The sequence below is a fragment of the Caloenas nicobarica genome, chromosome 18 (assembly GCF_036013445.1).
Source record: "Caloenas nicobarica isolate bCalNic1 chromosome 18, bCalNic1.hap1, whole genome shotgun sequence".
Lineage (NCBI taxonomy): Eukaryota > Metazoa > Chordata > Aves > Columbiformes > Columbidae > Caloenas > Caloenas nicobarica.
The window spans coordinates 7,735,569-7,875,648 of record NC_088262.1 but is presented as its reverse complement, the minus strand read 5'-3'; the positions used below and the strand labels follow the sequence as shown (position 1 = coordinate 7,875,648).

The 140,080-nt window shown below is 51.8% G+C and overlaps 1 protein-coding gene, 1 long non-coding RNA gene and 1 other non-coding gene across 4 annotated transcripts; all 3 read left to right on the top strand.

Annotated features, from left to right (window-relative positions):
- Nucleotides 1-19,658: 19,658 nt before the first annotated feature.
- MGAT5B (alpha-1,6-mannosylglycoprotein 6-beta-N-acetylglucosaminyltransferase B) lies at nt 19,659-83,135 on the top strand. 2 transcript variants are annotated; one of them, XM_065647920.1, is made up of 17 exons: nt 19,659-19,726; nt 25,647-25,759; nt 46,140-46,284; nt 53,462-53,574; nt 54,612-54,685; nt 56,163-56,333; nt 57,148-57,312; nt 57,946-58,115; nt 68,085-68,216; nt 69,124-69,257; nt 69,928-70,058; nt 72,378-72,533; nt 73,228-73,374; nt 75,074-75,190; nt 80,909-80,983; nt 81,480-81,754; nt 82,937-83,135. In XM_065647920.1, the coding sequence occupies exons 1-17, from the start codon at nt 19,659-19,661 to the stop codon at nt 83,133-83,135; spliced, it is 2,385 nt and encodes a 794-aa protein (XP_065503992.1). The 2 variants fall into 2 exon arrangements, with proteins under 2 accessions (XP_065503992.1, XP_065503991.1); XM_065647919.1 differs by having other exon boundaries at nt 69,928-70,064.
- Nucleotides 83,136-130,596: 47,461 nt separating this feature from the next.
- Nucleotides 130,597-133,139, top strand: LOC135996248 (uncharacterized). The gene is made up of 3 exons (XR_010607244.1): nt 130,597-130,637; nt 131,497-131,606; nt 133,053-133,139. It is a non-coding gene; the product is annotated as an uncharacterized LOC135996248 (long non-coding RNA).
- On the top strand, nt 131,658-131,832 carry LOC135996340 (small Cajal body-specific RNA 16). The gene has a single exon (XR_010607261.1). It is a non-coding gene; the product is annotated as a small Cajal body-specific RNA 16 (non-coding RNA).
- Nucleotides 133,140-140,080: the final 6,941 nt, after the last annotated feature.

The window sequence follows — 140,080 nt, the reverse complement described above, 5'->3', positions numbered from 1 at the left end:
CTCTTCCATTATTCTTTCCCACGACTTTAGATATATTTCTCCCAACTCAAGTGTCATATATCTGAAAGACTCCCCAAAACTTATCAGAATCGTGGAGTATTTGGGCCCTGTTTATCTAAAATTAAATGCAGATGTAGAGGGCTATTGTCCGGTCAGACTGTGGTTAAAAGGTGTGATTTAGTCTTGGCTTCATACTGCAATTAAAGGGCATGAAGGGAGCATCACGGAACAGATTTTTCTGGCTGTCATTTGGCTGGATTGTAGGTGAGAAAATCTGATTGCTGAGATGGAGATGCTGAGGGAAGGCAACAAGGGCCTTACACAAGGAGGCCAGTACAGACAAATTTTGCCTGCTGCATTTTTTCCCTCCAGATTCATGAAAATCCCCTGTGGTTCCACTGCTGCGATCTTTGGATGGCCTTGGTGTTCTGGTTTCTGAGAGGAAGGATCTGTATTCAGTAGCAGGCTCTGAAGTCCTTTATGTGAGCAAATAGAAAAGAACCGTGCAGGTTGGCTTTTGCTGCGCACAGCCCTTTGAATCTTCGGATTAAAGGACATTTAGGAGTTTGCACTTCAAAGTTAGATCATGAAGGGGGAAAAAATAGGTTTGTGCCTTAAATAAAAAAAAAAAAAATATTCATTCTGTCATATTAAAGGGAAATTGCTGTTTGTTAAGGTCACTTAGTGAAATTAGCTTCAATTAAGCATGCTTACTAAATGCAGTGGTGACTGCTTATTGTCAGAGCCACTCATCTTGCGGGAATGCCTGACCTGCAGACTTTGTTATGATTATTAATCCTTGTAAAAAACCAATTACACAGATAATAACCTGTTTAAAAGAGCCTCACCACCATACATCATTATTTGTTTTGTGCTTGTGGATGTATAACCCTGGTACGGAGCGTTTGTTTAACAGCTGCAGAGCTGAATGATTGCGCAAAAGCAGTGAAGTGTCTCAGACACATGGTGTTAATTTTGGGGTTGTCATATGCAGGGACAGGAGCTGGACTCGGTGATCCTTGTGGGTCCAACTCGGAACACTGCATGAGTCTGTGATTTCCTCTAGCAACCAACCAGCAGAGGATGCTCGGGGCTGTGAGCTCTGCTCCTCTGCTGGGGGACCAGGAGGGGGGTGTCCCATGGGGGGACAGTGGGACAGTCACAAGCTTCCAGAGTGCCCTCAAGCAGCAGGACTGATGGGGGAAAATGCAGGTGGAGGAAGCAGTGAGTGCTCAGCCTTTTTCCTTGCTGACATTTCTCCGAATGCTCATCTAAAATTTGCAGACCAAATTCTTAAACTAACTTTCTTCCTGTTATACGTATTCCTATGAAATATCGAGGATATAAATGACTGCTGTCATGTATTCTGAAATTTTGCTAAGCCACATTTCTTTGGTGTAATTAGTAGACAGTGGTCTCCAAGGTTTTACTAGCTGGAGAGAGTGAGCTGTGCAAGTGCCATCTCTCTGGGAGTAAGACTCTGCTCAGAGATCAGAGGGATTAACCGTGTGGGTTCTCAGCGTGGTGGTGGCTGTTGGAACCAAGCGCAGCTGAGCTGGTGCTCAGGAGTGTGAACGAGCAACCTGAGCTGGTGAACATGTCCCTGCTCATGGCAGGGGTTGCACTGGATGAGCTCTGAAGGTCCATTCAACCCAAACCATTCTGTGATGTTTTTCTCTGTGTAGATGACCCAGCCTTGCAGCACGATGAAGGTTCCTGCTCTTCCTCCCCACGGGGCTGGGATTCCTCCTCTGCTGTCACCAGCTGGGCATCAGGCTGATGCTCTGTGCTGGCGTGTCAGGGCACACAGCGCTGAACTCAGCACTGCAGCGGGCACTTGTGCTGTAACTGGAAATTTTGGAGAAAATACCGCAGAAGTGAGCCAGTCTGAAAACTGAGTGTTCCAGCGTTCACATTCACATGCCATCCTTACCTTGGTGCAGAGTGAAATAGAGCAGCAATCACAGATCTCAATGACATTTATGAGTAATTATAATAATTATACATCGTGAGAGCTTAATTCTGTGGATTCTCAGACGTGCGGGTAAGACACAAAGCGTTGCCCTTTCGCAGTCGGTGGCAGAGGACGGCGCTTGGTGTCCCTGCGGGTGTTTGTTGGGATCAGCGTGGAACGGCGCCTGCCTACGCTTGGTGCTTTCATGCTGCTGCGATTTGATACACATAAAAAATGACTGTAGGGGAAGGCAAGGGCATTATGCACACTGGGTTTCATTTCATGCAGAAAGCAATCGGATTTAAAAGTTGCCTAGCCGGTAACAATATTTATGATGTTCTGCAGCAAACAAATAAACCACCAGTCCCAGGGATTGGGAAGGGAGAACAGCTTGAAATGCTGCAGCACCGGAAGCTTCATGTTCAAGCCATGCTTCCCGGATAAACACCTCTGAGCGAGGGGGATCCGGCACATCGTGTGATGCTCTTAGTGAAGGAATGTGCCATTGGCTGCCCATGGAGAAGGGCCAGTGACTGCAGACAGCCCTGAGATGTTCACAGGGACCCTCTCTGCTATGGGCTGGCTACCAGCACAACGGCACGTGGCCATTTCCCCAACTCCACAGCCTGTTTGCCCACCCTGCTCTGACCCCCTGCTCCCCGCTAGAGCTGAGTTGGAGCTCAGGTCCTTGACCTTGGTCGAGCTACAAAGCAGTTGTGTGTCCATGCATGGCCCTTTACTGTGTTGATCCTCATCTACAACTGCCTGAAAGGAGGTTGGAGCCAGGGGGGTCGGGCTCTTCTCCCAAGTACCAAGTGACAGGATGAGAGGAAACAGCTCAGGTTGCGCCAGGGGAGGTTGAGTTGGATATTGGGAACACTTTCTTCCTCAAAAGGGCTGTCGGGTATTGGAACAGGCTGCCCAGGGCAGCGGTGGAGTCACCATCCCTGGAGGGGTTGGACAGACGCGGAGATGAGGTTCTCAGGGACATGGGGCAGTGCCAGGGGTGGGTTAACAGTTGGACTCGATGATCTCAAGCGTCTCTTCCAACCAAACTGATTCTGTGATGTTCTGTGTCTTGATGTGACTTGCTCACCTGGCCTTGCACCTGCCTTCTCCAGTGCTCGCTGACCCTGGCTGCCACCTCTGGACCCTGTTCAGGTGCCGTGGGCCTCTGTCCTTGCTGGTGACAGCACTCCCTTGCCAAGCTGTCACTTCTGCTCCTTGATCCTTGGGGGGAGCCCTGTGGGTCTGTTACAGATGGAGCTCTGGGCTGATGGATGCGTTCCTGGGCCTGTCACAGCGCTGTGGACAATCAGACCTTGGTTTTTATCCGCTGTGAGCATTTTTTTTTCCCTGTTTCTTTGGTATTCACGATTGGGCTGGGAAAAAGGTTCCCAGGGCATAAGCTGGTCCAGACTCTGGAGGAAAAAAAAAAAAATAAAAAAAAAAAAAAATAATAAAAATAATATATATATATGAGTCTTATTCTGCTTTCCAGCACCAGCTCACCCCCACTGTGGGTCTGGATTCACTTGCAGGGTCAAATCAAAAGATTTTGGTCTGTGAGGGATCCAAAGGCTGCAGCTACCTGTGACCAGAGGAGGTCGGTGACAAGCCAGGTGAGACGCAGAGGTCAGTGCTTTAATATGGAGAAGGAAAACGAGGGGATTATTTATCATATTCAGGCAACTGGGAGTTAAGAAATGATGATGTTTGGATAAATGGTGATAACGAGGGATCAGCAAAGCTCAGGTTTTGATTATACATGAAGATGAACCTGTGAGCCGGGCTTGTGCAGAGCCCAGAATGGGCGCTCTGCGTGTGTCTTCCATGTTTTTTTAATGCACAGCATCCTGTGGTTTAATTTTACTGTATGTGTGTACATGTGTCACTTCATTTTGAGAGGAATGTGAAGGGTCATGTTGCACCATTAAAAATTAAACTTCTTTTCAGATGGAGATGAAGTCTTAGGGTGGTGGGGGCTTAGGCTGCAGAGGAAAGGAGCGGGAATACTGTGGTAAATTCTAAGCAGCTGAAAGTGTGGTTTGATGGTCAATGTTTTCATCAGAGGCTATATTTAGCAAGAATGATAATGTTCCTGGGTCACTGACCAAAACTCTCAAATGCATTTGTTTTGTATCTGGTGGAATTAAAGGCTTAGGATATCGATAATATGTAGATGCCGGGAGTACTCAGTATTTTCTACCCCAAAGTACTGCTGTGAAATACTTGATTTGTTTTTCCTCTGCTAATAAATTCCTCTCACCAAAAAAAAACTTCACGCAGGACATAAATATTGCAAAACAAGAGAATTTTGAAATAGAAAGTGGTGCGCCTAAGGCCATGGGCATCCTCAGTGCTGGAGCTGGGATTAGCAGCTGGGAGCTGGTTGCTAATCCCGTTCGCAAATCGCCAGGCAGCAAGCAAGCAGCGAGCTGTGTGTAGCTGCAAACAGCTCTACAGGAGGCAAAATACTTTCCAAAAACTTCACAGAGGCCTTCCTGCCGGAGGTGGGAAGTGTTACACCTTTATGGGATGACAAAAAAGGCAGGTTGTGGGTGCTCGAGGGGTTCGCGAAGCAGTTTGAGGTGCTGCAGCAGCAGAGCCTGGGGCAGACACCGGCTCAGCCCTGACTGGTTCCCATCTGAGTTTTGCTGGTGAAAAGAGTGGAAATTTGGCCTGAGCAGAGGAAAACTGTGCTTTCGGGGGAGCAGACAGAAATGTGTTGTATCTGCTCTGTGTCTGGCAGCGCTGTGGGAAAACCTCTGTGGAGAAACACCCGGAAACGGGCTCCTGCATCCAGGTGCTGTAAGACCTTTGGGTCTTGCTGCCCTCGGTGTCAGGTCTGTATGCGTTGCCTCTGACGTCCCCTCGGTGCCTGCTGAGGGCAAAGCAGCCAGGCAGGATCTGATTGAACAGGCGGGAGCTGAGGGCAGCCGCCCAGGGTTCCCCAGCCCAGAGTCTCTAAACCCGGGGTCTGCCTGTCCTTGGTGCAGCTGCAGAGGATGCTCCCTGCTCGTGCGGCTCCCGGCTGCTCCTGCCCTCCTCGCTGCAGCGCGGAGCACCCCCAAGGTGCCTTTTCCAATCTCACTCCCACCGCCAGCAACTGGCTTCCAATTAAATCCAGCTCAGGTCAGCTCTCGACAAGCAGCCTCCCTTGTAACTCCAGGAGGTTACCAGCCAGCAGAGTCTTGAAATGCATCTTAAAAAGAGAAAGGCTTGGGCTGGGAGCCAAGATAATTTTATTTCTTTTTCTTTTTCTTTTTTTTTTCTTTCTCTCTCATCTTTCTCTGTAGCAAATTTTTCTGCAGACCTGTGGCTGGGATGGGAGGCTGTGGGCACCAAGAGGTGATAGGTGGTGCAAAATGCTAATTAGCTGTTATACCTGCAGCACCACCAGCATGTAAAACCCTGATAGACCCAGTTGTCATAATTAATCACCACAGAAATAGCAGAAGGGCTCTTAGACCTTGTGCTGGGGGATTTAAGCCAATTTCTAAGTACTAGAAACTACGAAGAGGTTTGAGTGAGGGCAGGTTGTCCCATGTGTTTGGAAAGAGTTTCTTGCATCCTCCAGAAGCAGCCAGAACATGATGCTCTGTGTTTCAGAATGGGAGATACAAGTGCTTACAAACAAGATCTTCTGATGGCTTCTACATTCACCTCTCTGTCAATAATTATAATTGTCCTCCATTTATAAGAAGGTGCTCGGTGTTGTATAGCACAGATGGAAAATGTGGTTTTAAATTTATAATTGGAGCCTCTGTAGCATATTTTGCACAGAGCCAAAGGAAAGGAATGAAGTGATGTTTCTTTTGAGGCTCCAAACACGAGCAGCCCCGTTCTGCTGACACAGGGTGTAAACCGGGAATCGCTGATAGGGTGGGAGAAGAGTTTGGCCCCCTGGGATGAGCAAACTGGGAATTTTTAGTTGCATCAACACACAGATGTAAAGGTAACTCCTTGTTCCAGCCAAGAGTCAGCAGGAGCCGCTGTTGCTGCTTAAATGGCTGTGGAGGCTGCATGTTCTGGGTTTGGAGTCAGCTCAGGTGGGAAACCCAAGGAGGAACTGGGAGAGGAGTGGGGCTGTCCTGCTGTCCACTGGGAAGGACTGGGTTTTGGAGCAAATCCTCCTGGCTGTGGATGAGAGAGGTTTGGAGAGGCAGGAGGGACACAGGAAGGGACAGGGAGATGTTGTGATGCTGGTGGGAAGTTCATGGCCAGCTGGTGAGGGTCTGGTGCATGGGATGCTGGTCTGGATGTGCATTAGAGGATGAGGCTGATCCTGGAAGCTTCTCCTGCTCTTTGTGGGGTGGCACCTTCATCCTGCGGGTTCAGAAAGGTGATTAGGAGCCTTTGAGTATTGTCCTCCAAGGATATTGTGTGCGATGGGAGGCACTTTGTGGTATTTTTGTATTGATCAGATTGTGATTGTAATGTGGTTGATCAGAAGCCTGGCTGGGGTAGAGCGTGTGTGACCTCGGTAGCACGTTCACCCTCCCAGTGTGACCGCACAGGCGGCCAAGCTGGGAGTACTGGAGCTGCCCAGTCCGTGCTGGCCCTGGGGTGCGGGACGTGAGGTCCCACCGACCCGCCCCACTTTGGGGACGCGTCACAGCCACGCAGCGCGAGTCGCTCCCGTCCCCGTGCTGCTGGCTGGCGCTGGGGCTCAGTGCCTCCGCAGAGCTCCCAACCTCCTTCCCAAAGCCCCTGCGGATGAGCGGGTGGAAATACGCAGGTGCGGAGCCCCGGGGAGCGGAGGAAGCTCTTACAGCTGGTGATAAAGTTCTGACCCTGGCAGCATCTCTCCTCCCCACGGCATTGTTATCCCACCCACCACCTGGGCTGGGGTTTGGGCAGGCTGGGTTTAGCTGAGCTGAGCACACCACACTCATGTCAGCCCCTGCCAGGGCTGTTTGTAGCAGCACTTGCTGGCAGAGTTTCTTGCTCTGTTGGGCACATACAGCTGCTGACCTGCATTTGGCTTCCCCCTTATCTCGCGGAGAGACAATTCCAGCCTCTCTAATTAATGATTCCCTCCTGTCAGGGTCTCGGGTGAAGCACCAGCACAGGAAATTGGCTGGGCTAAGTGGTGTCTGTGCTTGGAGCCTGGCCGTGAAGGCACACCTCAGCCAGCCAAGATGAATTGTGGCTTGGCTGCTGAATTCATTTTTCATCCTCGGGTCTGAAGGCAGACATGGGAACAGCTCCTGTGCAGTCAGAGCTGCAGACTGACCACAGTCCTCCTCTGCCCACGGCCTCATTTGCTGCCAATATCCCATGTGCTCGTGGAGATCAGACCAAGGCTTGTTGGTCTGTGTCCCTGGGGGTTGCTTGTGCTTGGGTTTTGCAATGAATGGCGTTTGGGGACCAGACAGTCCAACACCTCTCCCTGGGGAGACAAGGCTACAATATAAGGGGTTGATTCTCAGAGAGCAAGCGGGCTGCTAAATGCAGCACAACTGCTCTGATCTGACCTGGGGTTTGGTTCATCCCAACAGCTCACCCTGGATGTTGGGTTTGAGATGCTGTCAGCCTCCTGGGCACAGCGAGTGTGCACCACGGCCATCATTTCAGAGAAAAGCCTGTTTATTTACCTTGTAGGGAAGCATAAGATTAAACATGCAGCAGGCTGCTTATTGTTTAAGGAAGATTCCTGTTCCTGTATCCCCGTCGTCACTTATCACATCCTTTTCATAGGAATCCTCTCTCCTGCCATTGGGGTGAACTGTGAAACCCCCTTCTCAGGTGGCATATTTTAAGGTGCTTACATTTGCAGTTGTTGGCAATTAAGGATGTTTTGGAGGCTGTTGGGTGATTGGGCAAGGACCACAGCAGCTTCCTTCGCATTGGGAAAACTCTGCCAGCCCACTGTGAGGGAAGGAGTGGATCTGCTGGAGTCCCTGAGGAAGAAGGATGCTGAGTGTGTTCAAACAGGGTGGGTTGACGCCTCTGCATGTGTGTGAGGGAAAAGCACATTTTGCAGAAGTAGCTTTTCTTGGCATCGCACTTCATCTTGTTAATAAATCTCTCGCAACACCTCCCCGCAGAGCCCCTCAAGAAATGGGCTAGCCGGGAGAAAGTTGAGATCAAAGATAAGCCTCCTAATCCGTTATCAGCAAACGAAATCACACTCTCCATCTGCTATCAAAGGCCGCTGCAACCCAACAATGGGGAGCCAGCATCCGCCGCCTGCCCGCACAGATGCTCGGTCACCACCGCGCCGTCGCCACCTCTCTCTTGAATTCAGCCTGGTGTCACCTCCGATTAGCGGGCTTGTGCTCAAAGCCTGTGGCTCCTCTTGGGAAGCGCCAGGTAGAGCTGATGTGCCGAAGCAAGCGCACGCACCTTGGCTGAAAAACAAGCGCTGAGTGGTGTACAGAGCCATGTTCAATTTAGTGCTGTGTGCTCTGGTAAAGAAAAAAGAGCCCTCCCTTGGCCAGGTTTGCTTTTGAGAGTGTCTGCGGAAGGAGGAGATGTAGAGGAACCCTTATGATGGGTATTTATTAATGACATGGCTGGGAGTGCCTGCTTTCCTTTCCCCCTCCCTCCATATTTGAGCTCAGACCCCTTTGGAGGGGAGCAGGGGCAGCCCCGGGGTCTGTGGCTGCAGCACATCACATCTCTGTAGATGCTCAGCGAGGGGACAGTCCTGCCTCCGAGAAATCTGTGGTGGTTGTGGTTTAGCCCCAGCTGGCAACTAAGCACCACACAGCCACTCGCTCACTCCCCACCCAGTGGGATGAAGGAGAGAATAGGAAGAGTGAAAGTGAGAGAACTTGTGAGTTGAGGTAAAGACAGTTTAAAAAGTAAAGCAAACCAAGAGATTCATTCCTTCCTTCCCATGGGTGTTCGACCATCCCAGGACAGCAGGGCTCCATCACAGGTAACAATGACTTGGGAAGACAAACGCCATCACTCCAAATATCCCCCCCGCTTCTTTCTTCTTCCCCCAAAATACACACTGAGCATGACGTCCTACGGTGTGGGATATCCCTTCGGTCAGTTGGGGTCGCCTGTCCCAGCCATTTCGCCTCCCAGCTCTTGTGCACCCCCAGCCCCCTCGCTGCTGGGGTGAGGAGCAGAAAAGACCTTGGTGCTGTGTAAGCCCTGCTCAGCAGTAGCAAGAACATCCCTGTGCTGTCAACACTGTTTCCAGCACAAATCCCAAACCTGGCCCCATACCAGCTACTATGAAGAAAATTAACTCTATCCCAGCGAAAACTAGTGGTCGAACCTGAGGACTCCGTTTTGCAGGTAGGGCACAAAGATGCCACCTGACTTTTCCATGGCATTTGAGCACAGAGCTGAGACGTGCAGGCGGGGCTGGGGTGGGCAGTGTTGCCTTTTCTACCAAACCATCTCTCATGCCTTCTTGCTCCTCAGGTTGATGATCGTAGACTGGCTGAAGTTGGAAGGGATGTCTGGATGTCACCTGGGATGTCACCCACAGCAGACAGACTCTGTCCAGTTCACCCCTGGGTGTCTATGAGGATGAAGACTCCACCACCTCTCTCGGGATTCAACTTGCTACACAGAATGAGCAAAAGAACAAAACCAACAGCAGGTAAAGAATGGTTTAATTTAGTAACTAATTTTCTATAAAGTAATTATTTATTTAAAAACCTGGGATTTGCTAAAAGTATCACAATTACTTTTTTCATTATGGCTACAGAATGAAGCACTCGTTTAATTAGTAAACACTTGGCATGCCTTTAAATAGGTTTTTAATTACATTAAAAGGACACTGGCAAGGTGTCTTTCATCTTTTTTAATAGACCTGGATATATATTTTTTTTCCTTATAGTCAGATGCACCTCTCTGGGTTTGACTGGCTGCTCTAGAAAAAAATTGGAGAAGCCGTTTCCCTAAAAAATATTTTTTAAAAAGGCTCATTTGTAGGTTCAGAGCTGAGATGTGGTCTCCCTGCTGCCTTTCAAGGTCCCTTCAATCCAAACTATTTTGTGATTCTATCAAGGCAAAGAACAGCAGAAACCAGAGCATGGAGCGGGGAGGCAGTGCTGGTGGCACCTCCTGGGGCTGTGTGACACAGGGGTGGCAATGGGGCTGGCTGAGGACATGTGCTGGTCCTTTCTGTCCCCTCTCAGCCATGTCTGCTGTGCTCCTTGTGCCTTTTACAACCTTAACAACTCCCTCTAGTTTTTAATTCTCTGTGGGACAGGGCTACCCTGACGCTGCTCCGTACCCTGTCAAGGGGAGCCAAGGTCCCCAAGGTGTCACCTGCACACCGGCTTCATCCCCACACCCGCCACTGAGAGAAACGTGGAGCAAATGCTTGACAATAACCATGGTCATGGCTTTGCAAGACTTCCATAAAATATGAATGCGTGATAACATCTGCATAAATTATTCAAGGTAATCAGCACGGGGGATATTTCTCTGGCATTTTCACTTGGGCTCCTGGAGCTTGATGGTCCCACGCGCTGGGTGTGCGGCAGCCAGGGAAGGTCCTGGGCATCCCAGGTCTCCCAGCTCCTCCTGTCACTCTCCTTACACTGCAAACTCCTCTCTCTCCTGCCTCCACGTGCTTTCCCCCAGCTCCCAGTGCTGTTAACATCTCTAATTAGAGCTGCTTATTGATGTACTGCTGTTTTATCTAAGTGCAGCTGATCAAGGCAGAGAAGCCACCGAGGCTGAATGTGAATCGCAGCTCCCTGCCTTGCAGCAGCCTGCACTCCCGGCACGGTGCTTCACAGGGCTGGGGGAACACAGAGAAAAGGAGCCAGCGAGTAAAGAAAAGGCAGAAGCAGCATGTGCTGCCAGCCATGCCTTGTCCCTGTGCGACTCCAGGTCATACTGGCATTTTCCTTGCTGGCAGTTGTTACACGAGGTGCTGTGCACGCAGTGTCCCTTGGGAGAAAGATGTCCCTGGTGTGCGTGCATGTGAAAAGTGCAGCCCCGATGGGGTGTCAGAAAAAACTCATCATATGTTGGGGGCTCCGGGGAGGAGATGTTTTCTTCCCAGCAGTTACAGAAACACCCTCCTGTAGGGTCACCGCGGAGCTGAGCACCCAGAAAGCAGCCCCAGCACCCAGGGATGGGTGGGTGAGTGGTGGATGGGTGGGTGGTGGATGGATGGATGGGTGGGTGGTGGATGGGTGGGTGGGTGGTGGATGGATGGATGGGTGGTGGATGGATGGGTGGGTGGTGGATGGATGGGTGGGTGGTGGATGGATGGGTGGGTGGTGGATGGATGGATGGGTGGTGGATGGATGGATGGGTGGGTGGTGGATGGATGGATGGGTGGGTGCTCGCTGCAGGAGAGCCAGGAGCACAGGGGCCTGCGGGTATGAGTGTGGGGGCAGGATCCAAACCCCCAGAAGCAGCTGGGCAGAGGGGTGTCCCCCCACACTTGGGATGCTGGGGAACACAGTCCTGCTCTCTCCTCCCAACACAGGTGCCTGAGAGTTTCTGGGCGTTTGCACCTCTGTAATGCCACCCTCAGATGAGAGCAATTACCAATGCTGAGGCTGTGCTCTGAGGATGCAGCCGGTACTGGTGTAGTGATGGAGAAAGGGAGGGTTAAATGCAGCACCATGAGAACATGCATTTGGTCTCTGCCTCCTGCCAGCAGCTGGGCAAGAGTCTGTGCAATGAGCTGTGTGCAGTGAGGCAGCGTTGCTGACCTCCTCTCCTTGCTTTGAACCCGGCATCTTCTCCTGGACCACGTCCAGTGACAGGAGGTGACACTTGGCCACAGGGCCGAGCAACCGGGTGCTGCAGGAGGAGGGATGACGGCTGTCCCTAAAGCACGGACACCCCCCGGCACCTCTGTCTGATCCTGGGGACAAGGTGGAGAGGGCGATGGACTCCAGAAGAAGCATTTCCCTTCCCCCTTGCCGTCAGGTTTTATTAATTCCTCAGGCGCTGAAGTCTCTATTAATAATGGCTCTAGGATCTGGTGGGTGAGCTGGGTAATGAGATTCTCTACCTGCCGTTCCTGTGCTGCTGTGATTGCGTTTGAAGGACAAAATTCTATGTGGATTAGTTAAAATGAAAAACAAAAGTAAAAAAAAAAAAGGGGCTTTGTTTGAATTATTTACTAGTTTCCAGGAGACAAAGCAGTATTTGCAAGTGTCTTATTGCAGGTGTTTGGAGGTGGGGATGCTCCCTCCTCCGAGCGGGGAGCGAAGAAGTCTGGTTATTTACTGGTGTTGGAGCAGATTTATCAATCCTCAAGAATGCCAAGCACGGCTTCAATTGCTCCTCAATTTGCTGATTCTGATTTTCTCCTCTTGGTTTTGGAAATTCAGAAGAGACGGGTTCCGAGACAGCTTTGATGTGGGTGACTGTGTGAGCACACGCTCTGCCAGCAGCACGCTCTTCCCTCGCGGGTGAGTAAATCCAAGGGAAAAACCACAACCCCAGCATCGCACGCTGAGGAACTGCCTGGTTTTGTTGGTTTTCCAGCCCTGCCAGGGCTCCTCTGGGTCACACAAATGCCACCATGTGTTCCTCAGGGTGTCCCTTTCTGGACACCCATCGTGCCGGGGGATCCTGAGCCTGAAGCAGCATTTTAGGGAATTGCTCTGTGCTTTTACTGCTCTTTCGCTTGACCGTTTCTCGCCCCGATTGCCTCTGTGTGTCTCCTTTCAACCAAGGTCCTCAGGAGCCACCTAATTGACTTCAAAGGGAACAGGACTTGCTGGAAATTGAGTTTTACATTCCCCTCCGCCTCTGTGACAGAGCGCCTGGTGACCCCAGCTCCAGCTCCTGCAACAGTTCCCCGTCACTGGTTCATCTGCAGGAGAAGAATGAAAGAAAGAATGACAGATAAAAGAAAACAGTGAAAACAAAAATTCCATATGGTAATATATTATGTGATCAATGTTCCTTTGTTTCTGTATTCAAATTGTGAGTCCGGCTGAGGAGGAACAAGTAGAGCTGCCTTGTTGGAGACGAGAAGTTGATCTTCAAAGGCAATAAAGATTTAGGACAGTGTAATTGCTTTAAGATTTGACACTTTAGGCTATTCAAGCTTTCAATTTTTAACCCAACAACTTAAATCCTTGGCAATGGAGGTGATTCAAGATGAGGAGCAATGACGCCTTGGTGTCCTGGAGAGAACCTGCAGCGATGATGTGGACCCTTGGGTTTGCTCACGGCTCGGTGGTGGCAGGGGACACATGGAGGGACACGTGGCAGCTGCATCCTGCCCGTCCTGACAGTGTGAGCAGTGAGTAGAGAAGATGAAGAAGACTAGGATGGGAAAGGACATATGGACAGGTGAAGGAAAATGCACGACTTGCATGGTAGGACAGGGTTGGTCCTGGAGTTGAGGTTCATGAGGGTGTTTTTCGGCAGCTCCGGATGCTCAGCAGGGGTGAAATCGCCCTGTTTTAAGCCCAGATTAAGGCAGACACGTTCTTGCTGTGGATGCCAAGGCCTGGGTCTTGCTCTGGGCGCTCTCCAGCTCCAAAGGGGGTTGGCAAAGCCCAGCACCCCTTTCCCTTCCCTGCTGGGACTGAGGCAGGATTACATCCCAACCTTTTCTGCTGTTGCGATTTTACTGTGTTTATGTGGGAAGGGAGCACGCTACTGATGAGGTAGATCATTATGGGCTTGTATTAGCAGTAAAGCAAAGTCGCTTTTAGTTCTTAATTCCACCATTGTCTGACATATTTCTCTGTGAGTTTTCTATTCATCCCTGTTTTGTGTGTGTGGCTTTTTTTGTTTGGTTGGTTTTTTTGTTTTGTTTTTGTTTTTCCCCTGGATCTCCACTAATAGAAATCGCTTTGTTGTGAAACTCAATTTCACTCTTGACTGGATTGAAATATGCTTATTTCCCTTCTAAAATAATAATAATAAAAATCTGCAATTATTTTCACTGATGGTATATGAAAAGTGAACATTTTTCTTCATATGGCCTATCAGGTTTAAATGTCTGAGGGTTTCAGAGGTGTATTTTTTAATGGTTTAATTGCATGATCTCAGCCCATAGCTGGGGGCTTTCCAGTCATTGCTTTATGGATTTGAAGAAGTCAAGACAATATATGATTTCCTAGGTGATTTTTGAAGTCTTTTGGCAGCAAGATGAGATTTCTCCCATCTTCTGCCTCCCAACATAGCCTTCAGCATAGCCAGGGCTGGCGGGCACCCAAAGAAATCGCCTTGAGCTGGGCAGAACTGCCGGCAGCTCTGTCCCCAAGGGTGGCAGGAATTCCCCCCAGGGGAACTGCAGCCCTGTTAATGCACTGCAGCAATACAAATACATCCTGGTACCCTGCTGTACAGCGCGCTCGCTCGCTCTCTCTTTAATTTTTAATTGCTGCTCTTGTTTCCTCTGAGCATCTCCCCTTGCAGCAGGGCAGTCAGGGAACATTTCTGACCCATAAAGCTGGTTCAGGCTTTCCTTTTACCTTTTGCATTTTCTTCTTGGTGAAGCCAGGGTCATTGCTGGGTTTAATCAACACAGTAAGAAAAATGCACTCATTTCTCTCTCCAAGAAGAAAAAGGGAAATTCAGCTTCCCTTCTGCTCTAAAAACACATAATCCTATTGGGAGCTGAGGAGTGATCCTTACCTCTATTATTTCTTCTACTTTCAGTGATTTAGCAGTTAATGGAAGCGAAGGACTCCCTGTGCTGACAGCCTTGCAAGGGCAGGAGCTTCCCAAAGTCCCCAGGTGAGACTGTGCTGACACTGCCCTGTGTGGTCAGTCTCTTCTCCTAAGTAACAAGTGATAGGATGAGAGGAAATGGCCTCAAGTTGCACCAGAATTGGTTCAGATTGCGTATCACGAAAAATTTATTCACGGAAAGGGCTGTTGGGCACTGGAACAGGCTGCCCAGGGCAGTGGTGGAGTCACCATCCCCGGAGGGGTTGAACAGACGCAGAGATGAGGTTCTCAGGGACATGGGGTAGTGACAGGGTTGGGGTAATGGTTGGACTTGATCCTGAGGGTCTTTTCCAACCAAAATGATTCTATGATTCTATGTCTCATGCCTGCCCTGGCTGTGCACCTCCAGCAGGTACCCAAGCACCAGAGCTGTGTATCCCACGCAGCACCGTGGGCTGCAGCACCCCATGGTGACTGCAGCTGCAGCCCAGTGAGGGTCGCGATGCTCCTCCTGCTCCCCAAGCACCATGGAGTGATCTGGTGGGCTGGGAAAGCTCAACCTGACTGCTGAGGGCTTCAATCAGCCTCTAAACCTGACCAATCTCTGCCTGGGAATGCTGCTGGCTTTAACCTCTAATAGAATCACAGAATAGTTTGGGTTGGCAGGGACCTTCAGAGCCCATCCAGTGCCCCCCCTGCCATGAGCAGGGACATCTGCACCAGCTCAGGTTGCTCAGAGCCCCGTCCAGCCTGGCCTGGGATGTCTCCAGGGATGGGGCATCCACCACCTCTCTGGGCAACCTGGGCCAGTATTTAACTACCCTCATTGTAAAAAATTTCTTCCTCATGTCTAGCCTTTAAGCTGTGCAGAAGTGCTGTGCATCACTGCTGGGCTCCCAGTTACTGTCCTGGGGAAGGAGGGAGCAGAAAACGGCGTCTGCCTGGGGTTATGTTGCACCTCACTGAGACCTCAGCCTGCAGAGAGCTGCAGGGACCCTCGTAGTGGGTAAAACGCCCCACAGGTAGTGTCAGGTGCCCTCTTGCAGCTGCATTTTAGCTGAGCAGTGCTTGGGGTTTTCAAACTTGGAAGGGAAATGGCAATCAAGCCAGTGGATGAGTCTTCAACACCTGTGGCTTCAGCGCTCTGGCAGCAGCAAGGGCATCTATGTTGCTCACCGCTGGAGATATCCCACCAGCCACGGTCCGTCCCAGTTTCTCTTCATCCCCTTCAGCAGCCTTGGGGACCCGTGTGGCTCCTGGGCTCCCTGTGGGAGAGGATGCAAAGGTGGCTTTAGGACACTGCCACCCCCTCCCTGCTCTTTGCCTGGCACCCTCTCCAAACACCAACAGGTGAGCAAATTTAGGGCAGGTTTTGCTGTCCCGGGGCATGGGCGGGAAGGCTGGATGTGTTGCAGGAGTGGAGCAGGGCTGTCTGTAGGGGCACAGCAGCCCTTTGGCAGGCAGCTCCATGCCAGCGGGGCGGCTGGTGATGCTCACCGGCGCCAGAGCTCAGTACCAGGCTCGAAGCCTTTCCGCCTTGTTGCTACAGAGATGGACAGAGGCGTGAATGGAGTAATTGAGGCTGAGCCAGTGATGGAGCTAAGCTGTTTTATATCAATAAAGAGCGCCTTGTACCCAGCAATGTCGCTTGAGGGGGATGGAGAAGTTACTGTGACTAAGTGAGCTTATGCCCAAAGCATTTGGGCATTGCAGCTCCTGCAATCAAATTATATTTCTTCTCTCAAGGGCAAAATTGTGCACGGGGAGAACTTGAGAAAGTAGCTTGTCGTAGCACATTACAGCTCAATGGTTTGCTGTGATTCTACTCCTCTGTGATCATTATTTTTCCATGAAGACCCAGTAGCTTGAGGCTCGAGAGGAAGCTCCAAGAAGAAACATGGGCAGAGTCTGAGCCCCAGGTTTTGCAAAGCTTTGAAGAAGGGTCCTGGGCTGGAGCAGGGACTCTCTGGAGGGTCCTGCGGTGCATTTGGAGCCCTGGCAGCACTCAGGCATTGCTCACCAAAAGCGATCGCTGGGTTAGGGAGCTCTGGGACTTGTGCTAATATGGTTACTTAAGCTGAGTTGAAAATTCCTGAGGTCTGTTGCCGGTCCAGCAGTGCAGAGTGAGTCTGGCTGCTGGAGGATGCTCTGGTGTTGGAGCTGGGACTGCAGCTCTGCCCCAGGTCACAGGTAGGATGGTGGAGGTGGCATCTGGAGCCTGTACTGGAGATGCTCCATGTCTACCTCTGGCTGGGCAGGGGCTCTAACTGGTGGAAAACTGGTTTCTTTTGTACCAGCTGGCTGCTGAACAGGTTCCTTCCATTCTCTGCTGCTGCCTGATTTGTAATAATAAGAAATATACATGTGTGTGTATGTATAACTTCAGCACATGATTTTTGGGGCCATCGCTTCTCAGCTGCTGAAGAAGATAATTCACCACTTTATTGCCATCCTTGGAATTTAGATTTACCCCTCTAAACAGACAGCGAGCGGGCAGTTAATTAAGCTTTTTGTTTCAAGCAGCAGCACAGGGAAGGAACCTTCTGCTGCAGCGCTTCTCACTGGGGACAAGGGCCCCGTGGCACCAGTGAATGCCACATTCTTATCCATGGGGTGACGGATGCTGCATGGGATGGTGCTGGCAGGAGTTGAGAGTGGCAGACGTGTCCCAGTCTCTGGACAATCACTCTCCCATGTGGACTCGGGACGAGGCTCGATGTTCTGCAGGGAGAGGCAGGAGACCTGCAGCAAGGGCAGCAGCCAGCTCTGGTGGCTCCATCCCTCCCCTGCCTGGCTGCAGAGGTGTCCCTGCACATTGGGACTCCCCCGCTAATCATGTTTATGAGGTTTTGCACATTGCTAATGGGGCTGTTACAACTTCGCTAATGCCTGTGTGCTGCCGTGCAGGCTAATGGACAGTTGCCGACTAATGTGCTGGCTGGAGCCAAAATAAAAGCTTGTTGAATGGGGACTGCCAAGAGCAGATTTCTGCTTTATTTTATTTTATTATTTTATTTTTTGCTGGCTGGCGCCAGAATGACAGAGACTGAGGCACCCTGGCATTGGGTGTCTGTCCAGCCCAAGGGGTCTGCATGGTCATGTCCATAAGGTTCCCATGGGATGGGCTTTGGGGTGGGATGTCCTTGCTGAGATGTTGAAGAGTAGGGAGAACAAAGGGTTTGAATTTGGCTTGACAGCGCTGACTGCTGCTTCGGGGCCATCCTTTCTGCAAACCCTCAGCATGTCTGTGTGTCCACCTGCCTCAGCCCCGTGTTATCCTGCTCAGACCTGGTGTGGCAATGACTCTTTCCCTGTCCTCTGCCCATGAAAACTGTGGATAAACACAGAAATCCTTTTGTATTTACGAAACTCGAAAGGAAGTGGTTTTTCTTCTCACTTCTCCTTGGCAAAAAAGTGCTGTTTCATGGGGAGAAAGTGCTGTTTTGTGGAAAATTTCCAGCTGTCTTTCATCTCTGAGTTCGCCTGTGGCGGATGCTGTTGCAGCATATGCTACCTGGAGCTCTGCTGACTGCAGCCACTCCTGGTTTACACCACGGAGAAGGAAGCAGAGTGAGTGCCTGGGATCCCTATGGAAATCAAAGTTACGGTATCACAACTGTCCTAGTACGGCATTTCTCCTTCATCACCCTCATGGGAAAACATCATGATTCTGCACAAGTGAAAGACCCCGCAATTAGTTTGTAAAAGGGGATGGTTGGCTGCGTGGTGCTGGGAGGTAGATGCTGGCAGTAGATGGTTGAGCCACGTCAGATCGTTGGGGTTGGAGGGATGTTTCTCACCCAGGGAAGCAAGCAGGATGGAGAAGGTCTGGGAAGGGCCATGGGAGGAGAATGTCCCACCATGGGGAAGGCAAAGGGACAGCTTTCCCCCAGTGTCACCTTCAGCTTTATGGTGCCCATGGTGGTATGCAGTGCAGAGAGGGATGGCCAGCCATGGGGACAGCATGGCACGAGGGGGCCCTGTTTGCACCACAACCCCCCCCGGACAACAGCCTGGTCCTGTCCTGGGGCCTGGCCAAACGTGCACACCGAGGACAACGCTCTCCTTCCAGCTCTTGGCGGTTTGGTGCTCACCCCGCAGGGCGACGCGTCCCCTCCCTCACGGCTGGTGGGGCGGCTGGGCGCCCTGGAGACCGGGATGGAAATGGGGCGCCCCTGGGCTCTGTGCATGTCCAGCTCCTTTAAGTCCCAAGCTCTGGGAGGCTTTTTGTGCCTGTCACCTTTCACGTGTGAGCCGGGAGCACCTCTGCTGAGCTCAGCAGCTGCTTCTCCTGCCTCAGCTCTCATGGCCACTTCTTTGTCTTCCCAAGGATGCCTCCCTGCCCCAGCGCCCCCACCATGCCACCCTGGTCCTTTTGGCAGCACCCGGGGGTGCCTGGGGACACTGGGAAGCCACATTGTGGGCTGTGACTGTGATCCCCTAGAAATAAAACAGGGTGATGGGGAAGCAGAGCTGCAGGCTGGTGCTGCCCGAGCCTGACTTCAGACCCCCCCCTTCTCCCCAGAAGTGTGGCTCACCCTGCTTCTTGCAGCCCCCCAAAGCAAACAGCCCCCCGCGGGGGCTGCACAGTGGCGATTCTGGTTTAACCCCCCCCCCCCTTTTCACAAGGGTCACCCCCGGCTCCCAAAGTCACCACGCTGGCGAGATGCGACCCCCAAACGGCCATTCTCCCCCCCAAAAAAACGTCTCTCCCCATCCATCCCGAGGGAAGCACGGCACCCCCCGCCCCCGGGAATAACCCCCCGGGCGCCCCCCGCTGCCGCTAGATGGCGCGCGGGGGCCGGCGCAGCCTGCGCGGGGCGGAGTTTCCTGCGCGGAGCGGCGCGGAGCGGGGCAGGGAGGGGGCGGCGCGGAGCGGGGCAGGGAGGGGGCGGCGCGGCGCCCCGCACGGGCTGCGCGGAGCGGAGCGGAGCGGCCCCGGCGATGGGCTCGGCCGGCAGCGGGTAGGGCTGAGGGCGGGCGGGGAGGAGGCTGCTCCGCGCCCGCTCCGCGCCCCGCCATGCGCCCCCGCGGAGCCCCGCGCTCCGCCCGCTGAGCCCCGCTCGCTGCCTCGGTGGGTGGGGGGTGCGGGGGACGCCTCCTCCCCGCTCAACTTCGAACGATGATCACAGTCAACGCGGATGGGAAGATAATGGTCAGAAGATGCCTCGTCACCTTGAGACCCTTTAGGTAAAGTTGTTTTCCTTGTCCCGGCTCCCCCCGCCTTGCTCGGCCCCCGCGGTTCTCGGAGCACGTTTTGCGGGGTGGGCTGGGCTGTGGAGCGCTGTGCGGGGGCGGATTGAGCCCGTTTTAGGATGTCAGGGATTCAGGTGAGTTTGCCCGCAGGTTTTGCACGCTGGTCCTGCAGCACTCGCTGGCTGGCGGCTCCCAGTTCACGCCGGTGTCTTTTGGGGGGTTAATTATAGGGCTGCTTGTCTTTTTTAATACCTTTCTCAGAAACGTGAGTATCGGTTCCTCTGGTTTAAATCCGCTCATGCTGATGGGGATTTTGAAACCTGCGCTGAACTGGCAGCAGGGCTGGGGTTGATATCCAAGCCTGAAATCCTCTGGCTCCTGCATGCCCGTGCCCACCTCTGGTTTCTTCGCCTTGGTGTAACTCCCCATTTTTGCCTCCATGCGTTTGCTTCCCCCCTCCAGTCCTTGCTCTCCAGTTTCCTTATTTCAACAGAGATGCACTTTGGTTGCTCCCAGGCTTCGGACACATGGGAGATACCAGTAATTCCTTGGTTTTAATATGGGAAGAGGGACCAGAAACCTTCAGAAAGGGAAAAGGCAGGTGGGTGAAGCACAGGGTGGAAGGAGCCAAACTTGGTGGTTCCCAGTGCTCTCTGCTGTATTTGGGGGCTGGGGATCACTTGGGATCACTGGAGGGATCTACTTGCTGCCTTTTGGCTTAGCCCAGGCTACTGGACGAGGGGGCTGTGCCTGCACCGCTCGCTTGTGCTCAGGTTTGGAGATGTCGTCTGGTTCTCCCCTGGAGTTGCCTGGCTCTGCGATTCCTGCTGCTGGATCCCGCGGCAGTGCCCTGGGGCTGGGGGACAGGGCCAGGCTGATGTCAGGAAGCAGTGACGGAGCAGGGACATGAAAGGTCCCCATGGTTCGGGCTTGCTCCTAGCGTGGGGTGGGGAATGACTGTGAGAGAGGTGGGAAGGAGCTACACACCTCAGGGGTACGCTCTTTGCCTGGCTATTTGCTTTCTTAAGTAGGTTTGAAGTCCATAGCGAGGAAGCGACTGGCTTGAGCATGGCTGTCCCTGTGCCCTGGGCATCACTCCTGGGGTGTGGGGAGCCCATCTTCAGTGGTGACCTGGGGTCAGGCTGGGGGAGCACAGGGAGTGAGCCGCAGGGTGGTCACAATGTCCCTTTAGAGGTTGGGGGGTGTGTGGACGAGGGGTTTGTGATGGTAGGAGGGCACCAGGCTGGAGGGTCCCTGGTGTCTGGAGCAGAGCCCCTGCACAGCCCTGTCTGTGTGCCCTGGGCTGGCGTCTGCTTTCGAACCAGTGCAGACCAGTAAGGGTGCCCCTGGAACCAGTAGGGTTACCCTATTGTTAACCAGTCAGGCTTTCCTTGTGCAAGAGGAGAATTCTATTCCCAACGCCCTCTCCTAGCTGCCCTGTGCTGTCCAGCTCTGCATCTCCTCCGCATCAGTGTCATGCTGAGCCTGACCCTTCCACATCACGGTCCTGTGTCACTTCGCTCCCAGCCCAGTGCGGGCAGGCATTGGCATTGCCCTGCTCCAGCCATAACCCAGTGCAAATGAACACTGCTCCCCTAAAATCAGCACCCCATCTTCTCAGCTGATGTAAATCAGGGACTACCTGCAGGGGCAGAAGATAGCGGCAGTCAGAATGGGCCCAGGATTTACAATCGGGTGCTTGTTGCTGGCATGGCAAAGCCTTGCTGCTCTATGGAAGCCCACGGTGCGACCCGCTGTCTCGTGTAGACTCCTGGCAGCGGTGCCATCAGCAAACAGCGAGGAGGAAACCTGGCCCTTTTCACCAAAACATTTCATTAATCACCCTCCAGACATGCTTAGCAAAGCAATGCAAAGCCCTGAGCTGTGAAGGCGCCTGCAGCAAATAGGAAGGGGAGAGAGAGCAAATCAGTGTAGGGACGATTTGTAGAAATGCCCAAGGATGGCTCTGATTGATCTCAGCAGCAAAGGGTGTTTCATTTGTGACAGTGCCAGATTTGGGCAAGAATTCACCGCGGAGCCCTGGTCCAACTCACCCAGCTCTTGGTTTTGCTGAGCATTGGAAGTTCAGGCAATTTTGCCAGCTGGAAACCAAAGCCAGGCTTTCTAGGTGTCTGTCACATGGGCCAGTAAGAGAATTCACTGTAGTCCTCTTCGTGGAGGAAGATTCTTGTGGCTGAGCATCATTTCAACAGCACCGTGACAGTGTCGGGCTCTGAGCAAAACAAGGTTTGCAGGAGAGCGAGCATTTTTGATTAGCCTGGCTGCTGCTGTTTGAAATTGTGGTTCAGCTTTTAGGCTCAAGAGACTTGGGTGTTGAAAACTTGTCCAATAAAAGATATTGCCTTTCTCTGTATCTCTTGCGTTCCCTGTGCACCTGCATAATATTCTCCCTGTAGGTCCCAGCTGGGTGATGCAGCACCGTGGGCAGACAGTCCCAGTGTCACAGCCCCATCCCGCTGGGCGCTGCTGCCTTTCCTCTCCCCATTGTCTCCCAGCTCACCGCTCAGACCCTCCTGCCCGCATCCAGCTTTCAGTTCCATGAGCCAAAGTCCGAAATGACTGGGGCATCACTTCCAATTTTCACTAAAGACTTGGAGAATTTGGCTTCCTTCTCTTTTGGGCACTGAGCCAGGACACAGAATTGTGAACATTTCAGTTTGGGGAGGATGTGGAGAGGGACTTGGCACCAGAACCATGCCTGGGCGATGAATTAAACGTGACGTGTGATGACAGGCAAAGCCAGCATCCACAGGAGATGTTACTTGATTGTTGGAGCTCTGTGGTCTTCAGTGAGCAAGACCTGATTTTGGGGCCAGGTGTACCAGTGCATTTGGTGGGCAGTTTGGAAGATCTGGGCCCTGATAGATACATTTTACCTACTTCATGGTATTTTCTGCATAAGGAGTTTCAGCTCAGTTAAGGCTGGGCTGAGCATTTTTATTCAGCTGGAGAAGATGAGCACAAAGTAAGAGATGGGATCCTCAGGCTGAGTGTCCATCCCTGCAGCCTCCCTGCTCCCTGGAGCACGGCTGCTGCGCTGGATCTGCTTCTCTCCTAAGCATGTTAATCCTGGTTAGGCTCTATCTAATTTTTTTTTTTTTGGGGGGGTGGGGAGGGGAGGAAAGCATCCTGCATCTCCTCCACTTTCTCTGTAATACAGTCAAAATCAAAAGATTTTGTTTCCTAATGAGATGCTACAGCACATATCACCTTTGAATCTTTTTCTTTCCTTCCTCCTTTTTCTTTCCTTCCTCCTTTTTCTCTCTTCTTGGTGTTTCACTCCTTGCCAGAGTATAATTATGAGCATTAAAATGCATAAAGGTCTTGCATGATGATGAAGATATTGTCAACAGGAGGGGTGAGAATGAAGAGCAGGATCAGCTCTGGTTATTTAATCAGGTGATGCTTTGTTAAAATAGCCCTTGAGGAAGGGGGCAGCTGGCAGCAGGGCGGGACCTTTGGGTGGGTTTTGTACCACGATATGCTCCCAGGGAGGACCCTCGGTTGTGGGCTTGGCTTTCACCTCCTCTTCTTCCTCCTCCAGCTTGTGCCTTCTCCCCTCTGCTGTTGTTCTGTGCTACCACGGAGAGACTTTCTATAGCTTGTTTAAACTGCTTTCCACCCCCCAGGGCAGGCTCTTTCAGAAATAAAGGAGACTTGAGCTGCTTTGCCCCTGCACAGGGATGTTGGGCAGTTTTACTGAGCTGTGCCTGACTGCGGGTCAGGGAGTGTTTGCACAGGGCTGAGTGTGCTGCTTGCAGAGCTCGTTAATGCTAACGAGCCCAAGGTGTTGCTTTTTCTCTTGATTAGGTGGGAGGTGAGAAGGGCATTGGGAGCTGCAGGGTACTGCTTGTCCAGAGCCCATGGCCAGGTGACCTTGGTCTGCTGGGACCCGGCTGGGGACAGACGGACGGAAGAACAGACAGACAGGGGTGAGATACCCATCTGGGGTGGGCAGGGCTGATCCTCCTGGGGCCAGGCAGAGGAAAAACCCTTTGCTCTTGAGCTGCCTGATGCTGAGGGCAAAGCTGCCTGGGTCTGGGCTCGGTGTGTGTTGGCTGGGCGAGAGCAGCATCGGCGCTGGTGGGATGGAGGTGGGAGCCCGTGGGGTTCCGGGAGGCTCCGTGTCTTGCCCAGGAGCATCTCCAGGCAGGAGAAGCTCCTCCAGCAGATCTCACCGGGGAAGCCCAGTCTTTGCTTGACGCTGTACTTCAGCTCTCCACAACATCTCCTGTAGCTAACAAGTGCTTTGAAGCAAGTTACTTTACTTGCCAGCCCTTTCCAGCAACAGATAATTGCAATGCTGGTGTGTTGTAGCCCAGACTTAATGACTGGCTCCTAATCCTCTGCCTTTTAACAACACAATAACGATTAGAGGGCGTGCTTTGGCATTCCCGTTCCTTTGCAAGCCTTTCTCTGCAAAAGCCTGGTTTTGGTGTTGTGTGGCTGTGCCGTGTTTCTGTGAGCAGCTTCTGTGATAATGTTGTGAACTTGCAAAGTTGAGTCACCGATTCCTGCCCTCGGTAGTTTGCTTCTCTTCAGCTCAGGGATGCTGAGAGGCAGAAATGCCAGCGGGCACCACTGAGGGCTTGCTCAGCTCCCTGCCCCACACAGGATCTGTCTATTTGAAGACAAACCCGTTGTTTCCCAAGGCTGGCTGTGAGTTGTCTTTTCTCCTTTTCCTCCTTGAAATTTTCCTCGGGTTTGGCTGGCTGAGATCCCCGGTACGGCTGTGGCTCTGGGAGCTGTCATACGCGGTGCCTGGCAGCGGCTTTGCCCATGTGTCTGCTGGAGGATGCTCCAGCTCCATGAGGACCTGGAGACAGTGGCAGCATCCCTGCAAATGTGAAGAGGCCAGGTCATTGTGCTCCCTGGTGCACAACCCTCGTGCTTGCACAGAGCTCCTCCTCCAGCCTTTTCACACCCAAAAAGTTACTGGCCTGGACTTGATATGAATAGGAGCAGGGCTGAGAGCTCCTGCCTGTCTGGCAGCTGGAGGTGACCACGAGCTTGGCCGGGAGTGACATGTGGGTTGGTGTCCTGTGTGGCACGTCCCTGTGGGACACACTTTCTTGCTGTCCCGGTCCGCGCTCCGGATGAACAAAGCGGTGATGGGACAGATCCAGGTCACTGCATGTGCCATCAGCGCTGGTCCCTCCTCATCCTGATGAGCACAGGGCTGCCCGCGCAGGCGATGCCAGACACCGTGGTAAATACCGGTGGCCTAGTTACAGGGGAACAAAAGACCTTTTTTTGAGGGGAAAAAAAAAAGAAAAGAAAAGGTTTTATTTTTTTAGATCCTTTGAGAGGAAGGGAAGTTACAAGGTCTTTCTTTTCTCTGGACCCTCCCAGGAGGAATATGGGAATTATTTATTGTCATGGTTTCTGCGGTCTGCTGGGGCTGTTGGCTCTTGGGCTGGATCTCATGGAGCATCGAGGGCAGCTGAGCTCTGGTTCAGCTTTCCCACCTAAGGTCCAAGTCCTTCGCTCCCTCTCCAGGCCCGGCCATCGCAGCAGGCTGCGGGGATGTCGGAGGGTGTTCTCTGGCAGAACCCGCCTGCTCGGTGCCAGGGCTTGAGCAGAAACATCTCAGGGCTTTTCACGAGGTGTGTGTGTGTCTGGCTGTGGTTGGGGTGAGGTCCTTGTGTGCTCCGGTGGGGCTGGGGCCGCAGGGATGCTCCTTGCTGGGGCTGGGTGGGGGAACCGCTGGGATGGAGTGGTTGGGAGGGAGACAGGGGTTGTCCCAGCTGCCTCTTCCAGATACCCCCCCAAAAAAGTGGCTCATGCTGCTGTGCAGAGGGGTTACCTGCGGGGACGAAGGGTGGCGGGGCTGTCCGAGGAGTGAGCTGGTTGCTTGTCACACCTTGCTGCAGCTTTGCTTTCGCTCCCGCAGGATATTCGTGCTGGGCATTGGATTTTTCACCCTGTGCTTCCTGATGACGTCGCTGGGAGGGCAGTTCTCAGCCAAGCGCCTGGGGGATTCACCCTTCACCATCCGGACCGAAGGTAAGAGCGGCTCTGTGCCCGTCCTGTCCCACATGATGCTTGATGGCCCCTGTACATGTGGTCCAGCCGAGCTGACAAGCGCCAGGGATGCAGGGAGGATGGTGCTTGGATGCCTCCATCCCCAAGGCCCCCTCCTGACTCATCTCAGGGATGTCAGGATGGCTCAGGGTCCTGTAGGCCCTTCTCGTCTTCTAGAAGAAAGGCCTTGAGGTGCTGGAGCGAGTTGAGAGAGGGGAACGGAGCTGGTGAGGGGCTGGAGCACAAGGGTGATGGGAGCGGCTGAGGGAGCTGGGGGTTCAGCTGGAGAACAGGAGCTGAGGGGAGACCTTCTGATCTCTGACCTGCCCGAAAGGAGCTTGGAGCCAGGGGGGGTCGGGCTCTGCTCCCCAGGAACAAGCGCCAGGAGCAGAGGAAACGGCCTCAAGTTGCGCCAGGGGAGGTTGAGGCTGGATCTGGGGAGCAATTTCTTCCCCAAAGGGCTGTGGGGCACTGGAACAGGCTGCCCAGGGCAGTGCTGGAGTCACCATCCCTGGAGGGGTTTAAAAGAAAGTTGCTTTCCTCCAGAAGGAGAGGACTAAAGTGCTTGTTTCCAGAAGCTGGATGGTGCTTGTAAACTGCTTAGTTGACTTTCGGAGAGATGAATGTGCAGCCCGCGGCAGCTGGCTTTGCTGTCTCCCCTGTGGATGGAGCACGTGTCACCTGTCATTTCTGCCCCCATACTCCCCTAATTGTTCCCATCATCAACTCCATTAAGCCCCTGCTCCAAGGGACTGGGCTTTGCCTGGCTGACCTCAGGCAGAGCAGGTTGCAGGATTGGTGCCTTTCAGTATTTTCTGCATGTTTTATCACGGTCAGGGTACCTGCCCCTGCAAGGGGAGCAGGTGCTGTGTTAACGTCCCTGTCCCCATGCCAAGCTCAGCTCCCAGGAGGGCTGGTTATAGGGGATTTTTTTCCCTCTTGGAATGAGAAGCGGCACATGAGGCGGGTGGGCAGAAACCCCTGGACCACCACCTTCGCCAGACTTGGCCTTTGAGGAAATGGGTCCTGAAAAGATTCCTGAGTTCAGAATAAAAGGTGTCACTTGTTACAGCTGCCCCCTGTCCCAGGAAAGCCCCCAGAGTCCCCCGGGAGCTTGCGGGGGGCTAGAAGAAAAGCAAAGAGGGACTAATTGATTGTGGGATGAGCCCAAGCTGAGAGGTGGCACAGGTTGTGCTGCAAACAGCAGCAAAGCTTTCCAGAAACCTGCAGAAGCCCCTGGTCCCACCCCAAAGGGCTCTAAAATTGTGTTGAAACAATGGCAAAAAGGCAATTATTTATCTTCTTTATCTCCTTTCTGGATGCCCTAATTTTTCAAGCTTTTGGTCTCTTGTGTCTGTAACTGGCTAAGGCAAGTCCTGCTTTGTTAGGAAGCTCAGAAATTCAATGTAAACTCACCCCCCCCCGCCTTTTTTTTTTCTTTCCAATTTTTGGATGGATTTGGCAAGCAAGGTATTGCTTCCAGATGAATTGCTTCAAATTTGGCTGTTGCTGTTTCTCGTTGGGGAAGATTTGGTTCATTCATGGTCTCGCACACCATTTAGAAACAGAGAGCATCCTCTCTCCTGTCTCTGGAGGAAGGCTGCTGTTTTGCAAGATTATATTCCTTGTCCCCAGGATTTGGCAGGTGCATTTTCTAGCTCTTTAACACCAAGTTCAGGCTGTTGGGGTTCATCCTTTCCTGTGATACTGGTACATGGGGACTGGCCATCCCGCAGGGTGATGTAGCTGTTCTCAGCTGGGCTCCCTGCACGGAGCTACACGGGGTGAGAAACCCCGAAACCAGAGCGGGACCAAGACCTCAGAGCGTGTACGAGACTGGGGCCATCATTGTAGACCCCTCTGTCACCTTGGAAAGGTTGTGGCTGTTGGGGGAGGCTCTGATGGCTGGAAAAAAACAACTGCTGCACCCATGGAAAAAAGCAGGAGGGACAATGCACGCGGGGCAACCTCATCAATGCCGCTGAGAAATGGGGAGTAAAAGCCTCCGGGAAGCTGGTGAGGTGGGAAAACTCCATCCTTGGAGACTTTCGAAACACATTTGGCTGACATGAGGCTGTGGGCAGCTCGGTCTGACCCCAGGTCTGCTCTGCTTGGAGCGGGAGGTCAGGGAAGGGACTCCAGAGGTCCCTCTGGGCTGGGGTGACGCTGGGCGCACGTGGCGGAGCGCGGGTGCAGGTCGGAGTCGGGGCGGGTCGGTGGGAACAGAAATGGATGTGCTTCTTATTAGTGCCGCGAAGTCTCCATAGGTCTGTTTGAATAACAAATCGGCGTTTAATTAACATGCGTTATGGATCCCAAGGAAACCCAAGAAATATTGGCGGTTGTTATTGTCGCTGTTAAACACACAAAGCTGGTCTGAAGACGAGCTCAAAGGAGCAGGTTAATTTTGCTGGACTGATTAGCTCTTAATGTGCGTAATGGTGGTAATTGGGCCAGTATTCACACAAACCTGGACAGGTTCAGGGTCGTTGGCTTTGGAGGAGTTATTGGGTGCGTGGCCTCAGGTCTGCCATGTGTCAAAGCCCTGGCTTGAATATCTCCTGGGACTGGGCTCCCAGTGTGAAACCTGAGTGCTGGTGGTCCCGCCTGGGAAGGAGCCCGGACACCCTCCTGTCCGTGTGGGCTCACCAAAACATTGGGTTTAATGTTTCGAGCATTATTCATTAATCGATTGATTAATTTTGTATTGTGAGCTGCCGACATCCTCTCCGCACAAGCTCTGGGTGCGAGCTACTTTACCAGCATAGCCAGTATAATTAGGGATGTTTGCGTGGCCCTTCCTGGGGCTGATCCTGGCTTTTGTGGCGGTTTGCTCTGGTCCTGGTTTCCCCGTGTCCTGCCAGGCTCAGCAGCGATGCTGCGCGGTGCCGCGATGCCGCTGCCCAAGCACTTAAGTGGCCACAGGGTTAGGGTGGCTGCAAAGGGCTGGGAGGTTGAGTCCAGCACCTGAGCACTTAAATCATTTGCATTGGAGAAATCCCGTTGGGTTGTGGATAAGTGGTAAAACCCACAGATCGTGGTCCAGGATAGGCTGGGGCCGTTCTTTTTTCTCTCTGGGTGTCCTGAGCAGCTCAGCACTGAACCTCGAATATTCCAGTCCAAGGGGAAGCTTATGAAACCATCCCCAGACTTGCCCAGAGCTTTCTTGGCTTCTGAACTGTGTGAGCAGCCAATTGAAACCAAAATGAAGGTAGACGTAAGGCAGGAGCATGAAAAGGAGAAATGGATAATGTCACAGTCCAAAAGTTAATCCCATTTTTAATTTTACTTTTATATGAGAATCCCCTTCTTGGAGGCTCTCTCCAAAAGCCAAGTTTCTCAGTATGTGCCAGAAATCATTCCTCTGGTGGATTCTCTGCTCGGTGATTCGATGCAGCACAGGCTTTGCGTCTTAACAATAAATAAAAAAACCTTCTGAAATGTAAGTTATTTTATCCTAATCTGCTACTGTCAAGTAAACACAGACAAAGTTTCCTTTGTTTTGAAATGGCCATGGAGAGAATTTGTTCTACAAACAAAGCTAGAGAAAAAAATAGAACAGACAACTGTATAAATTTTGAATGTGGGAGATGCTTTGGGAAGGGCTCTAGACTCAAGAGATTTGAGTTTTCTGTGCCCTCTTCTCCTTTTTAGAATTTAAAATGTGTGTTTTTAAAAAAAATTTGCTTTTTAAAATTTGCTTTTTAAAATTTGCTTTTTAAAATTTGCTTTTTAAAATTTGTTCTTTTTCTCTCTCCCCCCCGCCTATCTTTCAGTTTTGCTTTACTGCTGGAGTGAAGCTGTCTTGGGGCAGGGGGCTGATCCCGAAAAAGCACCCAAATCTTTAATTGCGCTGCTGGCGGTGTGGCCGGGTGGGTTCGCCAGCGCCCTGTGCCCGTGCCCCGCTCTGACATCGGCGCCGATGCGCATCCCACTGGTGGAGCTTGCTGCTGCTGAGGATTAGCGGAGGAAAGCAGGTTATTAAGTGTTAAAACGTGATTAGATATAGCTGGAATATTGCCTGCAATTGCTGTAGCTAGTTTAAAAAATGGAAAGGCTTCTGATTTCTCCCGCTGTTGGCTCCTGTATGGGAGGGTATAAGGTGCTGGAGGAATTTGCTGCAGCCCCAGGGGATGTGCAGGATGGGTCCTGGTGTCCTGGTGTGGCTGGAGCTGAGCTCTGCCCTCCCTGTGGGCTGCCGATTCCTGCAAGAGGGCTCTGATTTAATTTCACCTGACCTTGGTGGCACTTTGATACAAGTGCTTTGAGTGATTCATCTGGATAACTCAGTGCTTGGGGTCTGTGTGCTGCAACAGCGGTTCTCCTGCTGAGGTCCTGGAGTCTCGGTGCCTTTGGGAAGTGGTGGTTTGCTGAGTGCTGGAGTTGTGTGTTTACTCTGCCCGTAACTGCCTTTTTCAACCCATTTTCAAGTGTTTCCTGCCTGGATTGGTGCTTGGCTTGAGAGCTCAACAACTGCCTTTTTCCACCCCAAAATGAGCTCCCAGCAGCATCTCCAACTGGTTTCCTGGTGGTGACCGCAAACGGGTGCTGCGTGGTATTTCCTCAACCCCTGTGGGGACTGGTGACAAAGAAAGGACAGGGATGGGGTGAGAGCTGATTTTACAGCACAAAAAGCTAAAAACAAGTGAGCAGGGGTGAAGCACATCTCTGCAAGGCTGTTGCACCTTGCCCTGGGGTGCTGAGATGTGTTTTGGGGTCTGCGAGACACTGTCCCAGGTTGGCCAGAGAGGCGGTGGATGAAGCATCCCTGGAGACATCCCAGGCCAGGCTGGACGGGGCTCTGAGCAACCTGAGCTGGTGCAGATGTCCCTGCTCATGGCAGGGGGGGCACTGGGGGAGCTGGGGAGGGCCCTGCGACCCAAACCGTTCTCTGATCTTGTCCTGCATGCAGGCTGCGGGTGAAGCTGCTTTCTTGAGGCATCAGAATGGCTCTGGCTTGTTGTGTTGGGATACGGGATTCTCAGGAGAGGTCCTGCAGACAACAGGCAGGGCACGTTGCAGTGGGAACGGTGCTTAACATCACCCAGACACAGCCCTCCTGTGTTCCAGCTGCTGGAGCGCTCTGCCTCTCCCACGGCTGTTGCTTGCTCCAGTTCCTGGAGTCTCATCTGCTTAAAGCAATTTCTTCCATCACTGAACATAGAAGAGGAGGAAGAGGGAGGTTGTTTCGAGCTGTGCAGCACAGCTGAATACTTTGGTGTTTGTGGCTTCTGCTTCTCTCCAGAGGAGGGGTGTTGGTGGAGGGGACAGAGGAGCGGGAATTGTGCTGCAAAAGATAATGTCGAAGGTTGCTCGGGGTTTTGTAGGGCATCTTCACCGTTCCAGAGTCATAACACTGTGAAGTGATGAAATCTCATGTTAGTTCAGTCCCTTGAACGGCTCCCTGAGGAGCGGAGCAAAGAGGCCAAATAGAAACATGAGAATGTACATGATCTCCTCGGGGGGTCCTTTGCTCCTGCTCCTCTCTCTGCTGGTTTTCCTTCTGCTTCAGCAGCGTCCCAGCTGGGTTAGCATGGCCAGGTACCATCAATTTGTTCTCATGGAAGATGCAGAAAGGTCAAGCTCCGATTTGCTAACGATCAGAGTGAGTTTGAATAAGTCTGTCATCCATCCTCATCATCCGCAGCTGTGCTGCGAGAGGAGGAGAAGGGGCATGATCCTGACCCGCTGTGCACCCTCTGCGTGGGGCTGATGGCGAGGGAGGACAGCAGAGGAGGGGACAGCTCAGTTCAGCTCTGCCCGCGATGTCCTGGCTGCTGCAAGATGCTGCTCGGCCCAAAGGAGCTTTAAAGCAAAACACAGATGTGTCCATCCTCACATCCCCATCTCTCTTGGGAAAGGTGATTTCTGGACCCATTTGCAAACTTGGGTTGCTGCCACTTGTGACAGATTCCAATCTGCTCCTCAGTTATTTCTCCTGGGCAGAGACAGGAGCTTGAGTTGGGCAAAATACCCAAAAGTTGCTTCGTGGTTTTGACAGCCCTTTGTCTTACCTGACCTCACTGGAGAGAGCACCCGGGAGTGAGAGCTGGTGCTGCTGCCTCCTTGAGATGTCATGCGCAGATGTGCTGTGCCAGAGATGCTCATGTTCCCATTGCTTTCAAAAAGTCATGCGAGCTATAAATTTGTCCCGCTGCCTTTAATGCATGGTGAAGGCGACAGGAAAACCAGTTGCAAAGTCTCGTGTAACCAAGTGGCAGTGACGGAGGGTGACACGGGCAGAGTGACGGAGGGAGCCGGGCAGACTGTGCCGTGCAAACTCAGCACTAATTATTTGCAGTTTCTTCCCCAGTGAGTTATAACCCTGTCCCGGGCTGCTTGTGTTATGTTTTGATGTTGAGCAGCTCTGGATAACTGTCTGCAGCAGTTTGTAAGCAGCTTGTCAGGATCCGCCGCCGGAGCGTGTCTCGCCAGCCGGGACGCTCGCACGGGTGGAGGGATGAGGCTGTGCTCACGATCTGAATCCAGAATTTGCTTCTGCAAAACCCTCTCAAAAGGCAGCAGAGGGTTCCCCTCTCTGGTCCCCCTCTTCCCGCAGTGCCTGTGGGGCCGTTGGCTGGAGCATCTCCCCAGGTCCTCATGGAGAGGCTGTGGGTAAGCGGGTGCTTGTCACCTCCCTGGCACAGCTGGGTCACACAGATCCTGCACGTCCCAAATCCTTGATTTTCCTGCTGCTGCATCCAGACCTATGTTTGAGTCTCCTGGAGCCTATGGTCAATCATAGAATCATTTTGGTTGGAAGAGACCTTCAGGATCATCAAGTGCAACCATAACCCACCCCTGGTACTGCCCCATGTCCCTGAGAACCTCATCTCCGTCTGTCCAACCCCTGCAGGGATGGTGACTCCGCCACTGCCCTGGGCAGCCTGTTCCAATGCCCCACAGCCCTTTCGGTGAAAATTTTTTTCCTCATATCCAATCTAAACCGGGTGAGAGCCGTGGGGAGCAGTGTGCTGTGCGGCTCCTCCCTGCCTGGGGCTCGTTCCCAGCCTCGCTGTGTCTGTCCCATCCCAAGCAGCCTCGGGGGCCAGAGCTGATCCTGCACGAAGTTGCCCGGTTGGTGCCAAACCGAGCTGGTTGGTACTGAGAGCATCTCTGCGGTGGGGAGCTGTGCTGGGGGAGATGGACTTCGGCGTTTTCCCGGAAAAAGGCTGGCGAGGCGGTGAGGCTGGCTCTTTTAAATGGATAACGACTTATTCTGCTCTTCCTGTTGAATATAGGGAGGCTCTTCTGCTTACGGGTTAAAGCGGCGCTCTGTGCTGAGGAATGGCTGTTGGTGACGCTGGTGGGTGCTGCTGGCAGTGACTGTGGGTGCCAGCTGCCCCCCAGCACCCCGGGGTGCGAGTGGCTCCCCCGTGCCCTGGCGAGAGGCTGCTGCTGGGGTTGCACCCCCACGGGCAACACGGGGCTGCCCTTAATGTGCGTTTTTTTGGAGCAGACCATTGCTTTGCCCGGGGAGGAGAACGTGGGGTTGATAAAAAGCACATGCCCTCTGCTGCGCCTCCTTCTGCTGGTGTCCCCATGGGCCACCGTGTTTTGGTCCTGGGGTGCTGCATCCCCTGTTGGGTTGTGAACCTGCCCTGTGCTCCTGTCTCCAACCCAGGCTTGGAAAGGGAGTTTAAATTGGAACTGTAGAAGTTTACTGCTCTTACCAAATTGCGGTTGCAGGCAGGGAAACGAGTGCTGTGAAAATAAAGAAATTAAAGGCATCTGTGGGGGTTCCGCATGATACCAGGGGTTACTGCCCACTTCTGCAGGGAGGTGCTGGAGGAATAAAATGCCGGTTGGTGCTTTGCAGGGCACAGAGGGGACAGAAGAAGCACAAGGACCGCCGAAGTAGCGGTTAAGGCTTAATCCACCCTAGGAGCGCATCTGTTACTGAAGAAGTGCCCGTTTGATGCAATTGCTGCTCAGAATTGAATGCCCGCAGGCTTAAAAAAAAAAAAAAAAAAAAAAAGCCACCCCACTTATTGGAAGATGGAGATGTGAATTCGTGAGTCTGAAGCTGGCGGGGCAGAGGTGAAGGTCTGTGTGCAGGGATGTGCGCTGGCCCCTTCCCTGCGCTGCGTTGGAGGAGCGGGGAGCAGCGTCCCGCTGGCCCCAGCGCTGTTATCTCCATCAGCAGCGACTCCCAGGGAATGATTAAATCAATTAATTGATTTTCTATAGCTCATAAGGAAGTCAAACGGCATTTCCATCAACGTGCGATGAGCAAACACCCCGCCATGGCCAGGAGGGATGTTAATGGCTCTTTATGCTTTTATTACCTCGTTTCACTCCTAAATCAAAATTCATCCTGAGCCCGGGAGGCAGCAGGTACTTCAGAAAATAAAACTAGCACAGTGGGAACCATAGCAGCCTCTGTAAAAGCTGTTTTTTCCCACTGATTTATTTGTTGCTCTGGCCTAAACGAGAGACCAGGGCTCGGTTCAGCTCAGGCAGAGATTAGCTGAGGCTCGTCCCGTGGCTCTGCCAATGCCCCCGGCTCCCGTGAGCTCCGCTTTGGGTTGCTGCCCCGCTCTGCTCCTGCTGGAAGGGTCTGGCTGCTCGTTTTGGCTGCAGCTGATGGGTTTGCAGGAAGGGGATGATTTATTCACCCCTGGAAACCGAGTGGCAGGATGCCCGGTGCTCTTTGGCCAGTATTTTTGGCTGAAGGAAAAAATGGTAATAATTTTAGAAATGTTAAATTAGTGAGTTCTGCTGTTTCTGAAACATACCGTTTTGGGGCAGCTGTAAATAAGGCTGTGAGCTCGAGCACTGGACATGCGGAGCCAGAGGAGCGATGCTGGTGCTGAGCCCCCCAAACCTGTCTCTGGCTGATCTCGGGGTGAGCAAATGCCGGTTCGGATCCTTCCTCTGCCCGAGGGGTTTGCGCTGATTTCCTGCAATCCTGGGGCTATCGGCTCTTGATAATACAATTTTCCCCGGGTCAGCAATGGGGGCTGTCAGGAGCAGTGGTTGAGTTAAATGCTGATGCCCTTAGAGAGATGCTGTCTTGTAAAGACCAAGAACCAGAAGATGGGTTGGCGATGGGGGGGATCCCTGGCTGAGGGGTCTGTGGGGCTGCTCTGGGGCTGCCCCTGTGCCATGGGGCCGGTGTGTGCTGGGGGTCCTGGTTGCAAAAGCAGGGTCCAGCTTTGCCCCGGCAGCATCCAGCCCAGCGTTGGGTCCAGCTGTGCCCCAGGAACCCCACTGTCCTCTGGGCTTTGCTACTGGCAGCTGTCCTTGAGCGAGCCCTGCGTTGGAGCCCTGGTGTTTTAGGAAGCAATTTAAGATCGATGTTAATCTTGTAGTTCACAGAATCACAGAATCACAGAATGTTAGGGATTGGAAGGGACCTCAAAAGATCATCTAGTCCAATCCCCCTGCCAGAGCAGGAAAACTTAGGTGAGGTTACACAGGAAGGCGTCCAGGCGGGTTTTGAATGTCTCCAGAGAAGGAGAATCCACAACCCCCCTGGGCAGCCCGTTCCAGTGCTCTGTCACCCTCACTGAGAAGAAGTTTCTTCTCACATTTAAGTGGAACCTCTTGTGTTCCAGCTTGAACCCATTACCCCTTGTCTTACTGTTGGTTGTCACCGAGAAGAGCCTAGCTCCATCCTCGTGACACCCACCCTTTATATATTTATAAACATTAATGAGGTCACCCCTCAGTCTCCTCTTCTCCAAGCTAAAGAGCCCCAGCTCCCTCAGCCTTTCCTCATAAGGGAGATGCTCCACTCCCTTAATCATCTTCGTGGCCCTGCGCTGGACTCTCTCCAGCAGTTCCCTGTCCTTCTTGAACTGAGGGGCCCAGAACTGGACACAATATTCCAGATGAGGTCTCACCAGGGCAGAGTAGAGGGGAAGGAGAACCTCTCTGGACCTACTAACCACCCCCCTTCTAATACACCCCAGGATGCCATTGGCCTTCTTGGCCACAAGGGCCCAGTGCTGGCTCATGGTCATCCTGCTGTCCACCAGGACCCCCAGGTCCCTTTCCCCTACACTGCTCTCTAATAGGTCATTCCCCAACCTGTACTGGAACCTGGGGTTGTTCCTGCCCAGATGCAAGACTCTACATTTCCCCTTGTTATATTTCATTAAATTTTTCCCCGCCCAACTCTCCAGCCTGTCCAGATCTCGCTGGATGGCAGCACAGCCCTCTGGCGTGTCAGCCACTCCTCCCAGCTTGGTGTCATCAGCAAACTTGCTGATAGTACACTCAATTCCCTCATCCAAGTCATTGATGAATATATTGAACAGTATTGGTCCCAGAACTGACCCTTGAGGCACTCCACTAGATACAGGCCTCCAACCAGACTCCGCCCCATTGATCACAACTCTCTGGCTTCTCTCCTTCAGCCAGTTTGCAGTCCACCTCACTACCCGATCATCCAGTCCACACTTCCTCAGTTTTGCCGTGAGGATGCTGTGGGAGACGGTGTCAAATGCTTTGCTGAAGTCAAGGTAGACCACATCCACTGCTCTGCCATCGTCAATCCACCTTGTTACGTCTTCATAAAAGGCTATGAGGTTGGTCAAACACGACTTCCCCTTGGTGAAGCCATGTTGACTGTCCCTGATGACCCTCTTATCCTTGATATGTCTTAAGATGGCACCAAGGATAAGGTGTTCCATCACTTTCCCAGGGATGGAGGTGAGGCTGACCGGTCTATAGTTGCCCGGGTCCTCCTTCTTGCCCTTTTTGAAGACCGGAGTGACATTTGCTTTCCTCCAGTCCTCAGGCACCTCTCCCGTTTCCCAAGACTTGGCAAAGATGATGGAGAGCGGTCCAGCAATGACTTCAGCCAGCTCCCTCAGCACCCGCGGGTGCATCCCATCTGGACCCATGGATTTATGGATGTCCAGATTGCTTAATTGCTCCCTAACCCAGTCCTCATCAACTGAGGCAGACTCCTCCATTGCCCTGCCTTCCTCTGGGGCCTCAGGGGTACGGGGCTCCTCAGGACAGCCTCCGGCAGAGTAGACAGAGACAAAGAAGGCATTCAGTAATTCTGCCTTCTCTGTATCTTCTGTCACCAGGGCACCCACCCCGTTCATCAGTGGGCCTACATTGCCTCTGGTGTTAGTTTTATCTGCCATGTATTTGAAGAACCTCTTCCTGTTGTCCTTGACCCCTCTCGCCAGGTTTAACTCTAAGGAGGCCTTAGCTTTCCTAGTTGCCTCTCTACATCCTCTGACAACAGCCTTATATTCTTCCCAAGTGGCCAGCCCCTCCTTCCATGATTTGTAAACCCTCCTCTTCCACTTGAGTTTGCCCAGCAGTTCCCTGTTTAACCACGCAGGTCTCCTGGCTCCCTTCCTTGACTTCCTGCGCGTCGGGATGCACTGATCTTGAGCTTGGTAGAAGCAGTCCCTGAATGTTAACCAGCTATCTTGGGCGCCTTTACCTTCAAGCAGCCTTGCCCACGGGATTTCCTCCAGCAACTGTTTGAAAAGGCCAAAGTCGGCCCTGCTGAAGTCCAGGGTTGAAATTCTGCTCGGTATTCTGCTCCCACCACAGGAGATTCTGAACTCCACCATCTCATGGTCACTGCAACCAAGGCAGCCCCCCACCTTTACTGCTTCGACCAGACCCTCCTTGTTAGCGAGAACGAGATCCAGCAGCGCACCTCTCCTAGTCGGCTCCTCCACCATTTGCATCAGAAAGTTATCGTCAATGCACTGGAGGAACCTCCTAGACTGAGGCTGGCTGGCTGAGTAGTCCTTCCAGCAAACATCAGGGTAGTTAAAATCCCCCATAACAACCAGAGCCTGTGACTGTGAGGCCACGCTCAGCTGCCCATAGAAGGCCTCATCAACTTCCTCACCCTGATCTGGTGGCCTGTAATAGACACCCACAACAGTATCAGCCCTGCCAGCCTGCCCCTTAATTCTCACCCACAGACTCTCAACTCGCTCCTCAACCGCACCTGGACAGTACTCTATACATTGCAGTTGCTCTCTCACATAAAGAGCAACTCCACCACCTCGCCTGGCTGGCCTGTCTTTCCTGAAAAGGGCATAGCCATCCATGACCACATTCCAGTCATGTGAGCTGTCCCACCATGTCTCTGTAATTGCCACCAGATCATAATCTCCTGACCGAACGCAGGTTTCTAACTCCTCCTGCTTATTCCCCATGCTGCGCGCATTGGTGTACAGGCACTTCAGGGAGCGAGCCGAGTACACCGATTTCACCCTAGGGGCCTGGGGGGCCTCCCGGTCTTTATTGATTCCAGTGTGCTGCCCCACTGATGCAAGCCCAGCTACAACCCCATCCCCCTTCAAATCTAGTTTAAAGCCCCGCAAATGAGCCCTGCTAATTCCTGTCCCAGCATCTTTTTACCCCTGTGGGATAAACCTTTCCCACATATCACTGACCGGACTGGTGTCTTATAAAACCAGCCGTTATCAAAGAACCCAAGTTCGTTATCAAAGAACCCCAAAGTTCGAAAGCCTTGCCTGCAGTGTGAGGTGTTTGGAGCACTGCAGAACAGCTTAAAATGCAATTTAAAATAGTGCTGGCTGGCAAGAGAGGAGCAACTATAAATACCCTGCTGGTACTTTTTTTTAAAAAAAAATAGTGGAAGAGGGATGAGGAGGGGGAAAAAGATGGGAGTAAAAAAAAAAAAAGCTGAAGTGCAGCTTGTCCCCTCTTCTCCAGCTACCTGCCTCCCCCAGCCCGTCTCCCCAGGCTGCTGGAGAGAGGAGGAGGAGACCAAGCTCAATTTGTCTGGAGGGTGATGGCTTGTGGTGGGACTTGTGGGACTGTCCCCATGTCACACAAGGAACATCAAGTCTCTGGTGTGTGTTCAGGGTGGGGGGGTAAGGAGTAATAAAAGTTGGGGGGAACAGCCCTGCTCTGTCTTGCGGTAATGAAACGTTCCCATCTGTGAATGTGTCTATTTGTATTGCTCAGCTCCCTGCCTTTTCTTATTTATATGGAAATAGGGATGAACATGTGTTGGGGTGGAGGTGGAGAGCTGCAGCCTGCTCCATCAGGCATTTCCTTCTGGGTGGGGAGGCAGGGGAGCTGGGTGCGGTGGAGAAAGTGGCAGGACCCCCTTCTGTGGGCGCAGCTTGGGAGCAAGACCCCAGACCCAGTGGGATTGGTACGGGGACACCGGGCTGGTCCCTCTGCCCACGCTCCGTGCAGCACCAGGCTGGAGGAGGACTGGTGGGACCCCGGGTGGAGGCTGAGGTTTGCTCAGGACCTCGCTGTGGCCTCTCTCTAACCATCCTCCTCCATGAAACCTGGTGCAGCATCATCCTTCTGGGAGCATCACCTGCCCATGGGGTATCACCTCTCAGGTAGCATCACCTGCCCGTGGGGCATCACTCTCCTGGGGAAGGACCTCCAGTGTGCAGAAGGAGAGCAGAGGTGCAGCCCCATCGCTCAGGAGCCGTTGGCAGCGCAGGAGAGCGGAGCCCAAGGATGTGGCTTTGCCGCGGCTCTCCAGGAGCGGGGTGGGCAGAGCGGTGCCTGGCCGTAGGGGTGGCGTGGTGCTCGTGGGAGCGATTCGTAGGGTTGAACGGGGTTGCTTCCCATCTGCTAGCACTGTTTCGGGCGACATGCGCATGGCACAGCCAGTTCTTGCTTTCAGCTGAGGAGCTTCTGCAGCACATTGGTCTCCCTGCTGTGTTAGCTCACCCCCAGGCAGCACGGGCATGCAGGGGGCTGTAGGAAAGCCAGGGGGTCTCTCGAGCCCGTGGCAGGGTTGCGATTGCTGCTATCGCACGGCTGCATTAGCAGAGCCCTGGGGTGGCTGCTGCCTGGCTGGATGGTGGCACAGGGCTGCCAGCCCCGCGGTGCCGGAGCCGGCTGTGCGGGGAACAGCGGAGCCTGGTGGGCTCTGCCTGCTCAGGGATGCCGTGAGAGGGAGTGAAAACATCCCCAAGGCTGCACATTTGCTGCTGATTGCACAGCAGTGGACGAGGGGATGGATAAATCCAGGGGCTAGATGATAGCAGGCAGGCGGGACGTAATCTGCTTTACCAGCCGGTGACTTAAGGCTGCTTAATTTGGCTGATTACCAGGGAACCACTTCATTGCCGGCCGTTTCCAGCGGCTCGGCAGCAGATCGATGGTGCAGCTGGGGCCGTACAGAAGCGTCTGTCTCGCTGGCAGCCCCCAAACGCCTTTGTGGGCATCTCCATGTCCAAATTACTGCTGGTGTGACAGCTCCCTGTGTGGCTCCTCATGCTTTTTGCCTTGAGGCAGTAGCAGATCCTTATTTTCTCTGTGTAACTTAAAATAATAAATCCACAGCAGTTTACTAGCAAAGGTGGGTAGGTTTGTTGGAGGCAACAACAGACTGGGTGCACCCACCACGCTGGGGATCCTCCAGTTTCTTCTCCAAGAAATCCTTCAAGAGTGCATTGTCCTTTTGAGGGGTTTAAGTAGCCCGGAGTTGTCCTTTAAAGGAGAAAAACAAAGCAAAGCAAATGATGCTTTAGATTGAAATTAATTCAGCTGGTATTTTCAATGGATGTAAGTAATATCTCACCATCTCTGAGCAAATTCCCTTCTTGTACTGGAGCGTTCAGCTGTTGCGAGACAGCCAGGCAGAGATATGACTTATGTTTGAGAAAAGCGGGGGGAAAAAATCAACAACAAATCAGCCATGTTATGAACAGCGGCAATGTATTGTGGAATTGCGTTTTAAATGTCAGGGGAGATGTTTCGGCACTGTTCATGCTGGTCTGTGGAGATATGAGTTGAAGTTGTGCCTTTTTCTGCCCCCAGTATGGTCAGCAGTGGGCTTGTGTCACCACTGGTAGGGGAGGCTTTTGCTGCCCTTGAAACTGGGCTGGTTTTTGGGTGGAAAAGCTCACTGTGGAGGTGGGGTTGCCACCTCCGCACCCGCAAGTCAGCACCAGGGTCCTGCACCCATTTGGAGGAAAACACAAGGGATGCTTTGAACGGGGCAGCAGTGTGCAGCTCAAACACCGTCTTCCCTACGTGTTTTTCTTTCTCTGTCTTCTTGGCATGAAACTGATGCTGGGCAGCGTGAGACCTCCCCGAGCCAGATGGGACCAAGTGACAGGGACAGGGAGCTGCCATTGGGGTCCAGCACCTATGCAGAGTAGGGAGGTTTGAATCACTCCAAGTGCCTAGAAGAATCATGCCACCAAAATGCTATTTTTTTTTCTCTTGAGGGGTTTTATCTCCTATCGAAAACCTCAGCCCGAGCATCCAAGAGCCCCACATAAACCTGTGTGACAGGGTGACATCCTGCATGTTCCATCTGTGTGAAGTGCTGGGTGGAGATGGCTCCCAGCATGAGCAATGGTGGGGCGGCGTGGGGAGGATGCTCAGCATCCCGAAACACAATGCGTGAGCAAGGAAGCTTCTTCCCATCTGCTCCTTTCCCCGTGGCACAACCTGGGCTTTGCCAGCGCCACTTCGCGTCATCTGCACTGCTCCCAGTCCCGCACTGGGATGCCTGTCGGGGAGTCCCCTGCACTGTGGCTGTGCTGGAGATGCTCCATGAAATGCTGTTTTCTCAGCTGCTCTCCACTCCTGTATGGTCACCACAGGTTGACCTTCACCCTTGCTCCAGCTCTGCACGCGCAGCAGAGCTCAGCCCTGCGCCTGTCCTGGCTCCTGTTCCCACAGGTGTTGGTGGCAGGTGGTGGCATGGGGTGGGACATCTGCCCGGGGATGTGTTCACTCCAATAACATGTTTTAAAGATGTGTATCGTCAGTGAATTCCCTGGGCTTTCGACTCATCCAAATTTGACCATATTGGCTGTTGACTATTCCACTGGTTTTGCAGAGAAACTATTTCTTCTTCCACTAGACATCACCCTTAGGGGATGCTTTCTTTTTTTTCCCTGATTTCATCCAATTACTTAGCCGTATGCTCTTCTGAAGCACCATAAATAATTCTCCTCCCTCTGCTGTGTTTACCAGCATGTCTCATGAAATCCAGTAAGATATGATTGATTGCAATCATTATTTCCTAGTGCTGCTATGAAAACCCCTGTCAGGTTCAGTGATTGCCTTTAAAGAGTGGCTGCCACTCAGGAAAACTGTCAAAAACCTGTCATCCTTTAGCAAACTCCAATTAATCTGTTGAGCAGTTTTACTTGTGTTTTCTCTCCCATCATTGCTGATTATCAAGGGTAATTAGAATATTTCTCTTTTGTAATTAGCAGCTTGCTTGCTTTTTAAGGAAAGCCGTCTCGTTTTGCTGGGTTTTCATGCGATGGAGTTGGGTTTGGGTTTATCCCGTCTGCCTGCAGTGCTGTTTGCGAGTCTCTTGAGGATCCTCATCGCTGGGTTAAGGGGAAAAGCTGGGGGTACCCGGCTCCATCCCCAGACCCCCACGGCTGGCACAGGCTCCAGGCAGCCCAGCCGCCGTTCGGCGGGTGTCTGGGGCTCCGCTTCACGTTAACAAATTAATCCCGGCTCTTGCATTTTTTAAAAGAGTCGCTTCAGCACTTTTCCTCCTTTTCTTTTGGTTTTAATGAGACGCGCTTTCCAAGAGACGTAATAATCATTGCCAAAAAATGTCAAATTGTTCTTGTTATCCTGCTTAGGCTTCTGGAACAACAACAACAAAAAGACCAAGAACAGAAAAAGGAGAGGTGTTGATGAGGAAGGGCTTCGACTTCATCTCAAAGAGACAGGGGAAGGCAGGAGGGAGATGTTTCCTGTGACAGCTCTGCTTTCTGGCAGGGTGCCCGAAAAGATAACCCAGCGAAAGCTGAGATTTTTTTTTTTTTATTACTATTTTAACTTAGGATTTGGGGTGGTTTTTTTATTTCTTTATTGGAGAAGGAGTATCTCCACTCACTGTTGACAGCAAAGCTCAGAGCTTTACTGTTGAAAAGCATCTTGGAATTGCTCGAAACCAGCTGGGAAATTGGCTGGTGGCAGCGAGACAAGGGGAAATCTTGGGGAGAGCCGGGGGGGCCGGGCTGGCGCTGGGGGCTCGGCTGCGGGGCTGGGGGTCACGGCTCTGCCCCTGCCGCCTCCTCCGCGATCCGGGGGGAAATGGGATGATTCCTCAGTGGGAATATCCTCGTCCCTCCTTAGCGATTTGGGACAGGGCTGGGATGTGGGATGGGGGCTCAGAGCAGCATCCTTAGCTGGATTGCAGGGCTGTGGATGCAGCCTGAGCAGGAGGAAATCTCCATCTCCTGCTCGAGCATGGGGTGATCCCTGGGACGCGGCACTGGGCACCCCTGGGTGCCGGGCAGGGACATCTCCTCACTGCTGCCCCTTGGAAAGGTGAGCCCTGTGTAGCTCCGTGCCTCAGTTTCCCTCATCCCCCTGCCCAGGGCAGGACGAGGCTCCCTTAGCAGGGCTGGAGAGGCTCACGGACCCGTGCTGAGCTGAGGAAAAGGGCTTTTCCCAGGTCTCCTCTGCAGGGACGAGCTCCGTATGTGCATCTGGGTTTTAATCAGGGGCCAGAGCTGTTTCTCTGCCCGGGCTTTTTGAGCAGCCATTTAAATTTCAAATGAGCTACACCACTAAACAGGCCTTTGTAATTAACCGAAGGCAGCCTGGCTACAAACTGGGGTGACAGCCCAGCCCTGCGTGGCAAAGGCAGCAGCGGCTCTCAAATAATCTCCACTGCATTCCCAGACACGATCCCTGCATCTTCCCAGTGAACCAGCATGACCTGACCCCCCTAAAACAAGCTGGGTCACAAATCCTTCGGCCAGGGGTACCGCTCCGTCCGTGGAAATGTGGTGGTTGTGGTTTAAGCAGCTGTAGGGGTTGAACTGGGTCCTTTTCTTGTCCCCCAGCCTCTCCCCGGCACAGGAGCACGTAAGGAGGATGCACAGTCTCCGTCTCGCTCAAAAACTGAGTCCAAGGTCTAAGCTCTGACCTGCTGGCAGTGCTGGGATGTTGGAGCAGGAGCAGATCCTGAGCAGAAATCCCCGTTTGGGGAGCGGTTGGTCCTGGAAACTGCCCAGGGCAGGTGGGTGGAGGGTCTTGGGGGCTGTGAGCCCTGAACACAGCCCGGCCGTGGCGGGGGGTCACCGGGGTGGGCTCAGTCCTGGGACCAAAAGCCCCTGGGGAAATAACTGATGTGGGTTTTCTGACTGAAGCCTATCTCGGAGCTTTTCTATTTTCTTTGGCCATGTTTTTGCCCAGTTTGTTGAGCTGTGTTTGGGGAGGCTCCTGTACAAACTGAGCACCAGGGTTCAGGTTTCCACTTTCCCCCCCCCCTGCCCCGTAGCATCTTTTAATTGCAAGTTCGTTAGCACTTCTGTCCTTTAATGGGAGAGGCTGTGGCTTGTGTCCCACCCAGGGGACTGGGAAACCTTCTTGGTGGGATGGGCAAAGGTGTCTCCAGAGATCCCAGCCCCATCCATGGAGGTCTGGGGCTGCACAGGACCCCGGGCATCCACTGATTTGATCAGAAGCCACTGAGTTTTTGCCGTGGGAGTACAGGGAGCATTTGCTTTCAATCCCTATGAATGAGACTTTTTTTTTTTTTTTTTTTTTTTTTGAGGAATTGCTTTTGCTCTCAGTTTTTCTTCCGTTTTCTTAGATAGTGTCAGGAAAAAGAATGTGTTGCTGATAATCTCAGCCAAGGGTGGAAGACGTCCCTTGGTGAGGTCTGGCTGGCCCAGTGTCAGCTTCTCAGAGGGGTTAAGGGTTGGCTTGTAACCGTGTGTTCCCATGCTGTGTGTCTGACAGCGTGTGATGCTGTTGGGATGCCCCACTGCATCCCACTGCCGGGTTGGGGGACCCAGGGAATGCACCAGCACAGACTCCCTCTGGCTTTGCAAGACCCAGTTTTGCATCTGTTTGGAGATGCAGGAGATGTCCGTATGTCCTCGTAGCCACCCGGAGTGTCTGGCAGCTCCTCGCCTTCCCTGCGCCCGGCTCCTGCTGCTCCCTAAATGAAATATGTGCTGCTTCTCGAAAAAGTACGTGTGAGTGGAACGGCGGAGATAAGCTAAACGGGAGAAGTTCAGGGGATTATGCACTGATTAAGTTGTTACAAACATGAAATGAGCTGCGCTGAGATGAAACAGGAGCTTTATTTTCTGTTCCTTGGCTTCGGGCTCAGGACTGCCTGTCACTAGACAGCTGATCAAACGGGGAACCGGGAGCTTGTGTTTCCCCCGGCGCTTTCATCCCGGTGGTGAGTCGGTGCCCTGCAAGCCCATAGAAGCACAGCAACAAATGGGGCTGGGAATCGGGGCTGGGAATTGGGTCTTCCCTGCTGGGGGGTGTTGCTGAGATGCAGTGCTTGAGACAGAGCTATTTCCAGTGCTGGGGCACCCACCCTTCAGCAGATTTGGATAGAGAAGAAATTCTCTGCAACAGGAAAATCCAGTGCTGCTGGGAGGGTATTTTGGGGGAGGACCACCTATTTGCTCTGTTTCCCGTGCTTTTCCTTAAGAATCCCCTGTAGGCTGCTGTCAAAGGCAGGATGCTGGGCTAGGTGGGTCTTGGAGAGGGAAAAATAGAAGTGCAAACTGGAAAGCTGGTTGGTTTGTGTGTGAGAATGAAGTTGGTTTCCCGTAAGGACTCGGGACAGGCTGGGTGAAGTGAACAAGTCGGGAGTTACTGCCTGGAGAGGAGTTACTGCAGGTAAGGAGGCTGGATCCATGGCTGGTGTCACCACTGGTTATGGGGAGGTGCAGCAGCACAGCTGGGTTTGGGCACAGGCAGAGATTAGAATCACAGAATCATTTTGGTTGGAAGAGACGCTTGAGATCATCAAGTCCAACCGTTACCCCACCCCTGGCACTGCCCCATGTCCCTGAGAACCTCATCTCCGTCTGTCCAACCCCTCCAGGGACGGTGACTCCCCCACTGCCCTGGGCAGCCTGTTCCAATGCCCCACAGCCCTTTGGGGAAGAAATTGTTCCCCAGATCCAGCCTCAACCTCCCCTGGCGCAACTTGAGGCCGTTTCCTCTGGTCCTGGCGCTTGTTCCTGGGGAGCAGAGCCCGACCCCCCTGGCTCCAAGCTCCTTTCAGGCAGGTCAGAGATCAGAAGGTCTCCCCTCAGCTCCTGTTCTCCAGCTGAACCCCCAGCTCCCTCAGCCGCTCCCAGCACACTTGTGCTCCAGCCCCTCACCAGCCCCGTTCCCTTCTCCCAACTCGCTCCAGCACCTCAAGGCCTTTCTTGTCGCAAGGGGCCCATATACTGAGGATTTAGTCCATGCTCAGGCAGGACAATGTGTCTGGGGCTGTGTGTCTGTTGGCAAACCAGAGAGGGGATATCTGAGGCCAGCGGGGCACTGAGATGGTCCATATGCCTCCGAGCCCATCAATGGGGTTGGGCAGTGCAGGACTGGGGGCAGCTTTGGGGCTGGAGCTGTGAGGAGGAGGATTTCCTAACCCATCACCGTGTCTCCCTTGCTCTTTGTATGCCTGCAGTGATGGGTGCACTGGAGTCCCGAGGGGTGCTGCGGCGGATGAGCGACATGCTGGAGATGCTGATGAAGAGGATGGACATCCTGGCCAGGCTAGAGAACAGCACTGACTTCCACAAAGGGGATGAAGCACGATTCCCTCTGGACAGGTCAGTTGGCCGTGCTGATGCCCCATGCAGACCCCGGGGAGCAGCACCAAGCTTGGGTTTGCAGGAGTAAAAAACCCCCGTGTGCCCCGTGATGTTGGGCTGAGCTGCTGCGTGGGGATGGTGGAGCCCACCAGGGCACGGGGCTTGGGCAAATCTTTTGCAGTCTTGTTGTTTGCCATTTCTAGAACCCTTTTCTTCTGGGCTTTCTGAAATTACTGTGATTTTTGGAGTTACCTGTAGCATCTGTCCCAGCTGCTAGTGTTGCAGAGTAGGAGGGTGTCCCTTCACCGCTGTGCTGTGGTGGGACTCACCGATGGCTGGAGCAGGACCTGGTGCATGGGCCGTGCTCCTGCTGCCGTTAAATCCCAGAGCAAGTTCTGGTCAGTTCCTTTGTGCCCATATTCTTTGGGTAGCTGTGGAAGTGATTGTTGTTTGAAATCTGGGGCTGATGTGTTCAGCCTCGGAGTCAGCAAAACTTAAAATGAAAGAGGAGGAGGCTGGGATTCCAGCACACGCCGCATCCGTCCCAGCCAGCACCTTGAGAGGTGCCGTCAGACCTTCCCATCGTGACATGCTGCTTTGCTAAAGAGACGTTTCCCTTTGCTTTGAGAGCCTTTAAACAGCAACTGGGACAAACTTTGCAGTGTGGAAAAGATGCAAATGTAGGATTTGCTCAGATGGAATCGCAGGTGACATGCAAGAGGTGACAGGGATGTGACATGCACTGGGCTGCTCTGCCTTGTGCTGCACCGCTGGGGCTGGTGCATCCCGGCAGCTCCCGTGGCCGTGCTCGACGGCCGGCGGTGGTTCCTGCGCCACCCTGTTTCCATCATCATTTCCATTTCTCTCCTTCGCTTTCCTTACGAGTCTCTTTTGTGCCTATAATGGAAAACGGAGTAAGTGAGCCTGTAATTAAAGGCTGTGCTGTGCCATACTGCCTGCCCACATGAATTAAAGCTGCACAGGCAGCCTCGGAGTGCATGCTCTTGCCTTTTAAGTAACATAATTTCAACCACTGAAAAATATCATTTACCTTCATAATGGCAGATGCTGGGGATTGTGTTTTTATGAGGCTGGCTGGTACCCAGGCACACCAGGAGAACAACAGTGATCCCAGGGAGGAATGGACAGGACTATTGCAGCCAGTGAGTGGAAGGCGCTTGCTCACATTTGATGATTTTTCTTGGCCAATCTTGTGTTAAAAGAACCAGTAATTTCAGGTGATGGTAATTTCTGTTCACCAATGGCCAAGGGATAAACTCCAGGCTGAACCCCCCAGTTCCCTCAGCCACTCCCCATCACACTTGTGCTCCAGCCCCTTCTCCACCTCTGTTGCCCTAATAGAATAGTTGCTGGTGCAAAACCTGGGCTGAGACCCCACGGAGCTGGGGACAGGTGTGCTCAGGTCCCTGTCCCTTGGTAACCGGCTGCAGCCCCTGGGGACTCCCTGTGCCAATGCAGAACCGGCACCATCAGTCACAGCGGGACCGAGCAGTGGCTCCTGAACCCAGATCAGCCCCGTGGCCATGGGGACACCCTGCTCTTGTTCGTTATTAGGATTCTGGGACTTCACCAAGGGCTTGTTTCCACTTTCCCTCCCTTTCTCTGTCTCTTTGATCACCAGTGACCGACTTCAAGCTGTCAGTGAGAGATAATACAATTAAAGGATGCTAATTTCAAAGGGATTTTATTCTTTAAAGCGTCTCTGGTTAGCACGGCGGCCGCCTTCGTCTCCTTCCCTGCTCAGCAAAGCCGCAAGCGTGGGTTTTACAATTCCACCTGCGCAAAAGTGGATTAATTCTTGTTTTTACAAAGTGCTTTGCTGCTTAACACTGGATCTCCGACGAAATCAGGAGGGCTTGGGTTTGCAGAGCCCAAATGAAGAGGTGAAGTTGAGCAGCCTGCCAGTCAGCTGCAGAGAAATCAATACTGCTGTTAATTGAATGCAACCCTCATAAATCATCAGAGGGGAAGGAAGTTAGAAGTACTTATGGAGGCTTCCTGGAGAGCTATTTACTGGGCAAGGGAAATATTAGTTTGCAGTGGAAGTGTTGGTCCCCGGCTGGAAAGCACTTGGGAGGGAGGGAGGGGGACTGGAGTGGCTGAGCCAAACCAGAACCATAACCCGACAGTGCTGGGGCTCAGCGAAGCCCTTCTCCAGGGACAGGGCTGTCCCCAATGCGCCCTGCGCCTGCGGGCAGGTGACGACGGGGACAACTGGGGTCTACAGCGCTGGCGTCCCCGGTCGTCCCACTTCCCCACATAGTGGTGAGCCTGCAAAGGGTGTTGTTTGCTAGCGACTGATTAATCTTCAAGCTTAATTACTGCCAAGGCTCAGTTAATTTCCACACGCTTTAAGTATTTGTTCTCGTAATCATTACATGACTCCATATTCCCCTGGTAATTAAAAGTCTCACAATATGACACTAAATGGGTGATGTTCCTGCATCCTGCCAGCCCGGCTCTATTAATTCCTGATTTGTCGTCGCTGATTAGCTGCCTTTCATGAAATTGCTGTCAGATGCCACGGTCCCCTTAGCGGTCTCGGACCCCTCTGTGTGTCCTCTCCCATCTCCTTGGTGTGCTGTGGGGCTCAGCGGGGGCGTCCGCGAGGTGAGGCTGGTGCTGTGCAAGCCGTCTGGGGTGGGCAGAGCGCCGAAGCAGCCCGCGGGGAAGGTAAGACCCGTCCTGTGATCCAGCCCTGGCACGTGAAGCCGCTGAGTGCTTTGCTGGGTGGTTGTTTTGCCAAGCGGAGCCTGGCCCGGGGGGCAGCATCAGGGATGCAGCTGGCAGAAGCCTTTGTCTCCTTCTTCACAGGCTCTACAACCTGTTTCATCCTGGCAGAGGCAGCAAGTTGTTTCTCGCCAGCTCCTGGGGATGTCTCCAGCCCGGTCCTGGGTGCTTTTGGCATTAGATTATAGGGGATGGGCACAGCGCAGGACGTTGCTGCGGACCCCTCACTTCTGGGGTCCCCATCAGGGCCAGGGGAGGAGATGCCTCCAGCTTCAATGTAGTTTACCCAGATTCTTCTACACCAGAGGAGCAAAGTTCTTAATTGTTCCATTTTCTCAGAGATTTAATTCACCTTTTTTAGTTATCCTTGGCTTGTTCCCCACTGGCTGTTGTGTGACTCCGAGCTCGTCCCACTAGGGTGGGTGGATGGCGAGAGGAGCCTGAGCCCACGGGGCGACCCGCTGGAGATGTCCCCCGGGTCGTTTCTGCAGGAGATACCCCAGCTATTTTGATGGGCAGCACCTCAGAAGCTGCAGCAGCAGCCAAGAGGATGGGAAAGGCCCTTTTCGCGTTGCCGGGAAGGATTATCCTCTGGGATTTCGGTTCCCTGTCCTGGAGAGTGAGGCTGTTCTGGGGCTGGAAGTTGGGAGGTGATTTGTGTCCCCAGAGCCCAGCACCAGCTCCAGTGCCTAGACACCCTTCCCAGCTCCTTTCTGCTCTATCTTGGCTCTTTGGGCCAAAAAAAAAGATCTTTAAAGAGCCAAACAAGAGTGCAGACATTGTAATGAGCAAGTTGGAATCCCTTGGTAAACTGCTCCGTGCAAATGTTGCATTTGTTGATGTGTTATCTTCAAAACATCTGCTTTTCTCTGTATTGGTCTTCCCAAAGTCGCTGTTTTCACCAGTTAATAGCAAGAAATATCGGATGAACAAGCAAATATGTTTAAAGCTTGTATTATGAAGACACCGCACAAATAGAAAGAGATTCATCTTTTCATAATGCCACTTTTATAAAAGGCAATAAAAATACACTGCCTTGTAAAGGGATAACGGTGAATTGGAGCTGCTGCTGCAGGGTTGGGGGCGAGAGGCAAAGTGAAGGGAACCAAATTAATGCATGAAAAAGTAAAGGAAAACTCAACCTTTGGCTATATTATATGGCAACTGATCTGCCAGTGGGGAAAGATACGTCTTAATAGCAGTTTTCGAAACTAGATGAATACTGTATACAGTGTATTATAAGGCACATTGTGATCTGAATCTTAATCAGCATGGGGAAACATTAATCTGAAAATAATAAAGATGAAATCAATATTGATGGTTAGAAGTAAAAGTACTGTATTTGCTGTAGTAAATGGTTTTAAGGTCCCAGGGAAAAATTTGTTCTAGAAGACCCATAGTAATTTACTATAATTTCAATAGCTGGCACAGCCTCAGTGCATTTTGGTGCCATTTATATTGTCGCCATAGAAAAATTTAAAAACCAACAAGGGGAAAAAAGAAAAAAAGCCCGTCACTGCTCCCTGTGCAGCACTGGAAGCGAGTTCGTCGTCCTGCTGGGCTGGCAGAGACCGTGCTGGTGTCCCAGCTCGATGGGGACACACGATGGGGTATTCCCCTTCTGCTTTGCTGTCATCGAGCAGAATAAGCCACTTACCTTGTCCTGCCCACTGTCTCCAGTTGCTAAGAATAAAGCATCAAATTCTGACGAGCTACAGAAAACCTTTTTGCATTTCAGGTTTTGCTTTAAATGTCTTATTTTCTTGTCCCCTGCCCAGGTGACAAATCACTGTAATGATAGGTGGTGTAACTTGTGCTTAACCTTCTTGCTTTCTCTTTAATACATTAAATGAAATTTGCTGCTCAAGTGATAGCCTCGCTGTCCAGCAGATAAAAACACCGAGGCAGGTGGCTTGGCGCTGCTCGCGTTAGTGCCAACACTGAAGCCCATCAGTTCTCTCTCTCCAGCCCGAGCATGAAATCCCTTCCTCAAAGTCATGGGGATTTGGAGGAAACTAGTTTGACAAGTAAGGGCGATGAACATCCAGGTGGTGGGAGTTTTGAGCTGGGTCGCTTCTTTCAGAAGGATGTTTTCTACCATTTTTCCGTCTTTGTAATATATACCAAGAACCACCACAGACGTTTTTTGTGTCACTTCTCAGTAACTCTCTGTGTTTTGGGGAAAGTCCCATGGAGCCCGTGCGATGTGGCTGTCTTGTTTGCAAGAACTGGAAGTGCTGCTTTAGTGTGATGATCAAACATTTGATTACATCAGAGGGTTCTGAGTTGAAATATTTGTGTTTGGGGTGCAGCTGTAGCTTCCAAGAGCTGGGCGAGCTGGCATAGACACCAGACCCATCACCCGGTGGAAACCGAGGCTGGAGCTCCAGCACAACTTAGACTGGCTGTGAGACTGAGCCTGGAAGAAGAGGAAAGCTGTTTATTTAGGATAACGATCCTGATTTTTGTTTAAATTTGTTTGTGGATGCTCAGCCCTGGGTCAGCTGAGTCTGGAGGGCATCAGAGAGGAGATGGGGACCGAGGTTACTGTTGACTTTTGGGTTTCATAAAATTCCTTGGGTGTTTTGGGAGCTGGTTCTGACTCGAGTGAGAGTTGGGATAGCTTCTGAGAGGAGGCAGAAGTTGAATTGTGGGCTGATTTGGTGCTCTGAAGCACGGGAGCAGGGCTGCCGCTGCTCTTCTCATCCTTTCTCCTTTCCATGAGCGGTGGAGAAACCTGAGGAGCATCTCCGCCAACCTCAAATCCCTCTCCTGTTGTTGGAGCAGGAACCTGGGCTCGCTGGCTCTAAATTCATGGCATCCTTGGGATATTTTGCTTCTAAGCTGCCCATCCCAGCTTTTCCCTGTTTACTGAGCACATGTGCATCACCTGCATGGTCTGACAGCTGATCACCGGTGGAAAAGGGGTTGCAGAAATGGGGAGGTTTGAGGGTTTTAAGGGCTGACTGAGCTGTACAGCTTTCAGAAAAGGAGCATGTTGTCTTCTCAGAGCCATGCTCACAAGCATTGCTCACCACAGGTTATTTTTGTGCCCATATTTTACCAGATCTCATGAGCAGCCTCCCTGCTGCAGCGGTGACAGGAGCTGGCAGGAGACCTGGGGTTTATTCTCTGCAAAAGGTTGAAAGTTACTTGAGGGCAATGGTGTCCTATGTGTTTAATTATTATTTCTTAAAAACCTCAGATATGTGGCTCCCTGTGGAGGTATGCAGGTTGACTATGGATGGTCATAAACCACGCCAGAAGGAAAAATGTGGGCTGCTCACTGCTAGCGAATGGACTTTAAATCAACAACCGAAGCACTATCGGTTCATAAAACCAGGATTTTTTTAGCCTTGAGGACAGAGGTACTTTAAATCCCAGCCTTCGTGTTCACTGATGTGCTGGAGAACAAGCATAAAACTTCGCCCAGAAGGACCTGACATCAGCACATATTTTTTGTGCCAAGAATATTCAAGGTAGCCCCTTTTGCTTTTACTCACTGCTTATGACATTTCCTTGTATTATAATGATCTCGGCAGCAGCAGGAGGAAAAACTTATGACCCAGATGCTGCAGAAGGGGAAATTATTTACAGCAATAACCGTGCTTGTCGAGACGTAGTTGTTGTTGGCGGCGGGAACGGCAGGCGAGGTGCTGGAGGTGGAGGGCACCGCTGCTGATGGATTGAGTTCTCTTGCCCTTTTATATATTACACCAGGTTTTAATTGACACCCAGCCTCTTTACAGTGCTCGTGTCTGCACGGTGTTTTATGTAGATGAGTTTAATGGTGCTGTTTACCCAGGATGGTATTGATTGCAAAGTTTAATTCGATTAATATGTAGCTATTGACACCGGTGGAATCTGATCTCAAGCCTGCACTCGCGCGCCCTGTCCCCACACAGCCCTCGCTGGGGGACCTGGAAATCCGCTTGCCTCAATCTTTGGTGCATGTTTTGCATCTGTCTGCACTCCGCTTCAGGCCCACGAGCTTCCTCAGCCCTCCTCTGGTTTTGCCTTCCTTTCTCTGTATTTTTATTTTTATTCTGCTTTTTTCCCAGCATGGCTCCCTACATGCACCACAAGGCCAATAATCACAGCAGAGGATTTTCAAACATAGCACATCTGAAATAAGACAACCAATTTTTTTCCAGCCTATTTAATATTTCCCCATGTAGAATGCACAGATGTATCCGTGTTTATCAGTGCACTGTGAAAAATGGCAGAATACTGATTTACATAAATTTTTAATCATACCTCTTGGAAAGCAATGACCTCTTTGCCCAGAAAATGCTGGACCACAGGTTCCCATGTTGCATCCTGGAGCTAAATTCAACCTACTGGCAGCTTCCAAGGACAGCAAGTTTGCTGTGAGCACCCCTAGGTGTCACCTCTGGGAGACATCAAGTTTTCAGAGTCTATTTCTTTTTTTTTTTTCCCCCAGGTTCCAGCCAGCAGCTGGGTTGATGGAGAGGATCCAAGCTATAGCTCAAAACGTCTCAGACATTGCAATAAAAGTCGATCAGATTCTTCGAAACAGCCTCCTGAACGGGAAAGGTGAGTGTCCCCAGGGGTCCCCATGCTCCCAGCCCCCTGTGTGTTTTGCAGTTGCAATAGAGAGATCCAGCCAAGCCCACCATGAAAAATTTGGTTACTCAAGTCTGCAAGGGAGAGGAATGGTGACAAATCTGGATTTCTGTCAGAAATAAATGCCACAGAATTAAATGCAGGGTTAAAGATGAGGAGCGGTGCCAGCACAAACACCTGGAGAGAAAAATGTGGCGGTTTGGATGCGAAGCCCAGGGGCTGGGATCCAGCACCAGGAGAGATGTTCCCATCCCGCTGGCAGTGCTGGGGGACAGCTGGGCTCTCCAGATGTTTCTCCACATGGCTGCTTGGTTTCTGGGATCTGGGCTGGCATCAACAAGGAGAAAATGCCTCTGTTGCCTCTCCCACCTCATGCTTTTTCAGTTATAGGCAAACAGGGCTTATAGGAGGGGTGATGTCTTTTATTAATCCAGCCACAGAGGAAGAAAAGATGCTTTTACCTTTTTAGCCACTTTTGTGCCTTATTCCAGGGCTGACCCTGGAGGCTGAGTCTTCACAGCTCAGCAGGACAATTTTTATTGCAAGTTTATGGCGTAAAGGCTGTCAAGCGCTTCCTTAGACACTGCAGCCTGCTTACGGATGATTAACAGGAGCGTAGATAGATGGGACCTGGGGTCTGGAGCTGGCTGAGAGCAGCAGGGAGGTGCTACAAAGAGACCTGCTGAGATTTAGGAAAGGGGAACATGCTCTCGGTGTTGAAGCAGGGCTGGAGGGTTTCCTCTGTTTCCTACCTGACCTTGGGTAAGATGCTTCATGTCTCGGTGCCCTGTTCCATCAAGTGGGATGGGGCTGTCTCCTGGCCCAGCCGCGGTGTCCATGTGTGTGCTCGGGGTCTGGCAGCCGCATCCCATTGCATCCATCTCCACCCCATCCCATTGCATCTCCACCCCATCCCATCCCCACCCTATCCCCATCCCCTCCCGGCATTTCTAGCTGCTTTGCCAGCACATCCCAGCTCTCCCCATGCCCAAATTGTCTTTCTGCAGCGGTGGATGGCAGGAGGGACCAGTGTGAGGTGCCCAGGGACCCCAAGTACCCTGACTGCGCTGGCAAAGTGGAGGTGAGTCGGGGTTCCCAGTCTGGGAGAGGGTCTCGACCTGGGCTGGAAGCTGCCAGGAAAGGCACAGAGCAACGACCCTGGGGGTTAAACTGGGAAGGGCAGTGGGGAGGAGGATGCTTTCCAGAATAAAACTGTTTGCTTTAAAAAGGGAAAGGTACAGCCTGTTGCAAAAGGACGAGCAGAGCCAAGCACAGCTGTGCTATGAGGAGAAAAGACAGGGGAGGCATCTGATCTCCTCTGGGTGCCTTTGCTATATGAATTTAACCTTCGTCCCTGGATAATAAGACGTATACCTTCAAGTTTAGTTGTATGAAGCCCTGAAGCCGTGGTACCCAGAGGTGTGCAGGCAGCAGCAGAATCAGCTCTGTGAGACCAGCCCTGCCTGCGCCCTCCCTGCCTGCAGTTTCTGTGTTTAACGACAGAAGCGCGGTGAGGAGAAATCGCTGTCGCATCCTCTTTAAACATCTGGAACGTTAGCTGGTGTCTGGGGAATAATGTCAGTGTTGGCACAGAAGAGCATCTCATTACGGTGGCCAGGACCTCTGTCTCCAATCGGATGTCCTGCCTGACCCAGCCTGCTCTTTACACCTGAGCACAGCCTGGCATTTGGCTCGGAGCACGGTTGCTTTGTCGGAGAGCATATTTACATCAACTAATTAAAAGCCTCTCCTTCTTCCCTCCCCTTTCCCAGCCTCCTGCTTCAAGCTCAGGCTTCTGCAGGGCTGAGACTCCCTGAGAAGATGTTGAAGGGTGTATTAAAATGATACTGGGCGGAGGCTGTATTTTCCTCTTCCCCTGGTGCTAGGCATCCTTTCCTTCCACAATCTGAGCAAATTCGGAATGTAATTTAATTGTGGAAGGCTGTAATTCGATATCCTGTCCCCGTGATTGCTGCGTTTTACATACTGGGTGCAGCGACCTGTCTCCTGAGTAGATTTGTTTTTGTAGCTGAGTTAGGAAGTGGCTGGCGAGAGCCATTGTGGGGGATGATAAATCGCTGCTCCAGTTGCTGGTTATTCTCTTTCGTGTGAAATCATCCTCAGAGACTGCTGGTGGATCTGTCTCCTTGCCCTACTGTGCCGGAGGCAATGGGATCTGCAGCTCATCTCGCTCCCCAGCAAAGCTAACAAGTAGAAAACCCTGTGGTGTATCATTTCCTGAGGATTAATGGCTTCGCCCTCAGGGAATGCATGTGTTGGTGCTGGAACCAGTGCTAGAAACCCAGGGAGCTACCAGCAAACCCTCCTGGCTCTTCCTCTGCGCCGTGTGCCCCGGGGGCACCGAGCAGGCAAACATCGGCACCGGTACTGGGTGCACCCTGGTTTGCAGCCCCTTATCCACCCTGCCCGTTATTTCCAGCTCCCAGCTGGAGAAGGGTGATGGAGAACAGAGGTTGCCCATTGCAGGGGCAGCTGGCAGGGCTGCCACATCCTGTCCTGTCCTGTCCAGCCCCCCGTGTTTCTTTGCCCCCTTGCAGTGGATGAGGGCCAGGTGGACCTCCGACCCCTGCTATGCGTTTTTCGGCGTGGATGGCACTGAGTGCTCATTCCTCATCTACCTCAGCGAAGTTGAGTGGTTCTGCCCTCCCCTGCCCTGGCGAAACCGGACGGCGGCTCTGCCTTCCCCACCGCCGCTGCCGCGGGTGCAGGTAATGTGGGAGCAGCCCGTGTCCTGGGGGGTCTGGGGGAGATGGTGGCTTCAAGGCTGCTGGAAGTAAATGTTCCCAGAGCCAGCAGTGTCAGCAGGGCCAGGATGCTGTGTGGGTTTTCATAGAATCATAGAATAGTTTGGGTTGGCAGGGATGTTCAAAGCTCATCTAGTCCAACCCCCCTGCCATGAGCAGGGACATCTGCACCAGCTCAGGTTGCTCAGAGCCCCGTCCAGCCTGGCCTGGGATGTCTCCAGGGATGGTTCAGCCACCACCTCTCTGGCCAACCTGGGCCAGGCTCTCACCACCCTCAGGGGCAAAAATATCTTCCTTATATCCAGCCCAAGTCTCCCCTCCTTTAGTTTAAAACCATCACCCCTTGTCCTATTGCTACAGGCCCTTCTAAAAAGTCTGTCCCCATCTTTCTTATCAGCCCCCTTTAAGCACTGAAAGGCACAATCAGGTCTCCCCGGAGCTTCTCTTCTCCAGCTGAACAGCCCAGCTCTCTCAGCCCGTCCTCCCAGCAGAGCCGTTCCAGCCCTCTGATCATCTTGGTGGCCTCTGGACCTCCTCCAACAGGTCTGGGATGTCACAAGATGCTCTGGTTGCAACGGGGCCCCTGGGATTTGGTACATTAAGTGGAGGAGCTCTGGTGTCAGGTCTGGTGGCACCAGGGGAAACTGTCCATCCAGGAGGGACCCGCAGCACCTCAGCCACAACGGCCAAACCTCCACCAGCCCCTGCGGCAGCCCAGGGGCTCCTCTCACAGCTACTTTTCCCTACACTCAAACTGCAGAGCCTGCTCCTTTCCTAGGCAGCTTTCCGGAACGACCTGGCTCACCTCCTGGAGCTCATCGGCACGGGCAAGGAGTCCCTCAGCTTCATGAAGAAGAGGATCCGGCACTTGGCACAGCAGTGGCTGCGGGCGGCTCGACGCCTCGAGCAGAAGCTGAAGGGCCGGCAAAGGGACCAGAAACACGTATGAGTAAATTGCACGGAGTGGGGATCCCACTGGGGAGATGGAAAAGCTCAGCCTGTGGGGACACGGGGAGAGGAGACAGCTGGGGTGTCAGCGAGCTGGGAGGAAAATTAAGTTACAGAAGCATGTGTATCTGCAGTGTCCATGGGCACGACTGTGCATTTGGGGTGTTGCAGGGCTGGTGATGCTGAACGATGGGGTGAATTTTGGTGATGGGTCCTGGTGGGTGAGAGATGATGCCCAGCCAGTAGACAGTCGTCAGCAGCAGGCAGGGAGTTTGGGACGTCCCCTCCGCAGAGGTGCTGAGGTTGCTGGCCCTCCTGTTAGTGTTTTTGTGGGAGATGCAGCTCTGGTCCACGGGACGGACTGCGATGTACATTGGGAACATAAACTGGGGCCCAAGATACAGACCACCAGTTGATGGGAACTGTTAAACTCTGACTATCGGGTCTTTGCTAATTGGACATAGATCACTTGTCTTTACACCTGACTGATTTCCTTGGGTAATTCCAGCATGCAAAAGGAGCTGGAGGGAATCAGGGACCATAAGTCATTTTGGGCTGAAAAACCGAACTTGTCCCTTTCCCCCAGCACCACCCCTCCCTGTGCTGACCCCTCTCCTTGTCTCTCCAGATCCTGATCCACATCGGCTTCCTGACAGAGGAGTCGGGGGATGTTTTCAGCCCGCGAGTGCTGAAGGGGGGCCCGCTGGGCGAGATGGTGCAGTGGGCTGACATCCTGGCCACCCTCTTCCTCCTGGGACACAGCCTGAGGGTCACCGTCTCCCTGAAGGAGCTGCAGAGGTAGGTGCTCCGGTGCTATGGGTGCACAGTCCCCCCCCGAGAGGATCTGCCCCCCAGCACGTGTGTGGGTTACATCATGGTTTTGCCTGAAAGCACAAGGTCTGCAAAGGCTCAGGGGTGGCTTTTCCCCCCACCAGCATCTCAGGCTGTGTTGGGTGGGTGCAGACCACCGGTGTCACGGCTGGGATTGATCCCATCCCTTTCGCATCATGGGGAAGCGGGAAGGACCGGTGCAAACTAAGGCTTTGCATGGGGCTGATGCGGAGATGCCAGGGGCAGGACTCTGCCCTGCGGTCCTGGCACCAGCTCCGAGCAGCATTTAGTCCCACGCTGTCAGCACACAGTGTCCCCGTGTCCCCTGATGCCTGCCGAGAGCCGGGTATGGGAAAGGTTCTGGTTTACCCCTCCTTTCCCCAGGGATGCTCTCTGCGGGGCTGCTGGCCATGTGGCTGCAGGATGCAGGTGTCCTTGGAGGTCGCTGGCTCTTCCCGCTGTGTCCGGCTGTGCTCAACCCTCGTGGCTTTGCTGGTGCTATTTGAGCAGCTCCCTTCCTTCCTTCCTTTCTTCCTTCTCTCCTTCCCTTCCTGCTCAGCTGAGCAGCTGCCAAAAATAACCTGCATCCCTTGCAGGAGGGTGGCAGCCACCAAAGAGTCCATCCTCAGAAGGGACTGGTGGTGACCTGGGGACCTGCGGGGGAATTTATTGCCTCTGGGGCTCTTCTCGCAGAGGGATGGGTGTTTTCTGCCTTGGGATATGGGGTGATGCAGAGTGAAAGTGTGCAAACAGCACCCTGTCTCCGAGAGGGACCAATATTAGATGGAAAAAGTAAGAGAGAACCATGTGCCACGCTCCTCTCTGCTGATGCAGTTCTTTTATTACTGAGCAGATGCTGCTGCCTCATGTAACCTCGCAAAGTTTCCTCGCTTCTTGTGAGACATATCAAGTGGAGGGCAAGTGCCAGGGAAAATGCAAATTAGAGTGGGTTATAAATCGAGAAAAGCCTGAAGCTGCCTCGGGGACTGGGCAGGTTTTGGGCGACGCTAAGCCAGCATTGGCTGCATAATGAGCTGTGCTGAAAAGGGAGTGAAAATAAATAACAATCCTGGAAAAAAAAAAAAAGAAAAACAACAAAAAAACCCCAACCCAGCCCCTGCGGCATTCAGAATTAATGAACGGAATTAGCTCCCAACTAATTAACTCAAAAAAATAATCCTGGTCCTAATGCAAAAGGCAGCAGCTTCTCAAAGAGGCGGGCATGCATCACGGCGATCTCTGCGTGGCGCGCTGAGCTAAACTGATGTGCTAAATAATATCCGTGTACTCAAGGATGAAAGAAGTTAATGGCTGGGAGGGCTGTGGTGGTGTCGTTGTGTGGCTCTTGTTTGTACTTTGTAATGAAGAGCCTCACGGTGGTCGTTTAATGAGGGGAAGGAGCTGGATGAGTCTTGCAGGGGGTTTTGCAGCATCCGTTTCCCTCTGCGGGTGGCTCTGGAGAGCTGAGTTCTGCCTGTAGGAATTTGCCTTCCTCAGAAGCTCAGGAGCTTCCACATCAGTTGGCAGTGATGAGACCTCCTCTTGGATGTGGATTTGGACATGTCCCCTGGGATGTCTGGGAATGGCAGCTCCGTCTCTTCCCCGTCGTGGCTGGGATGGGGAGCAGGCGAGCCTGGCTGGGGCCGCATGTCTGCCACTTGTCCCTGTCCCAGCAATAGAAACCATCCCCACCTCCCCGAGCGTGTGTCCTATGCCTGGCTTTGGTGACATTTTGAATGCCGGACACCCGCATCGTGGGTCCACCCACATGATGGGGTTGGGGTGAGTGGAGGCAGGACCTGGGGCTGTAGCTGGGTACCCCGTGTCCCTTTGGAGACTGAGCCCAGTGCTGGCTGGGACCCTCCTGCAGCCCAGCAAGAGATGGGTTAGTGCAGAGATGGGTTAACACAGGTGTCGGGGAGCAGAGTTCCCCCCGAGGGGAGGACCGAGCCATGCCAGCAACCCTGCTCCATGCCTTCTGATCTCTCGGTAGTGCTGTAGGGCTGGTTCAGCATCAGCGCTGGCTCTGAGGAGAGCTGACATAAACCTTTGTGTGACCGCGAGCGAGCGGGAGGCTTAGCAGAACATGTGTAATTAATCCTGAGTTATGCTAATAGTTGATCTCTGGTACTTCATTAAAGTCTAGTGGGGACTTTACCTGCAGCTGCAGCTTTGGGCAGGGGCTGGTGCGCAGAGAGCAGGGGGATGCGTGAGGGGCTGGAGCTCAGCTGCAGGGATGGGACAAAGCTAAAGCTGTGTCACCGTGGAAGGCTCAGCCCAAACGCTCTGATTTCTTATCCCCGCGCAGCCTCCCGAAGTAGCAAAGCTTTGCTCCGCTGGGAACCGGGGCTAAATTTGTCCCGGGTATCTCTGGTGAGCTTGCAGCAGGGCAGGCACCAGCATCAGGGTGAGTTGGAGGCTATTTTTTTAAAAGTTGAGTCCACTTCTTGTTTATTCTTCTTTGGCATCCCCTGCTCCTTTCACAGCTCAGAGCTGTAGGTGCTTCCACCCAACACAGCATGCACAAAGCACAGGCCGGTGCCCATAAATTATTCAGCATGGAATAATTTCTCTCTTGGTTTGTTTTTTTCTGTCTCTTCAAATTTCTGAGCTGATTTTTCTACACGTATTGATCATTGGCAAGGGATCACTGGCAGGTTTGCCTGCGTACACTTCAGCCAGTAGTTAGGTAGTTATCTGAGAGCTGTTCATTATTAGCATCTGTATCGATTGCAATGCAGCAGTGCCTGGAGGTGGTGGTCAGGATTGGGTCTGAAATACTGGGGATCGGGGTTGTAGGAGGTTGTAGCGAGGGGGAGGTCAGTCTGTTCTCCCAAGTAACATGTGATAGGATGAGAAGAAATGGCCTCAGGTTATGCCAGGAGAGGTTTAGATTGAATATTGAGAACAATTTCTTCCTGGAAAGGGCTGTCGGGCATTGGAACAGGCTGCCCAGGGCAGCGGTGGAGTCACCATCCCTGGAGGGTTGAACAGATGCAGAGATGAGGTTCTCAGGGACATGGGGTAGTGCCAGGGATGGAATAACAGTTGGACTCGATGATCTTGATGGTCTCTTCCAACCAAAATGATTCTGTGATTCTATGATTTTTTTTCTGCAAACCCTTTGTGCTGCATTGGTAGCCAAAATGTGCTTTCAGGGAAGTGAGAATCAAGGCTGGTGTGTGTATGTGTGTGTTGCTTGGTAGTGGAGGAGCGGGGAGTGCCTGAAATACCTGAGCTGGGTTGTTAATGAGGCAGAAGTTGGAAAATTAGAAGTAGATGTTGGAAAATCACAAGCAGCCTATTTGGAGTGACGGCTGTGCTGGTGCAAAAGCTGCAAGAAGCTGAGCCTGTTCCTCCAGCACCCTGGAGGCAGGTGGGGAGTGTTGGGAGAAGGGGCACAATGGGGGCTGTGGGGACCTCTAGCTCCTACCCCTGTCCTTAGGTCACAGGAACGGTCCCGTCGACATCTCCAGCTGCTTTTGTGGGGCTGAGGGACGTGAGTCTGTGATGCTGGAGCTGCTGGAGCAACGGGGGCTATTGATCTCTGCGATGCTGAGAGGTGCTTTTTGCCACGGCCCCCTTGAAATGAACTGCTCATAAGGCAGGACAGAAAGTCGAAGAAAACAGGATTTGATGCCGTGTGGGGTCAGGGCTTTACAAAGTGTTCTCGGAGCTTAATTGCTCCAGTGTCAAGTTCTGGACTCTTAATACCAGTCCTGGCAAGGCACTTAATTTTAAGCACATCCTTGTATCCCGTGCTGGCAGCCTGTTCCCTGCTGAGTGGTGGCGGTGCTTGACATGTGGTTTGAGCTGCTCTCTGGGTGCTGGGATGTTGTGGATGGGCTGTGGTGGGGCCAGCACCACACCGGGACCAGGCTCCACTCCTGCTGGTGCCGCTTTCCTCTCTTTGCCTGGCACATACTTAATTATAACTGCTATTTTCCTATGCTTTCCACAGTCACTGAGGTGTATTCAGGCTGCAAAAAGGGCCATTCAAATGGAAACATGATGTCCAGATGAAGGCACTTCTAATTATTTTCTGGCAGATAAAAGCCGTCTTTCTGTCTTGCATCTGTTCACATGAAAACCCATGCGATGCCCAGGCTCCAGGCTTCACCTTCCTTCGCCAGCTGGCAAATACAGTCCTGAACTGCTCAGGCAAGCCAGGAATTGCTTTTGGAAATGGCCAGAAGTGGCCAGTCGTGTATGGTCATGATGGAGCTACATGACGTGGCTGTGGGATTTATCAGCTCCACACTGGTGGGGAGGAAACCTCAACCTTCAATGCAGCATCAGATGATCCCGTTACTTGAGACCGAGTGTTTCTGTAAGCTGTTGGAGTTACCAGGTTGTTCTTTTTCTGCCCAAGCTTTGATGTTCGTGCCGGGACACAGTTACGTGTGGGATGCTGCGGGCTTGGGAAAGGCTGGATGTTTGGCGACAGGTCTCGGTGAGAGCTGAAGATGATGCCCCCAATCATGGGTACTCGAGCACTGCAAACTCTTGCAAAGATGGAGGTGATGTAGCCTTAACCAAGGGGTTATGCTGGACACACCACTGTGTGTCTGAGCTTTATTGGATTCTCCAGCCCATAGTTTAGTTGGGACACGTCTCCAGCAGACATATCATAGGTGATGGGTTAGGCAGAGGTCCGAGGTGTTAGTCGGTGGAAATCAGCTTTGCTCTAGTGAATATCCATGAAGATTTGGCTAAAGCTGCCCTTTCACTTTGAGCTGCTGGAGCAGTTGGGACAGCAGGGGACAGCCTGTCTGTCCAAGGGTCTGCCCAGGTGTCACAAGCATGCGAGTGCTCAGCTCCTGCTGCTCCCCGGAGGACCCCAAGTATTTATTTCCTTTTCCAGGGAAATTTCTTCATTATTTACTGAATTTCCAGCCAGAAAGAGCCATTTGCTCTGGCACCCTCCTGTTCTTCTCCCAGGTCTGACTCTGTCCAGCCAGGAGGTCAGTGGATCCCATCATCTTCCCTCCTCTTCCTCCCCTCCAGCCGGGTACAGCTGCTTGCAGAGCTGACGCCGTGTAGCTCCACAATTAAAAGCCGGCTACATCGCAACGAGACTGTAAAAGCTGCTTCCTTTAATTACAGCAGCTTCCCGGTGCCTCCGAGGAGGTGGATCGGAGCTTTGCTGGCAGCACACGTGGGGAGCGGGGATGAGCCGTCCTGCCGGGGCGAGGAGCAGCGGGGAGGGATTTCTTCCACCATTGAGGGCTTCATTTTGTAGGAGAGGAAAGCGCATGAATTAGCAGGAATTACCGAGCTGTTAAATTGCGCTCCTTCGTGAAATGTGTTCATTTTGTAGCCAAATGACGACTCGCTTGCTGGGTTCTTTGCCATTGCAGAAACTGCTGCTTTGTCCTGTAAAGGTTTTTCCAACCAAAACGATTCTATGATTCTATAACCTTATTAATCGCTGGGTGATTTATATAGGGTTGATCGTCCCCGGGGGGGCCCAGAGCTTCTCTGGGCTGGCGAGGTTGGGAAGGACGGAGGTTTCTGAACACCAGGAGATGGTTCGACCAGGAGCCCCTGGATCAAACCCAGGCTCCAGCCCCGCAGAGCTGTTGAATCCCCATTTCTGGAGTCTTTCAATCCCCTTATAAGATGCAAAGCATCCAGCAGTCTTCATTCCTCGTAGCTTATCTTTGCAGCCTGGAAAAAATGCCTTCTAGGGGTTGTCCTGGCAGAGGGGATCTCCTGTCAGAATCTGCCCAGACTTGCTGGAGCTGCTGCTGCTCAGCTGAGCAGCAAAAACTTGGTGTTAGCTGTCTCTGAGAACGGAATGCAAAGGTTTCCAGCAGGTGCTGTGTCCTGCCACGACGGGAAAACAGGGTTTTCTTGAACCTTGGAAATAAATAAATTGATTTCTGGACGTCACCCCCCGGGCTGGGTAGGGCTGTGTCACGCGGGATCGATGATGGGCCAGAGAAACAGTCCAGATGCGCTTTGCAAAGGTAAACCCACTGCAGGTGGCTTTAAAAACAGGCTGCAATTGCTTGAAAACCCTTGCTTTTGAGGTCATAAAACCTCACTTTTGAGGTCATCGTGTCCCTTCTAGCAGGAGGAAGAGCTGGGAGCAGAGGCCAAGCAATGGGGCGTTCGTCTTGTGGGCTCCAGTTTGCACTTTAAATTGCTCGTGATGGGCTTGTCACAGACCCCGGGGAGCCTCTCAGGCTCTGCTCTGGCACCTTCCATCCCTTAAATAACAGCTCTATCTCCTGTGGACAAGGGGAAGCCGAGAGAGCAAAAAGGACAGCAGCCCTTCTCCGTCTCCCCTGCTGCAGTCACCGTGCTGATGACAGCAGATGCGGGCAGAGAAGATGCAATTAAATATAATATAGGATATTGGCCCAGCCTGCCAGCCGATGCCCACAAGGTCCATTTAACGATGGACTTTCCAGCCCCAGGAGCGATAACGTGGAAGGAAACGTTGGGTTAATCTGAAAATAGGTCAATGGGATGTAAAGATAACCCCACAGTCATCTGATTCCAGACAGCCCGTACCGCGCTCAGGAAGGGAACGCGTCCCCTGGTTGATTAAAGTACCTATAAGGGGAAAATCACAGGACAAGGGGCTGCTGTAGATTTATTCTGGAGTGGGCACAGCTGGTGGAGGCAGCTGGCGGAGATGTGAGCTCGGCGCTTGCATCCGCTTGGGTCAAAGCCGGTCCTCCCGAAGAGGAGCCGATGTTCTGATCCTGGACGTCGGGATGGGACAAGGGACAAGCCACCGGGTCACCTGCCAGGATGTGCTGAGCCTGGGCATGAGCTGGTCACCTTTCTTGGCTGCTCTGGGACAGGAGATTTCTCCAGGAGCTGGGATCAAGTGGATTTCAAAAGCAAATCTCTTGGCTGCACTGGCTGAGAAGGAGGCATTTGCGCTCATTGATTTTATTTGCGTAATTTCAAGCGCCATTAATAGTACATGGCAGGAGGAAAAATCAGGGAAATTTTGCTCCAACCATGAGTGAAATTGGGTTTAGTAGGAAAATTAGTTGATTTAACTGGCAAATGATGAAAGCTTGAATAAAGAATGTTTAAATAAGGAGGAATTAAAAAAAAAAAAATCCTCCCCACCTCAGAGGTGCAGCCTGGATTTACATGATTGGAATGTTAAAATCAGTGGTTATAAAGTGTTTAGAAAGGAGAAAGGGGGTAAATGAGAGACGTGCTCTGGTTCAAAAACAAAAGACCTGCTTTGAGATCTATTCTTGCCTCACAGCCTTGGCGCTGGGAGTATAAATGGATGTGGCAAAGTCCCGAACACCGGGCAAGGGGACATGTGGCGGATCATGGTGACAAGGTGGGACTGCGGGAGCCAGACCTGCTCTTGCCTCACCGGTGGAAAGTTTTTTGGAGGCTTCAGTATGAGATACACTGATTGCTGTCTCCCCCAACCCTTTGTCAGGCTTGGGTTAGGGCTTTTTAAAATTATGGCTTAGTGTGCAATGCAGTGGCTTGAGCAATGTGTGCCAGCTGGAGAACAGGGTATGCTGCAAGAGAAGTGTTACGGTTTGGGGATTTTTAGTTAAACAGGAGGTTTATGGCTGAGCTGAGTTGTTCTGCTGGAGTGCCAGGTCGGTGTAAATCAGCATTGTTGTTTGGTTCATGATTGAGGAAAAAGCAGCATGTACGTGAGCAAATGTGTTTAGTATTGCATTTCTATAAAATCCTGCGGTTCTTTAATGCTTTAAAAATTCCCCTTCAGCTTCCCCAGGAGGGGCTGATCTCCTTGTTGCCCTATTTATCGGACTGAGGTGGCTGTTGGAGGTGAGAGTCTTTCTGTTCCTGCCATCCTCCCAATCAGCCATGTCGTGTAAAATTGTGCATAAAAGTGATAAAACCGCCGCCTGTTTCCCCTGCGGCTGACCCGGCCGGGCTGCCCCGAGCTGACACTTCTGTTCCTTGTGACACGAGCAATGAAGCAGCTACAAGGGCAGCACTTTGCCTTAAATTGAAATTCTGTGTTTTCCTGGCTTGGGTGAGCGATGTGGTCCCATGTTTACTTGCTCTCTGGGGTCACCTTGTCTCAGGTGGGGATGGGGCTGGAAGAAGGATCTTGATGCCCAGTGCACGAGGGCTTGCAAGCTGTATCAGAAGAAGAGGGAGATATGGCCAGGAGCAGATCAAGAGCCCTTTGTGGTAGAATCACAGAATCATTTTGGTTGGAAGAGGCGCTTGAGATCATCAAGTCCAACTGTTAACCCACCCCTGGCACTGACCCATGTCCCTGAGAACCTCATGTCCGTCTGTCCAACCCCTGCAGGGATGGTGACTCCACCGCTGCCCTGGGCAGCCTGTTCCAGTGCCCAACAACCCTATGAAAGAGAAAACCCAGGTAGGGCTGGAAAGAGAATTCTCAGGTTCAGAAGGGGAAATACGGAGAAATTAGGAGAACCAGTAAGAGAGGTCACATAGAGTGACGGCTTCAAAGCCTGGAAGTGTAAAACCTGGCTGGACCTTTTATTCCCAAGAAAAGGGAAAAATGCTTACAGAGCTGGCTGGGTTAAATTCCCGTCTCCAAACAGGTGCCAGGAGTAAGTGAAGAGCCCAGAAGAAAACAAAGACAGACATCTTGGCAGGCGGGAGCTAAGGGTGAGATTTCACACTGTCTGAGCTCAGACTTGCAAAACGAAACATAAATTCTTAACCTGTTAGAAGGACTGAGAACGAAACAGGGTGACTGCGTGGTGGGAGCGGGGCAGAGCCTGAGCGGATCGAATCGTCTCAATGCTTTGGTTTTCCATGAGGATGTTGCTGTTGCTCTTTGTGTGTAGAGTGGGGTTGTGGGGGTGAGGATGAGGAATTACTGTCTTTGGGAGGACAAAAAAATACAAGAACATTGAAACCGACGGGTGGATCATTTGTATTTCTGAGCAAACTGGCACTCAGAAGTCACAAGTACATGTAAGTAGGATCTTTGAGAAACCTGCTGAAGCTGGAAAGTCTCACAGGGTTTTTTTTCTGAGAAGGAGGAAACATGGTCCAGACGAGCAGATGGGCTGTCAGGCTGACATCAGTGATACACTTAGTGGAACAGCTTTGGAGAGAGGGATTCATCAGCTCACAGAGGTAATTGGAAATGGAAGGAGACATGCCGCAGGTTTACCAGCCGTGTATCATGCCAGATTAATCACAAATCACCTTGGCAGTGAGGTAACTGATAGTCTTGATAAAGAGATTGCAGTCGATCTCATTTATCTGGATTTTCATAATGCATTTTATCCGGCAGAGGAGGAAAGAGTGTGGTTGTTGTAAGGAACCAGCTGAAAACCCACTGAGCAAGACCTGGGGCCCGGCTGCCCTGGCTTTACTGGATTATTTCATAAATAGGACAAAAAGTGAGAAATATTAATGAAATGTGCACAACATCCAAGGACAGATGGTGCCACCAGAGTCAAGGAGAAGCCGTGGGTGCTCCGGGATGTGATGGGTACCTGTAAGGACTGGAATAAGAGAAATGGAGTGTGGTCTATACTGGGGGGGTATAAGGCTGGGAACAGGGAGATTTGGGCTAAACTGGGAGCCTTGCAGGGAGAAGGGGAAAGACGTGGCTGTCACTGGTGTGATTGCATCAAAAGCAAGTGGAATCTGGTGTCTCCAACAAGAGGGATGCAGGGGATTGTGTGTGTCGGATGAGATGCTGGGGATGCTGTGCAAAAGCCTCGTCGCCCACATGGGACGAGCAGGAACTCGGCTGGAGCAAGTGCACAGATTGGGAGCGACCAGGACTCCCCAAAACCTCAGACTTTTTGCCCAAGGAATAAATACTGGGGAGAGGAGAATGATCTTCCTCCCCTTCCATCAACTGGGAGCTGGTCGGTGGCTCCTGTTACAGACTGGGCAGGGAAACGAGTGTCTGTGTTGCATGGTTTTGTGGTGCTGGGGGGCTGACCAGTCCTTCGCGCTTCTCCCCAGTCACTTAGGGGTGCCGCCAGGACGAGGCAACTGCCCCTTAACCAATCCTTTGCCTTTCGACCTGATTTACACCGACTACCACGGGCTCCAGCAGATGAAGCAGCACATGGGGCTGTCCTTCAAGAAATACAGGTAAGCAAAGCCACTCCCTTCTCTTACTCTCTGTTTCATTAATTAGTGAGCAAAGACTAACACTAATGACCTCAAAGAATAAGTCCCCACCTCCAAGGAGTCAGACCCTTCGACTGCACCTTTAGTTTTTGCCTGGCTCTGGCAGTTGCCACCCCACTGCTGCAGCACCAGGAGGTCCCCTCGCTCCGGAACCTCACGTATTTAAGACAAAACCTCATTAGAAGAGACTGAATTGTTAAAAAACCCCTATGTGTACCTGCGGTACGTGTGTGCGTCCCGGTACCGTGCATGCAGCTGGGGTGGCCACAGCACAGAGGGAAGTGCGAGCCTTTTTTGTTTGCAAGAAGCAGAGCCCCATCTCTGGCTCCTTCGTCATCAAGACAAATGTCATTATCCCCTGGTACATCACCAGCTCGGAAAATATGCGATTTAATTTAGTGCTGATAGTCCTGCTATTTATTATGTTTTCTCCCATCTCTTCCACTACCCTACACAATTTTATTAGAGAGAAAAATGACAAGTGGTGTTATTGCTTTTATTATAAATGCATTTGCGCTCACATTCAGCTTGTTTTGCTCTTGTCTTGTTTGATGCTCCCCTTCTCTCCTCGGTCTTGTGCTGGTAATGCCTGCCTCAGCATTCCTGGGATATTGGGAAAAGCATTAACGAGTCTTCAGGAGATACATCATTCTCAAAACCATCAGGAAGATGAATGCCCTGCACGGGGAAATTGCTCGTTCCGGGAGTGAGCATAGGTTTGGGAAGCGCTGCTGGGGATCTTCCTGCACCCTGCGCTTGGGGAGCAGACAGGGGATGAGCTGCCTGCGGACACCAGATATTCCTGGCAGTGGGACTTTCTTGAACAAAGATCCTTGAGGTGTGACCACGGTCTTGTCTCCTCTCCCAGGTGCCGCGTCCGGGTCATCGATACCTTTGGGACTGAGCCGGCGTACAACCACGAGGAGTATGCCACGCTGCGCGGCTACCGCACCAACTGGGGCTACTGGAACCTGCAGCCCACCCAGTTCATGACCATGTTCCGTAAGTGGGGGACGGGGCATGACGGGGCAGTTTGGGGGGTTTGCAGGCACCGCAGGAGCGGGTCTCGCCTCCTTTAGGAGGTGATGCATGGGCAGTACTGTGCTCCCCGGCTCTGCTTCTGCTTCCCCTGCCTGCAAGGAGCTCCCGAATCTGCTTGGCCACCTCTTGGGCTGTAGGAATGTTCCTTCCTCTGCAACGGGTCATTGGCTCCAGCACAGCCAGGAGCTGCCAGCTCCTGGAAGGGGAAACGTGGCATGGTTTTGGTTGTGAAGCCTGGTTTTACTTCAGCTGAGGTTCTAAAGGTGAGAGGCAGCTCAGTGGTTCAGACTTGCCTGTGGCATGGAAAAGAGATGTGCTTGTCTGAAAGGAGCCCAGTGACCTCTTGGGCACCAAGTGACTCAAAAGTTGCTTTTTCCTGGATGGATAAAGCCCATTTGACAGCTTTTAAAAATGCCTTACTTTTTAAAGAGTTGCTCAAGCGAGTTCCAAAGCCTGTATTTTCTGAACTGCTTGCATGGAATTCATGCCGTTTTTCCTTAAAGCTCCAGCAAGGCTCGGGAACTGGGCTCCTCTTGGTCCTCATGCTGCAACAGGGCCACATCCTCAACCCTGATGAGGTCTCAAAAAACGTCTTGTCCATCCACATACGTTCTCCTCTTGGTGTCCACAGCTCACACCCCCGACAACTCCTTCATGGGCTTTGTGTCGGAGGAGCTCAACCAGACGGAGAGGCAATCCATCAAGTCTAACAAAGTGAGCAGCATGGCGGTGGTGTACGGGAAGGAGGCCAGCATCTGGAAGGTGGGTGTCCTGGGCGCCGCTGCCCCTGGCTCTTAGCCTGAGCTTTTGAGGCGTAGATCTCAGGGGCTTTGTAGAATGTGACATGTCCAGAGCCTCTGAGCAAACAGGGCAGAAGCTGGTGAGACCTTGTCCCCAGCTCTGTGCTCTGGATGATGCTTCCTCCCAAGAGGCTGCTGAGACCGAGGAGTTCATATCAGTGATTTACTGTAATTGATTACAGTGATTACTGTTAGATGATTTCCTGGGTTATGACGGGGATGTGAAAGGGGGTTTGCTGCCCTCACACCTGTAATGCCCAAGGGAGGGGTGGGCAGCGGTGTGGGGCGTCTTGCTCCATCCTAGCAGGTGCTTGGTGCTGGTCCTTGCTGGGACGCCGCACTTGGCCACATTTGGTGCCTCCTGGCCAAGGCCACCTCCAGGCCAGTAGATGTGGGGTAAAACCCTTTGCTTTCTTCCCCAAACTGCCTTGTCAGTGAGCAAAAAGACCAACAATACCCCCAGCCCCCCAAAACATCCCCTCTGCATCTCCTGTAGCAGTCAAGGGACGTGTTCTTCTCCCTGTCTTATCCAGAGCGAGCTAGCTGCTTTTCCTTCTAGGGCTTAAAAAAAAAAAGAGGAGAGCTAATTCTCACTGTCTCTTGATTTATTTCTATTTCTTTTTCCCTTTGTGCACCACCTGGGGCTGTTCCAGTTGCAGGTACTGTACTGCACCAGCTGCTGCTGGGCTTTACCTCTGCGCATCTTCTCACCAGAGAAAAGGTTTTGCCGGAGTCGCCTTTTTCTCATCATGGGCTCAGTCCTCCTGAGCTGCCAGGATCGATGCGGGTTGATGCAGCCAGAGTGTCCCCTCCCTGTCCCCACTGTGTAGTGGATTTGTTCTTGCAGGGCAGGATCCGGCCATGCCACACCATCTCCTCCTATTCATGGGTGTTTGTGGCTTTTCCATCACCCGCCACATCTGAGAGCAAACCTCCACACCACCCATGTAGCTCAGGGGCTCCCCAAAAACCCCACTGAAACACACTCAATCTCATTTTAGGGGAACTGTAACATTTAGATGTCTTTTTGTATCGTTTCCTTGCCCTTCCTTATCCAGAAGTTTCATTTGAGCTTGGTTAGGTTAGTTTGGGAAGGCACCAGAGGGAGTTAAAACCTCAGAACGGACATTTTCCTTCAGCCGTAGTGCTGTGAACGTTTGCTCCTTTTAGCCAGAATTCACAAACAACATCAATTTCCCCAAAACTGCGTATTTGGAGTAATTACTGAGTGAAGGGGCTGGGGCTAATTCTTGCTGGTGGCTGTTTCTCAATGCCAGGCTGTCCAGGCATTGCTTTGCATCCCCATGTCCTCTGTAAGAAAATAAGGAGAAAAAGGAGCTTTTCCTTATTTTGAGTGATTTTTGAGGTCAGTGGTGCCAGGTGTTACCCAGGGACTCCAAGCTGTGTTCCACTCCCATCACCCCAAGCCCTTTGCATTAGAGAACTGATAACAAAACGGTGCTGATTTGGGTATTAGTGGCACTGTGGTCAGGATTTCACCCTGCGGCGTCATCACGCAAAAAACACTTGTTTTTTAGCATTAGAGAAGTCCAGGGATATGTGGCTGAGGACAGAAATACAATGTTCAGGGAGGCTTTAAGGCAACATATGGAGTTTTCTCAAATTTTGGATTTATACATCCTTATTCCCTCCTGGCCTCTGCACTTTTGGAGCCTATTGCAGCACTGGAACAAACTGAAAATGCAGCATCCAAAGGATGGTCCCTGCGTGGTTTTTCCAAGCAAAAAAAAAAAAAAAAAACTGCAATAGAGAAATGGTTAAAATGGAAGGCTGCTTTGGAAAGCAAAAGGAGGAAAGCCTCCAAAAGAAGAAAACTGATGACACCTGGATTTTTCCAGGTAGTAAAACAGGGTTAAACCTGAGTGAGAAAATCCTGGGGACTCGTTACTTGGAATAAGAGACCATTAGCAAGCTGTGGTCTTTGCAAACTTCCCTCTCAATTCCCTGAAACCTTTAATTGAGCAGCTCCAGAGTGGAGGTTGCAGGAAGGCAGGAGCTCGCGGTCGTTGATGTTCAGGGAGCTGGGCTGGTCCAGGACGCGTGTCCCAGGGATGCGGAGGGGAGGGTGCAGGTTTTGTGCTGCTGCGGGTTGGGCTGAAGCATTGATTTGATGACCTTAAGGGTCTCTTCCAACCAAAATGATGCTACGATTCTATTGTGGGTGCTCTGGTTTGAGGGTTAAATCACTCCCCCATAACCATGGCATGGGGGGGTCAGCCCCATCTTCTGGAGCAGTTCACACCTCTACCTTCCTCTCCAGGGCAAAGAGAAGTTCCTGGCCATCCTCAACAAGTACATGGAGATCCACGGCACGGTTTATTATGAGACACAGCGGCCGCCCGAGGTCCCGGCATTTGTGAAGAACCACGGGCTGCTGCCACAGCACGAGTTCCAGCAGCTGCTGAGGAAAGCAAAGGTGGGTGAGAACCAGCCAGGGTGTTGTGGGACCCGTCCCCCCCTTAACCAGCCAGCAGCGAGGACTCGGTTGCCTTGAGAAATAAAACCTAATTAAAGGAGACACCGTTATCTGTGCTCCTCCCAGGCTTGCAGGCACTATCAGCGGGGCTAATTAGCCAGGAGTGGAGCAGAGCACATCATTTCAAATCAAGACGCGTCTGATGAGTTTCTCCTTTCAGACTGTCCGCAGACAGAGCACAAAGTTTCCTGATTAATTCATTTGTTGCTAAGTGGGGTGTGTTGGTTTGTTTTTTTTTTTTTCCTCCGCATACCTGCATTAAAAATAAATGGGATTCTCGGAGCGAGCGTGTGGGATGTGGGTGCATCCTGGTTGCCTTCAGCTGGAGTCTGGGGGAAATGCTGTTGGTTCCTGAATGGCTTTGCCAAACCAGTATTTCTACATACAGGACCAATATGATGGTTGTAGCCAATTGCAGCTCCTGAACACCCTGTCGCTTTGCATGAGTGGGCTGTGAGCCACGGAGCAGGGGGAATTTTTAGCACGTTTAAGCTACGGGGTGTTGAGCCACATGGAGCTGCCTTAGAGGCCTGGCGCGCAGGACCAGAGCAGCAGAGAGGGATGCTGGTGGGTTATTTGGGAGACTTTCCTATGGGAATGGCTGCTCACCAGCACATGGGTTTCTCTCTTGCAGCTCTTCATTGGCTTTGGGTTCCCCTACGAGGGTCCTGCCCCGCTGGAGGCCATCGCCAACGGCTGCGTTTTCCTGCAGGCGCGTTTCAACCCCCCGCACAGCTCCCTCAACCACGAGTTCTTCCGCGGGAAGCCGACGTCAAGAGAGGTGAGGCTGGCAGGAGGCGAGGGGACGGGCCGGGTGGAACCACGGGAAGAGCAGTTGCTGAACTGAGATTGTTTTTGTTGGTGAGATTTCCTCCAAAGGCAGAAGTGCAGATACCTGCAGATGGGGTCCCCTCTCCCATCTTTGCATCATAGAATTACAGAATGGTTTGGGTTGAAGGGACCTTCTCAGCCCATCCAGTGCCTCCCTGCCATGAGCAGGGACATCTGCACCAGCTCAGGTTGCTCAGAGCCCCGTCCAGCCTGGCCTGGGATGTCTCCAGGGATGGTTCAGCCACCACCTCTCTGGCCAACCTGGGCCAGTGTTTTACCACCCGTCATCTCCATCCAGAGCACTTGGATGAAAGGGACCCTGTCTTGGGTTTGGGGTTGCAAAGAAAGTAGCGCAGGAGATTTCTTCAAACCACAAACCCCAGCTCATCAGCACAGATCTGCACAGAGCCCATACCGTGCTCCCAAACCAGGGTGATGCTCCCGTTTTGCACACCCAGAGGGATGCCAGGACCGCCACGGTCTTGCAAAGGTACAAAATCCTCCCCAGGCTTGCCCGCTGCTGGGAATTCAATCTAAGTGAAGCAGGAACTCTTTAAAACTTAAAGGGTTGAGAAAATTGCCTCTTTTATTATTAATAAAGTGGATAATGCAGTGCAATGCTCGCTCTGGCTGAGAAGGGCTTTGCTGGGGGCTGTGTCTGCTCAGCCCTGCTGCAGCCCAGCTCGGTGGTGCCCACTGTGGGTTTGGGGAGAAGGGCTGTCCTGCACCCCCCGGTGTCTGTCCCATGCCACCCCCTAATTAGCTAATTAGCACCAGTGTTAACAGCCATCCCAGGTGGATGCTGTGGTTGTGCTTCAGCTTGGAGCTGAGAGGGCAGCTGGGGGCAAGGGCTGTGAGATGCCCTGGGGTGTTTATAAGCCGGAGGACAAGGAGGTGATCAATCTGTTGGCAAAAAATGGGAAAGGACAGCAAGCTGGAGAATGAAATAGCGAGTGTGCACTGCTCTCCTCCTCCAGCTGGCAGGTTTTCAGGCCCCTCTGCAACACTTCACGGTGCCCCCAGAACACCTCCTCTGCTCAGCATCCTCCCTCTACCTTCCCTGAGAGATCTGGGCTCTGGCCGCCTTGCAGCAGCGTGGGGCTGAAAGAAAAAAGGCATATCCTCAAAAATTGCTTGGTTGAGAGGCGGGTGACTGTGGGGTTCCTGTGCACAGGGCTGCCTGTGGCATCGGGGCGATGCAGCTTCCAGCACTGCTGTCTCCCAGTGTCACACTTCCCTGGCCATTGGTGGTGAGGGATTTTCTGTCTCGTATCTGGAGCTGGCACACACAAAAGACAAGGTGCCTTCTCAGAGATTTGCTGTTTCGGTCTACTTTTGCCATTCCAGGCCCACAAATGGTTCGGGTCAAGTTTAGGTTTTACCCACATGACAGCGATGGGTATACTCAGGGCTTCACGGGTGATTTCAGTGTTGATGGGAATGGGGCTTCCCAACCCAGTGGGAATTTTAGAGCATCGGCCTGAGGTCAGGGGGCAGCTGGATTCAGAGGAAACCTCGTTTTTCTACCACATCTCTATGTGCAATGGTTTAAAACCAGTGCGTTTGTGTCTGAGCCTGCTGCTCCTCTCTGTGAGCAGCAGCCGTTCTGGCAGGGATTGCAAAAACCAGCTCACGCTGCTGTGTTTTAGGTGTCCTCCCAACACCCATATGCCGAAGACTTCATCGGGAAGCCGCATGTCTGGACTGTCGACTACAATAACTCCGAGGAGTTCGAAGCTGCTATCAAAACCATCATGAGCACCCAGGTACGGCTTGGTGGAGGTGGCACAGTGATGTCCCCACTGCTGGGTTTGCAGGGACAGATATCGGCGGTGTTTCTGGTGCCTGGCTCTCCCTTTCGAGTGTTAATTGCTTTTCCTTCCTTGCTTCCCCGTGGAAATTATTTGCATGTGCAGAGCAGGAGTCCTCCTGTCCTGCAGCTGCCGGGGACTCGTGCTCTCACCTTGCTTTGGTACTGAGCATCGTGTTTGTCCAGGGCAGTGCTGTGCTTTTTAGGGACCCCCGGGAATCCTCCGGGCAGAACCAGAGCAAGGGGAAGCTGAGATAAGGGAGATGAGGTTTGGGAGCAGGAGGCTGATGTTGCTGGAGACGTGTGGCAGTGGTGGAACCTGGCACGAAGCAAAGATAAACCCAGAGAGCATCTCCCTGCAGCTACCCCGAGAGCCACCGGCCTCTGCGCCTGCTGTTCCCCCATTTCACTGTTCGTCGTTACTGTTTGGATCGAGCAAATCACTAGGAATAGCTCCAGGAGTTGCCTCTGTTAAGGATGAAAGGTTGTAATGAAGGAGGGGGATGCAGGGGCCCCCCAGGAAGGCAGCGTTCCCGCTGCTCCTGCCCTGGAAACGCTCCTGCGTTAATATTTACCTCCTGCCCTGTGGCAGGAGCCTTTCAAGTTGTGCAAATTATTAAAGTAAATTTTCCCAGAGGGGTGAAAAGTGCTGATCTCCGTTTTGCTTGCAATTTGCTTAGCTCGGGATGAGCTGTCGCCTCACGAGGACAGGGATGCGCTGTGAAACCAGGACTCTGTGTCAGGCTGCAGTGCTCCGGGGTTCACAGGACTGGCTGGGATTTTGGGGGCACAGGGGTGATGCTGGCAGGAGAGGTGTCATCTTTGCTTTTCCCTGCATTAGAGGCTGCAGAGGCGGGTGTCTGTGACAGTCTGGGGACTTTATTCAGCTGATGTGACCACGCTGTCTGCCCAGGTCTCACACCTTATCGTGGGTGTTGCCACGGCTCTTCACCTCAGGCTGATTTTTCTCTATGAGTTTGCAAAGACTGAACGAACCCGACTTAGGAAAACAGTTGTTGTTTTGCACATTCATTTCGGTGTCTCCATTAAAATTAAATTAAAAATAATTACATCCCTGCTGCTGTGCTGCCGGGCCAGCTGTCAGCGCTTGACCCTCCACCATCTGGGCTGGAGAGATGGTCCCAAAGCGAAGACGATGCCACGGGTGGGTGGTGAGAGCTGCTGGTCTCTGTTTCAGGAAAGAGAAGGAAATCTTCTGTATTTCCAGAAAGGGGAAAGAAAATAGCGAAGCCTGGGGCTGCTGTGCTATTAAAATAATTTTTAAAAAGATTGGAGAATTAAGATGGGAGGGAAAGGGCTCTGCTGGCTGCTGAGCAGCCGTGTTGCGCTGCAATGTTGACTGGATGTGCACCAGGTCATTTAGATGCTTACTGATAACCCCTGGTTGAAAAGAAAAGAAGAAAAAAGGATTTAGGAGAGGATTTGGCAGTGCGATGAGCAGGAGGAGCCGGTGTGGGGACCCGCTGTGCTGCCCTTTCCTGTTTCGCCTAAAGATGAGCTCCTGTCTCTGCTCTTCTCCCCATTCCCACTCTTCATGTAAATGCAGCTGCGGTGCAGTCACAACACGTCCCTCCTCCCTCCCTTAATTAACATTTCTTCAGTTTCAGAGCAGCTGACAGAGGGCAGAAAGGGAGAGAGGAAACGGCCTCAAGTTGCACCAGGGGAGGTTGAGTTTGGATCTGGGGAACAATTTCTTCCCCAAAGGGCTGTGGGGCATTGGAACAGGCTGCCCAGGGCAGTGCTGGAGTCACCATCCCCGGAGGGGTTGGACAGACGGGGATGAGGTTCTCAGGACACGGGGCAGCACCAGGGTTTGGTTAATGGTTGGACTCGATGATCTTGAGGGTCTCTTCCAACCAAAATGATTCTATGTGTACTTGGATAAACTCCATCTTCTATAAAAACATGGGTCAGCTAGAGCCACCTCTCAAAGCCTTATTTCGGAGGGGTCTGGCTGCACCCAGCAGGGACCCCCACCCCGAGCTTCCCTCCCACGAATCATCCCAACCGCTGGAATGACCCTCGACTGCCGGGAGGCTGAAGTCCTAAATTTGCCTCAAAACCAGCTGCTGACACCCCACTGGCACAGAAAAAGTGCAGTCGCTCTACGGGGAAATTATTCTTTCCCACCAAGAAGCGCGCTGGGTTAATCCCACAAATCACCTCTCTGGGTTTTTTTAAAGATATTGTATAAATCCTTCTGAAGCAGAGCAGAGAGTGAGTGTGAATAACTTACAGCAACTTCCCTTTTTTCCCCCCTTTTTTTTCCTTTTCGTCTTTCAAATAGAAAGGTCTGTTTTATTAGAGATGTTGTCAAGGCAATTAAGCCTAAAAATTGACCTACGTTACAGGTTTAAAAGCCTTATTATGGGCTTTGGCTGCAGGAATCCCTTGGTATCTTGTCTTTTAATTCCTGCTGCAACAAACAGTATTTTAAACCAAGGGCATTAGCAGGAGGAGCGGCAGAAAGCCGGTAACCGGGCAATTTAATGTTGCTGTTCCCAGACAGGTAATGGAGCTCAGAGAGACAATTTTACTGGCTCCCTTTTTTCCTCAAAGGCAAAATGAGCTGTTTTGTTATCAGAATATCTAACAAATTTCAGAATAACCGCCATCGATTTATTTTTTTTCAGTCAAAACATTTCATTTCAACATTACTGGTATGAAATTTTTTTTTTGTTTGTTTCCCATCTGCCTGCCTTTGTTTGAAAACACCCTGCCAGTTTATTGAAAGGAAGGCTCATATCTGAAATGATGCATTTGCTTTTGCTTCACCAACCCAAATCTGAAACACAGCATTTTTCCCCTCCTTGATGGGTGGAAACATTGGAAATTGAAAACAGACCTGAAACAGATTTTATTTTTCTTTTTTGTTGTTGTTGTTGTTGTAAACTTGTTGATAAGTGAAAATTTGATTTGATTTTTTTTGTTGATAAGTTGTATATTTGCTGATAAGTGAAAAATCGCTTATCCCATAGCTTTACTTTTGCATCTTCCAGGCAAAACTCAGTAAAATGTTTTTTTCCGGGCTGGGATATTGTGGGGAGCTGTGAGATGCCTCTGCTGTCAGCTTTTCCCAGTGGCAAATGTGCCGGGTGCTGGAAACCGGGGTGCTGGGGATGGGGAACTGGGGTGCTGGGAACCCCTCAAGGGTTTGGGAGCTGTTTTCATGGACCTGGTAGTAATTCTGATACGGTCGAGTTGACCAACAAGCTCACCCTGGTTCAGAGCATCGTGGCTCTGGGGGATTTGCTGATGCTGCAGCAATATTTTAGTGTTACTTTGCGGCTGCCCCGGCCTGCCCGCAGCTCTCTGGCCAGCTCGCTGCCGGCTGTGGCTGTACAACCATCCTGATTTATATCACAAATTCCCAGAGCTGCAGCTCAGGATGGATGTGCTGTCCTTGCAGCTCCGGCCGGGCTGGCAGAGCTTCCTCTGGTGTGCTGGGAGCCGATGGGTCTGCTGGCCGGGATGCTGCCGTGTTTGTGCAAATAAAGGAGCCGAGATGCAGCCAGGGTCCTTCGCCAACCCAGATTTGCTTGAAAGAAACTTCTTCCTTCTGAGGAGAAATCTGAATCGTGACTTGGACATGGTTTGGGTTTGCAGTATGGTTTTTTTTCCCCCCAAGAAAAGCCCTTGTGCTCTCCTCCCGCATCCTTTCGGAGGTGGTACCCGCTCCAGGTCACTCTGCAGCTACTGGGGAAGGTTTTTGCCAAGCTCTGCCTCTGCCATTCATCCCTCCCTTGGAGCAGTTTAGGGGTTTCCCTGATGGCTCGCATCCCTGACCTGTTTATAAGGAAAAACTGAAACCGTGGAAGCACCAAATCCCTCTGCCCCAGAGATCAAATCCTTGCACAGTCACGTGGGGCCAAGAGACAAATTGTGTCCCTCAGGAAAGGTGATGCTGGGAGGGTTCTCCCAGGGATGGATTTTGTTGTTAGCCAGGGCTTAGGGGCAGGAGAAAGAGAGAGGTTTTCAGGCACCACCATTTTCTTGGCCTTCAGGTTTTTGTCAAAAAATAGTCCTCACACAAGCAATTTAATGGACCCGATATTCTGGTGTAGTGAAGGGAGAAGGCTTCATTATATCGAAGTCAAACATACAGGAATATAATGGAAAATTATACATTTCAGACTATGCTTGAAAGACTGGCGTATTAAACATCACAGCGAAAATAGCTGGTTAAAGCGTTCCCAGCCTGCTGTTACATGCCGGCAGAGAATTGCATTGTTTTTCTACTTTTTTGTCTGATGACGTTTTGTTTTGTTTTCTTTTTCCTTTTGAGCGAGGGAGACTTACTGCTCTCTTCAGCTCTGGGATTCCTGCTGGAGACTATAAAACCAGGGCTCTTGTGGCGGTATCCCCGTGCGGCACCAGTGTTTCCCCGTTTGGCTGATGGAGAGCACTGGGGCGGGGTGTTCGCATCCCTGTTTGCAGTGCCTTTGCTCTGGCCCTGTGTTCCACACCGGTGCATGGGGGAAAGGATGGCAAGGTCCATCTTCACTGACCCCGCCCTGCAGCATCCCGTGCATCACTGCGCCGGGCAGTGGGATGCAGTGGTACCCACGGGGGAACCCCCGGTCTCTCCCAGGTCTGCAGGGAGAGCCTGAGCTCCCGGCACAGGGAACGGCATTTGCCGTGTGGCTGTCAAAAGGAGGCCAAGCCCATCAGATTTTAATTAAACAATTATCTTCCTGAAATTGGCATTTTCTATCAGTCCTGGGCGCACGAGCTGAATCCTAATGAGACTGGCAGCAGGGAGCAGGGAAGAGAGAGACTTTTGGGGAGCCCCCAGTGGAGAGGGAGGCACATGGGGGTGATGGGGCGGAGGAGCAGGGGCTGTGTGGGCTTCTGATGCTCTTGAACCTGACAGAGCTCCCGGGAGCCTGAGCGCCCTTGGGATTGTGCCCAGAGCATCACCTCCGGGTGCACATACGTGGAGATTTTCTGCCTCCACCCCACTGTGGGTGTGCTGCATCTCACCGCGTATCCCAGCGGTGTTTTGGGGGGAAAGACGCTGTTTTACAGAATTACATCTGTACTGTGCCTGTTGTATTGGGGTCCTGGGAAACCCCCCAGCATCGTGGCCATGAGAGCAATGGTACGATGAGACTGAGTGTTGGCGATGCTGAGCGAGGGGTGGTTTGTCTGTGCCGAACGGGTTTTGTGTGATTCTGACGGGCGGTTTTGCTTTGCGGAGGACTCTGCCCTGGTTAACTGAGTGCCCGTCAGCAATTCAGAGGCAGGATCAGTGCCTGTCATCGTGTCAGCCCTGATTAGCGTGTACAGCTGTAATTAGATGGAGCAGCTGTGATTTCCAGCCCTGCTGAGATCTCAGGTGGGATATTTATGGCAGGGAGATGCTTAGAGGGATCTTCCCAGCAGACTGAACCTTTATGCTAGGGTTTGACAGGTACTTCAAAAGGAAATAGATATTTTGGAGGTGCAGAGCTCAGAAAATAGAAGAAACAGTGTTTTCCGCATGAATTATCTTTGGGATGTTTTTGCTTATAATCCTTCTCTGCAGAGATGCATGGGGGGAAGTAGGGGCAGAGCCATTGCCCAGGGCACTGCTGTCCCGGGCCACTGGGCCCAGGGGGAGGACACGGCTGTCCCCGCTCGCTGCCTGCGCTCTGCTCTCCCCCCTTCACAGGTGGACCCTTACCTGCCTTACGAGTACACCTGCGAGGGGATGCTGGAGCGGATCCACGCCTACATTCAACACCAGGTTGGGCAGCATCCCTGTTCTCCTTGGGGCAGCATCCCTGTTCTCCTTGGGGCAGCATCCCTGTTATCCTGGCCAACTATCCCAGTTCTCCTGGGGGGACCATCCCTGTTCTTCCATGGGTTTGTTCCTGTTCCTCTGGGCAAGCAACCGCTGACGCAATGCAGGTCCTCAGTGAGGGACCCCTAATTGCAGAGAGCACCAGAAGATGGGGGCTGAGGGAGGTGTGTCATGAAGAAAAGATGCTGGGGAGTTGGTGGAGGGTGGCTGGGGATGCTGGGGCCGGGTCAGGGCATTTCTGAATAAGCACTGGGAGAAGAGGAGGTGGCCGGTGCCTTCATCTCCCACAGCAGGAGATGCCATCCATGCATTCAGGTGACCTCAACCTGAGGAGCAAACTCAGTAGCCCAAGTGCCCTCCTGTCCCACCAGCAGCCTCCCATCCCGAACGTCTCGCTCTGTCTCTCCGGGCACTGACCTGTTGTCTTCTCTTGCACTAGGATTTCTGCACCACGCCGTCTCCTCCTCTGCCTCCCAAGGCCAAGAGTCCTGCTATGCAAAGCTCTCTGAGTCCACTGGCCCTGTCCCCCAATGCCACTCACCTGGTGTGGTCCCCCAGCGCCAGCCGGGACCCCCACGCCTGGCCCCCGGTGGCCTCGCTGCAGGTGTGGGTGTCGGAGCCCCGGCACTCCTGCACCGAGACGTGCCAGCGGCACGGGCTGGTCTGCGAGCCCACCTTCTTCAGGTTCCTCAACAAGAAGGAGGTGTTTCTCCAGTGAGTTGTGACTTTCTCAGGGAGGTCATCAGCCAGGCGATGTTCCCTTTGCTCCCCCCATCCCCAGCACTCATTTCCCTCATGTCCTGCCTTCTGAAATCCCGTGGAGATGCCTTCGTGCCCAAGGCGATGCAGGCAGGGTGATGCCTGTGGAGCAGCCCATTGCTTGGATGTGTTGGTGTGAATTTTGGGGTTGTCCCATGCAGGGACAGGAGTTGGACTCAATGATCCTTGTGGGTCCCTTCCAACTCAGGACATTCTATGATTCTGTGGTGATTCTATGGCCTTGACCAGCTTCACACTTCAGAAGGCAACGACAGCCTTTCCAGGCATGTTTCTGCCTCTCTCCCACCCCGTTCCTGTCCACCTCTTCCATGCTCTCTCCCTTTCCTTTTTCATGTCTTTCTCTACAAAACTGCATTTTGAACACACAGCAGTGAAGTTTTAATAGAGTATAAATCTGCCACCAGGCTCCGTGCTGCAATTAAAATGCAGGCGATACCATGGCTGGCATGCTGGTCAGGCAGGCGCTGGGAGTCCCGCTGACATTTTTATACGATAAATTAGAGCTGGGGCTTGGATTTCACCCTCTCCCCTTCAGACCTTAAACTAAGCTGGCTCAGGGACCCACCGGCTGAGGGGGGTTGTAGGAGATGATGCCAGCGCAGACCTGGGCAAGGTGGGAGGAGAGGGATGCTGAGATCCACACTGGGCATTTCTGCTGCTCCTCAGGGCATTTGCTGATGCCCACCCTGTTTTTACTGGCTAATCGCAGCTAACAGGGGACACATGGGCATCTATTGGACTCAGGGGCCTTTAGCTGCTGTGGGAGGTGAGCGTGGAGGGGGCACAGACCTGTTGGTCAGAATAAAAAAGATATGGGTGCATTTTGGTGCATGATTTCCTGAGCCATCCATGGCCCCTGCAAGGGTTGGGGTGGTCTCTGGGCTGTGGGTTTCAGTTGCAAGGGTCACCCCATCCTGCATGGTGTGTTGGGCTGGTGAAAAGCTTTCATGTTCAAACAATGGCTGCCAAACATCGTGCTTATGGTTCCTGGTGCAGCCAGCAAAGATCTGGCCCAACACTTAGTGAAGGAACCTCCCCAGGAAGGACAGAACAGCACTAAAAACCCTTCAGTGACCTCCCAGGCAGTCAGGGACCCACCTTTGTCTTTGTTCCCAGGCTCAGCATCACCTGCGACAGCACCGAGTACGAGATGAACCATCTTTACCCAGCAGTGGCCGAGAACGTCCACGAGTGCTACCTCCAGAAGGAGCCGCTGCTCTTCAGCTGCGCCGGCTACAACCCCAAGTACCGGCGGCTCTGTCCCTGCCGCGACTACCGCAAAGGACAAGTGGCTCTGTGCAGGGACTGCTTGTGACTCGGCGTGTCCCCTCCCGTGTTTGCGACACGCAACGTGCAACGAGTGGCTTTTTCTCAAAGCTTCTGCAATAGAAGGGAGGTGGGACAGGTCCCTCCTGGCGGGTGAGCCGGGAGTGTCAGACTCTGGGGGTTGTTTCATCCGCCAGTCAACTGTGAATGACCATGCCCTCACCTTTGGTTTCATTTTCTTCTCAAGGAGCATCATCCGACCGCATCCGAACCCACCTGGACCTGGTGACGCTGGGACGGGGTGGTGGGGAGAGGGGCGCTGGGGACACCCTCCCCCTCCTCTGGCAAGGGGACAAGCCACCAGCAGACTGCAGTTTCAGGGTTTTCATCCTCTTCAAGCATCCTAGGTTGTTTTATTTATTTATTTTATTTTTTCTAACCCTTCCCCCCTGACAAGTGGTAAATTAAAGGGGAAGCAACACCCAGCCCTTCTGTGGGAGTTACTGGGCAGAGCTGTGTTGGGGGGCGCAGGGGGGGCTGCCGGTGCCTGCCTGGGCTGTGGATCTGGGGGAGGACAAAGCCCAAGCAGAGCAGCTGGGTTGAATGGGCATGGCGGGATCTGTACCCACGGTGGCCCCGGGAAGAGCTGGCAGGGGCTGGACCGTTCCCCAGGCTGTCCCTGGGAATTGAGGGGTGGGATGGGGCTGGGGGGCTCCCGGGAAGGATGCTGGTCCCTGGGCAGTGCTGCTGGCAGGGCAAAGGTGTCGAAGTGAGTCCCTGCAGGGACTGAGGCACGGGAGGTGGCCGTGGGGGCATGGGAGGGGGCAGTCGTGCTGCTCAGGGCTTGGATGAGGAGGAGGATGTGCTGCAGCAGCCAAAAGGAATTGCCAGCGGGCACGGACTTAGGATAGGGGAGAGAGGACAACTGAGCCCCGTCGCGTCTCTGTGTGCCCCAGGGGTTGCAGCCGTGGGAAGAGGTGAGCTCCAGGCGACCGTCTCGAACCAGCACTGGTGTGGCCAGCAGGCACAGGGTAGTGACCGTCCCCTGTACCAGCCACTGGTGAGGCCAGACCTCAAATCCTGAGGTCAGTTTTGGGCCCCTCACGACAAGAAAGCCCTTGAGGTGCTGGAGTGAGTTCGGAGAAGGGCAATGGAGCTGCTGAAGGGGCTGGAGCACAAGTGTGATGGGAGCAGCTGAGGGAGCTGCTCTAGCCCGGGGAAGGGGGATGCCACCTGGTACTGGTGTCCTCTGAGCATCGCTTTGGCTGAGCCCACCGTGGTGAGACCGGCTGCATCCTGCACTGGGTGAGACGGGAGCTGGAGCCGCTGCCGCTATCCCGGAGCAATTTGTCATCTTCAGTGCAAAATCGCATGGGCAGCCTCCATCCTGCCTGTGACGCCAGGCAAGGGGAAGGATTGATTAAGTAATTTTTGTGTCTTGCAGCCAGCATGCATATAAATAAAAGCAACACAAGCCTCTATTTGCAGAGCCAAACAGCAATACCGTGGGCCTTGCCATGGCACCTTTCATCTTGGTCTCAAAGCATCGCCTGGCAAAGGCTCCTGCAATGCTCGCCTGGCTGCTGCCAGCCCTGGAAGAGACATAGGATTTGCAAGCAGGAACCACCAGCAATTCCCTTCCTGCGGTTGTAAGGACCAAATAAAACCTGGTTTTATAGGAAATCTAAGCAAGCTTTAAAGACCAAGAGGCTCAGGATGCTTCTCGATGCAGTGTTTGTTGCACATCAGCTCCCCGGGCAGTTTTTTCCACCCGTTCTGCTCAGCTGCTTTTAAAATTGCTTTCACCTTTCAGCACCCAGCGCCCACCTCCTGCCTCAGCGAGTCCCAATTAGCCCCTGGCAGGACCATTTTTCTCCAAGCTGAAATAAAAAGTGTCTGGCTCACCTTTGTCGCTGTCATGGGAAATAATGATCTGGCTGGAACCTTGTTGAATCTTGAGCCAGGCTGTAAATTTGGGGGCTGAGCGATGCTCTGGTGTTACCTGGTGTGTCTCTGCCCCATCCCACAAGGAACAGGGGATGGTTTGGTCTATAAAATCCCACGTAGGGACAAGGTGGGGTCTTGGCTGGTTTGGTAGCACCAGCACTGGGTATTAACAGCGGCTTTGGGTGCAGAGTTGGCACCGAATTGTTTGCGATGTGGGGGTGCGTGCGCCAGGGCTGTGTGTGGCTCGGGGTGTATCAGCTCCTGCACCCCGACACCGAGGTGACAGCAGGGGACAGAGCCACTGGGCCAGCAGCAGCTCCCGGAGGAGCTGCCTTGAAAGAGAAGGGACTTTGACATCTGGAAATGTGTTTTTTCTCCACCTGTTTCTGGCCCTGGCTGAGCCCGAGCGATCACTGGAGCATCCTGCTGCATCCCGAGCCCTTTCCCCAGCAGCGCTTGCCCCGGTCTCCCCAACCAGCACGTGTTTCCATCTGGAAGGGAGATCTGAGGATGATACAGACATTAAATTCACATGTTATTAAGTAGGACCATGGAAGAGATTTAAAGGGAAGCTGAGTCACTGCCATATGAAAGAGATTCTAATTACCACAGCTAATTACAAAGAATAAATCCCCAGTTGGGAGGGGGAAGAGAGGGGGGAAACAGTGTCAAAACTACAAATAAAATCAAACAATTAAAAGTCAAATGAGGAGCTGTCAGCTACACCGTCTGGTGCTGGTGGATGGGACAGTTTCTTTAACAACCAGAGCACGTGCATGGGGAGCCCCTGGGGTCTGCTTGGTGGACATGGACCTTCTGATGGCATCTCCAGTGGTGTTGCAGCAGGCAGAGCCTCCTGGAAGGTTGGTTTGGGATTTTTTTAACCTGTTTTCCTCTTCTGGCAGCTGTGAAACCAGGACAGGCGTGTCGAAAGAATGATATTGTTCTGGAAATCCATTTTCCGTGCCTAGAAATGGAGCCAGCGGTGATTTTTGTTCCTGAGCCTCGCTCTTCTTAGGAATTCCACTCAGAACTTTCTTTCTGGAGTGTGTTTTTTTGTTTTGGTTTTTTTTCTTCCAGTTTTAATGTTGATGGCATCAAACCCTTTCCTTGCTGGGGCAGCGGGGGGGTCTGGGGGGCGAGCAGGTGGTCCCTGCCCGTGTCCCCTCGCAGCATCCCGCTGCCAGCGGGTACCTCTCCTGCACCAGCATCTTCCCCTGCAGAGACTCAGCCAGGGTTGGCTCCTGGAGCAGCAATCAGGGCTGTAAATCACATATAGAGAGAGGTAATCGGGCTGCTCTGCTCTTATCTGGGGCTTTATTAGGAAATCGTTAAGCGGCTTTTTCCCTCCGATCCCCTGCTTATCAGCAGCTGAGTAAAATGGCAAATAGCATCCCCGATGCGGACAGGCCAGGCAAGAGAAACCCATTTATTTCCCCTAACGGGTTTATCGCTAGATGAAGGAGCTGCTGAAGATGTAAGCACCGGGGCTGATTTCCCCAGGTGATGGATCTACCTGCCTCACAGCTGCTGGGAACCAAATTGTGCTGCCTGACAGGGATGGCTAATGGCCCCACAGTCAGGACTACTGGCTCATGTATTTCAAGTTCTTGCTTTAATTGAGTCCTGTCTCCCTGGTGTCACGCTTTTTTTTTTCTTTTTTTTTTTTTTCTTTTTTCCTATTATTATTTTTTCTCTTTAGAAAGACTTCCCAAAATAAACCAATGCATTCAATCTCCTGTCCCCTTCCCTCATTTCTCCCTCCCTTTGACAAAGCCAGAGCCATAAAGAAAGTGAACAAATTGAAAATCCATCCTCAGACAGTGAAACCTTTGGCCTTTTTTCTTTCTTTATCTTTTTTTTCTTTTCTTTTTTTTTTTTTTTCTTGTAGAAGGGTCTTGGAGAGGGGGGTGAAACTCCTTTTCAAAGCTGTAGGGCCAACTGTTCCCTTTCTTATCAGCTCCAGCAGTGATGCCCAGTGACACTCATTGTGGCTCGTTAGCGGAAAGCCATTAAAACCCTGAATCGATATGTTCTCAGGGAGATAGGACCCATTCAATATTATTCCCCAGGCAGAGAAAATACCAACACCCGATCCACAAAGCAGAACAAAACTGCTGAGGATGCAGCTTCTCCAGGCTGGGCAGCATCAGAGCTGAGCCAGTAAAGACCAGTTGGAAACAGGACAGAGATTTGCTTTTGGTTTTAAAGTGAGCTACCAGACGTATCAGCTTTCCTATAAATATAAACCAGAAAACAGGAAATAACGATCTGCCCTAATTTAGTTCCTTTCATCTCAGGATTCAAAGTGTCTGACAGCATCTCTGAAAAATAAGGCAAGGCTTCGTGACCTGTGTGGAAATGCAGCTGTTTCAAGGGTACATATGCAACTTTTTGCTGAATGTTGCTTTGCAACCCCTCACTTGCCAGCCCCACTTCCTGCCCAAATTACCCCAATTTCTCGTGACTGAGACCTGGACCCCTCACTCCTTCTTAGCAAGTCAGCCCAGGAACGGGTGACATTCTTGCAGCTCGGTGCGACGCACAGCTGGCTCAGTGCCATCGAGCGTGGAGGATTGTGTAGTTATTCAATTAATTAAATTAATTAATTTTCAGAAGAGTGTTGAGGAAAATAATAGGAAGTGCCAGCAGCTCTGCCAGGTGTCTCGCTGAGCTGGAGCAGGAGCATGATCCGTACACGGGGCTCCGGGGAGTGGGGGGACCCGGCAGAGCAGCACTGGGGTGCTGTGAATCACAGAATAGTTGGGGATGAAGGGACGTTCAAAGCTCCCCCAGTGCCCCCCCTGCCATGAGCAGGGACATCTGCACCAGCTCAGGTTGCTCAGAGCCCCGTCCAGCCTGGCCTGGGATGTCTCCAGGGGTGGTTCATCCACCACCTCTCTGGCCAACCTGGGACAGGCTCTCACCACCCTCAGGGCCAACAATTTCTTCCTCACATCCAGCCTGATAATCGCACCTTGTCCTATGGCAACAGACCCTGCCTAAAAGCTTGTCCCTATCTTTCTTACCGGCCCCTTTTAAGTACGGAAAGGCCGCAATAAGGTCTCCCCCAAGCTTTCTCTTCTCCAGCCTGAACACCCCAACTGGGCTGCTAAAGCCGAGCCTTGCTGGCTGTCACCAGCAGTGGCACTGCCACCGCAGTCTCTGTGTTGTCACACAATCGTGACCAGCCCTCTGCCTCTCCAGCTGTGGTCAGATGTGGCAAGGCAGGGACTGGGCTTGGGAGCAAGAAGTCCGTAAAAGAAATCTGGGAGGCAACAGATTTCCACACTTAATTAGTTCAACAAAGTAATCCCAATTAGAAGCTGTAATTGGGATTATAGTGGTTAATCATCTTTCGCCCCCCAAGCAACAACTGCACTATCTGCCTTAATTTTATTATAAAAGCCGAGGACGTGGAGTTCTGTGTCCCTGACACCGGAGCTGCCGCCACGGCTGCCCAGCACAGGCTGCGCAGGGGGTTTGCACCGGGTCCGTGCTGCCCCCCAGGACGGGTGACAGGTGGGGGGGTGGCACTGTGTGACCCAGTGACCCCCCATCGCTGCCAGGGTGTGATGCACTGGGTTGCATCATCACTGCTTGAAAACTGCAAATTTGACTGCTCGTGCTCCTGTTCCAGCAGTTTCCTACCAGAAGACTAAATCACAGGGATATTTCATCGGCTTTTTGTCCTTCTCCACCGCTGTTTTATGCTAAGAAGAGCCCGACCGAAAACATCTGCTTGTTCGTCCTTTTCTGAGCACATTAATTAGGCAGTGTCCTCCTGCGACGGGTTCATCTCAGCGGTAACACGGAGCCGTCCTTTCCTCCCGCATCGCTCTGGATCGCGTTTGCTGTCCCACAGGTGCCGGTGGGCTCTGAACCACTCAGGGTCCCGGCAGCAGCTCAGGACTGAGCCCAGATCTGGCTCCAAACCCCCCTTGCTACCCCACACTGCTCCCCAAACCCCAATGCCAACTCCCAGTGTGTCCCCAAAGGAAATGCTGGGTGCCAGTGTCCAGCACACATCAAAGCAGTTGGGCAAAATCCTATTAAATGTTCCAGAGAGGACAAACTCGCTGCAGCAGTCCCCAGAATCATTACTATCAGTTATTTAACAGCACAGAAAACATAGGATTTATGCTGCTTCTTACATCTGGCTCACATTTAGCTTTACCCAAAGCCACAGAGAACCTGTCCACATCTCGGGAATGATCATCAATGAAATTGTGCTTTGCAGCAGGGGATGGGCGATGCTGTTCGCATCCTCCTCCGGCCGCCCCGCGCACAGCTGGTGCCTTCACGTCCTCCCCGTCCTGCTCCTGCCATCGCCCGCGAGGGGCTCAGTCTGGTTTTGTAGGTGCTATTTTGGCTGTGTGTGTTTGTGTTAAGGGTTGTTGAACAGGGAAAATAAAAACTCAAGGACCCCGGTGGTATTTTTAGTCCCGTATCAGTGACTAGCTCAAAATGCTCAAGATGACTGTAAAATAAAATTAATCTATATCTGCCACGTGTCATTTTTACAAAGCTTGTCCCCTTCTCCTACCAGAGGCATGGTTTACAACCTGCTTGTTTGGCTTTGAGATAATGCCAAGTACCTTTCCGGCAGCCCCAGCTACAACAGACAGCAGTGGGAAACCATCAGGGGTGTGGGTGAGGGGGCGCAGAAGGAAGGAAAATGGATGTTGACTCTTGCTGAGTTTGCAGCAAGCTTGTGCCCCAGCTGGCTGGTCAGGTACCCGGGCAGATGCTGCCTGTGGAAGCATGGTGAGCTGCACTGGTTGTACTGGTTTGCTTGCAGGGCAGAGCTGGGGGAGCTGCTGGGGAACCTGGGGGGAATGCTCTGAGGCGGGGGGAGCTGCTGTAGGAACCCCTGAGCAACGCAACACCAGCCTGGATGGGGAGGGAGAAGTCTTATTGCTGCAGAGACCGATGAGACAGTTGAAAATTGGCTGCCGTGGAAACCAGTTTGGGAGTCTGTGGGGCCATCCCACCTGTACTGGTCCCCAGGTCATGGGGATGGTGCTGGTCCATGTGGTGTGGGATGGCTGGGATGGTCGGATGCTCCAGAGCAGGGTTGAGCCCTCGCTGCATCCCCCAAAATGAGTTACCAAGGGGCCAAACTGGAGCAACGCAGCCCCAAACTGGGGAACCGAGCAACCCAAACTGGAGTATAGCAGGCTGGTGGGGAAAGAGCTGATGGAAATGTCTGGGCTCTCGGCTGCACAACCTGCCAATATGCAGGGCTGCAAATTGCACAGAAACATAAACATGAAAGTGGCTGGGGGTGGAAATGCAGCACAAGCCACATCTCAAGGGAGAAATTCTGCAGAGGCCAGCCCGTTCCAATGCCTGACAACCCTTTCCAGGAAGAAATTTTTCCGAAGATCCAATCTAAACCTCCTCTGGCACAACTTGAGGCTGTTTCCTCTCATCCTATCACTTGTTACTTGGGAGAAGAGACCAATCCCTTCCACGCTACAACCTCCTTTCAGGGGTAGGAGCTCACCAGACCTGGGGGTGAAGTTGAGGATGTCTCACAGCTGTGGTCCTAAAAGCACCTTCCTGCCCTCATTGCCCATTCCCAGGGGCCCAGACCCAGCAGCCTGGAGCCAGCCTGGCCCCAGTGAGCCCACCCTGCTGTGTGGGAAGGGTGGGGGCACCTGGAGCCTATAAAGGGCTGTTAGAAGCGAGTGGAAGCTCTGTGTTGGTTTTGGAGCCTGGCTGCAGGATGGTTGGGACCCCCATAGCTGCCTTGGTGAGTTGGTGTCCCCATGTGTAGTCTTTGCGGTGGTGTTGGCAGTGACATAGGTGATGGTTTGGGGGCTGTCAGGGGTACCCCCCATCCTGAGATAGGCAGCCTGAGCGTCAGCAGCCAGGTTGAGCTAGGCAGGGCTTGTGGTGAGGACCTCCAGGTTTGGGGGGTTTGTTGCTCTTGTAACTGCTGATCCCCAAAACCTGCCCTTTGTGGTGGGGGGGTGGAGAGGCTGTGCCCCCCACTGCTGGGCTGGTGTCCAAGAGCGCGGCTGCCTCTTACCCAGGGCTGAACGCAGCTCTTGTGCTAACCACAACCTCAGGATGCCCTTTAATTTTTAATGCTTCAATAAAACAGTAATTACAAACACTGCAATTTGAGTTTTTAAGCAGAAAGTATTAACTTCCCAGGGTTTAATTATTCAAGAGAAATTAATGAATGTGGCCCTGGGTCCTGCTGGCTGTCTTGGCTTTCCTAGCGGGGCCGGGATCAATTTGCTTTGCAGGGAGGAGGGCTGGGGGGGCAATGAGCCCATCCCCAGTGCCTTGGGGCTCCCCAGGAATGACTGGGTGCCTTAGCAGCCAGAGTGGGGGTGTGGGGAGCCTGGCTGGGGGGCGCCAATGTGCTGGGCTGCGTTGGGGTGAGGAGAGGTCTGGGGGGCCAGTGGGACCCCAGCAAATGGCTCTTTCTCTGGTCCCTGCAGGATTTCCAGCCGAGATGATGCAGGATCCCGGCCACGGGGTGCAGCTCTCTCTGGGAGCTCAGTGACTGCTGTGATGTGAATCAGCGCTGTGGGAGACCGGGCATTAACCAGAGCGGGGAAACTGAGGCAGGTCCCGTCCTCTGCCTGGAAGGGAACTCAGGAGCTCCAAGTCTATTTTCTGGAGCTTTCTGTAGCCTTAATTGTGCTCTGAGTTCCCTGGGAAGATTTCAGGCTCGCTTTTAGTTACTCCGCTATAGCGCAGTGTGGTTCAAAAGCACCTTTGCTGGGGTGTGGGTCTGTTGAGGTCAAGAGCGCTCCTAGGGCTGTTCAAACACAGCAAAACAGCCGGTGTTTGGGCAAGGCTTGTGAATTTGGGCCGGCTGAGGTTGGACCCCCACCTCTTGTGGGGTAGCAGTGGGGTTGGGAAAGCCTTGCTGGAGGGGGGCAAGGGATGCGGAAACGGGGGGATAAAAGCCTCCCTGCCAGGAGCGAGTGGAGGGGCTGCAGGACGAGGGGCACGGGGGGAGCATCCTACTGAGACGGGACCTGTCGGGGTTCTCCAGCTGATCGCACCCCCATCTCGGACCTCAGCCTTTTTTTGGCATTCGCAAAGCCCCTTTCCCACTCGGGCACCAGCCCGTTGCAGCATCTCACCATAAGCAGCACATTCTTTTGGCAATGGCCCTCAGCAATTAGCAGCAGACAAGGCTTCAGGGAGCCATGTTTGCTAGAAAAGCAGGTTTTTGTTGTTGTTATTAATAGTTAATTGTCATAACTTCATTAATAAGCGAGCCTGCCTGATGAACCGTCTGCGACAAGGCAGTGAGAACGCAGAGATGGCCAGGGATCCCCGTGGAATGGAAAGGGCCGTTTGTTGGGGCTGGGTGAGCAAATTGAAGAGGGAGAAGGAGGCGGCGGGAGCGATGTGGAGATGACGGCTCTGCGGATGAGGTGCTGGGGAAGTAACGGGGCCTCATTTGCAAGGGAAATGAAATTATCTCCTGCTCCGTCTGCAGTCCTGGTGCTGCAGAACCTGACGAGCTGTGTGGGGAGGGTGCTGGCCCTGGCAGTGGGGCTGTCGTAGCCCCCCGAGGGGTCTCGGGGTGATCTACTGACACGGGGTGGGCTTCTTATCTCCCTCGTCACCTCTCTGCTCATCAAAGCCTCATCGTGCACTGTGGATTTAGGAAGGATCACAGCAATAAATGTTGGTCGGTCATCCCTGAACTAGGAGGGGTGGGCAGGGAGAGCAGATAATTCTGATCAGGATGAGATTTCCACAGAAGCAGGTGAATCCTGTCGCTCGTGCTGTGACGCTGCTGTCACCCAGATTCGTGTCCCCAGATGGGTCTCATCAGATGTGGGACAGGGGTTTTGGTCCACCCACATGTGATGGGAATGCAGGGGCTTTGCAGGCAGCTCCTGCCTGTGGCTGGGCAGCGGGTCTGTCCCACAGGGCACGGGGCAGCTCCTGCATTAAGGACAGGGAATAACCAGCTCCATCCCCACTCTGGGGACGCTCTTCTGTAACAGGGATATTTTCTCATTTCCGACCCACAAACACAGCATCAGTGGTTCCTGGATGGAAACACAACTCCCTGGTCTCTGTCACTCAGGGTGTCGTCCGCTGGGCTGGAAATATAAAGGAATTTGGCTTAAATGAGGAGCGTTGGTGAGAGGAGGAGTGATTTAACTGACTCAGTTAATCAGCAGTGGCAGCGCTGGTCGGGGTGAGAGACCCGGCTGCTCCTGCCGGCTCCATGGGGAGAGTTCAGGGCTTTGTCGCCAGTCATTTGGGGCATTTTATTTGGGTCTTAACTTTGATTTAACTTCAGTAGATTATAAAGACAAAAAGTCATTCCAGGGTGCTTTATTCAGGGAAGAAAAAAAAAAAAAGCCAAAATCAAGTAGCTTGAAGTTGTCAAAATGATTTTCCACTCCTTCAAAACAATCTCACAAAACTGACCCAGATTTTACAAGGCATTTTGGCTTTCAAAGAGCTGCCTGTCTGTGTAGAAGATGGGTCTGAAAAATATATTTAGGTATTTTTTCCCCGTAGTAGTTTTACAAAACCTGTGCCTTGCCTCGGTCCTGTGGGATCTGGAAGGACACGATGCTTTGTGGGAAGCATGATCCAGCCCTGCAGCTCATCCTGGAGCAGTGGAGAGTCTGTGCCAGTGAAGAAGGGCTGCCCTGATGCCACGGGTGATGGGCGAGCTGGAGCTACACGGGGATGGGGCAGACATCCAGATACCTGAGTTTAGTGGTAGGATCAGGGATGGGGACTGCTGAAACGCTGACAGATTTGGCTGAAGGGGGACCTGGCTCTGCCCAGGGGTGCTCAGGCACCCTGCCAGCCCCCAGCAGAGAGGTGGGGGCTGACAAATAGGGCAGAGCTGGAGGGTTGCCCCGAGCTGGGGTGCTGTAGGGCTGGGCTGCCCCATGGTGACTGGAGACCTGTGAAATGTTTGCATGGATGAGGCACTGAATAAGATGGTCTAGGGATGCCCTGGCCTGGCTGGGGGCTCGGCTCTAGTTCAGCAAATCCTTATAGTGAAGGAAGGAACAGCAGGTCCCTTGATCTGAGATTAAATGCTCTGAAACTCAAGCCAAGGGTGAACAAATGGTCTTGTCAGACCCCAGCAAGCCCCAAAGCCTGGGTTTCACATGTATCTGTGTGTTCCTGGTCTTCCAGACTTGCACTAACCCCATGTCCCTGCACTCCTCTGCCCAAAATCACTCAGTACTGGTTGTGCTAACCGCAGCTGCCAGACCTGGGGGGTGCAGAGTGCCACCTGTGCAGCACCCGTGCCATGGGGAACTGTGCACGGGGGCTCGGCAGCCCTCAAGATGTGCTCGTAGCCACTTGCATCTGCAAATCTTCCCAGGCCAAACAGCTGAGAGGTGCTGGGTCCAGCCTGATTTCACTTACAAGTCACCTGCTGGGTGTGTTTTGGTGAGGGGAGCAGGCTGGGGGGCGCTGGGAACTGCGGAACAGACGGGATGCTGGTGAGGGGCAGAGGATGAAAAACTCCGGCTGATTTTGTGTCCTCGAGCTGCCTGGAGTGGCAGGGAAATCTGTTTGCTTTTCTTCGAGGGAGGATTGCCAGCAGGGTGCTGGAGAGGTCAACACTGGGTTAATTGCTGTTTTCTTGTTTGTTTAGTTAATTGGTTGGGTGCTGGAGGAGGAGGAAAAGCAACCTTGGGCTGTGCATCCAGAGAAGGAGCAGGGCTGGCACCGTGCTCCCGTTCATCGGCCGACAGACCTGTACCACCCACTGGCTCGGCTTGCTGTGGTTCTCCCTGTTTTCTGATAGCAGCCATGAGTTAATGATGATCATGAATGAAACTTGTTGGTTGTCCAGGGGAACCACCAGCTGTGGGGGCTGGAGGTGGGGAGAGCTACGGAGCAATTGTGATAACTCTGGTACTTGGATGCCCAGGGTAGATGAGTGGGGAGGAGAGCTCTTGGATCAGCACCATCCAGTGCCCATGGGGAGCCTGGGGCCTTTCCTGCCCAATCTGGGTTTGCACCTGGCAAAGGGCAATTCTGGGTTTAAATCCTCTTTGTGGGATGCTCATGGTCCCCATGGGAGAGGAGGTTTGGAGGTGTTACAGCTGCTTCTCTCAAAATATATTATTATTTTTTCCACTGAAGCATCATGCAGAAAAATATTTTCTGCTTCCTTAGACAGATGACTAATGACGAGGCGAAACTGGTCCATCGGAGGGAAGGACCCTGTGCTGCCTGGTTGTTCCCTGCATCACGGTGCTGAAAACCAGGGGTCTGGTCCAAGTGAGAGCTGGTAGGGCTGCTCCAAACGTATGGGGAATAAAAAGAACATTTTCAATTTGTATCAGTTCTTCCTTCGTGTCCTTCTCAAAGCTTAGCAGCTGCAATCTATCAAATATAAAAGCAACCCTGCAGTTTCCTTAGCTGGCAAGGCAAAGAAAATGACCCAAGGAACAAGGTGGTCAGTCTCAGTGTCGTCTTGTCTGTCTAATGCAGCCCAGGGGGTACCAGCACCCATCCAGGGCTGGACCAGCCCTTAGCACATCCCACACTGCTGCTTTAGGGTGGCATCGTGAAAACCAAAGGTGAGGAGGGGTTTTCTTCAAGGAGTTTTGGTCCCGTACTTTTGGTGTAAGATGCTGTAACACCTACCTGCACCCCTGGAGGAAGAAACCTGTAGGTCTCCATATGGGAAGGCTTGGGAGGTGGGAGAGCAGGGGAGAGAGTGTTGCAAAAGCCTTTAGGTTCCTGACCCTCTTTCTAAATGGTTTCTTGGGGGTTTGTGCTTTTTCTGGGAAAGTGCACCCACGCATGCATGTGGTTTGAAAGACCATGAAAGGGAGCTGAGGGCACGGCTGGCCAAATTTGATGTTGCAGGTGTCTTTAAGAATGTAACGACCGAAACTCTGGGCTCATTTGTTATGGACATATGCACTGTATTCGACCCTCTCTAACTAAACAGCCCAGCTTGACCCGGGAACATGAAGCCCTGGGGTGCATGGTGAAAAAAGCAGAGCTATAAGAATTTAAGCGATCACAGTAAGGACTTTGGATGCATTGTGCTCACCTGCCTTGGCTGTGCCTGCTGATGCTAACGCAGGGGCTGGCAACCCACTGGCAGAAGATGGAGTCTGGGATCATCAAGAGCTTGTGCTGTTCTGCCTTTAGCACAAAAAAAAAAAAAAGCATAGATATTTCTGAGGGAGGATGCTGTAGGCACGTTGCCTGCAAAGTAGGCAGTTACTTTCCAAAAATGGGGAGATGGGGGAGAGAGGAAGAGAAAAATATGCCAAACGAAAGCAGGGACTGTGCCAAAAATACCTTCTATTTATGATTTCACAAGGTCAACAATAATCCCTACAGCTACAAGCACGTAAAAATTGATTCTTTCCTGAAGAGATTGATGAATTCGTGGTCAGGGCATTTTCCGTGATCCTGCTGCCCTCTGGATGTTGCTGAAATTTATGGTGATGCCGTGCTTTTCTCTGTAGAGGGCTAAATATCTTCTTGAAAAGTGAGCAAATGCTTTCGGTTCAGACCTGGGGTCCTGGGAAGCTGCTGTAAACAAGGGAAATTCTTCCTCCACCTGCTGGGCTGTGTTTCAACAGATGAACAGCTCTCCCTTTGCAGCCCCCTTGCCGTGGGTCGCAGGTTCCTCATCCTGCCCCATCCCTCTACGTGGGGCTGACGGCACCCACACCCCCGGCCATGATTTGCCACCCAAACCCACCAGCAGACCCTGGAGGCTGAAGGCTCTTTCTGTTTGTCATAATGATTTCGTGGGAAGGAATAAGGGATGAGCATTTCTAAAGCTTCCACCTCCTTTCCCAACACTTCCCAAAGAAGTTCATCTCACCGCTCAGATGTCATCTGGAAATCTCCTTTTTTTTTTTTTTTTTTTTTTTAAATTTTAAAAATACCCAGCTTTAAAGTCCGTGTTTGAAACGACTTCGTTTTCCACAAGTGGCAGGAAGCTATCAAACAAAGCGCATTTATTTTTCACAGCTTCATCCCTGCAGCTATTAAATCCTTGGTGCTATTGAATTCCTGAGAAGTTTGCCGGGTAGCGATGGGCCTGCGCACAAGCAGCACACGCAAGGCATAATATCCCAGTAAGTAGTTTCTAGTCTTTGTATCTCCCTTCTGGTTAACAAGCAGCTTTAGGTGTGCTCAAAAGACATTTATTTGAGTCTTGCTGCGTAGCTTCATCATATTGAGTGCATTATATGAAATGCTGCTGTACAAAGGCATCTCAGCGCTGGAGAAGTGGCGAGTTTGGGAGGTTAGGGAGGGATGGGCTGGTGGGAATGTGCAAGGAGAATCAATGCCGGGCTTTTTAACAACCACGTGCGTATCGAACAAAGCATTTTAAAAGCCTTTCAGACAGCAGCAGGCTCTCTCCTTATAATGTGCCGAAGTTTATTGTGCCAGAAACAAGGACGTGTGGAAATGCTGCCTGCCGCATTCTGAAAGTGCTTGGTGTTCATCCTTTCTGTGTGGGTGGTGGTTCCCCAAACTGCTGAGTGAGGTTGGCTTGTGGCACCAGCAAAGCTGCTCTGAGCTGGGACCATCCAACCCACGCTCCTGCACCCCTGTCCCTGCTGATGGCTCTGCCGCGGCCGTGGGCGACAGAGGCACCCAGCGGGTGTCCTTCATCCCTGGTGTCCATGCTGCCTCCAGCCATCCCCTTGCGTTTTTGAAGAAAGAGACACATCCCAGCTCTGTGGTGAAAGGGTAAGACAGGCAGAAATAAGAAGAGGAGCCTGAGGTCAGGCATTGGAACAGGCTGCCCAGGGCAGCGGTGGAGTCACCATCCCTGCAGGGGTTGGACAGACGGAGACGAGGTTCTCAGGGACATGGGGCAGCGCCAGGGCTGGGGTAACAGTTGGACTCAATGATCTCAAGCGTCTCTTCCAAGCAAAATGATTCTATGAAAGGGAGCAAGAGCATCTCCTGGCCAGGAGAGGTGAAAAATGAAGCAGCCTGGGCATGGGCAGGAATGTGCATTCAGAAACCTGGGTGGGAAATGTCAGTGTTGCTTTGCCATTGGTTTTGGACAGGGCTGGAGCGGTGCCACTCGCCTGCCAGCTCACTGTGGTCTGATGGGTCTGCTCATTGGGACCTCGATGTGTGAGACGGGAGCAGCCCCCATGATGTCCCCAGGCTGCCCTGGAACAAGGTTCCCTTCCTGGGGTCCCTGCAAACATGCCTCCAGCTGGAGGGAAGGATGACAGTTGGCTCAATCCTTCCCTTGACCCAAACTTCAGCCTCTTTGGAGCAGCGCTGATCTTCCTTTGCGAGGGCCTTGCAGCAATGCTTGCTCTGTAACTCGCACCCAAACACTTGCTTGGAGCCCGTTACCTTTTTGAAGCTCTCCCGGCTGGCAAACGCTGCCATGGGCTTTGCTGCTGTCTCCTGCCTGCAGCAGCACAGAGAGTGGTCCCCAGGAGTGCTGAGCCCTGCAGAGCATCCCTTGCCATCGTCCTGCCCTTTTCCTTGTGCTTTTGGCCCCCAGCTTGTGACCCACAGGGAAGCACAAACCAGGATTACAAAGCAGCAGCTACAGGGAAAAGCTGCCGAGCCCCAGCCAGCTTTGGGCATTAAAATGCTGCGGTTTTCATCCCCTGGTATCCTTCCTGCAGTGCCTTTGCTCCTGACAAACCCTTCTGCTGCTGAACAGCAATCCCACACAAATCCTTTGGTATAAAGCTGCTTCCTGCAGGGGTTTTGACCACCATTGGACAAAGCCTGGTGATGTTTGCTCTGGTTCCCAGTGCATCCCAGCACAAAAAAAAAAAAAAAAATCATCTGCCTTCAGGGAGAAGCTCTTGCAGCAGTGAGCAGAGGTCACAAATGTGCCAGGCTTGCAAACCAGCTCTTGGTCCCGATTTAACCTCCTCTTCCTTCCTACAAGCAGGTAAACAGCAAAGCTATTTTCTCCTTCACCTCCAGCCCCAGCTCCCCAGACTCCGGCTGCCAGATGGCAGCGAGCGAAGGCTTTTCTGCCCGTCTCTCCTGCCAGCATGTCACGACCGTGTGGCTGCAGAAGCTTTTTTCCCATCCATCTCTCGAGTCCTTTGCACAGTCTGTAGCTGGGACCCGTGGGGCTCAGCCAGTTGCTCGAGGCACTGCCTGGATGAGCAGCATCCTTTGCAAGTGTAAAATCAGAAACGAGTGCTGGATCAAAGGCTATAGGTGTGTGTAAATGTGTTGTCCCACTCCGTGATGCAGTCAGGGCGCATCTCTGTAATGTTGCTTCTCTTGTTTATCTCCCTTCGTTTTTTTTTCCTGGTGTCTTTTGATGGGTGTTAAAAGCAGCCTGGCCTCGGAAGTCACGCTGCGTGTAGCTTTTATAGGTGGTTATAACTTATCTGCTGAAGGAGCCCTAATATGAATGTCTGCTGCCTGCAAATGCTCTTTTTTTTCTCATTTTTGCTGAGGCTGTTGTAGCCTCAGGGTATTTTGATTGACTGGGGAAATCTCAGCCTAGAGCAAAGAATCATAGAATGTCCTGAGCTGGAAGGGACCCACAAGGATCATCGAGTCCTGCTCCTGTCCCTGCATGTGACAACCCCAAAGAGCAGCTGAGAGTCGCTGCAGGGGCAGCTTCTGGCCCTGGCACCTCTGTCCTGGGTAGGGGAGGGTACATCCGAAGACCTATTGGTCACTCCCCAGCCCCGGGCTGAGCCCTGTGTCCGTCGCCAGCTCTGCAGGGATGCTCGTGTGCGCTGTCACCCCGACCTGCAAGGGGCATCGGGTCAGGAACCACCGTGAGCACCCAGGCTGGGGGAAATCTGTAGCCCCCTAGGGTTATTTCCAGAAGGAAATAATCCAGTTTTCGCCTCTGGGGTAAGGTCAGAGGCTTCTCTGGTTGTATTTGCTGTTGTTCTGAATGTTTATTTTCAAACTGGGAAATGGTGGAGAAACATCCTGCTGTGTGAGGGAGTGAATAATAGACCCAGACCTGGGGATGCTTAGGAAATACGCTGTATACTGTGGTGATGTCTAAGAGCTGTCACACCTGGAGCTCAGCTACTGCTCTGCAAGCAGCAGAGGAGCCATTTCCTGCACTGCAGGGAGGATGAGGGGCCTTTTCAGGCTGTTTTCCCAGTTTTTGATGAAAGCTGGGATGCAATAGGAGACAAGGATGGTGCTCGTAGCTGGACACAAGGTGCTGGTCAGGCAAACACCACAGCATCCCTGGTGTTGGGGCAGGGACCCATCACAGGAGGAAAAACAAAATCATGTCTGTGTTAAAAGCAAGAGCTGAATCTGCTCTGCTGATTTCCCAGGTGAGATCTCTGCCAATGTTTAAAAAGGATAAATGAGATGACCTGAATAATTACAGGGCTGTCAGCTCCACTTCGATCCTGGGCAAACTGATGGAGTGGCTGATGTGGGAGTTGCTTAATAAAGAATTAAAAGAGAATAACATGAGTAAATGAAAGTAAAGGTGTTAATGTCCATCAATAGGTTAAAAGCAGTAGGTTTTGCAGTAGCAGGTTTTTGTTGCAAAGGTGGCTGGTTTGGAGAGAGTGGGTTTGTGCAAGGTATTTTACTGGAAGGATAGAGTGAAAAACCAGAGCGAGACCAGCACAGCAGGGCCCAAGACTTTGTGTCACCTGGCTGGATGTCACCATGGGGCGCAGGGTTCCTTCACCAGCGGGTGAGCTTTGCTGGATGGGCAGCGCTGTGGGTACCCGCGTGACCTGAGGCTGACATTCATGTCCTCCTGGTTAAATCCATGTCTCGCTGAATGTCTGTCTCCATCCCGCCACAGCTTCAAACACAGCACCATCCAGCAACCCAGCAGAGCTGTGTCCTCCTGCTCACACACAGACCCAGCCCAGAGCTGCTATGGGGTCACCAGGGAACGGAAAACACCAGGAAAATGCTCTTTTCCCAAGTAACAGGATGAGAGGAAGTTGACTCAGGTTGCGCCAGGGGAGGCTTAGATTGGATATTAGGAACAATTTCTTCCCCAAAGGGCTGTGGGGCATTGGAACAGGCTGCCCAGGGCAGTGCTGGAGTCACCATCCCTGGAGGGGTTGGACAGACGGAGATGAGGTTCTCAGGACATGGGGCAGTGCCAGGGGTGGGTTATGGTTGGACTCGATGATCTTGAGTGTCTCTTCCAATCAAAACAATTTTATGATTCTATAAGATGTGTTTCTGTCCTGTTCACCCCAGAATTGTGTATCCTCCCATGTTCTTCTGGCCTCCTCGCAGCCTCCCAGCCGGGCAGGGGTGTCAGCATCCGTGCTGGATCTGTTCCTGCGCTGGCTGCAGCGCTTGCCTCTTTTTCCAGTTGCCATAGGAACAGACAAAGGCCTCTGAAGCATCGCAGTGGGGTGTGCGTCTAGGTCATGCTGTGGAGCAGGCAACCATTTTATAGTGATAATAAATTCAGGGAATTGGGAATTTGGCCGAAGTAACGCACAAGAAAAGGACTTGAAAAGGCAGAATGGAGATAAATGAACAAAAATAATTTTATGGCAAATGACCGTACGTAGTGCTATGAAATCCTTCTCCAGAGTTCAGGTGAAAGGGTCTGGGAACGCAGATTGCAAAGGAATGATTTGTCCCTGAAGTATGAAGACAGAAAAGCAAAGGCAGGACTTGAAAGTGTTTAGGGACTATTGGATTTCAAAAACCTTCATTATTTTCAGCCTCTGTGATGTCTAGATACGAATTACTGCTGGCCAAAGATTTACCATCCTTCCATTTGCATGACAGGAACCAGAGAGGCACCAAATCATCAGAGATGAGAGCTGGCCAAGCAGAGCCAACTCTTTGAAGGTCGTTGAAAATCTGCTGGAAATGTCTGTACAGAGGGATGGAGGTGGATGGCTCGGTGAAACCCTGCAGATCTTTACTGATGTGGAGATCCTGAAGGTCTCACAAAGCAGCACAGGGCAGCGGGGGTCTGAGAGGTTCCACGGGATCTTGGAGAGGTCTTAGGTTGGATGGTGTTGGCAGAAGGTTGATTTCTGGAGCTCTCACCCATATGTTCATGTTTGGCTGACCCTCTCCTGCATTGTGTTGTGTAGATGTTCACCTGTTCCAGCAGCCGAGGACACCAACCTGAAATGCTGCTCAGATGTTCCTCACCACCACGGCAGACTCCGTTTACTGCCTGAGCTATGCACTGTGCAGCATCTTTCCTCCTTGTTTTCCCTATCCGGTGAAGCAAAAGCAAACTCTTTGAAACACTCTTTGTTAATTGAGACCATCCCAGGAGAGTCCTTCTGTGTTAACACCAGCTTTAATGCATTGAGTTTCTACAGCAAGAGTTTGGTGGCAGGAAAACACATGGGCAGTAGGTGTGGGAGATGGTCGCAGGTCACAGACCAGAGCTGGCACCCATTGCAGCTGTGTCTTGTGTGCCCTAGTATGTTTGGGCGGCTGAAAAATGGAGGAAACCAGGCACGTTGGGCAATCTTTGTGTTTTCCCAGCCCTCAGAGCGCTAACAGAGGAGGCAGGGCTGCAGGTCCATGCCAAACCCCTGTTTGCCCCAGCCCGGTGCTGCTGGCATGGCACAAGCTCAACAAAGCCCATGCAGATGTCTCCCCCTCCAAACCATGCTCCGTCCTTTCCCTAATTGTGTTGAGATTTGAAATACAAATTATCTCACTGTGTCCTGTTGGCTTCAAGAAGCAGAATTTCTCATGCTGATTTAATCACCTCATTATGTCAAACAAGTTAGAGTTATTTTGAGGATGGCTAATAGGTGCCAATTTATACCCCTTGGCAGCACAAGGCCTTAGCGCTTGTTTTTTGGCGAGACAGAGAAAGCCTTGAGCTGGTGCTTTTTACATAGACAAGGCTCACCTGGGACGTCTGGTGCTTTGTAAACACTTTCCTCGCCACGACTTGCTTTCAGCTTACGCCTAGTTTGGTTTAACAAGGTGGTGGTAGAAATTTTAAGATTACCAAGCTGGGATGTGACCAGAGCTCAAGTCAGGCAGGCACCAAAGATCATGGCAGGTCAGTCCCCCTGTCTGCTCCTTGGGCAGCAAAGTGGCTGTGGGGTCTGCACCCCCCTGGGGCTGAGCCCTTCTCGGGGGCTGGTGGAGTCACCATTCCTGGAGGGGTTTAAAAGACACGGAGATGGCGTTCTTAGGGACATGGGTTAGTGCCAGGGTTGGGTTAATGGTTGGACTTGATCTTGAGGGTCTCTTCCAACAACTGGTTGGAAATGATGCAAGGTTGGGTGGTGCGAAGGTGCCTCTCACCCCTCCCAGAGACCCAACCTCTGCCTGTGTGCTCCAGCAGCAGGGATTACAGTGTCCTGATCCTTGTGGCGTCCCATCCCCAGCAAACAGCAGCTTCCCCCATGCTGGCTTGAGGCATCTCCTCCGGGGACAGGAGGATGAGGGGGAGATGGGATGAAGGCCTGTGGTGTTTGATGAAGAGTCCGAAGCTCAGATGCTCAGGTCTCATTTTGGCGGTATGGCAGGGGACTGATGGTGGGGACAGGCCAGGCACAGCTCAGTGTGAGCAACGGGCTTGAAATGGGGCTTCAAACTGGTTGTTCTGCTCTTTCAGGCAGGTGCTGCTGGCTGTTCCCAACCATGTACACAGGGCGTTTCTTGCTGCTTACAGCCAAGCCCTTTCCTGGGGATAGGAATGGGGAAGAGAAATGTTTGCTCTATTCCAGGTTTTCCTTTGTTCCAGAAAGCTTCTCCAGCTGCACTGAAAGTCTGTCGCTATTCTGAGGTCCCTTTCCTTCCCCGCCATCCCCAGAGGCTCCTCGCCGAGCAGTGGAATAGAAAACGACAGATTATTGCTACATCTTGCTGAGTCTCTCTCTTTCATATGAAAGAAAGATGGTCTGGTTTGCTGGGGAGCGGGGGTGTGCGTTGGAAGCGAGCCAGAGCGAGCGATGCCAGGAAGGAATTGTGGGGTTTTTCCACAGTATCCTCCCAGGATGTTGCCACAGCCAGTGGGAAGCTGCACCGCCATGTCCCTGCACATCCTCAGGCTGCCCCAGGTCTTGCTAAAATCCAAAATCATCTCCCTCGTGCAGCACCCTCACAGTGGTGGCAGCAGAAAGGTGGATCCCATCTCCCATCCAGGTGGGATGGGTGCGCAGATGGGACACTGGGGCTGGTACCCACCTGCTGCCCCTTCTCACCCTGGTTGTATTGTAGGACACGCACCTGGGAGGGTCCTTGTTAACACTTTTATAGAAAACTTGCAAATCCCACCCAGATAAAACTTGAGGGGGGATGGATTTGGTGGCTGCCAGGTGGTGGGACCTCACCTACCTGCTCCATGGCTCTGGGTCACCCATCATAAAATTAAAAAAAAAAAAAGTTAAGAACAAACCAGTTCTTAGGGACATGGTTTAGTGTTAGAATTAGGTTATGCTTGGACTCGATGATCCTGAGGGTCCTTTCCAACCAAAACGATTCTATGATCATGTCCTGAACTTCATGGGATGTACATCAAAACAGAGCATCACCCATTGCACTGCTGCTTTTCCAAGACCCCTGGCCCTCCCCAAATCCCCGTATTCTTTCCCAGACCTGGGTGGTCAGAACAACTGTGGAACAAGCCTCTTTCTAAGCGTGTGGCGTTGGACTGAGCCGGCGTGGGACGGATTTCATGACCCTGGGCAGCTTTTGGCACTTGTAATACAGCGGGTTTTTTAATTAATGAGAGCTCAGCATCAGCCTAACAGCCATAGGGGGTGAGACCATGCAGGTCCCTGCCAGTATCCCCCAGTATCCCCCAGTATCCCTGTGCTGCCCCTGTGCCTCCCCAGCCCTGCCCAGGGTGGAAGGAGCTTTGAAGCTGAAGACTTTGGAGACAATTGATTTCAGCCGCCCCTTTTAATCACAATTTAAATTAGCAAAAGCAGAAAGCTTGGTTTAAATGATCAGCTTCAATCCTGTTCTTCATTTATACGTTTTACTTATTTCCTTAACTTGATTTTTCTTGGTTGGTAACCACTAATCTGCAGCTTTGCTTATTTTACAGCTCCTTTTTTTTGCTAAACAGAAGAAAACACTTGACGTATGTGAGGTTACTTACGCAATTATGTAGCTTAATGTATATTTATGGCGATTCTTCCTGTTTGCATTTTATTATGTTATAGGGAATAATGCATTTCTCTTTTTTTGTGAGATGATTATTAATATTGGGCTCACAACGCGTGCCATGGTCTATTCAGATGGAAATTGGTTTTCAATTTAAGACACCTCAAAACCAGCATCAAAAATGTTTTTTATTAGTTAAATGAAAGCATTTTAAATGTGCTAGCTGCAGACAAAAAATTAAGCTTATCTGAGCATGCATTTAAAACTGATTTCCTAAACAAGATAAGTACTATTTGCAATGAGGGAGCTGAGAGCTTTGTTCCCAATTTTCATATTCATTACGGTTTTAAAATTAATATATTACTCAGGCTTTATTCACAGGCAGGAAAAGGAAAATGAGATTTTCCATTTTTTTCTCATCCCAAATTCCTCAGTTGTGCAATGACTAAATTAGTGGGAAATGTCGATGTAGAGAGGTATTTATTTCGCCTGCGCTTTGGGAGGGCAGCGATGCTGGCGGGTGCCAGATCTGGGCCTTCTGATGCTTCAGTGGTTTTAGAGCTTCTTTAAGGAGCTGACAGCAACCGTGTGCTGCTTCACATTTTTATACAAGCTACTTCAATTACAGTAGGTTAGGTCTCAACAATACTCTTCTCTATTTTTAATATAGAAGTGTGTTTAAGGTAAAGAGAAAGCGGGCTGAAACTAGAAACACTTCAAAAATAAAGGTGGAAACTCAACACGGCAGAGCAGGCAGGGAGCACATCAGCCCTTCATCTTTCCAGACACAGAAATTGTTGTTATTATTATTATTTGCCTTGCTGCAGCACAGAGTCCAGTCCATAACTTCTCTTTCTCCTCCCTAGGAAGGGGAATTTTTCCCTATTTGCAGGTAGGAGCTGACAGTAATTGGCCACTGCTGCCTGGCTGCTGTTTTCACTTTAATGATACCACACAAAATAAATGGCCCCGTGTTGTTATCAACAGTTTTCTGCGTGCCGGGTCTGATGTGGGTTATATTGTCTCATGTAAAAGAATCCTGCAGTTTGCACATAAAGAGTGACAGCACTGCCCTAATAAAAATAACAAATTATTGGCGTCATGCTAATAAAAATGTCTTCTGGGTGGGTGCGCTCTCATCATTTTGGGGAGGCTGGACCAGTTTTCAGGGCATGTCCTGTGGCTTCGCTCCTAAAGGGCAGCGATGCTGGAAGGATGCTCCCGGTGCCATGGCCGCATCGGGCATCCTGAGGGTAGAGGAATTATTTGGCATTTCCAGGGACCACGACTCCTGTGAGCTCAGGGATGCCAGAGGACCAGCCCTGGCCCCCATCTCAACCTGGGGATGTTTCGGGAGCATCTCGTGGGTCTGGCTGCAGACGCACCATCTGCCTCCATCCCTCGGCATCGCACACACTGCACAAATTTAATATGAAAAAAGAGAAAAGAAAGAAAACACGAAAACAAGGCACTTCTGTGCTTTCAATTCTCCAGCAATTGGCAACAGTTTAATGTGTATATATCACTAACGCTGTTTTATGAGCTCCAGTCCCACTGGCATAATTTTTTTAAAATCCCTTTTCCAGTGTAATTGCTGTTTGTTTTGTCATTTCTCAGTGGACAATTACATTTCAAAAACAAAAGTGCCTTTGAAGATCGCGAGCGACGTATGTGAGCTTCATTAATACACTATTGAAATGCACTTGAACTCTACCTGCCCGAGGCCTGAAACATAAAAATCTGGCTTTGCAAAGCAATCATTATTTGATCTATTTAAAATACTCCCAGTATTAGCCTGGTCTCCTGGATACACTTCAACGTCAGCAGTTTGGGAGGCTGAAATATCTCCTGTAGGTTTGTTCCATTACTTGGTCATTCAGAAAGAAAGAAAAAACAAACACAAAACCGAACACAACAACAACAGTGCTGCAGAGAATAATCCTGCTTTTTTCTGGTGAAGGGAAAGGGAGGGCCAAACGTGACCCTGGTATGGGACACGTCGACTGGCTTGTCCGAGGAGAGGGGTCCTTTTCCTGCATCTGATGGTGGGAATAAAGTAATAGGGAGAAGAGGAAGAGATTTCAATTCCAAGCAGCAGCTCTGCAGCCAAGAGCAGCCAGGGTCACCCCCTGGGCCTGTCAGGCGCGTGATGCTGTTGTATTGGGAGACTTTCCAAGCCCTGAAGTGATGTCAAAAGTAAGAAGACATGTTTAAAAAAAAAAAAAAAAAAGGAGGAAAAAAAAGTTTAAAACAAAAGTAAGTTTCCTGGCTAGCTCCATTTTACCATTTTTCTGGTAAAAGAGTGTTTGCCCTGGTAAATCAGGGGTTTGTGATGCTCACTACCCATCCATCCACCCATTCACCTGAGGCTTGCTTAAGTGTTTAATTACTCATCGGGAATGTTCTTCTTTAATGAACAGGAGTTTGTCACTGGTGAATAAACCTGTTTGCTGAGCATTAGTGCTGGGGCTGCTGTGGGAGATGGGCCCTACTCCTGAAGCAGCTCCCAGCAGGGCTGGGGAGGCACCCGTGGGTGCTCAGCCTCTCTCCTGCACCCTGTCCCCTGCGTCCCATCCCACTGCCTCTTGTTCTGCTGTGTTGTGTCCCACTGCATTGCATCCTGCTGCTCCCATCCCCTGCATTCCACTGCACTGATCCCATCCTGCTGCTCCCATCCCACTGCATCCCATCCCACTGCATTCCAACCTGCTGGATCTCATCCCACGGCGTCCCATGTCACTGATCCCATCGCACTGCATCCCAGCCTGCTGGATCTCCCACTGTTCCCATCCTGCTGTATCCCACTCCACTGCATCCCGTCCCGCTGCATCTCATCCCATTGCACTGTGTCCCATCCTGCTGATCCAAACCTGCTTCATCCCATCCCACTGGATCCCATCCTGCTGATCCCATCCTGCTGGATCTTGTCCCATCCCACTGCACCCCATCCTGCTGACCCCATTCTGCTGCATCCCATCCCACCAATCCCATTTTGCTGATCCCAAACCTCTGCATCCCATCCCTGTCCCCATCCCAGGCCACAGGGGACTCAGCCTGGAGCCAGTTGCCTGGGGCTGGAAGGACACAGAGGTGTCACAGCAGGACCCAAGCGGCAGGACGACCCCGGGGCAATCCACTGTCTTGTTTTCCACTTCTGCAGGTTGAAATGTTTAAAAATGCAGGAGATGCCCCAGGCACCACGAACTCTGCATTAACAGCTTTAGCCCTGAGTTTTCTGCTTGTTGCTGTATTCCTTAACAAAATATAAATGCGCTTTTTGGGGGTAAATCTCTGGCTGTGATTGCACAGGTTTGCAGGCAGAGGACCTGCTGATGCTTGCTAAAAGGGATGATGCTTCCAGATACGTCATCTGCCCTCGACTTCCCTCCTGCATGGAAGAAGCGTTACTGCCTCTGCTTGAGTCTGGTGGGAGTGCGAAGGCTGGCTCAGCCTGTTTGCAAAATTTTGGTGCTTTTCCTTTAGTTTTAGAGCACCTGTTTCTCACAACTGCAGCACTTCCCTCCAGCCCACGCCATGATCATGTCAGACAAGAGCCGGGCTCGACTCCAGCTCCATGCAAAGCTTGAATAAGCACCTATTACTTTTGTAATTCACCTTTTAAGAAGGGAAAATGGACAGATCTTGGGAACCATTTGTTCAAACAGCTCCAAATGAGGTCCCCAACATCACCCACTCCTCCCTTGAGATATAGGAAATGTCAGGATGAGCTGATACTCCTCCAATAGTGAAACTTAAAGTCAAAATCACCACTTGAACTTCTGCCACCACCACGCTGAGCTTCAGCCTCGACTGGGTGCTTGGAGGGCAAAAATCACCTGTATTAAAGATGCAAATGTGACTCTGGGCTTGTGTCCCAGGGCAAAGGGCTTTTTCCAAAGGGAGGGAAGGACTTTTTCTTCTTGCTTTGCAGACAGAGAAGGTGGCCCTAGAGCAGGAAGGAGTTTGCCTGAGGCCGGTGGAGCAGGTGGTGATGGAGGCACCAAGAGGTGAGGTGGGAGCAGGGTTAGCAATGGGCTGCACCCACGGGAGATGCTAGGCTGGGACATGAGGCTGTCAGGCTCCGGGAGATCTTGGAAATGACAGGGCAGCAGTGCCGTGGTTTAATGCATGTGTAGGTACAAGATTTTGGCCACTTTTACTTCCCATATAGTCGTGTTGCAAGGTGCAACCCTGGAGCTGCAGCAACCCCCTTCATCCCCACCCAGCATTGCTGGGCAGAGCAAGGATATTGCAGCAGGTGTCTGAATTGGCAGGATGGAAAAAGAGAAGAGAAAAACGAGAGCTGCTAGAACCAGCTGCCATTAAGCCATTCCTTTAAAAATAAAAAAGCTTCCTCCAGTCAACCTGATGAGGCTTAAGAGACTGTGCCTAGCAGGGAGGTGAGCAGCCCTGGAATTACAGCGTAGTAATTGCTCGGTACTTAAAGTCCAGGTCTAGAAGATCTCCAAGTAATAACTCATAGGAAAGATATTGAGCTCTCATCACAAAGAGGAAATATGGTCTCTAAACAGGCAGCTAATGGCATGCCATTTATCTGATGGCAAATCACCCACGTTCATTACTCTCTGCAGCACAGCCAGAAAGAGAAATTCAAAATTAGCTGAAGGAGAGAGGGAAGGAGAGAAGGAGGGAAGGGCACGTTTCCTTCCAGTGTTGCTCCAAGGGTGGCTTCCAGGACTGCTGCCAGCATGAACCAGCCAGGAAAAGCCACTTTATGTGCATCTTCCTCCCTGGAGACAACAGAAATGTTTTCCGTTATTATTTTCACACTATTCAGAGTTCTTGTTGAGAAAACTCTTAACATTCATCAAGGAAAACCTAAGACTGGTGGAAGTTTTATTGTTCTTGCTCATCTTTGCCAGGGCTGTGGCTCCAGCAGTGAACAAAGACCAAATAGCTCTTTTATTCCTTTCCAGCTCCCGAGTGTCACCGTACGGAGGTTTTGAACGCCTTACAGCTTCCTCTGCTTTATGGCTTCCTTCCTCCTCGCTTCTTTTGCTCTCTTCCAGGTATTTCTGGTAGAGGAAACGGCTTTCTGGCTGTCTCAGGCTTTTTTTAAAGGTTGGGTAGTGTTTTCCAAATAAAGAGTGAGCTGGGCGCCCGGGGATGGGACTGGTCTGCAGGGGATGCTGGGCTCAGTGCTGGCAAGGAACATCCCAGCTGGGCACCATAGAAAAATGACCACAGTCTTTCTATCTGTCATCTTTAATATAAATATAAATCTCATTTCCAACATGTTTCAGAGGAACTGTGGTTTTCTCCTGCAGTCCCGAGTTGTGATGAGGTTTCGGAGGCGGATGGGGAGGAGGGGGAACCTGCAGGACTTTTAAAAGCCATCAGTGATGGAGCAGCGGGACTGACAGTCCATGGACACATCTCCTCCTGCCTCAGGGTGATGCTTTGAGTCGGAGTGTAGCTAAACTCAATGGCTGATTCCAAAAAGTCCCCATTTGTGCCACCAGCTGCTGCTGAAATGCCTGAAGGACTGACCCCAGCCCAACACCTATAAATGATCCATCCCCAGTGCAGCAGCTCCCGAGGATTGCTGAGCTTTTGCAGGTTGTGCACGCTGGAATTAAAAAAGTGTTAATTACAGTTTGCATTTCTTTGCAAAGTAGAGTAAGTGCCTTCATAGAAGGAGGCTCCTTCATCAGCTAATAATCCTTCGTCTTGGAGTTATGGAGGAAGATTCGGAAAAAGCAGTAGCACTTCTCAATGCTTAATTTGCCTTTTCTAGGAAATCAGAGAGACACAGTGGGTTGGGATATGTATGACTGAGGCTACTGTTGATTTTACCTCCTGTTTTCTGATGGTCAACAGGAAATTATAAAACCTTGAAATAACCTTGATTTTTCAGAGGGGGGAATGCTTTACATCAAAGAGTACTGGTTCCTTTCAGCATGACTATGAGAGTGATCTAGAAATTATGTGAAATCTTATTTCCTGTTCATCATAGACAAACCACATCCAAGTCATTGCTTTGTGCTTGCCACAGGCTGGAAACCTGTCATTCTAATGTGACTGGAGATCCTGCCGCGGTCCTGAGCTGCCACCAGCCAGTGCTGGGGCCAAATCCCAGGCAGGACTTTCCCCCAGGGCCTCTCTGTGACCCTCTAATTCATCTCATGATATGCCTGGAAAAAACCCAACAGCTCGAGGCATGGAGGGGAGACACTTCTTTCTTCCTTTGCTTGGCCACCGTTTATTTGTGGAAGGTGCTCTGCTGCTCCAGCAGCGAGGTGGCTCAGCAGCATTGCTGGGATTTCCTGCTTTTCATCACCTGTTCTCAGCTTCCCAAACAACCACCCCCTCCTTCCCCTGGGAGGGACGCATTTTGGTGATGGACAGATATACTTGGAGTCATAGATCACAGAACGGTGTGGGTTGCAGGGCTCTCCCCAGCTCCCCCAGTGCCCCCCCTGCCATGAGCAGGGACATCTGCACCAGCTCAGGTTGCTCAGAGCCCCGTCCAGCCTGGCCTGGGATGTCTCCAGGGATGGTTCATCCACCACCTCTCTGGCCAACCTGGGACAGGCTCTCACCACCCTCAGTGTCAAAAATTTCTTCTTCGTGTCCAGCCTGCATCTCCCCTCCTTTAATTTAAAACCATCACCCCTTGTCCTATCACAGCAGGCCTTGCTAAAAAGTCTGTCCCCGTCTTTCTTATCAGCCTCTTTTAAGTACTGATGGAAATTAATAAAGTAGTTTAAATCTGGGGGCAGTTTCAACAGTCTTGCTCTTGGAAACCTTCCTAGCAGGGCTGGTTGCTGGCACAAGTCCTGCCTGACTCGGGTCACTACCAAACGTGGCCACGAAGCCAAGATGCCCCAAAGTCTTCATCAACCCACAGCAGAGACCTCCAAGTTTCATCCTAACCTCAACGTTTCCTGCAACAATTTTTAATCACCTAGGGCTGGCCATGGCTGGAGCTTAAGACCCATGAGCAGCAGGTGATGCCTCAGCCTTATGTGGGACAGCAGGACAGCCCAGAGCCCTGGGGACAGCCAGGGATCACGCAGGGATGCTGTCACCCACAGTGGCTGTGTTCCCTCTGCCCAGGCATTGAAACGAGCTGGCTTCACAACGGGAGCAATAATTTGCAGAGTGTATGCCAAGCCAGGAACAGCTAGGATAAATCACTCATAACTGGGAAGATGATAATAACAGAAACCTCCGGGGAAATCTGTACTGCTGAATAGCGGATTTTTTTTTTTCCTTTTTCACTTGAAATCACTTAATGAACCCTCATGTTGAAATCTTTAGAAAGACTCACCTTGGGAGGTATTGGGAAATATTGATAAATAGTGCTTGGCACTTCCGAGGCTCTCAGTGAGTAGCACAAATGTTGTCACAGCAGTTGGACTGGATGTCTCCCCGTTTTACCCCTCGTGGCTCTTCCTACCTGCATGGCTGGGCGAGAGGGGAGCATCCCAGCCCTCTGCTCCGCATCCCCCGCCTGAGCCAGGTCCCCAGGGAAAGGGCTGTTGGCTCAGCAGAAAAACCCATTTAATCCAAAACTTTCCCAAGAAGCAATATATTAGCTGTAAAGCAGCTTCCACACTTTATTTTCTGGTAATTTACAGCCCACACTGCGAGACAGTGTAATATTTGCAAGCAATTAAACAGAGGATGACTCAACAACAGCCACCTCGGGTCAGATTTTCAAGTGTTCATCATGTATAATTAAGAAGGGATTTGGGAAAGCAGCAGCTTCCCAGGCACCTCTCTGCCCCAGCAGCTCCTGCCGTTGGGCTGAGGGGCTCCTGATCCACCGCTGGAGGAAGAGGAGGCATTTATAAAAGGGAGGAGGAAGAGTCTAAAGGAGCTGTAAGCACAGATGCTCACTAATCGGTATCAGGGTGGTGCTCTGGTGCTGTCTGGGGCAGTTTAAGCCAAGCCTTGCAGGCTGCAGCCCCTTGCACTGCAGATAACAGGCTGTGCTGGGGCTGGCACGAGGGTGACTGATGCTGAGGGAGGTTTTCATGAAACCCCTCTAGCAGCTGCCCTTTCCTGGTAGCCCGTTGCCCCCAACCATCCTGCTCGCTGCCCCCCATCCTGGACAACCCAGCCAGGCTGGGCTGCAGGCGATACAGAGGAGCTAATTTAAACCCGGTTAAACATGGAGCAGAGTCCACGTGTGCGACCTGCTGGATTTTACAAGTCCCAACGCGGGTGAAATCAGGATGCTCTGGCAGCTAAGCACACAGAGCCAGCCCATGCTCCTGCCCTCCTGCCAGCCGGGGTCCTGCTGTCAGAGCTAATTAACGTCTGATCTCCCTGAGAGGTATGAAGAAGAAGAGTTTGACTTGGGTTTACATCTCTCTGCAGAGATTCTCACTGTACTCTGGAAGTGTGACATGTCACTACTGACACTGTACGACTGAAGTTCGCCTTGGGGTACAAGTAGGGAAACTGAGGCACAGCACTTAAGCGGTCATTTAGCGTTACCCAGCAGAGCCCACAGCAGTCCTGGCAGTGTCCCTGGATGTCACCCAGGCTGGGGACAGCTCAAGCCTCCCAGTTTGCCTGTTGGATGATATCCTAGCTGCAGTGATCCCAGACTGCTCTCCTCTTTCGCCTGAGGGCACATTGCACCTTCCTTTCCTGCCCGTCACATCCCCTCAACTACTTGATCCCCCAAACCACTCCATTTTCCCCTCTGCCGCTTATTCTCCAGGTTAACCTTGTATTGGAAAATGAGTCCATTTACCACCTGCTTTTTGTCATCACTGCCAGTAGCAGCCAAGCAACATCCCAGGTAACAATTTGGGGCTGGAAAGGGAAGAAACGGGTTGGGAGCAGCACAGACACACCAGCTCTCCCCACTCCATCCCCTTCAGCTGGTCACAGCCCAGGGCCTGTGGGCAGAGAAGGGTTAACGGCCCCTCCCTGGCTCCAGGTGCCATAAAAGGGAGGGAAGGGGAAAAAGAGGGTTTCCATCTGCTTTCTGTTTTGGGGAGGGAGGAAGCAAAAGGCAGGTGCTGCTCGTGGGCAGTGAAGGGCAGGCTCAGGTGAGCATGGCTCCCTGTCTTACGGCTTCTTCTCACCTGCCCCGCAGCTTCTCCCCAGCCCCACGTGTCCAAGGAGCTGTGATGCCGCTGGAAGCATCCTGGTGCCTTCGGTCCAGAGCCACCACCGTCCTCGGCACTTTGAGGTACGTGGCGCACGTATGTCTCCAGAAATGTGGGAAGATGGGAGCACCCGGCGTTATTTCTGCTTCTTGGCTCTGGTGGGAGCCGCCTTCTTGATTCTCGGCTACTGAAATCGTCCTTTAGTGTGTGCTGGGCCCGTGCCGGGCTGCTGGTGGCTGTGAATGGAGCTGGTGTGGGAGCAGGGATGGGTTGGTACGAGCAGTCCTGTCCTCTCTGCCACGGCCTGGGCAGGGGACATGAAGGGCAGGAGGGGTTTGCTGGCTGATGGCAGCACTTAAGGAGGTTGGAGCTGGCTGTGGTGATGGAGAAAGGAGGGGGAGACTTTGCAAATGTGGACAATAACTGGAGAAATGTGCACAGCATCCTTGAAGCTTTGGGAGGGGTGAAACCCCCAGGGACAACGGCAGGGTTGGGAACCTGTCCCTGGGCTGGCAGAGGATGGGGTACCCTGGGGGATGTGCACCTGAGATCCAGTGGAGCAGAAAGTGATGCAACAGCAAGCAAATGCACACAGAAATAAAACCGCCTTGCTCTACCTCATGGCCCCTGCTATAAATAAAGCAGCATTTTGCAGCCAGGGATAAAATGCTGGAATAAACCAAAACAGCTGCAGATGTGGGTACAGCTCCCTGGCTGCAGCGGCTGGGCAGGGACATCGTGGCTGACAAGTGTCACTCAGGTTGTCACCCCTTGAGGTGACCTTGTGCCATTCCCGTGCTTCTCAGCTGGCCGGTGGTCCATGGCACCTTGCCTTGCAGCTTCCAATGATTAAAGGAAATCACAGGGCCGGTCTATCTAATAGTTGCTGAATTATCAGTTTTGCCATAAACCATTATTCATTATCTGTGTTTCGCTGGATAACCTGGACCCTGTTGAAAAAGTGCAATTTCTTCTGCAGTCAGCTGTATTTTAATAGGTTACATTATGGGTAAAACATCCCCAGAGAAAATCCAAGCATTGTTCCATTTATCAGCCATGCAAAGTTCAGAATAAAAATATTCCAAGTTGAGGTAATGTACTGTGACATTGTGCAAGTTAATTTATAAAAGAATTAACTGTGTTTAGAACAGTAGGAGAGAGGAAGAAACTGCTTTCTCCAGCCAGCCAGCTTTGGAGTGGCCCTAAAATGAAATGTACTGGCAGAAAAATATTTCTTCCATAAAGATGGGATTCTTTTTTTTTTTTTTTTTTTTTCTTTTTACAAGTTCAGGTGCTGAAAGTGAAATGAATAAAACCAGAGCTGATGTGGAATTGCAGCTCCCTGGGCAGGTCAGCCCAGGGAACTCTTTGGTGTTGGGTGATTCCCACCAGCTGCAGCACTGCTACACTGCCTGCTGTCCTTGTGACTGTTAATTAAGTAATGTTAATGAGGGCTCTGGGATGATAGATGCTATTTTTCCAACCAAATCTCGTGGCTATGTGGCCATCACGAGCATCTCGTGTGCTTCCAGGTCCCTGAGCAAGGAGGGGATGCAAGTGCTGCCATGTGTCCTCTGCCAGTGAAGGGTGGGTGTCAGCAGCAAAAATCCTGGAGTGCAATTATCCCGGGATATTTTCCTGCTGGTTTCTCTGTCCGTGCTTCCCTGGGTACCCTCAAGACAGGAGATTCCCCCCGTGCTTTGGGTCTGGCCCCAGCCTGCGGTGACACAGGGATCCCACACACCGGAGCTGCCACCAGCAGCGACCGATGGAGCCGGGAGTCACCCAGGGCTTTTATTCCAAAGAATGTTTGCAAATAATTTCTTGCCCCTTATCTGGCAGCTTTCGCCTCTGCTTTGCAAAAGCAGTGAGGAGCCTCCATTTAGTAGCTGTTTTTCAATATAATGATTTATAATAGGTCGAGGAAATTAAACTGCTGGAGGAAGAGAGGACCAGTTTGGGCGCTCGGATGCCCTAAAGAAGTCCCATCGAAGTTCTCATTTGTTGTCAGCTATTAATTCGCTCTCCGATTCAGTCCCCAAATTACTTTTCCTAGAACTGAATCTAAATATGAAAATCAATTAAGAAAGGAACGAGTAGCTACATCTGGGAGAGGGGAGAGGAGGCGAATATAATGACAAATCACCCGGTTCCTTTCGAGCATGCAAATTAACATTTAGAGTGTATTTTGAGGAAGGGGAGCTTGGAAATGCTGCTTCACAGAAACCACTAGATCAATTTTCCAAGCGTGAGTGCTGGGGATTCTTCAAAGTTACTGAGGGCTCTGTCTCAGAACAGAAATATAAAAAAGACGAGAAATCAATGCTGATAATTAATTTAACAGAATCTATTCGTTCTTTCTCCTTCCAGTCAATGCAAAGAGAAAATCATACAGTAGCTGAATTTTACATTTCCATGGAGATTGTGCTGGGACAAAATGAATAAATGACCATAAATGACTTCAAAAGCTCTGCTATGTTGTTGGAGTGGGACTTTTTAATTAACTGGAGGAATTTGTCATCACTTTCCCCCACTGCCCTTGCAAAGGAAAGCGATTGCCATCCACCGTGCTTGGGCAGCCCAGCCCCTTGAGATGCTGCAACCACAGACCAGAACTTGGAAGAGCTTTAAGCTGGAAAACATCAGGGCTGGTTCCCCAGCTGCTTCTTTAGGGAGATATTTTTAAAGCACTGTTTTCACCTGATGCCTGCTTTGACTTGCAGCTGGTAAGTTGCAAAGCCCAAGGCCCATCTCAGGAGCTCGTGTCTCAGCCAGGATCCTGCGTGTGTCCTGCAAACAGGAGCTACTGGGGTTTTGTAGAGTCACTCTGCTGGGGACAGACTTTTTAGCAGGGCTTGTTGTCATAGGACAAGGCGTTATGGTTTTGAACTAAAGGAGGGGAGATTCAGGGTGTACGTGAGGAAGGAATTGTTGGCCCTGAGGGTGGTGAGAGCCTGGCCCAGGTTGGCCAGAGAGGTGGTGGCTGAACCATCCCTGGAGACATCCCAGGCCAGGCTGGACGGGGCTCTGAGCAACCTGAGCTGGTGCAGATGTCCCTGCTCACGGCAGGGGGGGCACTGGGGGAGCTGGGAAGGGCCCTGCAACCCAAACCATTCTGTGACTTTACAAATAGTTTGGGGTTTTGTAGGGTTACTAGATAATTCAGGGGTTTGCAGAGTTGGTAAACAGGTCAGGGGTTTTGTAGGGTTACTCCACAGCCTGGGCTCGGACCCTGGCGTAGGGTTGAGCATCAGAGCAGTGGCACAACCTTTGCTCCATCCACAGCACACAGAGAGGAGCTGGCTGTTAATTATTCAAAACTCATCTTCCCTCCCATTAGAAACACATGGGAAGCGGATGGATTTTGGTAATGAATCCCCAGTAGAGTACTTAGGTTTAAAGCAAAACCTGTCCAGTTAAATGTATCCCGTGGAAATGGATTTGATTGCTCTAATCTTCCAGCTTCAATTTGGTGGCAGTTTTAGCATATTGCCAGACAGAAGGGCTGTGCAAAGAATATGAAAGACAGAAAATAAGAAAGAAAAATGGTCTCAGGCAGGTTTCGTCTTTGGTCAGAGCTTCAACAGCGAGGCGGGGGATGCGAGGAGCCGGGGACCCGCGGCTGCAGCATCGTCTGGGTTTGCCGGGCTGCCCTCCTCCTGCAGAGCTGCCTGTGCTCTGAGAAAGGAAAAGAAAAGCTGGATTTTTTTTTTCCTTTTTTTCTTTTTCAGATCTATTTAATGTATAGTTTGCTGTGGCCTAAACAATCCTGGGGTGAGAGGAGGGATGTGTCTGTGTCCGTGAAACAAAGAGATGGAGGAAAGCCCAGGGTGCATGTGGAAAAGGGGCTGCGGGAAAACCAGGGCTGGAGAGAGGAGTTTGCTGCAAATTGTTCACAAACTGACTGATTTCCATGAAAATACCCCATATTTCTTGATGAATGCACGGGAGACTCAGCTGAGGACGGTGGGTTTGCTGTCAGGGGTTTCATAGCCCATCGTGGGCAGCGATTCCCCTGGGGACCCCAAGAGCTGATGTCCCCAGGACACTGGCCCTCACCTCCAGTAAATTCCAGGTTTTGCCCATGCCCCAAGGGACATAAACACATTATTTTCCTTGTGTATAAACAATCCTTGTGTTTTTCATGTTGTTTGGGTACAAACACAGGGTTTTTTCCCCCAGGGCGAAATCCTTTACTCTCACTGCAGCCTAGGTACATGGGATTGTGCTTCTAGCTCCTGGCTCAGTGGTTAACTTGATAGCATCCAGGAATAAATAATACACAATATCAAAATGTAAAGCATCTGGAGCCAAGCCCAGAGGATGCCACTTGAAAACACACAAACCTTTCTAAATCTCCCCCAAACAGTGATGGGAGCAGTTCCTTTTTTAGCCTTGATGGCCCGGCGAGGAGCGGCAGCCATCTGCCCCGCGTTCACAAGTTTTCAACCTTTGCGAGGATCTGGCCCCCAAGGTCAGACCCAGATGCTTTGCACCAGGCTGGGGGAAAAGATGCCGTGCCAAGCAGCTAAATCTGCTCAGTATTGAAAAGGAGAAAAAAAAAAAAAAATCACCTGATGCTTTAGAGTAAGGGATGGTTTCTGGAGCAAGGAAGGCAGCTGAGAAAAGGTCACGTTTATTATCTTTGTCATGTCTTTTATTAGCAAAGTTTTATTATAGGCATTTTTCTCTTTCTGTCTTCTCATTGTTTTTCCTTAGGAGTGACCGGGCTGCTCCCACCAGCCAGGTAATGAGGTCACTAACCCTGTTAATTAGAGCTGGAAGATGGGCACTGAGATATTGCCTAAGCAGCCTCTTTTAAACCCTCAGTGCTCTGTGATACAAGAACAAACCATCATCCCCAGTTCAGCAGAAGCCCAAGCCTTGCTGGGACGGTCCAGGTGCCCTCTGATCCCAGTTCACTTCGTGCAAACCCCCACGAGCTCCAGGGCCGTGTTTGGCAGCACCAGCATCACTTGGAACAGAACTGAGCCTTGCACTGGCCTTTTTTTTTTTTTTCCTCCTCCCTCATTAACAAATAAACCTCTTGGCAGTTGAGGTTTATGTGATGGATATTGGCCATGATCCGAGTGGGGCAGGCGATCGTGTTCAATTATTTTATTAGCAAGACGAGGCTCACCATGGTGACTCCCCGGGCTGGGAGCAGCAGGTCGGTGCTGCCGGGGGGGTCGGATGCTGCGTCTTCCCTCCCCAGGGCTTCTGAACTCTGTCTGCCCTCACCACTGGGCTGGGCCATGTAGCAGCTGCTTAAAATGAAGGAATTTCTACTTTCTCTGTTTAAAAAAATATACGAATTAAATATGAAAACAAAGGGTGATCAAGGGTTAATTTTTTTTTTTTTGACAGTTCAGTTGCTGTGTCTGTATTTAGAGTTTTTGTTGAGTTCCTGCCCCCAGTTTTATTAGCAACAAACCCCAGCATGTTTGTCACGGGGAAGGAGAACATCAACTGACGTTTTTAGGCCAGGGCCAAATACATCACTTGTCAGGCGGCTCCGCAGCCGCCTCTGCATTTGCTGGGGAAGATGTGGGGGATGTTCCTGGCTCGGATCTGCCTGTCCCCACAGCTGGTCCCACGCCGCCTGCCATGTTCCCCATCCCATCTGCCACCGTCCTTTTGTCCTGTTTGTGTTGAAGCCCATCTTGCCCAAATAACCCCCCCAACCAGAGCCTGCAGGAGCTCTCAGAGCAGTGATCGAGCGTGAATTTCTCCAGCCAGGGGGGATGCAGTCCATCCCTTGGGGATGCTGCTGGGCTCTGCAGGGACAAGGCATGTGCCAGGGAGCTCAGAGGCTTTGCATGCTCTGCCCAGCCCCAGCAGCGATGGAAACAGGTGTCTGGAGGTAAAGCAAGCTCATGCTTTTCTTACTTTGCACACAAAGCCAAGGTGAAGACAAAACCCGTGCAGGACTGTGTCACTGGGGCTGGCCGGGCCCCCCTGGACATCGCACAGGAGCAGGCAGGACACCCCGCAAGTCCTGGTTTGTCCTTTTGTTCCTGTACCACCCATCCCAGAGGGCAATTTTGGTCTGTTGCCACCCTCAAACCCAAGGTCCAGCTGAACCTCCTTGGGCTCTGCTACCCCTGTCCTGCAGCTGAGGAGAGGAACAACATCTGTCTGCAGGGATCCGAGGGGGAAGGCAGCACACAGGGTCCTCCGTATTGCCCGGAGGAGGGGAAGGTGGGGGTGAAACACCCCGTTACCAGTGTCAGTATTCCATGCCAGGCTGCACAGCAGCCTGAAAGCTGGAGAATTTAATCAAAAAGACGTTGTCAGGCTGAATAGCATCAGCAGGAGAGGTACCCAGGCTTGGCGTTGCAATGGTGGCAGCGAAGCCTTTCTGGCTGCTGTTGTCTGAACCCAGATCTTGGCAGGTTGGTTCCCACTGACTTTGGGGTTCAGTGCAGGAGGGTTTTATCCCAGGTGAAGCAAGCCTTGCTGGGGCAGCTGCTTTCCCGTGCTGTAGAAGGTGGCAGCTTTAGGATTTCTCCCCAGGCATGTGACACGTCCACCCTCTCTGGTGACAGCGTGGAGGTGGAGAGTGTCATTTGCATGTGAGAAAGCAACTGTTTGTAAAATAAGAAATGTGGAAAGGCTTGGTAAGAGGCGAATCCTCTGTTCCCAGGTGGGAATCGCTCTGTGAACACCCTGGGATGATGCTCCTGCTGGAGCCACCAACCCCCTGGCCTGGACCTGGGGTGATCACAGCCCCGGGGTGAGCCCAGCCCTGGGTGTTATCTGCAGCAACCGCAGCGCTTTTGGTGCCAGCAAAGATGCTCTGAGGGGGATCTGCCTCCCCGCTTTACTCTGCTGCCCCATGCCAGCCCTCTCCCCTCTGCGCTGGGGTTGGAATTACTTATCGCTCCCCTTGTCTCCAGGCTCTGTAAGAGGAAAAGTGGTTGATGGCTTTGCACTCAGCTTCAGTAACACGCTGCTAATCGCACAAACAGTTCTATTTGCCATCAGGACGCGGGGTGGGGGTGTGGAGCGCTGACCTGTGTGGATCGTTATCTGTCCGTGACGATGCCACGTGTGTGACCTTTCTGGTGAGCGATGCTCAGCCTCTGCCGCCTTTCCTACTTCGGTTAAGTGTTGTTCTTGACTCTTCCACTGTCTGATATTTCCTTACAGCTGGGAAAACCATCAAAGCTCCCCCCGCTGACCCCCGAGATGCTGTGGGGCATCCGGGCAGTGCCAGCATCCAGCCAGGACCGTGCTGGAGGGTTTTACCTGCCGCATTAACCTTTTGCAGCCATTTTGCCCTGGTGCAGCCTCAACTTTTTAGGGCATGAGAAGCTCTTGGCAGCGGAAGGGATGTGAAGGGGGAGCAGAGGGAAGAGCAGGAGGGTCTCAGGCAAATGCAGCTGTAGGCTGCGATGCTGCGACCCCCTCTCTAAGCATGTTGGAGGTGTGGGGGGAAATGTCCTGCATCTTAGCAAGAAATTCTTCTTTCTCCCTCTGCAAATAGAATATTCATGTGCATATATATAAAAAAATAGGCAGATTTGCAGGTTGATATTGAATCGTGCACTGTAGGAAAGAGAAGTGTAACTCTGCAGTTGGGGAAGCTGAGGCACAAGCCAGCTGGCTTGCACTGGAGGCACTGGCTGAAGAAATTAATGTCCCTTACGTTTATTCAATCACCCCAGTGAAGGGACAGACCCCCGGCTGCCTTCATGGCAGCCCTGCCTGCTCCCCCCGCATAGCCCCTGGTTGGGCTGGGCTGGTTGCAAACGATTTTGGGTCACAAACCCACCCCAGGCATGTGATGGCACTCTGGGGATCGCTTCTCTCTCAGGCTGAGCTTTGGTACCATTGACTGAGGATTTGTTCGTTAAGCCAATCTTTATTTCCAAGTCCGTTTGCAGGCAGCGGTTATTTGGCCATTTATTCTCTGCTTGGGCTCATCTCTCTGGTTGGGTGCAGCGCGAGTTCAGCTCCGCAGAGCAAACCTCATATGGATGGGGAGAAAATATCTTTTTATCTACCAGGTATGCTTCTTTGTCCGGTGTTATAAGAAAAATGAGGTCTTCATTGGAATCTTGTGGGGATAAAAGGTACCAGTGTGAATTGGGATTAGGGTTTTGCTTTGGGGTTTTTTTTGCTTCTTCCTTTATTTGTATGATGAAGGAAAGCAACAGCATCCCAGCCACAAAGGCAGGGCTTTTTTGGGGAAGATCCAGGCTGGTTTGACACTCTGTTGCCTTGAGTGACAAGAATTTTAAAAAAAATAAAATAAATTCCAGCAGCCACGGCTCCTGCTCCAGCATTGCTAATTGAACAGTTGAAGTTTTATTTGTACTGAGTTAAAGTGAGCAACTTAATTCCTTTTTAATTCTCTTCAGAAATCCCAAAACCTATTTTCTTGTATGCAATTAACTCCGAGGCAGCGCCCAGCCTTCCCGGGCTCCCTGGATTTGGTGGTGGTTGGGTTTTTATCGTCAATAACAGGTGCTCTTTAGCCCCTCGGGAGATGCGGCGGAAACCTCCAAACCCGTGCCTGGAGGTGGCAGGTGACACCGGCTGTCCCCAAGCCTTGCAGGGAGAGGCACAGTGGGATGCTCATACCCAAGGACCCCGCTTTTCCTTCCCAGGCAAAGCCCCAGCTCCAGTCTTCACTGACATCTAGTGGCAAAGGGGACACTTAGAGCTGGCAGGGGGGTGGCTGCTGGAAGGCAAAAAAGTGGGATGCAGCCTCCTCTGTAGGTCCCCATCCTTGGTGGGATGTCACCCGACCTTGCACACACCTTGCACGAAGTGTCCCTGCCACCAGCTCGGGTTTGCGGATGGGGACATCGAGGTGGGCAAGGGGGCATGTGGCCTCGGTCACCGTGTCCCTTGGGTTGGGTCCTTCCTTTGAGGGGAAAAATCCTCCTCCTCCCTTGTGCTCAGGGAAAAAGGAGCAATGCATTTGCTAATCTGAGGCACGCAGCAGAAGTCATTAAATAGTCCAGGCTGAAAAGACTTTTAAAATATACAGTCCATGGTGAAAGGAAACATAACAGCAAAGCTTTTCTGGCTGCAGGTTACCTGGTTGGAGCACAGCTGCCCTCCACAGCAAGGGGTTTGAAACTTGTTACTGGAGGTATTAGTCATAAGAGTTTATCATATCTTTCTCATCTAAATGAATGAACAAGATTTGGCAGGAGGGGCTAGCCTGGGTCAGCCTCGATCTGCTTAAATTGAGTTAAAAGCTGTAAAAAGGCAAAAAGAAAGGTAAAAAAAAAAAGCAGTGGTAGGATGTGCAGCTGTGAAGAGTGGGGGATGTTGAGGCTGGAGGGGCTGGGATGCGCATGGAGGTGGATTTCTCTCAAAGGAGGTGGGTGAGATGCCGCCTGGTCTTGTTCCCCCACCGAGGACAGTGGATGGTCAGAGAATCATAATTCGTTTTTGTTGGAAAAGACCCTTAAGATCGAGTCCAACCATTAACCTAACATTAACCTATGTTGCTCTGCACCCACAAATACAATTTGCAAAACCCGAGCAGGTGCAGCCGCTCAGCACAGCCCATCGCTCAGCACCGCCCATTGCTCAGCACCACCCAGGGATGAAGCAGCTCTTGGAGCTGACCCTGGCTGCATGGACTGATTTTACCTCCTCCATCAACAAACCCCAAACCTGGTTCTCTTTGTTGCAGTGCTTTCTGCTGAGAATCGCTTATACAGTAACACATTATTTGATAGGAACCTGTCTGGTTTTTTTTCTTCCCAGTGAACACCCTTATTGCTGCCCCAGTTGTGTGTGTGCACGAAGGAAAGAGGTTCCTTCCCATTCATCTGCTGGAGGTTCACTTGATTCCCAGCCCTGGGAGGACTATCAGAGCACAATGGTCCAGCTGTCCCTTTTTTGCAGAACTAGGACAGAAATGAGCAGTTCCAAAGCCCTGTTCCCACCTCCAAGGCTGGAGGAGCAGAGCAAGTGGAGCCTGACCCAACCCCAAGGGGAAAGCGAAACCCTCCCCCTGACCCCTGATCTACAGGGCTACTTCATCTAATTTGCTGATTTTCAAGTAAATGAACCCCTGGGCAGGTACGAAACCAAGTGGCTCTGCTAAAAAAAAAATTTCTGCACTAAAAGGAGACGTTTTGCCAAGGAGGTAGGAGCCGACAGCAGCTCGCAGAAATGTATTCCCATTGCTCATCGCAGTCAGAGCCCAGTATTGTAAAGCCCAAGGTGTTCAAAGCTCCAAGCTAAATTCTTTTTTAATGGGATAATATAGCCGTGATATTTATTTGAGGCTCATGTTTTGCATGCGTTTTTTTCACCTATTTCTCTTTTTTTTTTTTTTTTTTTTTTCCTTGCCACTGGGAAGAAGAAAATAAAAGCCTGTAATCTTCAACTGGCAGCACAGAGTAGATAAGCTTCAGGTGCCTCCCAGCACTTGTGGAGGAGCTTTGTTCTCCCACCTTATCTCCACCTCCAGGTCACATCATCTCGGGGCTCAGCACGGGCCTCGGGGGAGCGCAGGGCACTGCCGTCCCCATCCCTGCCCTGGGCAGGGGGCCCGAGGGGGCTGTGGTCCCCAGCAATGCAAACCGCAGCGTGTTTCCCAAAGATAACCCTTATCCCAGCTGGGACCATAAACCCAGCCTGGCCCAAGCATCCCCAGAAGGACTTGATGAGCATGAAGAAACCAGTTTTCCTTATCTCTTCAGGTATTGTAGCTTTCTGTGCTAATTATTGTGTGGTTTAATTCATCCATAACTGATATGATCTTCAAAGCTTAAGTGCCTCGATCTAACGCTTCCATATTTTCATTCGTTTTTTCCTTTGAACTCTTGCGAAGGAGCCTCTGGGACCCCGCAACTCTGGCATTATGTTTGCTTTTAATCAACTTGCTTTTCTTCCCCAAAACAAAGACAAATAATACTGCAACGGTTTATCCTTGGAAATTTCTCCACATTGAGAAGACATCTGAGGGGAAAGCGTGACTTGTTCAAGGCTGAATTTCTTGATGTTTTTTTCCTCCTTGTTATCTAGTTCACTCCAAGACGAATGACTCTCTTAATTTAAATAAGTGCTTGAAGGACACCTGTATAAATGGAGCTGGGGAAGGATTTGGAGCACAAGTGTGATGGGAGCGGCTGAGGGAGCTGGGGGTTCAGCTGGAGAACAGGAGCTGAGGGGAGACCTTCTGATCTCTGACCTGCCTGAAAGGAGCTTGGAGCCAGGGGGGTCGGGCTCTGCTCCCCAGGAACCAGCGCCGGAATGAGAGGAAACGGCCTCAAGTTGTGCCAGGGGAGGTTGAGGTTGGATCTGGGGAACAATTTCTTCCCCAAAGGGCTGTGGGGCATTGGAACAGGCTGCCCAGGGCAGTGCTGGAGTCACCATCCCTGGAGGGGTTGGACAGACGGAGATGAGGTTCTCAGGGACAGGGGGCAGTGCCACGGGTGGGTTAATGGTTGGACTCGACGATCTTGATGGTCTCTTCCAGACAAAATTATTGTATAATTCAGCAGCAGTTCAGCCAGTGGCTGCCTGGGGAACCACGGCGAGTGCAGCGAAAATAAGGTGATGGGGTGTCACATCCCATTCAATGCCACAGGATCGCCGGGCCAGGGACTCTGCTTCTTGTGGCAGAACGTCGCGCAGCGTCACAGCAAGAGCGGCTCCAGTCGCTGGCGTGGTGACATCCCAGTCGCTGGCGTGGTGAAACACCTCTGGCAGATGCTGGGATGTTGGTTTGTGCTGCTCCGATGTGGAGATGACTATGTGGGTCGAGGTGGCGGTTACGGAGGGGGAAAGCATCTGCCCTTGGTGATAGTCCTGGCCAGCAGGATCTAGGGTAGTCCTCCCCCGCAGCTCTGGGGTGCAAAACCTTGTTTTTCTGCAGCCCTGGGGGGCTCCAGAAGGACAGGGGCTCCTGCTGGCATGGACAAAAGGCGATGGAAGGAGATGCTGGAGGCAGCAGCGGTTCACGCTGTGGTGCCTGCGGGCAGGGCTGGAGCCCAGCACAGCCCAGGTGCACCTGTGCCAGGACAGCGTTTACAGCGTCCCATCCCTCTCCTCCTGCCGGAGAAGTCAAGTAGAAAGTTTGGGGTCATTTTTCTGCTTTTCTCATATTTGCTCCCTGCTGGAGCCAATTTATCCCTGCGGCGCTCAGAGCTGCATCCGAGAGGGACATGTTTTGCCCTTGTAGTACACAAGATTGCTATAAATTATTAGTTTCTTTGTGTCAACTGGAGCCCGACACGGCCTGTAAAACTTTCTGCCCATGTCATTGCACTGGAACGTGGCACCAGGCTGCCGGCAGCGAGCTGGCCCAGACCCAAAGGAAGGAGTTGCCAGCTCAAAGGATGCATTTTTCTCCAAAGAAACATCTCCATCTTTGTTCCTAATATCACCCATGGACTTCAGGAGTCCATGGAGCCTTGGGGGGAAGAGTTTTGTCCCCACTGTCACTCGTATCTCAGGACAACCACCACATGCTCCAGTTTTGCAGGTACCGTGGCCACCCCTATACTGCAAACACCCCTCGGCATGTGTTTGCAAGGCTTGCCAGTGGAATAACTTTATTATTGTTATTTTTTTTTTAACCCTGAGCATAGAACCTGTGAGATTAAAAATCGGCAGTCTCAAGGTGAGATTGCAGCGTATTCAATATGTTATCCATGAATGATGTGCGCAGGAGGGCAGACTGGGTAGCAGAGGGGATCTCATGAGAGCCACAAAGACTGGACTTTTAATTTAAAACTATCCTTCAGTGACTTGAGCGTCTCTCCTGCGAGTCCATTTTTTATTTCCCCCTGTGCAGCAGTAATCAGGAGGAAACAAGGGAGAGGGGGAAACGTATTTTCTCGCGGTTCTGTCTGGCCAATTTCAGTGCGGTAAATTATAGATATATATGGTACAAAGGAGTGCTGGGATATTAATTTCTGTTGTTGAAAATCACAGACCCTGTGCATTAATTTACTGCTAAATAATAAATGATTTTGTAAGATACTTGGCAAAGATAAAGACACCCCGGTAAATCAAACAGCTCATAAGCACTTATGAATCAGTCTATCATGTGTGTGTACTTAAGTGGTTTATATTGTTCTCACAAAGCAGAAATAAGCAGGCGTTTAACTGATGCTATGTGCCAAAATAAAGGATGAACCCATGAATCAAATGGTTTCCTGCAAATCCTCATTTACATATGCAGAATTAAATGAAAAGTGGTGCTTGAGGCATTCTGAAACATTTAGATCTAAGCCTCAAACGTGCCCCAGAGGAGGCAACAGATGCAGCCAGTGGGGCCAGCACGGAGAGCAGCAAGTGGGTTTATATGGCGTTTATGTAGGGTTTATAGAGAGTTTATATAGCGTTTATCCCCAGCTCAGCAGAGGAATGGAGTGCGTGGGTAAGTCTGGGAGAAACCAGGGTTTGGATCCTTCTCTCCTCACCCTGCATCTGCAAAAACACCCTGAGAGCACCTGTTCTCATGGCATTTCATGAGAAACTGTGCAAAGCAAAGGGAGGGAACGGTGGCACCAGGAGCCTAGATCTGCAGGGTGGGTCTGCAACGGAGAGCCAGACCCCTGGCTGTTTCTGCCTCACTTTCCCTTTTGGCACACAGAAGAGACCATCTGCCTCCCCAGGCTGCCATGCGAGTCTGTCTCCTGGATCAAGATGTATTTTTTCTCTCCTCCCTGGGTCTGTTCATGCTGGGGAGCAGTGGCAGAGCCGCTAACTGCATCTGGAGGAAAGGCAGGAGCTCTCGGGCAGCAGTAAGAAAGATGGATGTCGGGCTCTTGGAGCACAGCCCTGGGGATCCGGGAAGGCGACGTCCTTGGCGTGCCAAGCTCCAGCTATTTGCAACGGCAAGTTAGAGACAAAATGATGCAATTAAGAGTCGGAAGTGAAAATAAGATACGGATATGGCCGATTTTGACATTTATACCAGGTGTTTGCTATACCCTTCCCACTTTAACACCTAAAATGCAGCTGGTGACACCTCATATTTTGTGGCAGGTCCCTGCAGCCCGTGTCCACATTCAAAATACAATCAGACAAGTCATGGGGAATGAAATCTCGTTTTGCTGAATTAAATACACCCAGTTTTAATGGCAGAGAGAATGGTTTTATCCATGTTGTGTACTAAATCAAAGTCTTCTGACGTTTAATCATTTCCTTTCCCCATGCCAAAGTTGGCCTGTGAGGTGATTCCCCTTTGTGGCAAACGTGCAGTGACTGGCTCACGTGTGCACCAGCACCTGGGAACCTGGGCCGAAAACAGAGAGTACAAATGCCTTTTATAGGATCTCTTTCCCTACAGTTAATCAAGAGACAGAAAGTCTCGACTCCCTGCTCTCGTGTGCTCCTCACCGCAGAGCTGATGTCCACGCGTCCCAGGGGACATTCTGCACTGACTCCGAATGCAGGAGGATCCATCCCCAGCACCACCAGGCTCTGGAAGCTGTACGCAACTTTGTTTTGCTAACGCTGTTGAAAGACAAGGCAGCTCCAATTTGCTGGGAGCTGCTCGGTTGTAATGTGGCACCGCAGGGACGGGCTGTACGGAAAACCACATTTGACACTGAAAGCATTTTGCTGGAGTGCAACACGAGAAATACAAATTACTAGGACATAAACGAACAAATCCATCATCAGAGGGAAGTGGAAGAGAGAATTGCTTTAAGGAACCGCATCCGAGACTGTGACAGTAATCATAGAACGGCCCTTTAAATGTCAAGGGGGATGAACACAGTTTAATAGCAACAGAAACGCTGCCAAGCTGGGCGACGTCTAACAAAGCAGATGGATGGATAGATCTACCTATTATCTGCTCCCTGGAATAAAAAAAAAAAAAGGAGATAATTCAGGTTTATGCTTGATCTACTGTGTAAATCTCAGAGAAGTAATGTTTTCTTTTATCAAAAAGGAAAAAAAAAAATAATCGGTTTGTTTTCAGCATTGTCCGTGCCATCAGCCAGACAGCAAAAGTTCAGCTGTACAAATGAGATACAGAACATTTAAAGCTGGCTGCAGCCCTGACAGTATTGAACCCTGGAAAAATGAAAGCGGGGGGTGTGTGGAGCCGATCGGTGGGTGCCGGGCACTGTGCGGGCCCGTGGGTCCTGCCAGCAGCGGCGAGAAGAGACAAACGAGGGTGACACCGCAAAGGGGCGCAGGACGTGTCACCATTTGCAGCGTTGGTTGCGAAATGCTTTTGCTCTCAGGCTCTGCACACGCAAGCCCAAGACTGGCTGCAGGGCTCTGCCACACGCTCCTTCTGGCACCATTAAAGGATTTCAGTGCGACTATAAGAAAAAAAACCACACCACCACCGCTGAGTATTACCACATCCAACATTAAACCAGCAGCATGTAAAAACTTGAGCTGTGTTGGGAAAGGGGAATATCCCTTGGCTTGTGACCACTGGTCAAGGCGTGGAAGGAAAAGGGCTTTGCACTCTGGGAAGCACAGACACAGGTTTTGCAAAGCGAGCTCAAATCTGTGGGTATTTATGTTTTTATTCATCCCTTTATCATCACAATCCTGCATGCGAAATTAGGATCGTGACCTCTGATCTCACAGGGACTGGAAAGGCATTCCTCGGTATTTGAAAATCACTCTGTCTCTATGTTTACAAGCACCAGAAGAAGAAAAATCACAAGAAAATGAAGAGTTTAGTATTCAGAGCAGGCTCTGGGCAGCGCAGCACAGCACAGTGAACCAGACTGTTGAGTGACCTGCCCGGCCAGCGGCTGGTCGGCCCTGTATGGTGTGGGGACAGGCTGGGGACACAGCCGGGCTGTCAGTGGTGTGGGGACAGGCTGGGGACACAGCCGGGCTGTCACCGGTGTGGGGACAGGCTGGGGACACAGCCGGGCTGTCACCGGTGTGGGGACAGGCTGGGGACACAGCCGGGCTGTCAGTAGTTTGGGGACAGGCTGGGGACACAGCCGGGCTGTCAGTGGTGTGGGGACAGGCTGGGGACACAGCCGGGCTGTCAGTGGTTTGGGCACAGGCTGGGGACACAGCCGGGCTGTCACCGTGTAACTCAACCCCTCGCTGGAACGCGCCGGCACCGAGAGGCCGCGCTGGGGTTTCGCGGGCAGCCTGAAGGTGTGCGGGTGCTCAAGGTGCTGGTGCTCCGCTTTACCGGCTGCTCTTCCCATCCACCATTCGATTCGTGTTTTAGATTTGTCTGTGTGTTTTATAAAAGGTCTGCTAAAAATGTGCTTTTGCAGAAATAAAACTAAGCGCTTATTCATTTTTAGTGAGCCATCAGGGAGAAAGCTGTTGCATGTGCGTTGTGGCGTTTTTCTTCTGTTGGGCTATTTATACCTAAATGTATCGGAGGGAAATTTGTGATTAAATTGCCATAGCAACGCCGGTCAGGCCGCCTCGGGACGCCGCTGGCCCTTTAAGAGAGTGCTTGGAGGACCGCGGGAGGCCGGAAGTGCTTTGCGAGGCGCTCTGGCCTTCGCGTCGTCTCTGTGAGTTTCCGGTCCTTCTGCTTCCGGCCGCGCTGGGCCTCGTGGCGGGCGGTGGGCGGCTGGGCCGGGGGTTGGGGTGAATTGGGGACAGTGTGGGGGGCATTGGGTGGATTGGGGTGAATTTGGGACAGTGTGGGGGGCATTGGGGGGATTGGGGTGAATTGGGGACAGTGTGCGGGGATTGGGGTGAATTGGGGATAGTGTGGGGGGCATTGGGGGGATTGGGGTGAATTTGGGACAGTGTGGAGGGCATTGGGGGGATTGGGGTGAATTTGGGACAATGTGGGGGGCACTGGGTGGATTGGGCTGAATTTGGGACAGTGTGGGGGGCATTGGGTGGATTGGGGTGAATTTGGGATAGTGTGGGGGGCACTGGGGGGATTGGGGTGAATTGGGGACAGTGAATTGGGGGAGCTGGGGGAAGTGGGGGGGGCATTGGGGGGATATGGGCGGGATTGGGAGGCTGGGAGCAGTGTGGGGGCATTGCGGGGGTGGGAGGCAGGATATGGTGCTGAGGAGTGGATTTGGGGCAGCGGGCTATGGGGTGCAGAGGGGTTGGGAGGTGGTGTGGCAGGTGGGGGGTAATGGGGACTGGGGGAGACGGGGGTGGGGCTGGAGCGCTGGGAGGCGCGGCGGGGAGCTTGGGATGTGGTGTGGGGTGTAGGAAGGGCCTGGGGGGGCAGGATTGCTGGGGTGCTGTGCAGGGGACAACCCCCCCTTGTGTTGCTCCATGCGGGAGATCTCTGGGCCCGCAGGGGGGGTGATGCAGTGGTGGGGGGGCAGGGGAGAAACTGAGGGGGCCCAAGGGCTGGAAGGGCTGTGTCTGGGGAGGGGTTGTGTAGCCAGAACAGGACCCGCTGACAGTGCCAGCAGGGTTGGGGTGGCCAGACCGGGGCCGTTTGTTCTTCAGGGGAATTTTTCCAGCACTTTGTGCGTCACAGAATTTCCTGCTGAGGAGCCACAGCCCTGAGTGGTGACTGCGGGTGGTTATGTTGGCCCCTCGGTTCTTCTGTTTGTGAGGTGAGTGGGAACCGGGTGAGCCCTGTGTGTCCCTCCTGGGTGGGGACACGAGGGGGCTGGGGACGGGCTGCTGGGTGGCGGGTCGCTGGCCCAGCCTGGTCCCTGCCAGCCTCCCCCGTGCCCCAGATCAGCTCCCGGGAGCCCCACACGGGAGTTCTCCCATGCAGTAACAGGTGTGAGCATCCATGCAGCATTTTGATGGTCATGTATGATACTGCATACAATAGGATCCTCCCCAGGCCCAGGAAAAACAGCTTTTAGATTCATTCCTTTAACACGTACTGAATCTTCTTTTGAAAATATTCTAGCAAAATTAAACTGACATTGCCCTGCCTTTGTGGGCAAGTTTTACAGATGTGGAAAGCAGAACTTAGATATGTTGCTCGTTTATTTTTCCACTTGATTTATCACTGGTACTATCTGAATTCCAAAACTTGGTTTTGTAGCAGGGAATACCGATAAGGTGGTTTCTTTACTTGAACAAATTGTAAAGCTTTGTTGGAAGTTGTGTACTTTGCTCTCTTGTTACATCTGTGATTTTCTTTGCTGTTTGGTGTTTCTCCTACAGCTGGGGAGTTCAGCTGGGGTCACGGCTCAGGCGAGCACGTGCCCTGGCAAGCACGGGAAAGGGAGTGGGGAAGGTCTGTGCTGTGAACCTGGCACCAAAGTCATCCTGGCAAAGATTCTTTGCTAAAAACAAACAAACAAACAAACCAACAAGACACTTTTGCTTTTCCTGTTTGTTGGGGATGTCGGTTGGGTGATCTGGCTCACAGCGAGGTCACCCCAGATGGTTGCTCCAGACTGTGTTTTGCTTGTGGCTGCAGCTGATCTGGTGACCAGTGAGCTCTCTCAGTGCAGTTTGGGATTAAATGAATTAATATCCCATTGTTGCTGAAATGGGAGACCCTCCCTGCCCCCTGTCCCAGCAAAAAGCTTCTTTTGCTTACCCTGATCTGGGATTTCTCGGTCCCATCTCTGAGCAGGTTTAACCCAAGCATTTCCCTTTCACTAATGTCGCTCTTCCCTGGGTTACAAATAGGTATTTTTGGCCACATGGGCTGTCAGAACAAAGCATATGGAGCTCTAGATAGGGTGACTGCAAATGTCCTCATCTTAGTTGCACTTGGAAAATGAGCTGTATTTATCATTTAAATTCAAAACTTACAAAGTTTGCTCTATTTAAAACTTGTCAGGTTTCTAATAAAGGAGGGAAAAGTTGGATCTAAGCATCTTCTAAGCTTCAAGAATCTTAATTTTTGAAATGAAGTTATTTGACCAAGGATTTTCCTGTCAACTAACTTTTAAACAGTAAAGCATTTTCTCATTTCAGTTAACACGTAACCATTTGCAGGAGGGCCCTGGGTCACGAGCTGTTTGTGACAGCCTCGTGACGCCTGTGCCCAGTGCTTGCTACAGCCGAACATCCTGGTTATTTCTTTTCAGGTGGCTGGACCAGAAATTTGTTCTGCAGGATGGTGAGAGTGCTGCTCTTGTAATTTGGTTGTACTTGTGTGGTCTTTTTAGGTTAGAGAAAGTAGTTTTGCCTAACTAGATGGTAAACATAAATAAAACTTGGTTCTCAAACTTGATTTTCTTCCTTTTTTCATGTTTAATACTTGGTATTGTGCGTGAACAGATTTTTTAACATGCGACAAGTGTGCGTACATGCAAGTGGGCATGTGAAACTACTTCTGCACTGACATGTGTGACTTGTGCACACGCTGAGATGTGCAGTGTTCTGTAGCTGTGCGTTGGGGGTCTGTACGGGTAATTCCATCCTGAGTTCAGCATCTCCCCAGCGTGCCAAGCTCCCATCTCCACTAGAGGGTGTGAAGCTCCGCAGAACGATTGAACTTCACTGAAACTGGAAAATGGGGAGACTTTCTTCCTTTAATCCGCTGCGCAGGCAGCAAGGCTGACGGGATTATGTTCCCTTTGAAGATCCCCGCTCTGCGTTGGCAGCAGCCCAGGTTGCTTCTGCATTATACAACCATCAGCCGTGTGCTCCGTGTGATGCTGCTTGGCCGTGGCCGGTGGAATTCCTCACCAGCAACGTGCGTGTGTGCCGGGGGCAGGCAGCTGGTGCCCGGCAGCAGGTACAGCTCGTGACGGCCTCCAGTGCCAGTACCTGGAAGAGGTGGCCTGGGGGGCTCACTTGCATGTGCCAAATTCCCTCTCCTTGCACTGGGCAGTAAAATGTGCGTCTGCTAACGGCAAGTAGTAACTTTACACTGGCAACTGCCGTGTTGTGTGTGTTCCCTTGCTCAGAGAAGTGCTGCAGGAGCTGCTCAGCTCACAGTGGCCACGCTGGCTGCTTGGCTGAATACAGGATTTCTTCCTCCCTAAATTATCCCTCTTAAGTGTGACCTTAGTGAATTCTGAACAGAACCGAGCCCAGCAATGCCCGCTTTGTTCCAGCACTCACCATGCTTGAGGAGTGTCCGAAGGAGAGGTGCTGGAGCGAGTTCACAGAAGGGAACGGAGCTGGTGAGGGGCTGGAGCACAAGTGTGGGAGTGGCTGAGGGACCTGGGGGGTTCAGCCTGGAGAACAGGAGCTGAGGGGAGACCTTCTGATCTCTGAACTGCCTGAAAGGAGCTTGGAGCATGGAGGGGGTTTGCAACGTGAGGGCAGCTGCAAACCCTGTGTGAGTAGCAGAGGGACCCAGGAGCAGTGCTGAGGGTGCTGGTGGGATCAGTGGGTTACACCCACACACAGTCCTGGAGTGCTGTCACCAGGCCCCAAAGTGATCCTTTCCTCAGCTCTCCAAGCACATGCCATTTATTTTTCTTCCCCAGCTGTGAAGGAGGTTATGTGCAAAGTGCTCTGGCCACCACTGTGGCTCCGTGTTTTTTGCAAACACAACTCCAGCATCGAAGCGTGAGTAATTGTTTGGAGGAGTCTGCTCTGCCATTTGCACCCTGCATGCTGCGATAAGGTCGAGCCATGCACTTGTTTGTGCTGTTTGCAAGCTGTTCCTTCCTGAGCAGGCAAGAATAGCTCATCTCGTGAATACACGAGTCTCCAGAGCAATGAGTTATCTGCTTGGACGTGCACCCTGTGCTGACGGTGAGCCGGGAGGAAGCATGTTTTGTTGGAGCAAGGCCTTTGCTTGCTGGAGAGAACATTGCTCTTTGGCAGGTCACGGTCCTGGAGGCTCTCCCAGCCTTACCCTGTCCTGGGGCAGTGCGGTGCCTTTGCTCCCTACATTTCCTCAGATCTCTGCAGGTTCTGATCCACCTCTGGCTCCATCAGCCTCCCTGAAAACAGCTCCAGGGACGGGAGCATCTCTAATCCTTTGCACGTGCAGGTGGGCTGCCCTGCTGCAGCATCAACTTGTTTTTCCAGCCCCAGGCAGCTCAGCTCCCCATGGCTCTTCCCGTACGTTCTTGACTCCCTGCTTCCTAGTGCATGTGATTTTTCTCTGCTGCGTTTCACCCTGTGCCCTAACATGGTTCCTCCGGCCGCTCTGGGGATGTGGGACAGGAGCTGCAGTGTTGCTGTGGTACGGGGAGCTGATGCAACTCACTCTCCTGGCAAAAAATCATTTTATTGTTGCTGGATTAAAGCCAAGCTGGTCCACAGAAGGTCCCGGTGAGCTCTGGGTAAGACGGACCTCTGCGTTTTGGCAGCACCAAGCCCTTATATCAGCTCTGCAGGCTGGGGAGCTCCAGCCTCGCTGGTTCTGCTTGTCCGAGTCTGCTGCCCGTGCACGACGTCTCAGTTCTTCCATTTCTCACTGGCGAGGTCATGTTCTGTGCATCCCGTGGCTTTTTGGAAAAAAGTTCTGCCCATTGTGATTTTGTGGGGGAGTTTGGGATCTGTCCTCAGCTCTCCTGCAATGTAAACCCAGGGCAGTGAGCACAGAAACTGCTTGCAGACTTCTCTTCTGCTTCTAACCACAGAACTGGGGTTTTTAGTGACTTCTCAGTAGTTGTTCTTAGTGTGGGGGGAAAATCCTGCTGGGGTGGAAGCCCTGGAGATCTGGTTGCTGAAGGTCAGCCCCGAGCTCTGCCAGCCAGCTGGCAGCATGTGCCCAGGACAGCAGGCAGCTCTTCTTTGCAAAAATGGGTATAGGTGCACCCAACGCAGAATGGCAGAGTCAGGGCACTTGGGTTTCAGGAAAAACTGCCCTTTCTGACATGCAGCTGATTCCTTTTCCCACACAGGGCTGTGATACCATTGCTGCGCATGAGGGTCAGCCGTGGCATCCGTGGGGAATTACTGTCTCCTCTGCCGGGTCAGTCCTTGAGCTGGCCAGGAACCGATACCGTGCAGCCACATGCTGGAGCCTGGCTGTGCTCTGAGGCACCTTCTGCTCTCTCCTCCTCTGCTCCCGGCTTGTGCTGAGGCTGGAAATGCTCTGAGGTCTGTGCCTGGCGGGCTGGACCTTGAGCTGGGGCAGGAATCAGTTAATGCCATCAGCGTATTATGCAAAGCGTCAAACTTTGCATTGTCGGAAGAGGAAATGTCTGTACTTTTGCTCTGATTTTGTACAGGAATTGGGAGCGTGGAGATTTGGGGCTGTGGCCACTTCTGCTGGGTAAACAGCCAGAGAACTGCCTGGTTTCTACCTTTCCTCTCTCCCCACCACCCATGGAAGAGGCTCCAGCAGCTCTCTTAAAGCGTGACAGCTGGGAATCGTGTTAGCAACCACCAGCTCGAGCCAGATCCTTCTACTCGGCATCACTCAGCTTTTAGCGAAGGTTCACCTCTGCTAAGAGGCTGCTTTTAGCTGCTCCCTTGAGAGCCATTTTTAGGTCTGGCTGTAATACTGGTCTTCCTTTAGCAGCAGATAAATCCCTGGTTTAATGCTGGAGGGAGAGCACAGGCTGCGGGAAGGTCAAGTGTGGGTCCAACCCTGGGGAAGGGACGAGGCTGGGCTGGGCACAGCCTGAGCATCACTTGGGCCCTTCGTTCCCCCCCATGCCAAGGTTGCGTGACAGGAGTTATTTCAATCACTGTGTTGTGATGACGAAGGGATGGGACAATCAGAGAAAGCTTAAAAATATATATATTTTTTTTAAGCTGTAGCTAAGAAATCTGCTGTGGCTCCAATTTTGACCTTCCAGCCAGAGGTGAGCAGGCTTAATTTGACAGCTATTTCTTAAATATTTAAAAAGCTGCCTGGAATAAACTGAGTGCTTCCGAGTAGTGACCTAAATTCCACTTGCTGTAAATTTCATTAGAAAGTGGATTTGTGTGCCTGCCAGGAGCAGGCCACTTTGCAGCTTCATTGATCTGCCCAAACCGTGTGCTGTGCAAGTGCCTCCCTCAGCAGATTTTTAAAGAGCTCACTGCTGCATGCTACTATCCCAAAATGGGGCTTATTTCCTTGCTTTTCTCCTCCCTTCCTCTCTTTCTTTTTTTTGATTCCTGGTGCAAATGCACCATTTGTTTACTAATCATGTTGCATCGTTAACAGCAGAGTCAGCCCACTGGCTGTGTGGGCAAGGATACAGCAGCTGGGAAGGAAAATGTCACTTTACTTTAGCTTGCTTGATGTGCTTTCATCTCAAATCCCCATCTCGTGTTATGGAGGCCAAAGATTTTTGCAATCCTGGGGGCTGTCTGCACCTCTCTCCTCTCCAGCAAGGTAACCTGTGGCTCTGACACCTCTCAAAGAAGCTTCCTTCCCTTCTGATGTCCTCAAAGCGCTGTCTACCCCTGTGAAACACAATTTCAGATCCTGTGGAGAGGTGTGATGGTAGCACAGATGGTATATACTGAATCTTGCTTGGGAAGAATGCCTGGGGAGATGTGGCACTGCCAGACCTGTGGATGCACGAGCAACATGCATCTCCCCATGCCTGAGCGGGGTCACGCAGCTGATGCCGAATCCCCTTCTGTTGGCACTGAGTTTGCAGCCCACCTGCCCAGGGTGAAGGCAGTGTGGAGGGGCTCCGTGCAGTCACCACGGGGACACAGGGCCCGTGCAAAGCTACAGCTGCTCCCACGTTGTCAGAGGTGGAGCAGTTGCCTGGTTGAGCTGAATTAACAGGTAAGGGGAAAGGTGATGTGTTCCTGTATTCCTGAAGTTGTTCTCTCTGGCAACTGATGATGGGACCGGAGGGAATGGCAGGAAGAGGTGCCAGGGAGGTTTAGGTTGGACATGAGGAAAAGGTTCTTCACCCAGAGGGTGCTGGACACTGGAACGGGCTCCCCAGGGAGGTGTCACGGCCCCAAGCCTGACAGTGTTCAGGAAACATTTGGACAACGTCCTCAGACACACGGTGTGAATTTTGGGGTTGTCCTGTGCAGGGACAGGAGTTGGACTTGATGATCCTTGTGGGTCCCTTCCAACTCAGGACATTCTGTGATGCTAAGTTGGGCACCCAGCCACGGCTCCCCCATGGGAACCCAGTTCTGGGGCTGTGGGGAACACGACATCCCTGTCCCCCAGCTGCTCCTGCTTTTGTCTCTGCACGAAGCTGATGGTCTCATGGGGACCTCCAGGCTGGGATAGGCCAAGTAACAGCACAAAACCCAACGTGTTTCGGAAGCCCCATGGCCTCACCTTGGTTCAGGGAGGGTTGTGCACCCTGCGTGCTGCATGCAGAACAGGCTGACTGCGGCTGAGGCAAAGCAGCAGAAAATAAGGGACTAACCCACAACCCTGTCCTGCAGAACAATGTGCTGGCACCCTGCAGGAGCTCTGAGCTTTTCCCAGTTCACAGCACATGGCAGAACTGGCTTTCCAAGAGGAGCTTTCTGACATGAGGACGGTCCCAGCCCTGCCAGACTGGCACGGAGAGCAGACAGGTCTGTGAGCAGGTGGGGGCTTGGATTCAGGTGCACACGCTCATGTTGAAGGTATGGCTAAGGGAATCGGTTGCACTCTCACAGAAGTGGTATCCAAAAGGTGAGAATAGAAAATACGGTTTTTCCTCAGGTCCCTCCAGAGATGGAGCCTGTGCAGCAGAGAGCACGGGAGGGACTGAAAATACCCTAAACCCAACAGGAGGGGTGGCTGGTGTCACCGTGGTGGGTGGAGAGAAATATCCCACTTTTCTAACTGTTGTCTGTGTGTCTTGCTTATGGCTGAGCATTGGGAAGAGGGGGTTAAGTAAAAAATGGTATTTCTCTCTATCTCCTTCCTTGCGCTTTCTCATCTCCGCCAACGGGAGCTGAAGATGGAGGAGGATTTTTCTCTATATTTAGCTTTGGAGAAATTGCTATAACTAATCGGCTTTAGGATACTGGGCACTCTCTTTTATTTTATCTTTTCCTGTCACTAAGACCTTGTCACGTGGCTGTGGACTGCGGCTTGCTGGCTCTGTTTGCTGGGCTCAGGTTTTTGGTTTTGTTTGTTTGATTTGATTTGTTTTGTTTTGTTGGTTTTTGTTGGGGTTTTTTTTTGGGGGGGGGCGATGGGTTGGGTTTTTTTGTGTGTTGTGGTTTTTTTGCATGGAGTCAATTAATAACCCATAAAAATAACACCTCCAGCTGTTCCGCTTGCAGCTGCTGGGCTGGAGTCTAACTACTGGGCCTTGGATCCCAAATCCTGCTTTGCATGTAAAAGTGCCAGTGAATAGAAACAGGCAGAGGAGATGGCAAAGCAAAAAAGGAATGCAGTTTGGGGGTGCTATTTTTAGCCTTTTCAAGCCAAATGTAAAAAGACCCTTAGGCTGCTTGTGTCCTGCTGAATCTGATCATATGCACAATATTGTTCCCATGGCACAGCGCGGCAGCCGGGGTGGATTGGGTTTTATTTTTGGCAGTTAGCTTGCCTACTTTTAAAACCTCCTTCTGGGTTAGTTTGAGCAGTGCTGTGTTGATGTGGCTTACATCCATGTACTAATAGTGGGGTTTTTGCAATTACCTGTAGTTGTCTGTGTGCTGCTGAACGTGCCAGGGCTGGATGTGTCCAGGACAGTGATGGGGAAGGAAGGGACACAGTTGTTCACCCAGTGGGGAGCTTGTATCTCACAGAGTGGTGGCAAAGGGGCACCCAGTTCCCCTCAGAAAGTACTTTCCTACTGATTGAGATACAAAATTAATTTAGAATCACAGAATCACAGAATCGTTTTGGTTGGAAGAGACCCTCGAGATCATCGAGTCCAGCCATAACCTAATGCTGGCACTAAACCATGTCCCCAAGAACCTACATGTCTTTTAAACCCTCCAGGGATGGTGACTCCACCATTTTCCTGGGCAGCCTGTTCTGGTGCTCCACAACCCTTTCTGTGAAGAAATTTTTCCTAATATCCAATCTGAACCTTCCCTGGCACAACTTGAGGCCATTTCCTTTCTGTCCAGGGAGCTGTACTGAGGCGTATTGGTTCTTTTGATAATTGGGCTCTTGTGTAATTCAGACTCAGGCTGGTTATGACCAAAAGCAAATCAAACAGAACAGCTGTTTGTTAGCTAATTTGAAATACTTAATGGTCACACATTAGTCTAGCTACCAGCTTGAAACCACAACTGCAAATAGGTTTCCCATGCTGGAGATCATCCCCTTCATTAAACCCAG

Bases quoted from the DNA above. Each gene is read 5' to 3' on its own strand.
- MGAT5B (XM_065647919.1), top strand. From the start codon at position 19,659: ATGATCACAGTCAACGCGGATGGGAAGATAATGGTCAGAAGATGCCTC. The intron at 54,686-56,162 runs GTGAGTCGGGGT...GCCCCCTTGCAG, and splicing joins ACTGCGCTGGCAAAGTGGAG to TGGATGAGGGCCAGGTGGAC. The intron at 72,534-73,227 runs GTGGGTGAGAAC...TCTCTCTTGCAG, and splicing joins AGCTGCTGAGGAAAGCAAAG to CTCTTCATTGGCTTTGGGTT.